Genomic DNA, 123,470 nt, shown 5'->3' with positions numbered 1-123,470 from the left:
CTTTTTCAGCAGAGAGACACCGCTGAATGTGAGACAGGTGTCACTTTGCTTTCAGGAGCATTTCTTCCACTCTCAGGGCGGTTTTCCCTTCGCCCTGGCCAAGAACACACTCCCAGCCAAGAGCTTGCTCGCCGCTCTCCGCAAGTGAAGGGTGTAATTTGTTAGAAACCTCAGCGATGACACTTCTCCTGCTGCTGAATAGCTGGCTTTCCTGTGGTGTGACTTGGGTGAGCGCCACAAACCTGGCTGAACCACAAACTCTCGAAGACATGTCACCGACGAAGGTGACCATGATCCGCTCCACTGTGTCGAGTCTTCTTCCAACCACATAAACATACAACCCACCATTTCAACACAAGTGCATATTATACAGAAATGGATGTCTGAAAGCGTGACACGGTCTGTAGTTCTTAAGCAGTGTTAAGTGGGTGTGCAAAAAGGCAAAAGTGCTGTAGCACCCGAGCACCAACCTCCAGGTCTAAAAAGTGAAGCCAATATAAAACTAATGACATTCATCAGATGACATCAGCCTCAGCTGTACTTTGTGTGTAGCATGCTAACTAAGATGCTCAAACCACCGCTGTGCCCAGCTACAGTCTCATATGTTTAAATGTAATTTATCAATGCTATGAAGACCACATGCAAAATTCTAGATAGATAGATGTCTCTCTGTATACATCTCCCCATCAGTCTGAGACTATAACTCGTGAAAATACTCGACGGCTGCTCACTTCACCAACGGGGCTCTGTGTTTGAAAAGGGGGACTGTATTTCTTATCCCTTTGTCTTCCACTGTGAACGCTCCATATTGAAGTAGAGCTTAGCAGGCAGTTAGTCTGCACTGTGACACTGTCAGCCCACATACCGAAGTGAGCTTTTCTCTGACAGGTAATCTATCCATGTATAAAGTTCAACCATAAAGACAGTCCCAGCGTTTTGCTGAGTGTGAAGACAGCCAGGCGCTGAGTCCATCAGCTGGTCCTTGAGGTGCCACCGGCAGCTGCCTCCCTCTCAGCAGCAACAACGGGGCCACGGGGACGTCTGATTTACAGGACACCCCTCACTGAGTGAATTAGTGGCAGTGCTGCAGCGTGCAGTGAAGTCCTCCCTTCGGAGAGGCGTCACTATGAGTCACCCTCCCCGCTCTGCGAGGAGGGCCGGTTGGGTTTGACGCCAGGGCCGGTGTGGGTGCAAGGAGACACACAAAAAACCCCAAAAGAGCTGAGCAGACACAAAAAGGCTGACAGTTTCCAAATCACAGCCAAGTTGCAGAGAAGGGAGGGTGTGTGAGAGAAGGGGGGGAGGGGGGGGGGGGTCCTTTGCTTCAATGCATCTTTGATTATCATTGTCAGAGGGATGGATTGCTGGACTTGGAAGGATCTATCACACATTTCACACCCACAAAGAACAATGCTGCGAAGACAAAACACTCATTCTATACCCGTTGTGGAAAGGAGGGAGAATCAGCAGAAAACAAAACAAAAGGAGAACAAAATATTTGCAGGAGGCCTTGGCATGATATGAGATGCTGTACTCCAGCTGGTACACATGACCAAAAGCCGCCCGTCCTTCAGCTCCTTGCTTGACAGGATGCAGTGGTGAATTATGACAGTTTCAACCCTGTAAATGACGTACCGCACCAGAGCACCTGAGGGAACCCGCCTGTCAGGACTTCGGACAAGGTCAACCGCAACCTTTGGCTCTGGTAGACAGCGGCATGTCTATGTGTGTGTGTGTGTGTGTGTGTCCATAGGGGAAATGTGTGTGTGTGTGTGTGTGTGTGTGTGTCGGAGGTGTCAATCCCACGCTCTAGTGGCGATAACTGCGTATAGTGCTGAGAGGGACTCAACAACACACTCTTGATTTTTGACATTCCAGTTAATGGTGCGACGCGGTGCCTTCCTTAACTGTCAAGAATAGTGATTATGTGTCCCTGCAGAGAGTGTGGCATGATGGGTAGATAAACAGAGATCTGTCCACTTGGCTGTGGAGAGCACACTGTCTTTATACAGTAGCAAACCTCCAATCTGAATTATTACAATTTTGGGTTTAATTGAAATAAAGACTTTTTAACCACCCAAAGTCAATGATTCCAATATTCTTGTTACATTCCCATTAAGTGACTTGATTGTTTTTTGTTTCCACATCTCACTGTAGATTTCATGGAAGCATTAACACACGTTTGAGTGAAGCATTTTATCTGAGGTTTAATATTTGAATGCCTGAACTATTGCATCAACTGGAAAATTCTAGATGTCTTGTGCGTCATTGTGTACATGTGTAGGAATGATATGTAATTATTTCCTAAATATTTGGAAAACTTTACTAGAACTCAAAATAAAGTCTCTAAAAGCGACGACTCTAAGATTAAAAAAAAATCGTTATATATCAACATTATGAATGTGACTGCAATAACATTCAAAAAGTGAATTGTACCTTCATACCAGCTATCATATTGTGAGAACAGATATTTCATTCAGTTCATAGCAGCCACATTTTGCAATGACACGCCTCAGCCTGAAATAGAAAATAGAGAGAAAATGAAGACGGCGTGCAGAGATTCAGGTGAGCTCGGCAAGAGAACCCAGCTGTGACACAGTGACGGCGACAGGCCGTGTCCTCTCCCTCACTGCTGCCATACAGGCCTCAGATCTGGCTGACACCGCAGTTTCATTTTTTTTTAGATAACGTGGTGGGCTGCGTGCCCTCATCAATTCATCATCTTTTTATTATGAGAGAAACTCAGAAGAGAGAGGACAGCAGACCCTATCTCAGATAACATTTTTCAATGTGTTGGGATGTACACAGTTATTCCTATAGACACAAATGATTCTCGGTTACAGCCACTGCTTTTCATATTGTCACCCTGTTTTCTGGGTTGGTAGCGCTCTCTGGTCTTCTGGCCTGTGGGTAATGAGCGGCTACAATTTCGTCTTGAATAATCTTCTTTAAATTAACACCAACATGGCAAAACAGTACACACCCAACTTTACTCTATCTGTGTTCACAGCAGACTCCCCACTCTACTGCTGCACATGTTACTCTACTCTGCCACACTTACAACTGTCCCTCGTAAACATTGGCAGGTAGGAACTAAAATCACTCTTAGCCGAAGGGGACATGAAATAGTAGCTTAAATATTACACATATAAATATATCAACAATACGATAGTTAAAGTGCTGTAAAAGTCCAAATAATATTGCGGGATTACTCTTCGCATACAGTACATATATATCTTACTGCAGGCTATGCTTTTTTATGATTCTCACAAACACACTATTTTTCCAGTATATCTCCAATCTGCTTGTATTTATCTGTCTTTGATGACATCATCACTATCCATTGTGTTTTTTTCAGTCCCATTAAACTAGTTCAGGTCTGTTGCTGTTTTCTGACTCCTGCATCCTGTCCTGCCGCACCGAGAGGGTGCGATCAATCACTTCTGTTGCACCAGAGTTCTATTGGAAAACGATACATATCCATTTGAAAACGCATCCTCATCCATAATATCATCACTCAATATCTTTAAAACACAGACGATCCCTTTTGAGATAAGGTTATCATGTTGTCAGTGATGTATGGCTTTATAGGCTGTCAAAGGGGGAATGACAAATTGCACTTAATCTCATTAGACTGAGTAGCTTTCTGTTAACTTGCACTTTTTGGAGTTATCTTTTCTAAGTCAGTGAGTTTACTTTGCATTCAGTGGAATATTTAAACAAAAGAAACTAGCCAGTCATAAATTAAGGTTTGGATCATACTTGTAAAATGTGGAGGAAAGGTTCTCTTACAGTAAACAGATCTAACATTTAATGGTTACTTGATTACTGCGTTAGCCTGCTTGCTAATCACACAGGAAACCTTGTATTCTGTACCAAGACTGCTCAGGTCTGGCAACCAATTGCTGTTAAAAGTTCCATGGCTCAGGACAAAGGCGGACGGTGACTGTTCGCTTCAACACCGTGAAACTAGGTCAGTGCTGCTCATGCTGAGTCAGCACCACATTTTATAAAGCTTTTTAAAACCCATTTGTAGCAAGAGGCTTTTTTTTTTTTTAACTTATTACATCAGTGGTTTTATGTTGTTGGTAGTTTATCTTAATTCTTCATGATTATTTTGTTGTATTTCATGGGATTTATTATGTGTAGTTGTGAGTCACTTTGTAAATGGGTTTGCGATAGAAATAAAGTATATAGTTAATCAACAAATGAGTTTGTATCGTTTAAGGCTCAAAGTACATAGAAGAAAAAGATACAAGAGCCTAAAACAGACAAACACAAATTTTTAAAATAGTCAACATCGCTATCAGTTATCCTTTTTGAAATGAACACCAGAGTAGCAGGGGGGTGTCACCCACCGTGCACCGGTAAACGTTCACGAGAAGGTTCTGTGGCAGTCTGGCTCTCTTCAGCTTCTCCTCAGAGGTGTGTATGGCCCAGGAGAAGTCCTCAGAGATGTGCACCCCCAGGAATTCAAAACTGGAGACTCTATCCACGACCTCGCCGTCAATCAACACTGGGCTGAGAAGTATTCACTTTGTCTTCCCTAAAGTCCAACACAATCTCTCTAGTGTTGTTAAGAATGAGATTGTTGGCAGGACAAAGGCTGTCAGGTTTCGCACCTCGTCACTGTATGCTGACTCATCGTTGTTAGAAATCAGGCCCATGACGGATGATGGTCAGTCATGGGTGAAGAGGGCATTCAGGAGAGGGCTCAGCACACATCCCTGTGGAACACCAGTGTTCTGGGTGAGGGTGGAGGATGTATGCTCTCCTAACCTGACAGTCTGAGGGGCAGTTGGTCAGAAAATCCAGCTGCAAATGGTTGTGTTCAGGCCCAGGCTGTGGAGTTTGGACACTAGTCTGTTGGGAAAGACAGTGTTAAAGGCTGAACTGAAGTCCAAGAAGAGCATCCAGACGTACGTGCCCGGTCTTTCCACGTGATCCGGAGCGGCATGGAGGACGAGGCTGATCGCATCCTCTGTTGATCTATTTGCCTGGTAGACAAACTGGTGCTGGTCCAAAGTGACAGGGATGGTTACGTTTGATGTGGGCCAAAATCAGCCTCTCGAAGCTGGAGAGCGAGGTCCTCATATCGCTCCATCAGCTGCGTGTCCGTGAACTTAAGACAGCTGTAGCTCCAAACAAACAGGCTTTATTGGCTTTTACCAACTCTGCTGCTCTCCAGTGGGAGCTGGTTAGGCTCCATTTAGAGCCCAGTAAGTATATTACTGTCATGACTGTGACCTCTTTGTCTGTAATCAGGTTACACCGTGTTCAACCTGAATGACCTGCGTTCTCTCCATGCATGTACACACACATGCAAGGTCATTCTGAGGGAAGATGTGTTTTTTTCTTGGACGCAAACAGGTATTTTTCTGATTTTATAAGCTGTGTCAGCAGTAAAGGGGCCGATAGAATAACAATAGAGTGGTCTTTGTCAGGGCTTCATTGCTTTTGGTGATCCAGCCTGAAGCGCTGGTGGGGTTTTCTTCATTTGTTACATAACTTGCTTTGGAAACTAGAGTCTGTGATGACTATGAATTATTGACACCACACTAATTTTAACAAATCAAGATGAATTATTCACAACTCAACACAAAGGGATTGTCCCATAGGGAGTTCTGTAACAGCGTGTTCATAGTGACCTTTCCGCGAGTGCATTTCAGGTGACCTTCAATGTACAGTGTGGATGTGTGCGTGTGTGTGTGTGTGTGTGTTCAATCTTGACAATGATAGGAGCCAGTGATGCTCTCATGCAGCCCAGAGATAAAGTGTCTCTCAGAGTAGGACGTCAGGTGCTGTCACATGGGTTTGAGGTGACACGATGCTGTGGTGGATTCCCTGCATCTCCGTCAGTTTGAATTTAGTTGAGTTTTTATTAACATTTTGACCGGGGAAAGTTTGACTTAAGTATCAGCTACAGCATTAAATAAACATACACCGACTCTGTGACATCATCAACACATTAAAGGAAGACATTTTTTCAGATTTTGTCATTTGAACATGAACTCAGCAAAAAATCAAAAAAAAAGTGAAATCTTAAACTGGCCCACTTGCTCAAAAACTGTAGACCCTAACAGCGTTTGGGGTTTTGTTGGTCCCAGCCTCAGCAGGGGGCATCAGTGGTTCAGTCGTGCTAATTCCAACAAAGGAACGTCACAAGAATCAGACCCCTCTGGAGAAAGTAATCCATGCTTAACACATCACACGTCAACGTCTGTAACGTCTCGCTCACCTGCCTGAGCAAATCTTCCCAAAGTCTTTTAACACCCTCTTCTTTATGGGCTATTCTCTTGATGTTATAACTTAATATATGGTTGTTTTTTTACACTTTATCTCCTTGATTTATGCATCGTTTTATATTTATTGTCTCTATTTATCCCCCCCGTTCTCCTTTCTTTCTCCTGTAAGGCACTCTTTAACTTCTGTTTTAAAGAGTGTTATATAAATAATGTTTGCTTGCTTGTTAGCTCATTGTTCAAGAGACAAAAGACAAAAATGAATAAATAAATAAATAACATTTCACATGTGGAATATCACATTTCCAAAACGTTCAAAAAAAAGTGGAGGGGTTGATCACATGTAAAATATCTAATGTGAATTCATCACCTGAAATGCTGTTTAGCATATGATAAACCACATATGCCTATATTTTCAGGTAAAGAAATATGTAATTTTTTCACGCGATATGTGCATCATTTTTATAGTTAGACGTTGTCACATGGTTTGTGTCCTCGCACTCCTTCCTTTTGGTTGCCTGTTGGGATGACGAAGGCCAAATTTAGGCTCTCCTGCAGCTGAACTCTCTATAACTCTCTTCAGATAAGTGGAACAGGCAAACCATGGAAACATAAAAAGCATCAAATGTAAAAGATTAAACGGAAGTAAAGACGTCTCTTGCCTGTGAGACAATATTGTATCATGATCGTTGGTGCTCTCAATTACAAGGTACATTAGTTGAGAGCTCAATGGCGGGTGAAGGAGGTTTATGAGGCCTGGCATAAGTCCTTCTCTCTGGGGTTCACAGCCGCGGTGAGCATCCTGCCATTTGCAGTGTGCTGTCCTTGTTCAATTTGGTGTGTGTGTGTGTGTGTGTGTGTTAGCAGGCTTAGTTCCTACTGGACTGACGTAACTGAAAGAAGGGGGGAAGTGAAGGAAGTGAGAAATCAATAATAAAGGCAGGTTTTGAACCACTCCATCATCTCTAACCCACACCTGCCCTCACCTAATGGAAGTGTTTGTGTGTGTGTGTGTGTGTCTTTGCCTGCGGTGACCGCATGTAACCCCTCTCCTCCCAACATTGACTGCCATTTGAATCGTCATCATCGTCAGTTAATCACTCATTTCCAATTTGCTGTACCGGAACAATGCACTGTGTTTGATTAAGCAGTGTCGCCGCTGACATTGCTGATGTAACTTCCCTCTGTGATGGGTTTTAGTGGAACAGGTCCCCATTCATCAAACATTCATATTAAGAGAGTCAATCTTAAACCGCTTAAGACATTTTTCATGATAATGCAGTATTCATCAGGAGCCTCTTAGCTCGGGAATGGCTCCGGTAAAGACGGCTTTTGAGAACGCTGATTATGAATGATTTGTAGGAACAAGCACAGAAAACTTGTGGCAGGCAGAGGGGACATGATCATTAGTTCTGGAAGAGCAGGCAGACAAAAAAGTAGCCCTCTCCTGCCACCTGGTGGTTTGGAGAGGGACTGTCAAGAGCAGTGAACTGGAAAAGGCTTCCATGAAGTGTTTAAATATGCAGTCACTGAGGGTATGAATAAAGTTCTCCATCATGGTTTTTGCAAATCACGATGAATTAGTTACAAAATTGGAGTTAATGCTGCAAGTTTCCTCGTGTCAGGGTGGATTTTTTACTGGGAAAACTGGTCCTCCTCACTTTTCAAAATCCTTTTTTTTTTTTAGCAGCCCCACTTTCAAGTTCGATTTTCTCACTAAAATCTCTCTCAAGTTTATATCAATATATTCAGAAAAAATGTGGCACGTTATTTTAACCATGTACTACCTGCACTGCCGTACACATGGAAACAAAGGGTTATAATGGCTGGAGGAAGATTACTTGATTGACTTGATGCATTTTTCTATGCAACAATATGATTTAATTCAAATTCCATACACATTTCAGCTCCTCTTAAGAGTTCTTAGATGAAATTAGAAATGTTATATAAGATCACTCCAACAGAACGAATGCCTTTCAGGTGGGGTAAAGAAATTGAGCTAAATTATGTTTTTGAAGTGGCAACACTGACTGACATGATGCATGTACTTTGTATTTTGAGTAAGTGCCCACAGACACAAATAAAGCAGATTGCTTTTGATGTGAAGACAGAAACAGAAAGACCGACTTTTGTGGATTTTTGTTTGCTTGTCAGGCACCATTTCAAAATATACAAGTAAGCAAGAGACACCTGTTAATACGGTTAATAACAGTATGAAAACTGAGAAATATGTGTGTTTATTTTGATTGTACAGGTTTTCAGTAAAAAAGTGAGGCAGAAAAAAGTACTGGGTAACGCTCAAGGTGAACAGCAGCAACATATTCACAGTGTTCCATGACCACAAATCAAAAAGATTAGTCCTCATGTCAAGCATTTGCATAGGTCTATTTTACTATTCATCAAGTAAAAAAACAACAACCATCTACTTGCACTCACATTCCTATTCAGAATACAGAAAATACACAAAAGGCATTAAGTGGCTCATTATAAGTTCCACGTTTGTGGTTGCAAGTCGGTGCAGTGACACAGCCTCAGGAGAGGAACACATTTGTATTCTAAGAGGAGGCTGACTGCACCTTCCAGGTCACACTGTTTCCCAGATAAAGCCCTCTTCAGAAGGCGTGGCGTGGAGTTGGGTTGCTAATGAACCCCAACACGATTCCGTGCAGATTTGACGGACTTTCTCCTCATTAAAAACAATAATAAGCACTCGAGATTGTTATGTGAGCAAAAGCCAAATGTTGTGGTTTACAAAAAAACAAAGGATGTCTTTCACATTATGAACAGTCTCGGACAACAATCCCGGGTGAATATACAGGCACAGTGTATTCCAGCTCAGTGCTTCTGTCTTGATTCAGGTCACACTCACAACACGGCTGAGGAAACAGTAGCATTCATAAACAGACAGCACAGTATATGGCACCACAATGTAGGCGTCGGCTCATCAATGGAATATAATCATTGCGTTGCAGTTATCAGGTTTTGTTCTTGGTCATTATTATATACGTACATAAAAGTATCTGCTGTTAATATGTTTCTACTAGTGAAGAATGTGCAGTGATTATTGTTCCAATTAATTAAAAGTAAGCACAAAGAAATAATATAGAAATAATAGTACATTAATTACTTTGTATTTATTGGGAAAATATGCAGATCAACCCATCATTAACGTTGTATCTTTAACAACTAGTTAAGTATGTGTACAAACAAATAACCTGTAGTGAGCATCATAAAATAACATGTTTTTAACTGCACCATTACTATGTTATTTCTTAGAAACAAACATTTGGATGACGTTCCGTTAAATGTGTTATTTAAGAGCTGTGAACAAGATGGTGATTACAGGTGGAACTTGTCAGCACTCTCTGGTAGACGAACTATGTAATGGCAACACAGTAAATTATCTAAAAGACATCATTAGAATTTCAGTAATGCAATTTATTGTTACTTATTGGCTGACATATATGCTGATACAACGTTTCTGCAATTAGCTAAATATCGGCTGATAATATCTGCCCGCTGATTTATCTGTCGGCTCTGTTTTGTTCCAGTAATGACTTCAGAATTATTTACTTGATTAGTGCACTGAGCCATCCAAAACAAAACCATCTTTCACGAGAATGTAAGAGGAAAACTGCAGACTCGTTGTGTTGCCGCAATACTTCACAACAACAACAACAGTGATCAGTGCGGATTCATAAGAATTATTGTTGTTTTAGCATCGCGGCTGAGGCACTATATTTCAAAAGATATTTTCCTTGACTGAAGGATATATAAAATATTAAAGTTCAACAGTCTGATGGTGATTCTCAGTACATTTCCATTTCAGATATAAAACACTGATTTCAGTACCATTGAAATCGACAGCAGCTTCAAGGTTAAAAAAAAAAAAAAAAAAGATCAGCTTGAGACGGCTGGTGAAAGAAAAGCGTAACAATGAAAAAGCCAAACCATCTCGGCGCCATTCAGCAAGGCTTTCAACACCTTTGATTTCGGACACATGCTGCTGTGATTGGAGCATTTCGACACAAAAGGCACTTTACAACATAGATTCAGAGCCTTCAGCTCACACTTTGGTGTTTGTCTTACGTGTTAGTCTCTAATGGTAAACTGGCTACTGTTACCAGGATGTCTGGGAGAGGTGAGCCCTGTCTACACCCACATATTTTGATGCCCTGTCTCAGTTTTTTTAATCTGTGTCTTTAGAGCTTCACTTTCCTTGTCTGACCTTTACAAGTCTTCCCAAGATTTACACAGACAAACTAAAGCTTGCTCCCCCCGCTGCTCTAACCTTTTGATTGCTGCCATCCTTCATTAACTTGCATCATCTTGACAGGTCTCGTCTCGGTGTCGCCTCACAGCTCCACAGTTCGCAGGTGGCCGCGGGGGGAAACTGCAGCCAACACGCTCTGAGGCAAACACTCAGACTGCTCCACGGTGCTGCCGCAACAAGACCAGTGGGGCTTCCCGGGGTGTCCCTTGTGACTGTGACCGCAACCTTTAAATCCTCCTGCAGTCAGACAGACGGGTAGAAGGACAGACAGACGTGAGTTGAGGAATAACTCTGGGATTTGTAAGTTCTTCCAGGAGATGAAACTTTAAAACGTTTAAATCACAGTTGTTTTATATCAGAGCCACACGTGTCTTGTTTTACATCATGAGTAAAGTCAGTATGTTGATGGAATATGCAGTGAGAAAGTTTGTGACCTTGTGAATCTTGATATGCTCATATTTTGTAATGTGCTATAAAGTAGTATTAACAAAGCTAAATATAACTTCATATCCACTACACAGGAACACATACACATACAAGATTTCTTCTAGAGGTGGACAGGAAGCAAAATGAAGGCAGATGTGAGCAGAGTTACTTGCACTGTCGAGTGATTACACCTAAAAGGGGAAAAAATCCTTCAAATATTCTTACAATCATCATCATCATCATCATCATCATCATCATCATCATCATCATCATCATCATCATCATCATCAATCTACCCTTCTCAATACGTTCTTCCTTTTCTACTTTTGTGGTTTAGATGGGGAGAGAAATGATGTTTGCGATGGTGACAATGAGAGCTTCTCTCCATGTTCTACTTAAAAACAAAGTGTGAAAAACTGAATGAAAACTGCCCCTCTGAGCAGACATTTCAAAGCTCTCTTCTGCGTACCTGGCATGGTTCCTGGGCAGCCACAGCGAGCGTCTTTGGCTCCTCCACTGGAGCAGAAGGAGCAGCAGTGAAACGTCCCGCTGTGACGCCTCAACTTCCTCTTCACGTTCAGAATAAACGGAGAGCCCTGCGGGACGAGACAGGAAAGAGTCTGAGTCCACACAAGCCAATGTTTCTTAGAAACAGAAAGGTGACCTCAGGTCAGGAAGTCAAACGGCCTTTTACTTATCAAGCATCCCAGTAGTTAAATGTAACACCAGAGCTGTCGAAGGCAGCCTGTTTAATTTGTTTTTGCCTGAAGAGAATTTTGTCCACATTGATTTAATGCGTCAGGATGATGTTAACAGCCCCGAGGCGGTACGCTGTGAGCTGCCGGCAACACCACAGCTCAGTCCAACGCATTCTAGCATGCCACTCTCAGCTGCAAAACATAATTAATGACAAGTGTTTTGAGAGAGACAAAATTCAAATAAATAATTCCCTGTATTCTTATGTTTTGCTGTGACAGACTCCTTGAGTTGGCCTCTTCGTACCTTGACGTGTTGGGCTTTGACACAAACCCACACTGAGAAGACTCCTGGCTCTTCAGGTGTGTATGAAACGCCGTAGGATCCGTCGCTGTTGTCAACCACTGTCGTCTCCACGGTGCTGAAGGAAAAGGAAACACATATCATCTCTTCATCTCCTTCTCACAATTCATAGTTTGACATTAAAACTTGGCAGAGCACAATTCTTCTTGTTTCTTGTTTGTATTCAAATCATCACCAGTATCTGATTCTGAATCTGAATTCTTCCCAAACAACCAGAGATCAAAAGATAAATTCCTTTCAACTTCAGAGGAAAAACATGTCGAACCTCTTGATCTCTGCACAGCAATTTAAGTTCAGAGGTCTAATCAATACAGCTGTTTGACCAGTTGTGATTGTGCTCCACCACATCGTGGTGTTGATGAGCCACAGGTCGACCTATTCCACGCATCAACGCGCGGCCGCCGTCTCCAGCGCGTCTGCTCACTTCCAGCTCATTGACTAGGAGGCTGTGATTACTGATTACTGACTATAACCAACAGGACTGAGGAACACAGAGGCTTGTGTGGTTATTCAGCAACAGCCTCGTGCTGGTTGCACTAGATTTACGCGGTCTGATGACTGAGACTGTAGACACACATGCTGCCTTCACATGAAAAGGCAGGCATTCATACATACAAGCTGTTGTGGATGTGGTGATGGTAACTAAGGTAAATAGCTTTTGATGGAATAAAATAACTTTTTCAGGTTGAACAATGTTTAATCAAAGCAAAACAGACACACAAAACTAAAAGTCGTTGTGTGATTTTGGGGGGGTCTTTAAGGGCACTGCTCCTCCAGCCAAAGTGACAGAAATAGCACAGTACGCAGGTGTGGAGTGCTGCGTTGACCTGCTCTGAGCAGCTGGGCGGCAGACGGTGTAAAAAACGTCATCAATCTCGACACCAAACCTGCAGAGTGCTGCTGGATGGTCCATGATAGTCCCCTTACTGAGGAGGGTAAAACCTCCCCGTGCCTGCACAAAAACAGAGCCTGGCTCCAGGACACTGTCGACACAGTGGGCCAGTCTCTGCGACACTCACCAGTTTTTCTTCTCCTTGTGAACGACGCTGACCAGGACGTGCTCTCCACCCCGCGCCATCTGCTCCCCGGCTGAGTCTCGGCACACCAGGGTGAAGTGGCCCTGCTGCCCCTCCCTGCCCCTCTGTAGACCTGTGACCAGGGAGGAGAGGTTAGAGGTCATAATGATGCGCTGACAGACACACAAACACACATACAGTACATATAGTACTGGATATTACGCAAGTATACATGCACACGCTTTGCAAACACTCAAACAAGCGTTTGAGTGTTTGCGCACGCACACGCACACACACACACACAAACTTAGAAGGACAGAAGGACTTGTCTCTCCAAGTTTTCCTGTGATCCTGCACGGGCACATCTCGCATTAAAAGAGGCACTTCATCATTCAGACACACCACAAAATTGAGACACTTAGACATTTGTCTTGTGCCCCTAAAGACTACACACACACACACACACAAACACACACACCATCTCACCCACAAAACGACCCCCCACTGAGTGCTTACGTAAGCCACTTTCCCCTCTAAAACATATGGCGGTCGCAGCCAGTTTTAGTGTGACTCCAGGCGCAGCCAGGCTTCAGTGCTGCTGACCAGACTTTTCCAAAACCTCACGTCATTATTTAGTGTTTCATTAACTTGTTCTGCTCCGGAGACACAATCGCTGAAGACATTCATCACCTGTTGTGGCGTTGTTGTCCTGTTAAAGCCAACATCATTTGTGTTCATATCAATGATTAATGTTGCTTTGCATTTTCTTGTCAGACTCTATTAGACGCTCGATAACTAATGATCCTACGTATTCATCAGAAGAGATTCAGTGTTTCCAGCAGCTGCCGGGGGATCTGTTTGGATGCTGTTTGAGTTGCTACTGCTGCTAATGAAACTACTCCTTCTATTACTACTACAATAAATATTACTCTTAATGCTACGGAAGCTATTGCTGCCACTACTGCAGCCTTATTTATATATCTCTTTTCAAAACTAAATTACAAAGTGGTTTACATGGTTGAACCAGGATTAAAACGTTTCAGAACTGCGATCAGGCAAAAAAAACAAAAAAACAAACAAACTTAGCTTAGCATGAAGACTGGAAGCAGGGGAAAGCAGCTAGCCTAGCTTAGGTCACAAATACTCCTAAATAACATGGGTAAAGCTCACTAATGAATGCCCTGTATGTTGTTTATTTAATCTAAACTGATACTGTAGAGTAATGTGATTTATTTTATATATATGTGTGTAACAACCACTGCTGAGTGAGTTGACCCACTGACTTTATGACATTTCTCTACTCTCACTGTCACGACAGCTGCCGCCGTCCTTTTTATTTTACTCAGTCTGTCCGTCTGTCCTTGTCTCCAGCCTCGGGAGCTCTCCAGACTTGCCATTCTCCATCCAGATGCCCTCAGACTTTCCCATCAGTCCCAGAGACTCCACCGACATCCACCTGCACACCTGTTTCATTATCACTGCTTCGTGCCTTTGTTTTCCAGCCACCCGTACCTGAACCTAAACCCGAATCAGTACCTGCCTGTACTGTGTACACCATAATTATATTATAATCAATTCATTTCTCAAATGTGATAATTTGCTGCTTTTATGTTTTACTGTATATAATTGTAAGTTGAAAATATCTGAGTTTTGGAATGAGAGGCAGACAAAACAAGCAGACTGAAGGCGTGAAGACTTGATTATAATATTAAAATATTAAAGTTATTGACATTACACATCAATGTTTTAACACTTGCGAGGGGACTATTCTTTTGTTAATACAGACATACTTTTTTTTTTAACTAAAGGGCCCTTCACACTCATTGTACACCCACTCAGGTGATTTCATTATTTTGGCTGATTAAAGCTTCTCTCAGGGCTGCATGGGTGTGTGTACATTTCATCTGAGTCTCCTGTTAGGGTGGGAACAAATGACACTTTTTAAAAAATCATTTTAGTTGACGCATGTAGTCAGCTGATCTCATATCATTCCTGCATAGCTGCCCTCCTCCCACCGGAGTGGATGTGGTGGGCTTGTTAGATGTGGAATTGATAACTTTGACACATAAATGTGGATTTTTCCTTTACACGCTTGCTGCTTTAACTCAAATATAGGATCGAGTGCAGTAATTACCACCACTGCCATCACTAAAAATCTCCTTCTGCTACAAGTACCATCATTTGGACCACTAGTTCTATTACTACTATCACTGCTGCTACTAATAGGTGTGAATTATCTGTGAATCTATGGGTGCGCGCTTGCTAAGACCTGCAGCTGTCACCATAACAGACGCAGCTGTTCTGGCCTATATTACACCTGTTCTGTACAGCCTCGTGGTCCAGATCCAACACTTCAAACCCTCTTATCACACAGATGGGGGATAAGCCTCTGTGATTTCTGCTTTCTAATAGTCAACACAGAAATCTTTATCCTTTATCTGCCCCCTTAAATGACAGTTAACTTGGGAGGGACAAACAACTCACTCACAGGTAGAAAAAGCTGGTTTAGCTGATGTAGTGATATTGTGGATTTCTACAGCGCAATCCTACATAAAAAAGGAGAAGCCTTAACCACACGGACCAAAATACACTAATACAGACACAAACAAACAACCAAACTAAGTCTTGACACAATACACGGGCTGACCTTTTGGCAAACATTACAACAATACACCGGCTCTTTCAGGACTCAGCATAAAAGTCTTTGTTTGCTGAGGTTTTCCATTTCCTACGCAGGCAAACACAACCTAAAGCTAAGCCTTTCATACAGACACGCTGCTACAAATCTCTGCTGGCGGTGTGTGTGAGTGTGTGTGTGTGTGTGAGAGGATGACTACACCACTTGCATGTGACAACATTACTATATTTCTATGTGCTCTTGTGAGTCATTTCTTAGGGCTGCAATTTTTTTTCCCCTTACATAATCAAGCTTCATCATTCAGTATATTAAATGTCAGACAAAAGTATAAAATGGCCATCACAGTTTCCTAAAGCCTAAAGTCTTGCCTGTTTTGTCCAACCAACACTCCAAATTGTTTTGTGTGTGAATTAACTGTATGTTGCAGGAGTGGCAGCAGAAAAAGTCATTCTACAGAAAATACTATATATATATATATATATATATATATATATATAAACTATATGTTTATTTGCAATGTCACTTGTAAGTTTTTCCTTCCCTTCTCTCTTTTACAGTGTGTGTGTGTGTGTGTGTGTGTGTGAGTGTGAGTTATCCTCTCAGTCACTTCCTTCAGGCCTGTTGAATCACCTCAACATTCCTTCTGTCCCACAGGAATTTCTGTCTTTGAACCAAAGCAGCCAGGAAGGTAACAATAGTCTTTAACTGCTCCAGTCTACACTGGCCCCCTTCCCCCAAATCCTTACCAGATCCCCTCCACACTCCCACCAGCCTGCCTGCAACTACTCCCACAGGGTGATCTCTAGACATAGTTTTGGTTTGCCTATCGATTTCTCTACTCTGTTTGATCTCAGCCACAAATTAACACACAGGAGTGGTTTACCTTCCCCTTCGATGGTGCACTTGCAGAGGTCCACTGCCTTAGAGTTGATCACCCCGACCACCGGGTAGCCCTCCACCACCCCCGCTGACTCCCTGGGCATGAAGCTGATGCTGCTGCCGTCGTCAGGGGCGACAGTCGCCGGGTTGGGGTCGTAGCTGCTCTCTGCCAGGCTGGTCAGTCTTCTCAGGGTCACTCCTTTGGCGCTGAGGATCTCGGCGTCGGAGCCGCAGCTCAGCAGTCTCTCTGCAAACTCCACGCCGCCTCGGACGTCCGACAGAGCCTGCTGCAGCTGCGCCCTCTGCAGGTGGAGCTGGTTCCTGTTGAACGAAGACAGTGCGGATAACATGGAGCATCCCCTACGGGCTCAATGCGAGATTGTTCTGCATTGCAAACCATGGTGGCCTGTTCTATCAAAGTGGAATATGCAGTATCTTTTTCTGTGGAAATACAATACGCCTAATGTTCCTTGAAATAACTAACTCCGAGCAGGTAGTGTGGTACCTCTGACACCACTCAGTGTGTGGCAATAAATAAGCACTGATGATTTTTAACATGCTCCCTACACAATCTCCCTCCTCAAAACGGCATTACTTTCCAAAAACCATTAATTTCATGACTGATTATTATAGTAGGTTTTCATTACTGTTCTGAAACAGCTACACTCACAGGGTCTGGGCAATGTGGCTTTCAGCATATTAACGTATTATTACATGGTTTATTCACAACAGTTCATTTTCAAATTGAGGATGGAAGTTTATGGGGTTTTTTTACCTCAGAAATAACAGTAATAATCACTTCTCACGTTCTTCATCAGCGGATAGATTTTGCTCAGTTGTCATGTACGATATCCGCTGATGAAGACCCTGAAAGCTGCAGGAAAAGCTACTAAGTGGACCGTGTGTTAAGATTATTTTGTCAAATTTCAAACTCTCTTAAGTGACAGTAAGCCAACCTTTGTCTTGGACTCAGTGATACTGCTGTTAAAAACAGGCTTATAGAGGTTCGACTTAAGGCAAAGTGCAAGACAACAAAATACCAACATCAAAATCAGACAGCGGACATCCAGTGACCAGCTCGTTACCCAGGATGTTGGGGGTCCTGCACATGTGCCAGAGGGAAGTGGCTTATTTTCAGGGTGAAGAGTATCAGATGTGTCTTTGACTTTCTGGGCCGACCACTGACTACTGATACAGTAAGTGGCTGGAGAAAGTTACACCCCAACGTATGGATTGTGAATAGGGAGCTTCAAGAATAACTCTGTGGCCCTACTCCGAGGTATTAGTTTTTGTCCTAGTTTAACTTTTAGTGAGATTATACAATAATCACAATAATCACTTGGCCTACTCTCCACAGCAACTCTGTCGGTTGTGCCATACCTGCGTTGGACACGGAGCTCCTCCAGGCGATGCAGCAGAGACAGGCAGTGGGCCTCCACAGCACTGGCGTAGCCTCGTGCAAACGCCCTCACCTCGTTAGCTGTTGCATCCACCCGTGCCTGCAAAGCCTCCTGGGATACGTCCACCTGTAACAGAGTGGTAAAATATTTAATATATATATTATAGAATTATGAAGTTGGGATTAAAACTTGACACAACACTATCTCCATAAAACCCAAATTTTGTGCAAAGTGGAGCTCTGCTGGAGCTGAAATGGATCCAGCAGACACAACATACTTTGCTTTAAGTCTTAAAATCTTCTCAACAGAACATTTAAGACTCCTTTAGACACCTTCTGCAGTGAGTCCTTCAGACGGTCCAGGCGAGGTCGCAGGCGCACCGTGACCAGCTCTCGGATGCGGTCTCCATGGCGATCGATAACATCACGGGTGGGGCAGCAGCGGTGGTCGCGGTGCAGTGTGGCGGCGCACTCCAGGCAGACGGGCAGGTCGCAGGGCTGACAGAAGAGCCGGACCTCCTTGCCGGGGTGGAGAGAGCAGAGGACGGGGCGGCAGAGACGACCACGAGACTTCAGCTCCTCCAGACGCTGAACAGAGTGAGATGCTGTTCGCTTCTGCCGCCTGCAGACAGGAGACAGAACAGATACATATACGTACATGTTGTTATGTCAGAATAAAGATCCAGTTCAGTTTATCACAAAAACTCAAATTCAAAATTCAGCAATTTTGGAGATACATAGTTTATACATGGACAGGAGAAAAAAGTAACAAGTAACTAAAACTGTCAGACAACTGTAGAGGAGTAAAATATACATGTAAATATCTGCCTCTGAGATTTAGTGTAGAAGTATACAGTTGCATACAATGGAAACACTCAAGTACAATTACCTCAAATTTGTACTGAAGTACAGTGTTTATAAGCAAATGTACTTATTTACATTCCACCACTGGAGCTTGACAGCAGAAAGCAACAGAACAGAACAACATAGAATAGAACAGAATAGAGAGGAACAGAACAGAATAGACTAGAACGGAAAAGAACAGAATAAAGTAGAACATAACAGAATAGAACAGAATAGAGAGGAACAGAATAAAGTAGAACAGAACAGAACAGAATAGAGTAGAACAGAACATAATAGAATAGAGTAGAACAGAACATAATAGAATAGAGTATAACAGAACAGAACAGAATAGAGTAGAACAGAACATAATAGAATAGAGTATAACAGAACAGAACAGAATAGAGTAGAACAGAACATAATATAATAGAGTAGAACAGAACATAATAGAATAGAGTAGAACAGAACAGAATAGAACAGAACAGAGTAGAACAGAACAGAATAGAGTAGAATAGAGTAGAACAGACTAGAGAGGAACAGAATAGAATAGGCTAGAGCAGAATAGAACTGCATAGACTAGAACAGACTCTACCTGTGAGCCTGGCAGCAGAACTCGCACAGGTTGACGCAGCAGACCTCGCAGCGGCTCTCGGCGCCTCCTTCGCCGCACAGGTCGCACCCCAGCGGGCCGTCCGTCACCAGGGTCTCCAGGAACACTTCGTCCAGCGCCAGGTGGTCGGTGCTCAGCCCTTCCGGTCCCGACGGAGGGATGTCCACCTCGGAATCACAGTCGGGACAGAGCACCGTGACGGCGGGTCGGTCCTCCTCCGCCGCGTCGCCTCCGCGCGAGGACACCGAGAACAGCTCCAGCTGGCCGATGCAGTCGGAGCAGAAGGTGTGCAGACACGGGAGGATTTTAGGGTCCCGGTACAAGCGTTTACACGCGTTACAAACCGCTCTCGGGTTCACCGAGACCCCGTTGTGTTCATGCTCCGAGTTCAGCGTTGGCTGCTCCGCGTTTTCTTTCTGTTCAGACTGCGACATCGTCTGTTTCTGGTGACTTGTGGTGGCCAAAACAAAACCAGCGAATAACTTACCACCCCGAAACCCACCGAGCTCCTCAAACCTGTCAGAACTGAAGGAAAACTTCTCTCGAAACTCTCTTCTGCATAATAAAACACTCACAAGAAACTAAACCTTCAGTTTTCAACGCGGTGGCAACCAAACATATTTGAACTTCGCCTCACTGATTCAGTCCCGCCGCAGAGTCCCACTTTTCTTCGGGAGAAAGTTGGCTGCGTTCACTGCTCGGCGCGCCATGGGACATATGACACTTCACTCAGTACCGGACCAATAGGAAGCCTCTCAAGGACCATCACGGGGGTGGTCCAAAGACTTTCCAAAACTCTTTAATAGCATTCTGGGAGTCTGACTGCCCCCATCTACTGGCAGGACAGCACAACGTGTTTTCTCATACTAATGCCGAGTTCAAGTTTTGCTTTTTTATTTCTGTAAATATAAACATTCACACCAGCACCTCAGTGGTAATTAATGCATTATCTCCTTTGATATCCCCAAACAAACAAATCCACCCATTTGAGAACAACTAAAATTCATTATATTTATTAAGTAATACAGTAATACAAAAAATGGCAGGGTACTCATTTGATAAGACCACTATATATGCTGACATTTAACAGGTTTCATTTACCGCAGTTTCTCCACAAGGATGGTGGTTCATCCTATTTTATGCCGTACACACAGACAAATAAAAATAAAAACTCAAGCTAATTGGAATTTAGAAACGTTTCCTGACGAATAATCTAGAGGATTGATCCTTCACTTAAACCATTACACATACATCTGAGAAAGAAAAAGGAAATGTAAACGTTAAAGGAGAAAATGCACCCCAGAGTTAAATGCTGTTACATGGCAACAACACCCACTACTTTAATAAATTAAAAACCAAATAACATAATCGTTGTGTGTAATCAGGCGAGATAATAGATGCAGAGGACAATGGTCATAATGCTCATGTAGGTTGATGCCAGCAGAGATGATGCAGCATTGATGAAGTACGTGTTCCCCGAAACACCAGAGCCTGAAAACATGAAGGGAGATTAAACATTTGTTTTGCTGGCAAATGTAGTACAATCTGCTATGCTTTAGTTTTTGATATATCTTTTGTTTTCCTCCCTTTTTTATTGAGATTTTTGTTTTTGTTTGGATTTTGAACTTAGTGCACTATGACAAAAAAACTGTCTGTTTGTATCTGTTCATATCAGTGAATATATTTATGCTTTTTATGTAGAAATGTCTGTTAGATGTTAAAGATAAATTAAAGGAGTTTCCCACCTTTTCAGTGTTGCACTTCCATTAAGTTGAGGGAAGACACACATAAGGCTTAAATTTAAAGCAGCAGAGGCTGAAGTATTATTATTCCATAATATGGGTCATACAAGGAATTTTTTGTTCCAGTATAAATTCCACTTTTCCCATAATGCAACTCAGTGGTATCTTTCATTATACCCTCCCTGCCTTTGTCTTTCAAACTCCACACTCCAGTTTGTAAAACCGGCTTTGTGTCAAAAATGTGAAGACCCAATCTGAGGTACCAAACTAATAACAAAAACAGAAGTTTTCGCAGGCTAAGCGAACTGATGAGTAAACTGAACTTCATGTGTAAAACCAGCGAGATGCCCCTTTAAGTTTCTTCAGCATACCCTGGTTTGGATTTTGCCGGTAATCAGCACGTCAGTTCATCAACAGAGAGATTTTGAGATTCACAGATATATGTTTTTATACAAGAATACCTGTTATAATTGCCTTAGAGATGGCGATCACCAGCTTATTTTCAATCCTGCAGTTGTAGGTGTCGCTGACGTTGACTGGCTGCAGCGTGCTCACTACATTGAATATCCCCGCAGAGTTTTGTGTGAAGCTCGTGCTTCCCTTCAGGACGTTGTCATCAAAGTCCGACCACGTCACGTTCGGTTTAGGGAACCACCTGCTTGCCTCAGCAACCAGGACGCCGTTTGAGAATTTAAATGTGGGGGCTGAAAAGGCTGAGACAATACAAAGTGGTAAGTAAAAGTCATGAATACATGCAGCGATGTGAATTTTCTATGGCCAACTTCAGTCAGTAATCACATTGTCATATTGTGTATATTGCAACTTTCCAATCAGCTGTAAAAACAAGATTCTAAAGTCCCAAAAAAAGAAAAGAAATTAAGTCGAAGGAGTAATACATTTAAAAAGAATCGTGAGAATCCGGCCTCAGCCTGCAGTCTGACTCTATAGATGAGTCTTTCAACTCAGTGGACGACAACTCCTGCAACTCCTCCTGTGGACACCCACAAGTGCTCATATTTTATGTCGTAACAAAACGTGAAAATATCAATTTCAGGCATCTAACCCAAAACACATTCAAAAAACACACCGACTTCGAGACGAGGGAACCAGAAGTATAAAATTGCTGGCTAACTTCCAGGTTTTATGACTCATTCCTACAGCACTCTATTGCTGACAGATGTTTATACTGCTTATAAAAGCTTGCTAGTTAAAGACAGGTGTCACCAGTGGGTCTCAGAGAGATTCAGTTTTGAAGCAAACACACAGTGAAACTGGAAAGACGAGTCATCCTACCTGCTGTTCTGAGGTGAATGTTGACCTCTCCTTCTGCATCAGAGGAGCTAATGCTGCAGGTGTACTCCCCCTCGTCACTGCTCCTCACAGCCCTCAGCAGCAGAGAGGCGTTCCCTGTGACCAAAGCACGAGGGAAGAGCTGAGTTCTCCCTTTGAACTGCGAGTTCTGGTCCTCAAGATCCGGAGCTCCGTCCTCATACTTGTAAACAAGTCCGCTCAGCTCCTTCTTCTCCCAGGTGACCGACATTTGTGTGAGTTTGGCTTGTCCACTCACTGTGTTAAGATAGCAGCTGAGAAGCTCATCCTTGCCGAGGTTGCCAATGGGCGTAGTGTTGGTGCTCACCACCTCGGACGAAGAGTCTGTGGGTCGAGGACACAGGGACGGACTCATAATGGAGAATATGTCCTGATTGTTAGTCCTATTTGTTTGTCTGTGAGATTTCAATGAGTGATGTTTTTTTTCCAGATCTGTCATAAAACAAACTCCCTCACATGCCCAGACAGTTATTGGAAGCGAATATGAAGCTTCAGCTGTTCTTTTGAATGCATTGCTTTAGGATTTTGTCCCCTATCTCTTACATTGGATTCGCATTAGGAAGGGTCTCTTCATGGCTAATATGGAAAAGAGAGGGAATTATTACAGCGACTGATTACTGTTTCAATGTACATATGGACAAATGAGTATTGGATCAAAACAGACTTGAAAAAAATGTCCTTTCCTTTCCTTCAACATTGTCAGGGTGCATTTTTGAATATTTTCACTATTTTCTCATAAAACTCCCATGACTGAGCGTAGTCAGGGGCCAGACACAAATTAGAAACTACATTTTTTAGAGGACTGTGCGGCCATAGTTGAATTATGTGCTCTGCGTGTTTTCTGGCTGTTAGTAACTGTTACATTAATATAGGAAAAGGTGCATATTGCAGTTGAACTTGCTCTCCAAGAGGCACACAGACATCCTGACTTTCTTTGCAGGTTTTGAGTGGACAGTATCTACACTGAACGGTTCAAAAATACACCAAAATCATTTATCTTAGATTCCCAAATTCAAACATTCACACTTGGTGGGTGCGTTTCAACCACAAGAATGTTTTTTAGTTTAGACAAACACAGCATGTGCTGAACACACCCATGTATCCCCTCAGGCCAGACAGAGACATCACTAATGACAACAGGATCTCACAAGGATCCGCGGGTCTTACCTGAGAAGGTCAAAGCTAAGATGAGGATGATGACGGTCGAGAATAAGACGATGAGGGTTATCATGCTGCACGCAAAGAGAGACACAAACACAGGAAAGTGTAAGGAAACAGACACACTACAATCAACTTGCAGATAAACTTCACAGCAACCAAGACACAAAGTTTCTCCTGCTGTAGAAATCTGAAGACACCCAGTGGTGGAAGAAGTATGCATATCATTACACAAGTATGAGGATCTTTACAACAATCTAAAGTAGAAGTTTACTTAAGTAAAAAATAGTACTGTAGTCAGTAGAAAAATGACCCCTGCGACTGATGCATATTATTATATATTAAATTATTATCAGATTGTTACTAATGCAACAATGGGTAAGTAGCATTTTACTGTTGTAGTTGGTCAAGGAGGAGCTGGTTTTACCTACTTCATATAAAGTTTAGTTGTTTAGTCCAGTGGTTCCCAACCGAGGGGAATGGCCCCCTTTAAAGGGTCACAATAAAAATCTGTGGGGTCGTTCTGCTCAAGACATTTGTATTCTTACTTTGGACTCTTCTCTAATCTTTGCCTTTTTTGGTTATATGTACATATTAGATCATTTTACCTCTTTGGGCCTGAAACTGTTATTTAAGTGAAACTGTCTTAGAGGTCTGGAGGGGAAACAGTTAATAACTCATTGACATCTGAAATGTGACAAGAGACACTGCTTTATTATAAGGGTCAAAACTGTTGAGAGCCACTGGTTTGATATTTAACACTGCGTTTTTATTTTATAACCTAAAATCCGAAAAGTAAGCACAATAGCACAATATCTCCCTCTGAGATGTAATGTAGTAGAAGCATGAGACGGAAATACTCAAGAAAAGTACAAGTAACTCAAAACTGTAATGTACTTAGTTACCTTCCACCACTGTAGACACCTGAATGTTTTCACAATTTAAACACGTTCAAACCTTATGACCACACCTGCAGAAGATGATCTGCCCGAAGGAAGCCATGACTGCTGACAAAGCCTCCTGAGTACAGACGATTCGATCCTGTTGCTTAAGTCAAAGGTCCAGTCATTCCATTCTTCCTAAATATCCCTCATTCGTCCAAAAATAATTTACACACTTACTGTACTGCCAAACAGACTTCTTCTACTTCCACAGAATGACACTCTGCTTCTTTTTTTTTTTTTTTTTTTGCCTGTTTGGCCTCGCACACAGCACTTGAAACACAACACCATAAGTAAATATTACCTTTAAGGCGTGTGCTTCATACTTGCTGACATGTCGTCGCAGAAGCTCATTTATCCTATCAAGATAAAGGTGCTTGGTACTTATTTATAAGAATAATTGGCTCTAATTCAGTTTCTCAGAATGGCATTTGGTACTGTAAAAAATGTGATGTTTGAAGTGCGAACTTTACTCTATGAAATGGGTTAGGTTATTCATGTGACTACAGCATATAGTATTGGCTGCTGCTGGATAACAATTTGTGAAGATAATCAGAGTATGTTCCCTGGGTTTCCTCCAACGTTTTACTCAAGGTGGAGTAAATTTCAATGTGTCAAGGTGGAAAAGCCTCAGAATGTGGAATTTATGTGGAAAATGTCACACCACATACAGTATATATCTAATGGCACCAAGAAATAGAAATACATATCTTAAACAGTTGTACATTACATAACTAAAATGAATAAAAGTTGTAAAACAAAGAAAATGTCAGGTTTTCTGTATCTATGTAGGCTGATGGCCAATGTCTGACATTTCAGAATAAGGCCATGAGCTCTAACCCTGTTGTGTTCAATCCCCTTAGATTAGAAGAGCTGTCGTTTTATTTCACCCAAAGATGTTATGGTAAATGAAAAACAAAAAAGATCAGCTAGTTCAGAGAGCTTTTGCCTGAAATAAATGATTTCAAACTATGTTAAACTCCAGGGTCGAGTACAATATAGTTTGACTGCAAATACACCGATGATGTACCAGGAGGGAAATGAGACAGATACCATTCTCATGGGAAAGTACAGAGAAGTGACAGAAACCTTTCATGACCACAAAACAAATACTGCCAACCTCAAAGTCTGCATGTGACGGATGTTATAATGTACAATCAAGCACGCTGAAGTCCCACAATACCAGCACGTGAAACAACAAGGGCACATGAGGAAAAGCTCGCTGCCAGGAAAGGCACTGTGAAAACAGAAGTGGATTGCGACATTTAGCAGGGCTCATGGCGTCGCATCTTTATAAACTTTTAAACGTTTAAAAGTACATTGTTTGTGCTATTTGCTTTGTAGCGCAGCGACACCTATTCTTGCTGAATGAGAATCATTCTCAGTCACATGTGTGACAGAATGAATCAAGAATTCCAGATTTCTTTTTAAAATAGATGAATGCGGTATTACAAAACAAACCTTTTCACTTAATTTTGAATACAGTCCACTTTTTCAAGTCATTATATATTAAAAAGCTCAAACAAAACACAAAAGTCAGTTATGATACTGGAAGGTGCACTGCAACTCTGCATCACACATTGTCCAGAGTAAACTGCCAGTTTTGGATTGTTGATTGAGTGTTTAATTGAACAGCAAAAGAAGAGTAACAACCATACAGATAAGAAACATATTACTAAAAAAGTCAGATAGATATTTAAGAAGAACCACAAGAGAACAACTATAACTAGTTTTTTCTTTTTAGAAGTCATTAAAAAAATGCTACGATGATACGTGTTGTTTCATTTCAACACTTCGCTGCTCATGTACAGTTGTGTATAATTTTGGGTTATGGGTCTTTTCCTTCTTTAGTTTTGTTCCATCATTGTGTGTTTTAACTTTGACCTGCAGATGAAAACGAGCTTTAAGCTAACTCAATACATAAATGGCAACACTGATGTTTAAAGGGATATTTTAGGAAATACACCTACGTGCTTTCCTTTCGCGGGTTAGATGACAAAGTTGATACCACTCTTATGTCTGTGCATGAAGTACTGAGCTGGAGCCAGGAGGCGGTTAGCTTAGCATAACATAAAGACCGTAAGCAGAGGGAAATAGTGTGTGATAGTGTTAGCCTGTGTTCCACTGGGCCCGATTCAGGTCCGTTTGTCAACCGTTTGTCTAATATGGGGCGGGTTTAAGTGTCGTGAACAATCAAGATGGCTGTCGCTGATGTGGAACACCACTATTGTGTCAGTATTACATGAACTGGACGGTAGTTCACGTTACGTACAAATGGTGACTATTGGCTTCTTGATCATGTCATGCCAAACGTCTGTGTATTATGTTGAACTAGAAGCCACATGAATTGGATGTTGGAACTAGCTACCTAGCCTAGCCGACTACTGCTACTACACACTTTTTTTTATTGCTCTGATTGGTTGTAGCACCCAGAAGCATTTTGCAAATCGAAAATCAACCGAGAGGTTCCTGATTTGCATTTGCCAATTTGAAAACGTTGAATTATTCCTTCAGTATATACATTATAGATACCATCATTTTGATCCCCAGCTGGAAAATTAATCGTGAAAACGATCGATAGTCACAATGAGGATCTCTGTTTAGTCTGGGAAAATCCTCTTCAGTTATTTGAGAAGTGAAAGCATACAGTGCCATCATTGTGAAAGTGCTGAAGGTTGGCACATTGTGGTTGATCACTGTCAGTCTACTCATGTAAGCTACTATATAATATACGCTGCAGAGCATTTTCTTTGTTCATGTGGTTTCCGCTCATCAGGTGGAAGAGAGAGCATCGCATACATCTGTGGGAACAAGATCTTCTGAGAGTCAGAGCAAGAAGATAACTCAGCTGGAGCAGCCTTGCAACAGAATATCTTAACCTGTTATTTGTCAGCCAGCATGCCTCACCTTGGCCATGATTTTTCTCAAAGACTTGTCAAAGTAATAACACATGCTGTGAGTACGTTAATGCTCATAGCCGTCTTCTACATTCTGCAGTACATATTTGACATGGACTTTAAATGCTCGTGCAGACCAGGTATACGTCTAAATGGTGTACTGTACTTGGTCGTCCCTCCTGTGATCCTCACCTGGGCTGTCAGGATCACTGAGCCTTTCCACCAGAGGAGGATTTTTTCCAGCTGGCAAAGGCTTTGTCCCAACAACTTCTGCAGCAGTGTTTTTAAGTTCCTGATCAACTATCTCACTCTGAGTTTTGTATGGGTGGCCACTGTTCTGTTTGACGGAGACTGGTACCTTTGCCTGATGACAAACCTCAACATCTCCCAGACTGGAATTCCTTGCAAAAACAATCTGACCTTCGATGAGTACCGCATTCAAGCTGATTATAAGACTGAGTCACTTGTAAGTAACAACACACAGCAATCAAATGTGCTAAATTAAACCAAAACAATTTTAGAAAGGAAATTGTTTTTTATCTTTATACAAATGTATTTTTCCAAACTCACAGTAAAGTTTGTCATATATTATGTTTACACGATATATAATACCCATGCAAGGACTTGATCCAATGCACTTGCTGGCTTTTAAACAACTTTAAGGTTATGTTGTTGATTATTTTGTATCTTTCTGTAGCATCATTTCTAAGAAGACTCTTACTTACTGATTCAATAACTAGTAGTAGTAACATTAAAATCATTAAACATTAAAGAAAAGTTTCATAAACCTGCCAATTCAGAGCACCCCAGGGCCAAATCTCAGGACCAGAAGAAGCTAAACCTAATTTCTTAACCATCCTGATGTGTATTATTTGATACTAATCATAAAAGTAGTCTTTTCAGAAAATGATATGCAGTACAAAGTTGCCATGTATGCAATGTTCCAGGTAAATAACTAGCAGACGTTGGGGTCCCATAAAGATAAGATGTATTGTTGTTTAGTGGTCTTCTTTGGTATGTGAAAGGTCATTCTGAGAGGTCTCTTTTCCTGACTCCTAGATAGGAAACAGAAGTTTACAGACTTGTGTGTTGTAGTAGAACCCCATGTATGTCTAAAGGTATAAAAGACGAGCTTGAACAGTGTTCAGGGCAGCAGTACTGATTCGGCTACGGGTGCTGTACAGGCTAAGATGCGCATGCCGGTTGATCCTGATCTTTGATGCAAATAAAGAATATTATGTGAAAAGTCAGTATCAGCGGAGTTTCCTTCCATCATCGAATCATCGTCTACATCTGGGGAATGAAGAAGAAATTGACGACAAGCCTCTATGAGCGATGTGGTTCTACATGAACTCACTATTATCTGCCAAAGTTCTATCTTTCTACTTTTTTTGTTTTCAGTGGTTTGAAGTCAGCGGTGCTTAGTTGGAAAAAGGCGATGTCACGTACTTCTGAGCGCCAGTCACAATGCAGCAATGTTTACAAGGGGAAACTGAGTTGACGGACTTTTTCTTGTCATGTTGGCAGCAACAGGCAGCCGTAGAGAACGGGAAACCCGGCTCTTTCGCTTGGACAGGCTAACTCTTTTCCCTTTTTACAGTCTTTCTGCTAAGCTAAGCTAACCGGCGGCTGGCTCTAGCTTTGTATTTGCCATGCAAACATGAGAGTGGTATCAATCTTCTTGGCTAATTCTCAGCAAGAAAGCACATTTTCCAAATGTCCAACAGTATAGTAAAGGTTAGCCAACTAAAACACTTGGAAAGTAATCTAAGCTTAGAGAGACAGAACAGAAGCCTGATTTGGGGTGGAAATTGTGTATTTCCTTGTAGAGAAATAATGAACAAATAAATGATGATTACAACAAGCAGTTGTCAAAACATGTTGTCTCATGTTGTTTTCCCTGAACTATTAAATAAATCCCTTATAAAGTTGACCTTCTTTTTCTTTTCCAGGACATCGGCTTTGGCGTAGTCTGTTTCCTTTTCGTTGTTTGGAGCATTGGTGAAAGCATAGGAGCCTATTGTATCAGAAGGCAGACGTGGAAAAAGGGCGGCTGGTCCAAATGGGAGCTGTGTTGCCCTCCTTACTACAAAGTGGTTTATGAAGATCTTCTGGAAGAGCAAGTGAGTAGCCATTTGAGAGGCGAGCTAACAAAAATAGCAACAGACAGAGCAAAAGCAATCTGTAAGCCCTTCCTTCGAGCCATTGAGGATCATGAGCAGCAATTTGGATGTGATGCCAACGACAATGTCAACAACGCAGTTTCGGAAGCATGGAAGAAAATTTCAGCCTCAAATTTCTACTTGATGGAACACGAGAGGATTCCCAAGAGATGAGACATGAACACAGGAACGTTCATCAAGCTTTATTAATCCTGGACAGTTTCCTGAAGAAGAAAGACGCCATCTTTAGGGGGTTTGATGATGTAATTATAATTATAATTGATTTTTCCTATTATCAACTGAGCCATGATTTGAAGGTAAAGGACATTCCCGATGTCTCTCCCTTTCTCTAGTTCACAAACTTTTCATCTCAGAACTAATTATGCACCAATGCTAAACCAGTTTCTCACAGATCCATCTCAGAGTGGTATCACAAGACAAATCGTTCCAGTTCTTTTCGTCCCCTCCAGTTATGATGTGGGCACAGTCCTCTTCCCCGAGCGTTTTATATCCATCACCATTATCAGGCTGATCCTTCCTCCAGTACTTAACAGGTCTACAAACGAGACAATAATGACATCGTTAATGTTTTACATGAACACAGTCTATTATTCATGTGATTCAAGATAATGTGGGCCAGTGTGCTGCTGGGATGTGTACTGGTGTATTTTAATGCAGTGATGACCCCACACCCCTCAGGTCTACAGGGTGTTTTTAAAGGCTTAAAAGCTACCAAACTAGTGACACTCCTGCTAAGGTGGCAACACTTTAAGTGCGATCTACTGGGATGTCTTGAAACTGCTGTGCATTTGTGAGTCAGTGAGTATGGTCAGGAAGCAATTCCTGTTTATACAATCATTTTCTATTTTGGGTGATGCCATTCTGTTCAATGACATCTCTAAAGCTGTGCTAACATTTAAAATATCCACATGTGAAATATCTGAATTTATCAAGATCACTGCCTCCTGGCTGGAGATGGCAGATGCAAGCCCGATTGAAAGAACCATAGCACCACCTGGTGGTATCACTGGGTAAAATATATTTCACCAAAGTTGTAGAGTTGTTTGATTGCGTTATACAAACTGTATATTGGGAGCGAAAATGTGGTCCACTGTCCAATCCAACTGTTGTGATTATACTGATTACATGTAGAAATATTTGTTGGTAGTTCCAGTGATTACAGAGGCAGACCTAAAACAAATACATTTGATTCACAGACACACACACACACCACTATTTGTATTTTCTGCTTACTGTAGTGACAGTGGAGCTCTGTTGATCCATATCCAGGTCCCCTCCTTGTCTCTGTCAGTCAAACCAATCCAAGCCTGAGTTCCTCCCGTGGTGAAGTTAGAGAGGAACTTCTGTTCAATAGAAGATATCAGAAAGTCACAGTATTTATATTTTAGTTTGAATAATATTATATGTAAATATATTGTGTTCAAGATGTTAAACGTAAACGGCATGAATTGAACTTTATTAATTCATTAAAATACAGTGATTTGTTATGGTAAAACACTGCTGGTTATTCTGTTTTGTGTTTCATTATAAGGTGTAATCGACCCTTTTTGTCAAGGTCCTGCTTTGCCAGAGTCGGTCTCGTGTCTATGTTGGTCAGCCCACCACTTTGGTCTGAAATATCTTGACAACTATTGGATGGATTGCTTTGGGATTTTGTACAGACATTCATGGTGCCCAGTGGATGGATCCTGCTGACTTGTGGTGAATTCCTGACTTTTTTTTTCTGACATTTGTGGTTCTGATTGGTAAATATCTATTAAATAGATTTCCAGATATTCAAGGTCCTTCTTTGGTGATGATCCTTTTCCTCTAGTGCCACCAGCATGCTGTCATATATCTCAACATCTGCTTGATGGATTAGCACAAAATTTGGTTCAGACCTTCATGGTTCTCAGTTGATGTATTCTAATGATTCTAATGGTTCACTGACTTTTTCTCCAGCGCCACCAGGAGGTAAAAGCGTTTACCTATTTATATCTCTACATCTACCACATAGATTGGCACAAGATTTGTACAGATATCCATGGTGGAGGATGTATCCTCTTGACTTTGGTGATCCTCTGACCTTTCCTGTAGTCGCCATGAGGTTGACTTTTCCCTCTACCACTAGATAGTGGGTGATTTGTAATAACTTTGATCTCTTGACTTTTCATCTAGTGCCACCCACAGGTCAAGTTTTCATTTGGTTTGTTACCAAACACCTGGAAAGCAAGTACAGCATCACGGAGGCACTAGCATAGGCTATGGAATCTGGAACAAATGTGTCTACATGAAACATTTGGGAAGCTTTCTGCACTCATTCGCGTATAAATGTGACACAAACACTGTACCTGCTCTTCAGTACTCTCTATGACCACCAGATTTGCTCCTCTGTCTCTGCAGTCCTCTCTGCCCTTTTCCCAGGAGCCAGACTCACTTGAGAGGAGGTAACAGGCACGACTGAACATCCTCCATCCCGCAGGACAAGTTCTTTCTGTAAGAAACAATGAAACTTCAGATCAGACTTAGTGCCAAAGACACAGTGTGGAGGTTAGAAACGTGCATACATATCCAGCATAAAGGTGGTTCCCAGTTTAAACATGCACATATCTATTTATTATGCATCGTGGCTGCATCGTGGCTCAATGGCGGTGTGAGCACAGCAAAGACAGTTAGAAAACATCAGTGAGTCTCTCTCTCTCTCCCAGCTGTTGCTCTCTCACTTACTTTCTGTCTCGCACATGGTGAGGAGGGTGATGGTCAAGGTTGTTGAAGGCAAATGAAGGTATGAAACTACCACCACGGGAGAGGGTGTCAAGTCACATTTGAGTCATGACTGCAAGGTTTCACAAGTGTTGACAAAGTTCATGTGCATACTTGCTGTTTTAAAGTCCACGCCCATGATTAACAACCCCCGCAACCAGACCACGATGGGACAGGATGTCAGCACTCAACTTAGTATTCGAGATAAGTTAGAAAAATGTGTCGCATTGGGACAGAACAGAAATATAAAGACTCAGTGAGACGAAAGACTGGAACAAAGCCATACTCTGGCTGTTAGATGCAAATAAGACTAAGGCCTTTCTTGTTTTAGTTTCACCGTGTTAACCTGGTGGTAACAGCAGAAAATGCACCGATGTGTTATTAATCATACCTCTGCTTTCCCAGCTGTGACCACCCCTGCGAATAGGGTCTATCATGATCCACATATTTGACAACACGCCTGTTAATTGTAGATACATGTTGCAGAACTGAGATTACACCTTGACGCATCATCTATTTGTATTTTCCCCATGTTGCTCCTGCAGATGAGGATGTGTGTGTGCAGTGCCCACGCTTACTCAGCCTGTCCAACTCTTTAGTGATTTCAACGAGGCTGGCATTCAGCAGGTCCCTCTCGACGGTCAGGGGAGGAAACTCGTTATCGCTGGCCTGGAGACGCTCAGTCAGGTTGGCTTTGAGGGCGGAGAGTTCTGCAGCTGAACGCCGAACAGACTCGTAGTCTAAAATAAACCAAGAGACGCAGAGAAGCAGCATCCTGTGAGGTGCATGCATTTTGTTTTTGATTAATTTCAAAATGACTGAAGAGCCTGTTTGGATTTACTGCTACACTACTGTGAATCTCCTACTGTTTGTTTTATTAATAATAACAATAACAATCATGTTATTATTAGTGAACTGGACCTTCTTCTTTTGTATGTTACTTCCTCATTATACAGTATATGTAGTACACCATGTCCTTAAAGTAATGCCACTCTTTTAATGCAGAGGTGATGTATATACAGTGCTTAACACATTTATTAGACCACCTGTCATAAAAATGAGAAAACACAAATATTTTAGAAATCTGTCAAAAACTTGCTTCAAACTAAAAAATGTATTGTTATTTATTAGGCAAATAACAAACTGGAACAACTGAATAGTCCTTATTCACATATATTAACCAAGAATCTTAATATTTTGTATGACCTCCTTTGGCCCTGATAACAGCTTGCATTCTTGTAACCACAAAACAAATGTTTCTGTTCAGGAATGCAAGTAAATAACTGTAATTTGGCAACATAATAATGTGCTTTACATGCTTTTTTGTAAAACAGTAAATTTGAGAATTCATGGATAACAACAATAATTATATTTTAGCATTAAAGATATATCATTTTGATTAAAGAGCTTGCACATACTGGTGGATTAACCATTACAGAAACATAAAAAAATATTTTGGTAATCAGCAATACTGTTCATTTAGGGCAGCGGTGGCAAACACCTTACACTGGGTGGTGGTCTAGTAAATTTGTTAAGCACTGTACATGTAGATGGATATAATTTATTGCCTTGTGCCAAGAAGTACAACAAAGAGTCATGTTTCCGTAACACAAAATACCTTTTGCATCCACATCATACACAAACAGTCACTGTATTTACACAAGTCAAAATGTTTCTGAATTCTCTCCAATGAACAGAGCTCCAGCAAATATGTTGATATTAAATCAATGTTGACAACCGGCACCAGAAAACCAACACGGTTGGAATATGGCACTAAAAGGAAAGCTTGCTTGATGCTCGTGTTTATTCAAAGCTCAGCTTTGCTGCTTTAGCTGCTTGAATATGCATATTTACCTTCCTGGTTACATTTTATATTCACAAAATATTAAAATGTTATCTTGAACTTAAATAAATGAAATTAAAAAGCTGCTTCGAGTTTCAAACAAAACAAACAATGAGGAAAAGCCAGAAAAGACGACCAGAACCAATTAAGAATACATGACAATAAGGGCATAAAGGCAGGACAGCAAGACGTGAGTGAAAAACAAAAAGACATGAGCAGAATAATGCTACTGAAATCATTAGTCTGATTCCTGAATGTGATTTGAACTCACAGTGGACACCGAGGCCGATCAGCCCAGCCAGCAGGAAAACACTCAGCAGCCCCAGACAGAGAAGAGCAGCTCCATGAAATCTCCTCTCTGAGCTCCTGGGGCCTGAACAGACAGAAGACCCGTGGATACAGTCAAGGAGACAACAGGAATCAGATGACGATCACAGCTCAGTCCGTCAGCCTCTCCGTCTGACTGAACGTTCTTACCTGCCTGATTTGGTGATGGTTTGGGATGTTTAACATTGGCATAGATTTCCTCCATCACTCATGAGGTGGTCAACTATTTCCTAAAGGGTGAGCTCCTCGGCACATGTCAATGATGAAAATCTTGCTGGTTTCAATTTCTCAACGCTTTAACTTCTGAGGAAGTCACACGTGTCAGAGGTGTTACATAGGTGAACAGTTACAGGGGACATTTTACTGTAATGAGTACTTTTACTTTTAATACTTTAAGTACATTTTCCTAAGTACACCCCCCCCCCCCCCCCCCCCCCCCCCCAAGAGGGTTTGTGGCACAACAAAGACCCTCTCCTCCTTGTTGGCACATATAAACATCCTGCAGGCATTTGTTTGTGTGGTGAGGTTTTGAGTGTTTTGTCTGGCTGAAGATGCAGGAATATTAGAAGATTTTTGTTGTACAGTAAGCACTGTTTTCTTGCACTTGCTGTGTGTTGAATGCCCCTCTACACTCTGATCTTTTGACCAATGCACCAGGGTTCAGGTCTGAGTGTCACCAAGCGCATACACTCAAGCAAAACACGAAACTCCCCTCCAGCTGCTGCTCTGGAGATGACCTCTGACCTCCCTGTAGGAGAGGTTTTCCTGCAGAATGAATGATGACAGATGAAAGAAGAGACACTTCTTATTCTGCTCGTGATAGCATGTCTGACTCCAGCGCAGTGCTTTTATATGGGAAGTAACTGTCTCATCTGTTAACTAGTTTAAATCAATCTGTTAACTAGTTTTAACATTTCAGATCAAATCATCTTGTAATGATGCAAAACTGATGAACACTGGTCCCAGGTAAAAAGCTGACGCCCGAATCAGTTGGAAATAAAGGAGTAATCTTATATTGCAGCCTTATTGCAGTACAGTAATACTTTCTCATATAACATATTTGTTTACTATAGAAATACAAAAAAAGGTACTTACACAAGCACAAAAGTTCGATTTCGGTTTTATTGTATTTTGAAATAATGTTTCACTTCAACATGAGAAAAGGTTTTCAAAGTAACATAAGATGCATTTATTCATGTCTACATACAAGAACGCTCATTACCAAAGAGCTTGCAAGGTCATAGCTTACATTGTGTAACCATTATCAAACATGCACCGATGTTAAGCTCCTTTCTCACAGATCCATTGCAGAAGCGTTTCACACGACCGGTCGTTCCACTCAGTGGTGTCCGGTCTGATATGCGCACAGTCCTCCTCGCCCCACTGTGGATCTCCACCAGCATTATCAGGCTGCTTCGTCTCCCAGTTCCTACCAAGTTAATGAACAAGGGTCATGAATCATGAATCTGTAAATAATAAACACAAACACAGTTCCTCAGTGGAGCATAATGGTCTCTAGGCTGATGACTGGGGCGTCAATCTGCAGCAAAAATGGATTGTCAGTTCACTGGAGCTTGAGGTATATGTCTGCCTGAAATTCAATTTCAAACAAATAAATTCTAGTTATATGAAATGATGCAGGGGTATAATGTTAATGTCTATAGTCAACCAAAGTGAAGCCTCACGTCAGAGTCAGTGGAGTTCCGTCGATCCATTTCCAGGTCCCCTCCTCATCTCTGTCATTCAAACCCATCCAAGCGTCCTTCTTGGTTAACCCAAAGAGAAACGTCTGTCCAACATAAAGAAACACGCATTGTAATGTATGCCCCTGTACAAGTGTTCATCTGAACTTCTCTATGAAAAAGAAAAGAGAATTAAAACGTGATAATTGTGGAACCCAATCATTATGACTTAATATTACCTGGAAGAAGAAAAAAAGACTTTCAGTAAATACTGAACACGATCATGGATGATTTTTTTATGTTGTCCACACATTAAATACACACAAAGTATACAATGGCTTTTAGGAGTTGCATTAAAACATGCAGGAAGGTTAATGGAAACTCTGGTCTTAGAAAACCAGGTTAAAAAGGTTCATTTCCTTCCCAAATGATGAGACCATAAACACCAAAATCATTTGTTTCTGTGGCAACAAAGTTATCATGTAGCTCACAGACACTCACCCTGTACTTATGCATGTATTTATATGTATTTATTTATCCATCCATCTGTCAAATCAATGCAAAAAAATAAAAAATGTAAATCCGCCCAAACACTTTATTGGGCGTTCAAACGACCCTGAAAGCATTTTGCATCTAATATTTGCCCATTCAGTGCAATAAAATCTCTCAGTATGTTGCAACCATCACCTGCACGTTTCAGCATGCAGACTTTGTCCTCCTGTTCTCTCTCTGTCCATGTGTCACACAGTGGACGACTTTCTTCATCTGCACATGCAGTTTAAACCCCTGTGGTGTAAATGTGTTTGAGACATGATATCTGAAATGTCTTGCGACGATTGTGCCAAAGCCACTGAGAAAAAGCTTTTCAGCGCTGACAGATTGTGGAAATGAATCACTTCCTTTTCTAGTTCCCCGTTGAGTTTAGTGACCGTGGCCACAATCTGTAACTTAACTTAACCACAGCCAAGGCTTTTAGTGGCCTTAGCTTATATGGACTTATCATACTCCTGTTGCCATGTGTCCATTCTTGAAAATTATTATATATAATATTTTTATATCACGTTTTAAGCAAACCTACCTTCTCGTTTCAAGCAAGATGACAGTTGCTTATCACGCAAATGATATTTACCATCTTGGAGGTGTGACTTCCTAATAAACTAAAGTAAAAAAAAACCCAACAAGAGTTTCCTCATTTTCATGTAGAGGAACCTGTGCTGCCCGAGCCGACGCTCCACAGAGTGTTTGGCTTTCTTCTGAGCGATGGAGGAAATCCATGTAAATGTTGAACACGAGAAATCTGTCGACTCACAGGCATCACAAAATCGGACAGGTAAGAGTGAGGTGTCGGACAGAGAGGCTGACAGACCGAGCTCTGTTGTCTGCTTGACTGTATTCACAGGTCCTTTCTGTGTGTTCAGGCCCCAGGAGCTCAGAGAGGAGGCTTCATGCAGCTGCTGTTCTCTGTCTGGGGCTGCTGAGCGTTTTCCTGCTGGCTCGGCTCATCGGCTTCGGCGTCCACTGTGAGTCTGGTTCACGTTCGGGGAGTTAAAGTCAGGCTGAACTCGTGATGACAGGAGCATCTTTCCCTCGCTCTCTGCTCTGAAGATGTACATGTCTTTTCTACACGTGTGTGCGTCACTTTCTTTTCTCTTTTTTCGTCCAGAATTTTTTTCTTGTTTGATTTATTTCTCGCCTCGATTTTTCCCATTTACACTTTGTTCCTTTAAAGCAGTTTTGTTTTCAATATTTTGTGATGTACACAGAGAAGAAATCAAACCCAAAGGGCTTGTTTTTTTTTATTAAACAGGAGCATCATTTTCAAGACACCACTTACTAAAGTCTGGCATACGTTGGTTACGTATGATCGTGTTTCATAATCGTGTGGCACAATAAGGAAATACAATAACTGCTTCTGTCTGACATGAATGCAGATGGTATCTTGTGTTTCAGAGAAATGTCCCTTGATTATTTCAGACCATGAGTGTTCCTCCCTGACTGGAGAGAGAGACCTGCTGAACGCCAGAATCACTGGGATGGCTGAAGAGTTGCACAGACTCCAGAATTTGTCCAAACACGTTGTGCTCACATGCGGTATTTAGATTTACTTCTTGTGTATCTTTCAACATTTCTTACTCAGAAATGCAATGATTGAGTCGCCCTGCTTTGTGATAACATGTTGTTGTTTTTTTTTAGCATCTACTGTACGATTTAGTAGCCAGTTTCAGTGCAAAATGAGACAGCTTACACGTCAGATCTAAATTTAAGAGGGCATTTAAAGGGTCATCCATTGGAAAAAGTTGACATCTACAGAACTGACTTCACAAGTACTCTGACGTGAGTCTTGCCGACCTGCAATGTCTCTTGTTCGATGTGTCCTACAGAGACGAGCTGTCCTGCAGGATGGAGGAGGTTCAGTCGCGCCTGTTATCTCCTCTCCGATGAGTCTGGCTCCTGGGATAAAGGCCGAGAGGACTGCAGAGACCGAGGAGCAGATCTGGTGGTGATCAACAGCCCTGAGGAGCAGGTACAGCGTGTCTGTGTTATTATATCATTATGTAGCCCTCTAAATGCTTTACGTGCATTGATTTGACAGATGGATGGATAAATGAATACATATGAATACATGCATAAGTACAGGGTGAGTGTCTGTGAGCTACATGATAACTTTGTTGCCACAGAAACAAATGATTTTGGTGTTTATGGTCTCATCATTTGGGAAGGAAATGAACCTTTTTAACCCGGTTTTCTAAGACCAGAGTTTCCATTAACCTTCTTGCATGTTTTAATGCAACTCCTAAAAGCCATTGTATACTTTGTGTGTATTTAATGTGTGGACAACATAAAAAAAGCATCCATGATCGTGTTCAGTATTTACTGAAAGTCTTTTTTTCTTCTTCCAGGTAATATTAAGTCATAATGATTGGGTTCCACAATTATCACGTTTTAATTCTCTTTTCTTTTTCATAGAGAAGTTCGGATGAACACTTGTACAGGGGCATACATTACAATGCGTGTTTCTTTATGTTGGACAGACGTTTCTCTTTGGGTTAACCAAGAAGGATGCTTGGATGGGTTTGAATGACAGAGATGAGGAGGGGACCTGGAAATGGATCGACGGAACTCCACTGACTCTGACGTGAGGCAGCCAGTCACAGCGTTGCATGAATTGCATTCACATTCACATTTACATACAGAGGGTAAATCCACTGACGAAGCAGAGGGATATGGCGTCACCTTGTGTAACGTACATGACATTAGGTCTGGAAATACCAGCAATTGAGTGCTGCTAAACATCGTCCACGCGTACAAAATGAAATGATATCACAGATGAACCTGGTGACGTTCTTTTGAACGGTTCTCAGAAAGGAACCGAGCTGTAATTCCCACCACTGTCACAGACCTGGTTGCTCTATAAAGACGTCACCTGACTGCTAGAGGTCATGTGACGTTTTGGGGCACACTTGCTGATGATGTCATTCAGGACGGTCTCTCATTTTATCGGTCCATGTGTGTCGGCCTGATGGTACATTCACCGAAAACAGTGCAAATTTTGCGGATGGAGGAGGAATCTTCCAGTGTTTAAGATGATACTGGATACAGTGTTATTTCAGAAAAATGCCATTTGTCAGCTGTTGAAGGTCTGTGTTCATGTCAGAGATAAACGTTTGTCATGATTCTCTCGTTCCTGGACCTGCTAGGTGCTGGGTGGAGCCTCAGCCTGATAATGGCGGTGGGGACCCAGAGTGGGGTGAAGAGGACTGTGCACATATGAGGACTGAGGGGGACACCTACTGGAATGATCTGTCGTGCGAAGCTTCTCTGCAGTGGATCTGTGAAAAAATAGCATAACACTGCTGTATAATTTGTTTCAAGATCATGTTTTTACACTGTAAGCTATGATTATGAGAGTTATTATATGTTAGTACAAACTGTATGTGTTTGATGGTGCTGAAGACTAAACTTCCTTTACTATACTATACCGTACATTCAAACACTTTCTCCTGCAGCTAAATACCTAAGTGCAACCTTGAAATGCACCCGTAGATGATCTCAAAACTAAAGCCAAACTTTTCACTTTCTAACTACAATAAAAATCATACACAATTACCCACAGTAATGATTTCTTTTTTTTTTTTTTTTTTTAAATTGACTGATTGAGTGATTCATTTGTGGGAAGTAATAACTTTAAAACCTCTGGAACCGTTCTATTCTGATGTGGAATCTGTTTTTGTGGCGTTACGTGGCCAAAGGCACGGCGTTTAGTCTGCAAAGTGATTTTCGTGTCAGTCAAATGATCACGTGGAATTGCCCGTTCATGCAGTCATAGAAACAGCTCTGACAGACTCCTGCTCACGTCGCCAGAGGAACGTGAAAACGCTCTCTGTCACTCGGTGGCTTTTGCAGACGAACGGTCAACGAGCACTTCTTCAACACTTCTGAAGTGGAGAGCATAAAAAAGGTGCTGCGGCCAGTGTTACTTCCTCTTTTCTCAATCACAATGTCTTTTGGTTATTTTTCCTCTTTGAGTCTGATGCAGGGTTAAGACTACAAAGCTTTTTGAAACCCTACTCACGGGCACGGGCACATCAGCAATCTTGTTATCACGCAGGCTTACACTGCTGTTACTGCTATCTCTGATCATTTTGTATATTCTTCCTGATATTGCCACTGTCTGATCGGAGTCACACCCAGACAACTAAGAACATTTAGTACGTTGAGGTACTTGTACTTTACTTAATTGATTTCCATTTTCTGCTACTTCATACTTTTACTCCAACACATTTCAGAGGCAAATATTACACTTTTTACTCCTCTATATTTATTCATTAACTTTAGTTGCTAGTTATAGTGACAGATTCATATTGATGATACAAAATATAACAAAAAAGGATAGAATAAGGTTTTACTGATTGACCTTTACAGGCTGAAACATTGAAGTGATTTACACACGAGTGGCTCAATAGTTGCAATCCAGTAATATCATATATATTATTCTGCACAATGAGTACTTTAAGTATATTTTGATTCTTATACTTTTGTACAATTTTTACAATTTTACAGAGTATTCCGTCACTGGTCAAACTGCACAGCAGTACAATGTGTTGGTGTGACGCTGCAGATCACTTTATGCCCCTGTTACTACCACTGTTCAGGAATAACACTAACTAGGGCTCGTCTGCGGGGCTGCAGCTGTATTCTCCCCTGTGTGTTGGTCAGGACACTTTAACGAGGAGACCTGACTTATTGATTTCTTCGTGAGCGTTTGCTGGTGGACATTCAGGCCACACAATCCTGCAAATATAGTGCTGAAATAATACACAGAGAAAAATCCAGGATAAGGCAATCTAAAGCATACCCAACAAACTTAAACTTACAAATGACACAAATAACTCAATGTGGTTATAGCGGAAGTCAGTAGCACAGCCTGCACTAGCTGCACTACAAATGCTGCTGGCGTTCTGGTGAACAGTGGACTTTGCCACACGAGGAGAGAGCTGACACTGCCCTCTGGTGGGCAGGAGCGGTGGCCTGTGGGTAGAAACTGAAATGACACTTTTGTTAAATTTTTCTCATCGGATAAAGTTTAAACCAAAACTAGTGAACCGATGAGATATCATGAAGTCAGTTGATCATATGCAACATATTTGCGCTGGTGTCAGAATTGGACTGAAGTGTAACTCACCACTTAAAACAGGAACAGTTTGAGAGCAACTTAATGCTTTGTTAAATTATCAAGTACGGAGGTCTAAAGTCCTTTTCAATTACATAGAATTGGTGACTCTGAATTGCAGTGAATGTGAGTGTAAATGTCTTGTCCTGGTAAAAAGCAGAGGAAACAGTTGGAGGAAACAGCTTAAGTCAATTTTATTATCTAATTTTATTTGGATTTCAGGGCCAAACGTCATTATAGTTTATATATCAAGTTGTGGTAACATTAAGGCAGCCTTGTAACACTTTACATGCTTAAGGTACACGCTCTCTTTCTGTCTCTCTTTCTAGTTGTCACACACACACACACACACACACACACACACACACACACACACACACACACACACACACAATAACACCATTAAAGGCCCTTTGTATAATCATAACTTACATTGTAAAAGTATTTGCCAATGCATTATTTCAACAACTCATTAAATGCTACGCCGTTTTTTCACAGATCCATTGCAGAGAGACGTCACACCGCAGATCATTCCAGTTGTGTTGGGACGTCACGCCGCTTGTGAAGTGTGCACAGTCCTCTTCACCCCACTTTGGATCTCCACCACCATTATCAGGCTGCCTTTCCGACCAGTACCTAGGAGGTTGACAAGAAAGTGAACTGTCACTTCCCCCAAGTGGCCAGAAACCCCAAGTAGTTTTTCCCAGGGAACTAATCTGTCGCCATTTGTAATTTTGTTCCTCCTTACAACACAGTCAGCGGAGTTTCATCAATCCATTTCCAGGTGCCTTCTTTGTCCCTGTCATTCAAACCAAGCCAAGTGTCTTGCTTGATTAATTTAGAGAGGAATTCCTGTTGAAGATAACGAAAAGAAAGCCAGTATTTATGTTTCAGTTTGAACCATTCTGTATATGCAATTTACATATATTATATATATATATATATATATATTCATATACCATATATATATATATATATAATGCTGGGTTGTTACATTTTTAATGATACTTGTTAATTCAATTTTGTATTAATATGCTAATCAGCAAAGTAACTAGAAACGGAAGCTGTCAGGTAAATGACGCAAATGAGTATGTGAATAGCTTTGCATTAAATGGAAATACTCAAGTAAAATACAAATACCTCAAAATTGTACTGTATTGTAATTGTGAGTACAGTATTTGAGCGAATGTGTTTAGTTGCTTTCCACAGGAGAGTGAGGTCTGCACCCTCTATATTTAGACCTCTGATTCTGATAAAGCAGCACACACTACCTGTTCCTCAGAGCTGTCCACGACCACCAGATCTGCTCCTCTCTCTCTGCAGTCTTGTCTGCCTTTTTCCCAAGAACCAGACCTGACGGAGCAGAGATAACAGCTACACCCGAACATCCTCCATCCTGCAGGACAGGTTTTCTCTGCAGAACGCGTCAAACAAAAAGACGTTAAAGATCAGACAAGACCCTCGTCCCTCTATTTGAGAGGTTGTGGATTCAATGCATGGTCTGTGGATTGGAGTGTTTTCAGCGCATGAGCCCCTGAAGTGCATACGTACGCGTACTCAGATCTGAAGTCAAAGGCAATACAACAGTGTAGAAATACTCTGTTACAAATAAAAGTCCTGCATTAAAAATGTACTTAAGGAAAAGTATTGCAGAATTAACATTATGCAGAATGTTATATCATTGGATTGTAACTCTCGATGTATTCATGTGTATGTATCACCTTAATGTTGGTACTTTATATACTGGCCGGGTGGCTTCATCTATAATAACACATCAGAATTTATTAGCTGATTATATTTTGCATTAAGAATCTGAATCTGCAAAGTAACTAGAAACTGAAGCTGTCAGGTAAATGTTGTATATATTTGCCTCTGAAATGTAGTGGAGTAGAAGTATAAAGTAGAACTTGGTTACTTTCCACCACTGCTCCTCACACTCTATTATCAGTCCAATAACTTATTACATCAAATGACTAACTAAAGTATGATTTCTAACTCACATGACGCACATCAGTACAAAAAAAAGTGTAACTCGGAAATCAGCATATAAAGAAGTTGTATCATCATTAAGTAGATCGCAATCTTATGAGGAAGTGAAGGCTGAGCTGAACTGAGCCTGCTCTCTGAACCATGGTGTTCTATACGCGACGCTGTGGTGGACCCTGACCTTCGTATTTAGAGGCAGCTGTGCAGAACCCGCACACGCAAGCACTCACTCTGTTTGGACAAACTCTGGAGCCTGACCAGCTCTTTAGTCGCTGCAGTGAGGCTGGCATTCAGCCGGTGTCTCTCTTCAGACACGGAGGACAGCTTGTTATAAGTGGCCTGGAGACGCTCAGTCAGGTTGGCTTTGACACTGGAGAGTTCTGCAGACAAATCACGTGCCGAGTCGCGGTCTGAAACAAATCAAGATACATATAAGTAGTTTCTTAAACAGACAATACTTCGCGCACTCCTACTGATGCTGACTTAAGCGTCAATACTTTAGTCAGAAGTCAAGTCTGCATAGTTCTGCTGCTCTAGCTGCTTGAATGTGTGGAAAAGTTCACATTCATAGCAAACATATTTGTCAGTGTTTAAGTTTATTCTGTGGTGCTTTTAAAACAGATTCAACAAGGAAAAAAAAAAATGTCAAGAAAGAAGACCATCACAGAAAAGCCAGGATGGCAAACAAGACGTTTTGGTAAAACTTGCGCATCTTTCAGAGCAGAATAACGCTCCTGAACCAGACTCACAGTGGACGCTGAGGCCGATCAGCCCAGCCAGCAGGAAGACACTCAGCAGCCCCAGACAGAGAACAGCAGCTCCATGAAATCTCCTCTCTGAGCCCCTGGGACCTGAACAGACAGAAGACCGGTGGATACAGTCAAGGAGACAACAGTAGTAATGACAGATGATGATATCAGTCTGTCTGCCTGGACAGTCTTACCTGTCTGAATTGCTGGAGGTCTCGGGGAGACAGGTTTGGGATATTCAGCATTGGCATAGATTTCCTCCATCTGCAGGACTACAGCACGCGCGAATGTTGGAACTCCTGCTGGTTTCAATTTCTCTCCTTTTAAACTTCTGAGGAAGTGGCACCTTTCACAAGCGATGAAAATAGTCCAGTGCAACAACCCTCCGCCACTGAGGCTGTTGATATTTTCAGGTTCTGCATTTGTGAAATCGCAGTCACGTGAACAGACGCACAAGTTCATTACAGTTTCTTTAAGTACAGTTTTCGAAGAGCTTACCTGACACACAATACCGACGTTACTTTTAAGAAGATAGAGAAGCCGGTTGGATTGGTGACTTTACGTGACCATCAAACAGGAGTGACTCAATAAGAACTCAACAGAGAGGCCTGTTGAGATAAAATGAAAGTATCACTTGTCATATTACTTTTAATCGTATTCTCATATTCAATTCACCATAAAATGCAAGTATTGAGTCAAATGTAACCTTTCAAACGCCACTGCAATTTGGTCTGTGTTGGAAAGATCCAACAAAGACAATTCAATAAAATAGCAGTGCTTTCTTGCTGAGAGTTAAATGAGAATGAAAGACACATTTTTTTTTGAAAACCATTTTTGAACCATTAGTTGTATCTTCAAAGATATTCACGTGATCCCACGGATGACTTCTGTCAGTCAGGGAAAATGAAATGTTTGCCCCAAACCGACATTTTATTACAGAATATTTCTACAGACTGCGCAGGGAGCAGTCCTACAGACGAGCAGAGCGGAGCAGCACAGCGTAAAATCAGAAAAACAACTTTCAAGTCACAGTTGGCATGCTTTTAAACCAATTGAAATTTGACTTTTGTTAACAAACACGAGGTTTAAAGTTTTAGTTGAGTGCTTTCTTGACGACTATTAGATGGATTGGTACGGGCAGTTTGGTGCAGGCATTAGGTTCCCCTGACTGCTCACACCTCTCAGAGCCTCTGGAGTGAATGTTGTAAAAATAGAAAAAATAGAGCTCTAAAAATAGAGCGACATCGACTGTCTGAGCCATGAGCTATAATGATATTGACAGTTCACTGATCCTGTAGAGGTGTCTTCCTGACAGGGTTAATAAGACAGTGTTGTGAAAAGGGAAATAATCTTTGAATCAGGAGACAAAGAGTGTTTCTGAGCAAAACACTGAACCTCCCACCTGCAGAATTTATTCAAAATGATGATAAACACAAGAAGAGATATTAAGGCACTCCAAGAACATTTTAAAAGATTTTAATCCTGTTCATGATTACACACACACACACAAACAATACCAACTACCACCATGACACAGAACAAGGCGACACTCGTTAAAGCCAACTACCTAATAGTGCAAATCTGAAGTGTGTAATTACCTTTTTGTAATTGTCATTCCAAAGAAAACTGCCGATCACCAAAGTGAAGGAGCGCATCATTTCATCACTTCATCACTTCAAAACACTTGAGAAGCAGTAAAGAAGCCTTCCTATCTTAAAAACAAAAGTTCCAAAAAGTTCCTTGAGCTAAATCTTGATGTAGTGACAGAGAGCGATTGTGTGGATTCAACATGATGCATGTCCTCTAAATCACCACCTATAAACAAGTACATTTATTCAAGGACTGTACTTAAGTACAAATTCCAATACTTCTGCTTTACTTTTTCCATTTTATGCAACTTTATTTGTCTGACAGCCGTACTGTGCTGTGTTGTGTTACTTTTCAGATTAAAATGCTTCATACCTTTCCTGTCCATACGATGCATTAAACTACCCAACAGTATATAAATTAGCTCAAGCCTAAAGCAGTAAAATGCAACATACACATTAATCCAGAAACATCAGATATGATAGTAAAACACTGACAAGGAACATTTTTTCTGCATAATGAGTACTTTTACCTACTTGAAGTAAATTACACACCTTTACTGCAGTAAACAGTGTTTCCATTCTACATTTACTCCCTTTAAGTGTGTTTATTCTTTGTTCTTTCTAACCTTATGTTCTACAATGGAGTAACCAGAGGTGCTGAAAGGCAGTCGTATACGTAAGGCAGGTTCATTGGTTTAGTAACTTTCAAACACAGAGTATATTTACATGCACTAAAGAAACCAGGATACTCAGAGAAACACTCCGACCTGCTTTTGGAAATACTACTGAATCCCTTTCACTGTAGTAATGACACAAGACACTACTTCCTGTGTGTGTGTGTGTGTGTGTGTGTGTCAGAGGGCCGACAGCGTGTTCAGTGGAGGCTTATTTAGACTTCCAGAGGCTGTTGTATTAGTTTCTCCAGGAGAAATCTGGAATCACCTGCCCCGATGATTCTCGTATACATGAAGTTTAAGAAATCAGGTTACTGCAGAAAACCAACTGTTTCTGGTTATTGAAGAGGATGTAAACACAGTTGTGCTTTACATAAGGCAAAGAAATGCATGCATATATGTACAAATAAATCTAAAAGATAACCTCATCCCATCACTATCTTCTCTTCATGCTCCCTCGGCCACGCTGGCCTGCTCAGAGGACCGGTAGAGGGGCAGCTGTCCTCTGCAGTTTCAGACCACTGAGAGGTGAGAAGGGAGGGAGGCCTTCGTAGCCCAGCAGCTGGCGGGTGGAGGATTCCCAGCTCAAACCAAACTCCAGCCGGCTGTAGACGCACGGGTACTCCCGGTCGGCCCAGCAAACCCAGTCCACCGCCCTCTTCACCTCCTCCCACCGCTCAGGCCTGGAAGAAAAAGTCAGCCGTTAACAAAAGAGGTGACAGCTTGGCTCACAAAATCATCCAGCGTAGAAAATTACATTAAATTCTGAAACTCAGAACAATGGATGAAACCAGGCATGTATGAATTTAAGAAGTGCTCTTTAGGTCATACGCCTATGGACTGCTTCCTCTTACAGATGAGTTCCTCTTCTGACAAAGAAAGCCTTTATGCCCGATTCAGAATGGATCGTATCTTTTGTTTTTGAATGACTTTTCATATCTACTGCGGGTTCTAACCGACATGTTTTGAACATGTATTTTGGTTGCAGTACGTGCTGTGCCTTCAAGTTTAGACTCAGATGATGTGTATCTCACTGTCTTCGTGTCGATTTGTGTGGCTCTGGACAGACCTGGGCTGAGACGTGTCGTCCAGGCAGAAGAGGGTCCGGAGCAGTTTGCCTTCCTCCAGCTTCTCCACCCTCATCAGCTGCAGAACCAGAAGAGTCGCCACCAGCTTCAGGATGTCTGCGTGGGCCTTCACACCTACACCACACACACACACACACACGCACGCATGCCTTTTTAACATTGGCGGGAAGTGGTGAGAACTAAAGCTCAAATCCTGGCTTAGATATCTGTACCAGTTATTAAGGACAAGCCATAGTGAGGAAAACTGAGCAGATTCACTAGTACAGACGTTTCCAATGAAAATGACAGGACATTGTGGAAAGAGACATTGATGCTGTATTTTTTAAGGAGCACCACAAAAAGAATCCATTTACCTCCATTGCATTGGGGTGGCAGCGGACGTCTTACTGGTGGATATCTCAAAACCCGGACAAATAAAATCAGAACTACCTGCATGGCTAGGTAATTCCGGGGGGAAATGTTGCTTGTGATTTGGTGGATACGACCACTTCCTTTACTCCCTTACTTGCTGACAATGTTTTCCACCATGTTTGTAAATTTCATCTAAGTTTTTCTATTTAAAAAAAAAATGTTTAGAAGGAAAAAGAGGTTTGATCATTTTCTCCACCTGCAGAGCAGCATGTCATCTTTCAACTCATCTTAATGATCTAAAAACAGAATCTGCATGAATAGAGATCAGAGATGTTCACCTGAAGGCTCAATGTGATCCACACGAACAGTATTCAGACCAACCTGCTCTTTGTAAATGTAGGCCATTTAAATACTGTTTACATGACCACGCAATGTACTTGGAAACATGTAATGCTTGTATTTGCTTACAAGTGCGTAAAACGTTACATAACTTGTAATGGAGCCATTTTACATTATGGTACTTTAACTTCAGTGAATGATGTGAATATTTGAGTCCTCACTGTATAATCCTTATCTTCTCGACCCAGTCAGATGTTAGAATTGGCCACTCCGAAGGCCTGAAAGAGGCTCTGAGAGTTCTCACCTAGAGAATGGATGCCCTTGCTCTTCAGGAACACGTTGGCAAAGAGATCCACATCGACGTTTATGAAATCACCCAGTTCTGTGCTTAACTCCCAGCAGCCCTCCTACAACACACAGACAATGTCTAAATTTCCTGTGCAAAGTGATAAGAACTTATGCCACCAAAACATCAATACCCCAGTCATATCTTTTACGTAAAGCAATATGTCCTACAACAAAAATATCAAAGGATCAGAATTGCTAAACCTCTCTTCTAAAGTTCTGCAGGAAAAGCAAAGGTTGGTTTTAGGCACACCAGTAAGTAGCCAACAAACACAACATCTGCCACACCTGAATGAAATGCAGCCATTATTTATGTTTTTTAGTTTCATCAGTGGCAACATTCAAGTAGACCCAATGAAGTTTGATCATATCTTACTGAATGCTGCATCTGGAAGATCTTTGTCCATCTGAGCTTCTGCGCTTCAGGACCTGCTGACTTTCTCCTGAAACAACATGATCACAGCAGGACACTCTTAGTGAACACTGACAATGACGTTGGGTTGACAGCGGTTGTCAATCAAAAACACATACATCCAGGAACATAAACAACATTTTAATCAAGTCTCGGCACCATTATAAAATAAGTAAAGCAGTTTGGCAACAACAATAGTTTCACAAGAATTCTTATCAGGGTTTCCTGAGTTGAAGCATATCGAAAGAAAATCTGGACTCACTCAAAGGGTCGACGAAATGGTGAAGACAGAGGATGAGGGGGCTTCCAACTTTCTGGTCGTTCTAGGTCCAGTGGAGAGCCACCTTGACTACCTGTTCGAGTCAAACCCCTGTAAACAAACTGAGGTACACCTCCATCAGGTGTAGGGTAACTCTGAGCCAGTCTTGCCCCAAAAGAAAAACCTGTTGTTTGAATGCCTGCTTCAGGCACTCTCAATGAGCTTGGCTTAATGAAGTTTTTAGATTTCCTTTGCCCATGAAATATTGGTGCATCAACTGGACTTGGAGTGCCATCTTCTATTGGATGATCCTGATTAACGGGTTGGACTTGAGGCAGTGTTGTCCCGAGAAATTCAGAGCCACTGAAACCAAAACCTGAATGTTGTTGTACTTCACTGCTCCCCAACAAATACGAGCTTGGGGTTCCAAATACACTCATGTAAGCTGGGATCTCTGGGACTGAAGATACTGCCCTTCCTATAGGTAATGATGGATATTCAGTCTGATCACCTGGAGGTCCAGCTGTGTAAGACATGAATTTCATAGAGTCAGAGGAACTCATTTCTATGCCACGAGACTCAGCCGGTAACTGAGGCATCGCTAAAGCATTGGATACTATTACCCCAGAAGAAATGCTTTGATCTTCGACCAATCCCGAAAAAGGAGTTAGACCTGAGGCAGATAGGATTCTCTCTCCAACTTTGAAGCCAGTGAAACTTAAGATCGCCTGTTGCTGAACTTGTAAACTCTGTTCACTTCTCCCACCAAAAGAGAAGCTTGTGGTTGCTGCTGTGGTTGCTGCTGTGTCAGCTGTGTCAAAGTCAGTCATAGACTCAGCAGCACTCAGCGGCGTCACTAAAGAACTCCTTACAGTTCCCAAACTGCTTCTGCATATGGGAGGTATAGGAGAAGAGGATTGATCACGAGCTGCTGACAATGGTCCCCCTAAAGTTGGTGTCCATAACTTCCCCGAACTCTTTAGTGCCTGCGCTGACTTTCTGGTTGGCATATGCACATGGAGAGATTTTTTTGTAGCTTTAAGCACAGGAACTGAGCGAGGACAAGGAGGAGGAGGGGGGGGGGGAGGAGGGTCAAATGAAAGGTCCAGAGGATAATTGAAAGGAGGTGGAAGTGGAGGTGGAGGGGCTGCAGAGGCAAAAAATTTGGGTTGCAATTCAGACACAAGTGACAAGTCAAGTGAAGACTGGCACAGAGGATATAGGGGAGAAGGAGGACCACGGGAAACATCCATGTTCGTGTCAATCGGGCCAAATCCCTCTCCTGTAGAAGAAAACTCCATCCCTTCAAGCTCCTCTACTACGGACTTCCTGGCCCACCTCCGTCCTCTAGCCTCTCCTTCAGCAATGGCTTTTCGACTGGTCGTCTGATATTCCAGAGATTGTGCAATACATGAGTGAGAGCCACTCTACAAAAGGAGAGAAATAAAGAAAACAGTCAGAACCTATTCTTTGCTCACAAATTAAAAACCACTAAACGACCAACCACTACAAGTTCATTGTAGTTCACACGAAAATCAGTTTTTGGATCAGTTCTATCAAGCAAACTGTTTGTAATGTTACATGACCTCACAGTTTAACTGTAAGTCCTAAGGAAGCTTCGGCCTCTGCTGCATTTTGTGTGAAGCACATGCCGGAAGAATTGAGCTCGAATTATTAATATCTATATACATCAACATTAACTTACCACAGCAAATGAATGGAGCAGGGTGCAATGTCCTGCTTTGACAACAACATGTGTGTTATGCCACACAAGAATATGTGATGCTAGTTTCTGATTGGTGAAACTATTAAGTGTTATTTATTTATTTTTCACACTATCCATGCGTTAAAAATAGCCTCTTTATCTAAAAAATACATTTGTCGCACCCCCAAAATACCAAATGTGCAGCTGCTGTTTGTGTGTGAAGGGACTAACTGTGGGTGAATACGGTGGAGAGATTGAGGAGTCTTCTGCGCGCTCGTCTTCCGCACAAAGCTCTTTCTACAACAGAGACAAATGCAGCTCATAAAAGCGGCAATTAGTGAATCACAACAAGTAAATGTGCTATTTCCTTCCCCCTGATTACACTACACACAGTGTGACATTACCCGCAGAACAAAACTCATGTCTTCGGAACCTTCTTCCCCCTCTTCCTCCTCTTCCTCTTCACTATCTTCTTCACTGCTATGAGGAGAAATCCAGCTGATGTAGGGGAGGAAGTCCACATCTTCCTCTGCGATCAACTTGGGGATGTCTGTGAAGCCCTCCTCTGTTTGTTCCGAGTCCTGAATCAAGGTAGATAAGTTTGGTTTGGTTGGGAGCTACAAGACATGATGTTACAAAACCTTCAAATCCAGGGTGTACAGTGAGTGGGCGGGTGGGCGGGTTGTCCATGGCAGTGAATAACGCAACAGTGTAAATGTGAAAAAGGCTGAAAACTGCACAAACCCTTTCCTCGATGGCCACAAAGCTGGTGAACTGAGACAGGATGGAGAACTCTTTGCTTAACCCGATGATGAAGTGCTTCAACTCTGCTTTCTTCCCCTGGAAAAGCAAAAAAAAATAAAGAATCCATGTTAAACATGTGGAGCTCGGACTGGGCGCCTAAACCGAGGTGGGTTGCTTCTGGGTCTCACTCGACGACACAAACACACCTCGTGCTCAGCTTCATCTGTGTCCAGGCTTCCGTCTTCATAATCCCTGATGAGGGCCCTTGCTGTGAGCTTGTGAAGGAACTGAACACACATATCAATTATCATCGGCTCATGATAATGACAGTCACCGTCAACCCGCATCACAGAGTGTGAATGTGTGAGTTCTTACTGTGCCCCTGGTCTTCTGCAGCTCGCTGGTTGACACCATGGTTTTGAGCTCCTGACCACTCAGGTCTCCATGGAGGGCGGCCTGTATGGAGCAACAATCTTTTCTTTTAACAAGGAAAAATGCCAAATATTTGCTGGTTTACAGATTCTTAAGGATTTGCTGCTTTAATGTGTTTTATAGTATTATTATTAAACAAGCAATTTGAAGATATCACCTTGAGCTCTGGGAAATTGTGATTGGAAAAAAAAAATCAATAAAAACTGATTAATGATAAAAAAAATTAGCCCTAACTGAGATTTATAATAATACACACACCCACAAAAATATAAAAATATGTGCAAGCAAAAAAATGCAGTTTAGCTGCAATTCACTTTGCAGTCATGTATATAACTGCGTACCTGAGTGCAGTGCGGCACAAAGCCGTAAACCAGGGTGTGACAGTCATTGAACAGAGCATGGAGCTGCTTGGGGGCTTGCACAGGAGGGGGCGCTGTTGGGTTGAACTGCTGCCACTTCACTGACACTGAACTGCAGCCAGGAGACGCCATACGCTTCACCTGACACGCCACCTGCAGCCAAGGCAGACAAAGCAAAAAGGTGAACAGATGAATCAACAGAGGTTATTTCATTCTACGTGAAAGTGTATTTGTGACATTTTATGGCATCAGAAATACATTAGGATTGGAAAGATCCTCTTGGGAGCTGCACGTGTTTTTTTTTGTTGTTTTTTTTCCCCCCCAACATAATTCATTAACGAGTGCATGAAAAATTATGAAAAAATGAAAACCACAAAATTGTGACCAATCCTAAAAGCAGTTTCATTCCTGTCACTTCACACTATAATTAATAGCAGAAAGATAAAATCAGAATACGCTGTATGATCATCTGTGATTAGTCGGTCTCACCTTCTCTGCCCAGTTGTGTTTGGTTTTTGTGTCGAAGAACTCGAAGGCTCCGCCTCCTGCCTGGGCCAGGGCTCTCAGCATGTGCCGATTGGCTGTCGGGCTGAAACGACAAAGAAACAGAAACACACACCTTTAAAATGTCTGTAATCAGAAAGAAGCTCAGTGTGCTGAGCATGGAAGCTGCTACTGTACTGTAGACAAATGCTGGATACGAAGAACCAACCTAATAACCTGTCTGCATCTTTTCAGTCACCTTTTAAAAAGGTGTCTGTCTGTAGATTTTGTCGTCGACTGTCGTAACATAGTACTCATCGACATAAATAATCAGCGAAAAGGACGCTTGCTCAGACCTGAGGCCGCAGGTGAAGAGGCGGCTGTGCTGAGCGTTGTCTCTGAGCAGCTGCAGGGTGAGCTCTGCGTTCTGGATGTGGCCGTCCGACAGCAGCAGCAGGTTCCTGACGCCGCGGGACGGAGGCAGCAGGCTGAGCGCTCGCAGGGGCCGCCACAGCTCAGTGCTGCCCCCTACTGGAGAGAAGCGCTGACAGGAGGCAGAGGAGCACACTTTTAAATCGCCTACAGCAACACAGTAGTAGCGACTTTTGTGCTGTTGAGTTGACATTACTATATATTAACTTAAGTCTGATACAGTTAATAGTTTAAGATGTAATTTATAGCTTGTTATACAGTTGAACTTTAGTACTAGGTTAATCATATTAATCGATGGAAATAACCACAGAATATAATAAAGCATCTGCAGGCCTCTAATTTGGATTTTAAAAACAATATGTGCTTGCTTCACGTCAGAGCTCCGCAGCAACATAACTCAATATTCTTTCTAACGATGGCTTCCAGGTTGAACTGCAGTATGAAAGAATCTGCCAGTCAGAACTCACCTTAATGACGCTCTCGGCTGCCTGACGAGCTTCAACAAGCGGCTGCGCTGTCGGAAAAGTTTCCGTGTGATCTGACAGACAAATACACGGTGCAAGTCAGGAAAATGACTACTGTAGTCATTAGTTACTGTTGCAAAATGTTCGGTAGGATGAGAAACTGATTGAACAAGTTTAAGCTATAAACAGAGTTTGGGTGATTAAGAGGAAACTTTCATGTAAAAGGAGAGTCGTCTTAACATAGCGGAACGTCTACAGATACCGTTCCCTTTGACTGGTGGGAACAATCTTAATATCACAAGGCGTATATGATACTCAGCTCATGTGAGATGAAGGACATGTAAGAGTGCATACCAGATCACCAAAACCAAAGAAGTGCCGGTTTAATTCCTTTATTTATGGAGAGGGTCATGTGGTTTTACTCCATAAAACTGAGGATTTTCTTCAGTTTTTTAATTATTTTCTTTTTTAATGTTTTTTATTCAATGCAGGCGAATGAATTCCTTTCACTATCTGCCTTCATCAGTTTTAGCTTCCTCTTTAATGATGAGACAGTTTTTACTTTGTCTGCCAACTTGTACTTCCTCTTGTCCTTTTCAGGTTTTTATCTCAATTTACACCAAAACTTAAAAGAATAACAACTGACCTGTGCCAAAGAAAATGACATTGAGTCTGAGTTTTCGGTCGAGGGTTTTGAGGACCTGCAGGGCAATTCTCTGGGCCATGCGGAGAGGCTCTCCCTTCATGGACTCGGACGTGTCCAGCAACAGGACGACTTCATCGGATGCTGAACTGGAGTTGACGTCAAAGTCTGGATAGAAAACCAACATGCAGGCCTGGAGGAGAGAGTGAGAGATGGTTAAAAAGAGAAGTAACGCAAAGTGAGAGACGGAGAGGAAGACAGACAGACCTGGCTGTCCTTGTCAGGGTGTTTCTCCACCCACATCCTGGGCAGGTGGACCTCAGACAGAGTGACTGACAGCTGGAAACCTTCTGGACCCATGACCTCTCCTGGCAGCACGCTCACCACCGCCTTACAGTCTGTTCTCTATGGGATCACACACACACACACACACACACACACACACACACACAGAAAAGGAAAAAGGACAAACATGAATGGACGAGGTTTGCAAGTGATGATGACCTTTTTAACAGATTAAACTATCAAGCATGGACCGATGACAAATCTGCCTCATAAAATGCCATAACTCAAACTGTAGACTTGAAATTATTCACGCCACCTAAGCAGCAAACAAAAATATAGAAATAAATAAATAAAAAAAGGAATCAACTTCTGATATAAAGAGAAGACAGAAAAGCAGGAATATTCTATTGCAGCTATAACAAGCAGATCTTTAGTATTTTGACATGAAAAGACTGATAGACTTTATATATATATATATATCTATATATATATAGATATATATATAGATATATATATAGATATAGATATAGATATATATAGATATAAATGGCATACATTGGTAGACTTTCTACATTTTTTATTCATTTCCAAACCAAAAAAAACTACTTTTTTCATTGCAAGACTTGCTTTACTTCTGTAGGAACCCGGTGAGACAGAGGAGAAAACTGACAACCATGTCACAATAACTGCATAATTCAAAATATATGATTAATAAGATGTGAAAACACCCAAATGACCTTAATCTTGACTTCGTGAGTGGTGCACTTCAGGCTGGAGATCTCATAGGGCATCTCAACTGACATGTCCAGGCTGAACTCTCTGAGGGAAAGAAGCAACACACTGAATACAGCCTCCAGCTGCACACACTGAAGTGTGCATTATAAAAATAAACTATGTAGGGAAGGAAGAACACTTTCCTATACAAATGTTTTACTTGCTACATGACAAATGATTCTTTCGTCAACACTACATTCAGCACTGAGGACGGAGTCAGATTTAAACAGTTGAACACAAATAATTAAAATAGTCAAAAACACATAATAACACAACATAAGCTCACCTCGTACTTGCTGCCTCGTCAGTCACACACACCTTCTCCACGGTGACCTGTCGACCAATGGAAAACATACACAAACACAGACGAGAACATTAACAGTCATTTTACTTTCAATGCTGAGCCCCTCACATACTATGACATCCAAACATCATCGACTCCATACGAAAGCAGGTGGGGACAGTCTAGCACTAGCCAAGATAGAAAGACACAAGTCTAATGCTGCAAAACAAATAAACAAATAAACAAAACGAGCAACACTTGGTCTCAGTTTATAATTTCTCCTGCGATGAACGGTTCATGCGAAATGAAAGAAATCAAAGTGATGCAAATACACTTTTTGACAACCTGCAGAGTCAGAACTGCTACTTTGAGGATTTTCATGTAGTGTGTGTTAGGCCTCCCGTCCAGGCTCTCCTTACTTGTGTGGTCTGGTTGAGCGCTGCACTCTCCTGCCACGGGGCCACACTCCCAGGCAGGGAGAAGAGAATACTCCCGTCCCTGACGATCAGCTCGGACACAAAGGTGACCTTAATGAGGACAGTCGCACCGGGCGGCAGATTGCCCACACTGATGGTGAACACATCCTGCGGTGAGCACAAAAATGACATCACAACCAGCGTAGAAATAGAGTTGCAAAGTGGGAGGAACTATTTCAGGCACCCCTGGTTTCAGAAGTAAAAAAAAAAGAAAAGAAAAATCCAATCACTGATTTGCGGGTGGAAGCTAACGATTATGCTTTTGAGAACATTTTATAATCTGCAGCTTAAAATCAGTTCACTTTTAATTTTGGGGTCAACTTTGGTTGACTTCAACAACTATGGCGTCCTAATGTAAATCTATATGATCGTTATATTATCCGGGAGAGTCCTGTGTTTCTATGGTAAGCAACATTGAGGGACATTGCTGAAAGAAAAACATTTTATGGAATACAAAAACGAGAAAAACACTTTTACGTATTGATTTAATGATTTATGATGTGAACAAGGGTTATAAAATATTCTGATATACTGATTGATCAGTCTAATATTTCAGGATTGGCGGTAACTAGACTTGATATGTGTTTGGTGGAGTGCGGAGTGTGGACATACGGGGGCGTCCTGGTCCATGAGGTAGGCTCCGTGGCCTTTCTCAATAGCCTGCTTGTACTCCTTGCGAGCCTTCTCTTTCTCCTTCACCTGAGATCCAAACAGACATGAAAAACAAGGTTACATTGGTTTTATCCTTTGTGTTGTACTGGTGGGTGAGGTTTGCTGCACGGCACAATACAACGACTGCCTCAGAATCTACAGTGTCCAATCAAAGAGCAGTCGATCAGAAGAGAGCAGCCTGTCAACGGTTGCTCACAATGTGTACAAGAGAATGAGAGGCTACTTACGGTATCACTGTTGTACTGTACTTCTGCACATCTGTGACCAAATGGATGCAAACTCCAAATGCCGCCAACTTTTTACTTTCATGAGAATATCAAACTGAACGTTTTCATTTTCCTTTGTGTCATTTACAATATAATGTCAGCAAAGTGCTGAGAATAAAGAGAAATCATAAAGAAATAATATAATAAAGAAATATGGTAACTGGAGGCAAAACTAAAAAAGAAATCTGTGATGAGAGAAGTTGAGTTAGGTTACCTGTCCCACCACATGTTTCCCATTGATGAAAGCTTCAAATCCACACACTGCTGCAGAATCATCCAACGGGAAGACATACTTGGCCTCAATGGGCACAGAGCTCAGATTGGTGTATTTTTGGAAAATGATGACCTAAAAGAGGACAGATGAGATACATATACTGTCATTATGTAAACCCAGCAGTCATCTAGTAGTCTGATGCATATTTGGAGGTTGAATCAAGTGAGCCATCAGATCACAATGGAAACAACGAATGAGCTGGTGGGTTTTTTTTTTTTTCCACCTGAGAGAGCAGATCCATCAGTTTGCACTTCACGTGAACAGCCTGCAGAGGGAGCTGCTGACCAGAGCTGTCCAACAGTCCAGCAGTCACATCCTCCAGTGGGTTTTTAACGCTTTCAACTCCGTCATCCTCCGAAACAAGCGCTACACACACACACACACACACACACACACACACACACACACACACACAAAATACTTGTTTGCTTGCATTGCAATCACAACAATAGAGGACATCTCATGAAAAAATATCTAAGTGAAGTTTAACAAATCACAAGTGCATTTAAAAGTATGTCATTAAATGAATTTGAAAATAAAATCTGAGTCTATATTACTGAAGTAATTCTCACTGATAAAACACAAACCTGCTCTGAAGTAAAGTACTCCACACTTAACGCTGAGTGGACTGGAGAATACGGTATTTTGGGTAACAACACAATTTTGAGTTTATCGAAGTGGTTTAAAAATGGCTTTAAGAGCCGAAGAGATTTTTTTCAATCGTGTCATTCCTCAACTGAAAAGAAAACATAGCAATTGCCACGAACACTAAGGTGTGTAACAACATCAGATTTCCATGTTAAACTGCTGACCCTTAGGAGAACTATACACTGAAATATTAAAAGGTAAATAAAGGTGTCTGGCGCTCACCTTGGTCAGAAGAGGGCAGACCCGGCTCAGCTGAGGCGTTGATGGCAGGACTGAAGTCCTTCAGTTGGTCTCCCTCGATGCTGAACTGAACCACATACTTCAGTTTCACCTGATCAGGACTGTACACCACGTACTCATCATCCTGGAGCACAAGTATAAATATACTTGTTAGAGTGCACACGATTAGATGTTAGGGCTGAGCGAAGTCACTATCTCCATATTCAAGTGTGACAGTAGTGATAACACCTGCTGCCTTCAGAGGAGACGCAAGACAGTTTTCACAGTCACTAGCAATTTAGGTATGAAAACTAATACGTAAAGTTAAGTATAAAGTTTGTTTTGATAAACTGCAACACAATCTTCAAGAACAAGAAAAACTAAAAAAATATATTTTACCTGAACACAAATATTTCGATTCCAGTTTTTAGTGACGTTTAACTTTGTGTTTACACGGCGGCATGCCACATGGCAAGTGGTCCAAATCAGAATTGAAAATCTTAGATGTAGATCAATTTGATGGGTTCACGTTGTCATGATAAACAACTGATCTGTGTCCCATATCAGGAATGAAGATCAGATTAGGGACGCTTCATTTAGAGGTATGTGCATCCGTCTATCTAACATTCACGCTCAAACACTCCTACCGCAAACTCAGAGGGAGTGTGGCGGGTGTGGCGAACCCCGCGCACGCTGTGGTGTCCCTCAGGAGCCTGGGTCAGTGTGAGGTCTCTCTTGTGGACATCCCTGCACCGTCCCAAGGCCACATCACACACCAAAAGCAGCCGAGAGCCGTCTGTCACGCTGGGCTTGGAGTATTTCAAACTGGTGCTGTGGGCGGAGGACAAAAGACACTCTTACTAAAAATAACTGTGTTGTTGCCGCCTGGGTTCAAGTCATATGTCTCACGTAAGTGGATGCATTTTTGTATGGAAGATGGTATTGCATGTCAAAACAAATTGAAATTGTTTTATGGAATAAACCTTGTCAATTTCAGATTTTCTACTAACCTAACGGCATCACTGAAGTAGATTCCGCTGCCCAGATTGCCGACGTCTGTTCTCTCTATCCCATGATGCTCCACTCCAACACGGGGCAGCAGCAGACCACTACAGAGAGAGAGAAAACACTCAGTTACAAAATAAAAGTAAAAGTGTAATTGTTCAGTTGAAGATGTAGACCTGCACTATAGTTTACCTGTCAGGCTGTCAGCACTACTATAACGTCACATATATCACATCACTGTGTAATATATGCATGAATAGAAAAAAGACACAGAATTACTATGCAAAATATTGATTAACTAAATAAAATTGTGTACATGTCAAGAAGTGAAGAACTACAGAGCTCCAAACAGCACTAGAGGGTTACTGCTTGAAAACCCTGAAGGGTGATGTCCAGAAAACTGCACGTAATCAAACTTACAGCCGATGACCCGGGGAAAAAAAAAAATGAAACCAAAAGAATATATTATGTTCCTCTGGTGGTGTATTCCCTATACTGCAGACACTCTGGCTTTTGAAATTCAAAAAGCGAGTTTAAGAGCAAGCAATTTTCATCTCAGATGAAAAGAACAGTTTCACTTTGACAGATTAGCTGAATCTCAGGACGCTCAGTTAGTTAAAGTGGGAGGCTCCTATTCAGTGCCATCCCACTGTGTTTCAGGCAAAGAGAAATAGGTCCATTTTTACAACATAAATGTACATACAATATGTAAAAAATACAGATATTATTAGATAAATGATAATACAGATGTATAAAATATATCTGATATCTACATATATATAAAAATGTCCAATTATTTTATAAACGATGACACACTTTTATCATGAAAATACTAGTATTCTGTGTGTGTGTGTGATCTCACCGAGACAGGACTCCTACAAAGTTGCTGGGGCTGGAGGAATGGAGGAGGGGCTTAATGTTCCCCAACTCACTCTTAAACGTCTGGAGGTCCACCATTCTGCTGACACGCAGAACCTGTTGGATCTGCACCTTGCTGCAAAGCACAGACGGAAACATGGAGGTTTAAAACACACACACACACACGCAAAATACTCCATAACTACTCACTACTGTTTACAACCATTTCTCTCTATTGCAGTTCATTTGAATGTTACTTTATATAAAGCCTTTAGTGAACAATGTGCTACATGTATTTTCTACGTCTTGAGAAGAGGAAAGGCTAATTAAACTTCTTTCTGCTTCCCTGCAGAATATCAGACATACAAGCCTTGCTGAGGTGATACCTGTCCTGCAGCAGAGCGCTGACAGCCTGAAACTCGGAGCCGCTGGGGGGAACAGTCTCAATGCTGCATCTCAGAGAGCGGTACTTCCCCAGGCAGGAAGGCATGGGGCTTCTCAGAGTCATCTCGCTCACGTTCAGAACATCTCTGATTAACTTGACAGGAAGAAATGATCACGTTCATGTTAGCCTGGCTATGCACGGGGGACAGCAGTGACTTGGGTCTGTGGTTGGGAGCTAATGTTTCAGGGTGTATGTGGGGGCTCAGACAATACATACACAATCATACAATGCATGTATCATCTGTCCATGTTCTGTGGTCAAACGCTAAAAGAGTGTTACTGTGCTAGACACTAGAATTGAAAACAAAAGACTAATTAGATACTAGGTATGAATTATCATACAATAAGTTAAATGAACACATTTAAATATTTCAAATGTTAATGTGCATAAATTCTCTGTTGACGAAAAACGTCAAACATTGAAGAACTAAATGGCTTTAGAAGCCCAATTTTCAGGCACTCAATCACTAAAAACAATGTGGTAGTGTACAATAGTGAAAAATATCCGATTTTAATCTTATTTAAAGTGCCAGCCCTAAGGGTTGTGTGTTTAAGAGTATGTATCAGAGTTTATCAGACACACCATTCTACATACTAACTGTATACTGCCCAATACTTTGTTTAGTAAGATAAAAACAGATATTGATATTGAAAAAAAGTATGATGCACAAAGACTGAGTTGGTTGCTCACATATGAAACATTTAGATTAGCTAGCTACTTGGAGAAGGCCTGGGAGAAAAAAAGCTCTTTATCAGGATAAACTGGAGGCATGCGGCGGTTCTTTTCAGCGTACTGTCATCCACAATTTGGTTGAATGTTTTAAAGCTGCGAGCAACTCCTTGATTTCCTTGAATGGACTGCAGCGTTTGTTTAGCATGCATACTGACTGTAACTTTTGAGTTTTCTTAATTTTGTCACTTTTAATCAGACAACGGACTCAAAACCTGCTGAGGTTTAGTGCAGCGTGGATTTAGGACGCAGCTCACACGATGGACCTTTCAAAACACGATTGTCTGTGTATGTGCATCGGTCTTTGTACATGCGTTCGTGTCCACGTGTTGGTGCATATGTGCGTATGTTCTGTGATACCTGACAGAGGTCCAGTTTCTGAGAGAGGAGCTTGGCGTTGGCAGGTAAGTGGGGAGCTCTGTGCGGCAGCAGGGTGTAAACCTCACCCAGGAGAGACGCCGCCTCAGTTTGATTTGCCTCCCTCAGCTTCCTCTGCACCTGAAGCAACAAGCCCTCCGCCCTGCTCACCTACACACACACACACACACACACACAAACAAGGCCACGAGGGAAAGCATAATTCTAATGATTAGACAGTCTTTCATGGAAGGTGAAACAAACAACCGGATGACTGATTTTAATCTTATTTAAAGTGCCAGCCCTAAGGGTTGTGTGTTTAAGAGTATGTATCAGAGTTTATCAGACACACCATTCTACATACTAACTGTATACTGCCCAATAATGGGGCTGATGGGGCCGCCGATGTTGCTTTCAGTAGTTTGACAGCAGACTGAGATTCTACAGAACAATCCACAGAGAAAACCTTACATCGTTGAGGCTGAGCTTGTCGATCGGTACTCTGAGGATGCTGCCGAGGCGGCCCAGGGCCTCGGTCCACAGCAGCTCCACAAATACGCCCACTTCCTGCGATAAGCTTCCTGTGTTCAGCTTCTCCTCCAGCAGCAGCTGCCAGTCAATACAAGACACGTGAAAATCAGCTACACATAAGTCCAACAGCAGTGACTCCTCAGGCCTCGGATATCATAATAAGTCTAGCTTCAAAATCCTACTAATTAAGATACTGTTGATGTGTATCAGAAATACCTTTGTCAGTGTGTGAAGAACATACCATATACCATATACAAAGGGTAGTGTCTTTAATGCATTTTATTGCAAGACCCAGCTCTCTGGCACACTGGCAGTCTCGTGTATTGTGATGGGTTATGTTTACAGCTAGCGATCTAGTATGTGATGCTTATCAGGCTACTACAATGTCAATGCAGTATGTAAACTACAAGACAATTATGTAGTGTCATGTATTATTATAATTTGTATTATTATGTGTTTTTTTTACTACTGACTATTATCATATTATATAATGTATCACTATTAACCTTAAATAGACTCATATTGACAGGATTACTTTTACATCATACTGAAAAACTACAGGTTGGCAGGAAAGTTTACTTTAAGAATATCCACCACATGCTGACACTGTAAGAAAATACAGCTACTTGAACACGTAATGCGATGACAAAATCACGCAGCTATGCCAGCAACAACAATGCCCACAATGCCTTGCAGCAAACCACGGAACTGCATGCTTTGTTACAGTGTGGTACCCTTCTCATAATTGCCTGCAGCTCTATTTTTCTTGCTTTGGATGAGACTGTCAGCAAAATGTGTGAACTGTTTAAGCAATGTGCAGTGAGTGTGTCGGACCTGCTGGAGGGGGGCGGAGCCCAGGCCCCGGGCCTGTGGAGGGATGCTGCTCCTCAGCTGCAGACCAGTAGCCTGCAGGGTCTCTCTCAGGGCCTTGTACACCTCCAGAGCTTCCTCTGAGGTGGACAGAAACACCAGCATGTCCCTCACCGCCGCCTTCTGTTAGCACAAACACAGGAATGTGTTTTCAAGTTTTTCCAAAGTGCAAGTTATTCTTCTACTCACTTACTGATGGGGTTAAAAATTGATGACCTATGTGTCCTATGATGGTCTAAAGGGTGTCTTTCAAACTGATGAGGAGGAAACTCTGAATACTTGTTCTATTTCGGTATACAAATCGAAAAACAAAAACCCTTACAATTCCACAATATCTTTGAACTTCAGTTTACTCTTACAGCTTAATATAATAGCAGCATGCTTTAAGACACAAAGCAGAGGATATTACAAAGAGGTCATAAAGGTAGATCAATACAAGGTTTAGCAATTATCCCTTTAATATGTGAGTTTTTGAAGAAGAACTGCTTTATTAATCTCCTTGAAATTCATTTTGTTCACTCTGTTATTTTCTTCTTTTTTTTCAAATTTTATTTACACACACAGGCCAGAAAAATACACACACACGCAGGATAATGATGTGGTAATCTGTGAGCTGACATGCAGTATAAGCAGTAACATACAAAATACTTCATACCTTGGCTCCTACATCGTCCTTCCAGTACCTGACCACACGGTACTGCCGTCCTTCCTCTCCTCTGACACTCTGCAGCTCCAGCACACACCAAGTGTTGCTGTTTATCTGGAGAGAAATGTATATTATTAATAATAGTAATTCGAGTACTGCACTGTAATAGCAGTAGTAGTGAGCTAAAAATAAATCGCTTTACCTTTTCAAAGATCGCATACTTGGCCACTTGAAAATGATCCAGATACGTTGGAAGATCAGAATCAGTTTCAGTATAGATTCTGTGAAATTGAAAGATTGACAACAAAAAGTGATTTAAAAAAAAAAAAGACATTTAAAAGATGTTAATTGTTTAATATAAACATTTTTTTGCAGAAATGTTTATGAAAACTAAATGTTGACTTGGTTTGTTTTCTCCAGTTGTTTCTACCACCACGTGACAAAGGTATGTGTGTGTGTAACATTACATTTTGTCTGCAAATCACTCTTACGGTGGGCTGCACCCTCAGTTGTCAAAGCGTGCCCTGCTTGTGAGTGTGCAAAAGCTACTGTCTTTAGTACTTTAAGACCTTTAAGTCTTTGAGTGAAGGAGCAGGAGAATGCTAAAGGAGAGAAAACAAGACAAAAACAAATCTGGGCAAGCAGCATTACTTTCCTGAACTGGGAGTGTTATACTCTTGACAAAGGCCTCTCCTGTTTATTGTAACTATGCCAAACAATTAATGAGATTTGATTGTTTGTCATTGTCTCCTCCATCACAAATGTGATATAACACACTACTGTGCATGTCCAGGCTAACATGAGGAGGATCGTTGTTCACACCTGAACTTTCCCAGGACGTTTCCGCTCCTCTCCGGAGTCTCTGCCCTCCGAGGCTCGGCTGGGCCTTTGGGCGGCTCAGCAACTGCTTTGCTCGTTGGCACTTTGGACACTACAACGCACAAGACACATTAAAGACACACCCAACCTCACGTCACATGTCCTGCAATAAAGGCATTCAAACTGGTGTGCATTTAAACCTGAGTGCACACAGGCTATGTAAGCTAGGGTGACATATGGATTCCTACAAACGCGCTTCACAAAGCGCTCATTACGCAACACTTCTACAGGTTTGGATTAGCTCTAAAGAAAACCAGAATGTGTAACACAGTACAGTACTTCACACACCCAATGAGCAAACACACCCTTTATCAGACGTTAAGACTCCTGCAGTATCTGGTTCAACCTGCTGACTGAGTCTAAACTGTGGTTTTAATCAGAACGTCCGTATATCAAAGTGAACCAGCGACTACGTGACAAGAAACTCTTGACTGTCTGTGCAAAAACAAAAGGCAATGGCTGGGAGGAATCAGGAGTCGCTGTGCTTGGAGTCCTGGTTCGGATTTAGTTTGCCCGCCCTCTGTACATGGCTGAGACAGTACACACAAAGTGAGTGATTAGCATTCCACATTCCCACATCTCTGACTGCATAAACAGTGTACAAACCCACACAGCAGAGTCTGCTAGGGTTGGGGGTGCTGTGGCCTTCACCACCATGATCCTTCAATTTACTGCTGCAGTGACAACACATAATTGTCCAGCAGGGATCAATAAAGCTGCATCCAGAGGGTCATATGCAGGGGCCAATCAAATTCTGATTTACATAGCCCCCTCCAGCATTGGCATTTTCTTTGCCTATTCAACCGTAGCAGCCATTGCTACTTATGCTTACAAGCCAATTCTTCTTCTATTTACTGCAAACAAATGAGATGTAAAATGTGTTATTACAGGAGACCTATATTTTTTAATTAAATCACTTTGCATTAAATAACTCACTGCCAGTCAGAGGCAAAATATACATCTATCAACAAACATGACTTATAAGTCAATGTTGAATTTTCATTTCTATCCTGAACTCATTCCCAACTTGACATGAGCAAATTCCAGTAAAACATTTCCACATTACACAGCGTTCATATGCATACTGTAGACTATACGTGTTTTACTTTTTGAATTCACATGGACGTGATGAAGGTGACAACGGTGTGTTTTCAGTGTACATAATGTTATTTGTTGCATGTAACATTCGCTGAGTATTTGTCGATATCTATGTGCTGTTTGGAAACATTTACTGCCTCTAAGGACAGTACCTTGATGTGTGAGAGGACTTTGCCTCGGCGGGGAGAGAGGAAGAGGAGGTGAAAAAGAAGAGGAAGTATCCAGCTTGTATTCATCCACGGGCAGAAGGATTCCCCTCTCCAGACAGCTGTACACATAATCCACCCCGACCACGGGCGTCTGGTATTTTTGGATGCTGCGCAGCCTGTTGGAGCTCAGGTCGGACACATCACTGGTCACTATCAGAGAGCACTGTGGGAAATGTAGGCAGAAATCACAAAGCAAGTTCATATCCAACTGGCAGATGATGAGGATGATATGCAGTATAACCATGCAAGCTGCATCTAAATTAAGCATATCTTCGAGAGGGATATTGAGTCTTCAATAGAAGACCTTCACCAGCCTGACATCTCTGCAAACAGGGGGATACCGGTCTAGCCTGGTGCTGGGACAGTGATCACATCCTCTGACCTGTTTGTTGACCACAAAGGAAATGTGGCCTCCATTCTCTGTCACTGCCGACTTCAGCTTCTTCTTCTCCTTGAAGGGCAAAGTTTTCAGCTCCAAAAGCACAGAGCAGCTCTCAAACACGGCCATGCCTGTCGGGAGAGGACACGCCCAGCAGGGAAGTTATTGTAATACATGAGGGGATTGCTGCTAAACAAACGCGGAAGCAAATGCCCCAAAAACTACGCTATATATATATCTATATATATATATATATAGCGTAGTTTTTGGGGCATATATATATATATATATAAAAAGAGACAAAAACAGGGCACAATGTGACAGCATCTGCATAAAGGTTCTACTTAGAACGTTACAATCACGACGGGGAACAGCATTACTGCACAGAACTGAATTAGGTTTTGACGTAATTTAATTCTTCATATAACGTAAAGGTAAAAAAAAAAAAAAAAACACAATCAAATTTAAACAATTAACAAAGCAAGTAAGCGAAGGTGTCACAAAATATCCAGTAGAGTGCATTCTTAATGCTTCTGTAACATTTTGCAAATATAAGTAACGTCACCAGCTATTAGCTAACGCTAGATGAGACGTGGCGTTATCTAACGTCTGCTTAAATAAAGAAATAGTGGTTTACTTTACTGAGAACACCCAGGCGATTCTTCTGCGGTTGTTGTCAGAGAGTAAAGGTTGACGTTAGCTCATGAACCAGATGAAGTACTGAGAAATACAGACCAGTCACTGCTGCGTCTGTCAGGTTAGCATCAAGCTAGCAGCAGAACAGCTTCATTTCCGGTGTGTTTGAGTTTTCAAAATAAGGATTAAAGTGAACTTGAGAACCTTTCACCCTGAGCTCACTCTCAGGGTGATTAATCAAAGGTGGAAAAAGTACTCAGGTCTTTCACTTAAGTAAAAAAATAGCAGAGCCAAAGGATATAAATACTCTACTCTAAGCCATGCATTCAACATTTTACTTAAGTAAAAGTACAAAAATATTAGCAGCAAAATATACTTAAAGCACCAAAAGTAAAAGTAGGATGGCCCATTTCAGAATAATGTATAATATGTCACTGGATTATAATTGTTGATGCACTAATGTGTAAGCATCACTTTGCAGCTGGTGATGGTGGAGCTCATTTGAATGACTTTCCATACTACTGGGTAGCTTGTGAATTCCCATAATTACATATTAATACATATATACAATATTTGCCTCTGAGTAGAAGTAGAAAGTATCATGAAATGGAATTACTCAAGTAAAGTACAAGTACCTCAAAATATATTTCAGTAGCAGTACTTGAGCAAAGGTACTAAGCTACTTTCCACCACCGTGAGCAACTATTGAGTCATCAAAAATCCTCCCGTTGTTTGTACATAAAAACTGAATTAGATTAATTTAAGTACATGTTGCCTTCACCATATAAAGTGTCAATATTCTGTACCATCAAGTAAAACGGTGTCTATCTCCCTGATAACATGGGATATGTACTTCTGAGTGATCCGTCACTGCATAATGTCCCAGAGGTTGTTTCAGCAAGAAACTGACTACATTTTCTTTCTTGTTTTGGGAAGCAGTCTTGATTGCATTGCCATTCTAAATTGTTTCCCACCAAAGTGCTCTGATAAACCCACCGTACATACATACACTGTGTATGTAATCCCAGCACCAAATGACAAAGTTGAGCATCTGGTAGCTAAAGACTGCAGATATTTTATTCTAATAAGTTGTGTCTGTGTCTCTGTCAGCTTGTTATTGTGTTTTCTTTCCTCCAGTGTCCAAAAATCAATGAATTCAACTTAATATTGCAGAACTGGGTTTTAATTCTCATTTCTTTTTCTGAGTTATCAGCAGTAGAGTCTCTTTCATGTTAGATGAAGTCATTTGATTTCACGTCTGCATGGAAATATTGCTTGATGCAACTTTAAAACTAATGAAGTAAAAAATAACAATAATTCAACATGTTTACTGATCTGGGTAACATTGCTGAGTAACTCCCCTTTAAATTTGAATCGTACACGTAGTTATCCAGACAACTCAGTAAACCTGAGTTTTGCTTTGAAAAAAGTTCATATTGAACAAAGACTAACTGACATTTGCTGTTTTGCAAGAAAGTTGCTTATAAAGACAAAGAAGGCATCCTGGTCAGAATATAAATAAAGATATAAATAATGACGTTGCTCAACAAATACTCAATGCTCAAAAATACTGTCTGGCTTTTACACTGAAAGGAGTTCACAAGAACGGAAGTAGTCTCACTGTCAGTCACTGTGGCTTGACAGAGTTAGTCACTTTGTGACTTCCCGATTCAAAGCAAGCACAGATTCCAGTTATCCACATGATCTGCTCTATTTACAGCCAAAGGGCCATGCTGCCCTCCTCTGGATGAAGAGTTGGACCACAAACCGGAATTACCTGCACTGCAGCCTTTTTCACAGCACTGACACAGATACACAAATATATGTGTTACATTGGCAAGAATAATTTGTGGTGGACACTGAGCAGCTGCGATAAACCAGTTGTATGTGTGTGGTCTGGTAAATTATTTTATCATTTTATTATGTTATTTCTTGCTATTTCAACCAACAACCTCAGGGTTTTAAGCCAACACTGGTTCTTATGTATTTGAGCCAAGAAAAGATTGACCATAAAGATGTGATATTTGGAGTGGACAAATACTCCAACATATTGTAAACAGAAAACAGTAAATACTGGTTATGTGTTACAACACTGCATTTTTTTATCTGCCCGAAAAACAAAAAAGGGAAGATTTTAAATCATTCAAAGACAGGTAGATGCATCTTTCTATAGAAGAGACAGGAGACACTGAGAGCATAACCAAACCCAGTTGGTAACACAAAGCTGAAGAGATCTATGACTGAATGTCTGAACCTCCTGCAGTGGTCTTAGATGAAATAATCTGAAATCAAACGATGGGAACACAAAGCTTTGATTCAGATACAGTGCAGTCTGGCATCATTACTGTTGTTATTTGGTTTGTTTATTTGGCTAAAATGACAGAAAATGACCGAAGGAGTATAATAGCAAATGCAGATAGAGGAGGTGTTTGGGCTTTGGAAGGAGAACAGTAGAGGACCAACACCTCAGAAGGTACTAAAGACTGAGACTGATGTCCAGAACTGGATAATTTGAGCTTGTGCTACTTCTGTATACTGAATCCGATTTTTTTTCATTTTCTTCTAACAATTCCTCCCACACAGCGTCCTCTCTCTGTAAATACAAAGGTGAAAAAGGTTGTGCCAGGATGTGATGGTGGACATTTGCTTTGAAATGGCGCTTTAAACATTCCTCCTCTTCAATCAGACGGGGGGAGGCTCGATCCTGACCACCTCACATCACATTTTGATTCCTTCAGATGTTCAGTTCCGTTTTGCATTTTTGATTTTATGCTTTAAGTAAAAGACCAACAATATTTGCAAACATGCTTAAATGCTCATTTTTGTAAAAATCGTACTAAATAGAGTCGACCGTAAAGTAAGCTGGTGAATGGTGCTCTGTAATATTACTAATATTTCTGCTACTGCTAAAATGAATACTGTTATTAAACACGTTGTAAATAAAGCAAAGCCCCTAAAAGTTTCTCTGACTCATCAAGGTTGACAAAAAATTTAAAAAATGGCACAAACGTGCATTTGTGATCGACGACAGACAGTGGTTCGGATACACGGCTAAGCTTCTAACAGACCCATGATAGAAAAAGTATGAACATATGCGGCAAATAAAAATATCACTAAATCAAGCATACAAGGAGTAAAACTTCCAAAGAGTTTCTTAATGTGTCAAAATTCTCCAGATATGACAGCTGTAATCCACACGTGACAAGTGAACTCACTAACGTGTGTTTTTTCTGCACAATGTGTGGCTTCAGTGGTGCGGAGCCACCCAGCTGTCTCAGCAGATTGACTCTGCATAGGTAGACTTCTGTATGAAGTGGCTGTATTGTTATTGCACTGCATTCTCATGAGCTACCATAACCTGGTTATCGGCCCCTTAAACCCAACCACTCAAAGCGGATGACCCCCCCGCCCCCCAGAGTCTGAAGTTTCTGCCTCTTGAAAGGAAGTTGTTCCTTGCCGCTGTCGCCAAAGTGCTTGCTCATGGTGGGAACCGTTGGGTCTCTGTAATAACGTTACAAAGACTCGGTCTAGACCTGCTCTATTTGTAAAGTGTCCTGAGATGACTTTTGCTGTGATTTGGCGTTATATAAATAATTGAATTGAATTGAATCGTGATGCTTACTCGTGTCTGCAGGATCCTAACATCTTTGCATGAATACTAGAAGTCACATTGGTGCCTAGACCAAGCTCAGTTGCCCTTTTCTAAAATAATTACTGTTCTATTCCGAGCGAATGTGTCTGGTTGAGTCAGCTAATTGCATTGGCTGAGCTGTGAAGTACAACATGGCAGCACCAGAAACAGAAACTGTAACTGGTGTTAATGTATGCTGATGTGTGCATCATTCACATCCTAATACAGTTGGACTGTGGGACATCATTTGGCCGGGAAATTAAACGCCACCAGCTTGGCAAATATTGATGACGCGAGCTACTGAAGATGTGGGAGTAGCCGCATCCAAGACAATTTCTGGATGATAAATTGGACGATAACCGTTTGCATCACGCTGGAAAGGAAACGCGACGACGGTTAGACAGAGAGAACAGCAGGATGTGAGTTCATCACAATCAGAGCTTCCTCTCAACCTGTGATTGCTGAAAGTTGAAGAATAGAATCAAATCAACACTAAATGACACACACACACACACATGCATACACCCACACACACACACACACACACACACACAATCCTGGTGGGAATTTTCACAGCTGCCATTTCTGCCTGCCAGGACTTGCATCATCAGGTGTCAGAAACCTCCAAAGCTTCTGAAAAGCTGCAGAGAGATGAGAGGATCACTGATATAACTGAGAATATTCAGAATCGCCCACAAACCCAGGGACAAGAAGTGACGAATAGAGCAGCAGCAGCAGCAGCAGCAGCAGCAGCAGCAGCGGTGGAGGTGTATTCAGGTCCTTCACTTAAATAGAAAATACTCTTTTTCAGTAAAAGTTCTGCATTGAAAATGTTACTTAAATAGAAGTATGTAAGCAAAATCTGGAAAATGTACTTAAAGCATTAAAAGTAGAAGTACTCAATGCAGAAAAATGTGACTGTTATAATATTACTTATTATATCACTGGATTATTATCACTCATGAATGAATGTAATAGCAGGATTTTACTGTTGTAGTTGGTCGAGGTGGAGCTCATTTTGAACAATTTTCACAGACAAATCGAACTGCAACTAATGATTATTTTCATTTCAGATGAATCTGATTATTTCCTCGATTAATTAATTGATTGTTTGGTTTGTAAAAATTCAGAAAATAGTGAGAAATGCCGTCGCAATGACCCAGCGCCCAAAGTGACACCTTCACAATGCTTGCTTTGTCAAACTGTATTTTTTTTGTTGTTGTACAAATTGTACACAATTCAAAATGATTAAAAATAAATTTAAAGTGTTAAAATAATTCAAAGGGAAAGCTGCTAATCCTCACACTTGTGAAGCAGGAACCATAAAATATTTTTGCATGATTATCAAAATTGTTCCCACTTAATTTTCTGCCAGTCAATGTAGTAACTAAAGCTGTCAAATAATTGTAGTGAAGTAATAAGTACAATATTTCCCTTTGAAATCAAGTGGAGTAGAAGTAGAGAGTGGCATGAAAAGACTCAAGTAAAGTACAAATACCACAAATTTGTAGATAAGTACAAGTACTGTACTTATCTACATTCTGCCATTAAGCAGAAGGCTGTAAAATGATCTTATTCCCAGTATTAGTTTAGCTAGATAAATGTCCCCATACGAAAAATATATATATGCTCTTCAAACATCCTGTGGGTATTTTCCTACATATGGATGCAGTCTGTTTATGTGCCAGTCATGCCTTAGCACTCCCTAATAATAGCCTCCTCTCACATCTCCCTTTGTAACTTGTGGCAAACCTTTTTCTGACTCCAGCTGTTGCAGACAGCTTTAGCGGAGTCATAAAGTGTTGTCACTCTGTGTTAAATTGAAGTACTACTTCAGAGAAAGCTGATTGCCCCCCCCCCCCCCCCGTTTAACCAGCTTATGAAGCTCTATTTGCCTGACATGCCTGCAAAGTATGAACCAGGGGCTCGTTTCATAAATGACTGTGGAAAAATGTGCTTCAGGTCTCTTGCATGCACGGGTCAAGTATATATGGCATTTGTTTTGAACAGTAAAATGTGTTAAAGTTGATTGCAAGAGGAAGTCATGTTGAAAATTGTAGGTTGCATGTTACAAATTTGGTGTTAAAAAGTGTTGTAGTTGTTCCAAAGTGAGGGACGAAAACATGTGATGAGCTTTCAGTGTTTGTTGTTTTCGAGCCATTAGCACAGCCAGGCAGAGAGTAGCTGTAAGCACTGATATCTTTAAAGATAAACTTAATACCTCTTTCGCCTGGCTTTCACTAAGAGTGTTTTATGGCTATTATTGGATTTTTATCTATTTACTTTTTAAAGCCCATGAAAACTTGTCAACAACAATGAATAAGCATGACGACTAAATAAGCAACATCTCTAGGTGTTGCTTACTGTGAGTTTAACACTCAAAAACTGTTGATGTAGGATCTCACCACTTGTATAGTAGGACGCGGATTGATAAAAGACGTTTTTCTGTTTTTAAATGTCTCCAATTATTTTAAGTCACCTGTGAAGCACGCGTATGAGAGTTACTAGGGACTGATTGATCCATCGATCGACTGATTGATTGAGCGAATTCAGCTGTTTACCTCACAAGCATCGAGATGGGGGAGCAGGTTATTACTGCTTCATGTGAGGTGGCCAGAGGCAATGTTAAACTAAATACAAGGAGGAAAAAAATGATAATTCAATATAATATCATTTTTAGTATTATTATATAGTAGACATATGTGCGCATGTGTATTTTCTTTTTCTCCATTTTTCTTTTTTTTTTAATAAATATATTTATTTATTTTTATTATTATTCATTTCCTTGTTCATTTCTCCCTCCTCCTCCTCTGGCCACAGTTGGACACACAACACACCTTCCATACATGTTTGTTCATAGACAGACACATACAATACTCCTATAGCCTCTGTCGTGGTGCTTCTTTTTATGTCAATGTATGTATATTTATATATGTATGTATATATTGTATATTCACCTTTGTCTGTTTAACTTGATACCAAAATGTCACATTGAGGAAAGAAAAATGGAGGCAAAAGAGTGCTGCAGTGCCCAAACCTGCCAGGTGGAGGAGCTCTGGCTCCTGTAGTTGACACCCACAGGCTCTCTGACACAATGGTGGTAAAGTGTCTGGATTTTTATCTCACATTCCTTCTTTTGGGAGCCACACATGGCCATAATGTCCCTGAATAGTAGTCATCACCTTACACACCAGACCAGATTGATTCCCTTCATGTAAAAAAAAAAAGAAAGAAAAAAAAGTAAAGCAAATTAGAGCTCCTCCTCCCTCATCCATCCATCCTCCACCTCCTGCGCTCACTGCCACCTGTCTACTCTCCTCCTCTCTTCCACTGATGTTATTTACCCCTCTAACGCTTCTTATTGCGCAGAACGTCGCATCAGCTGGACATGGATTCCCTCCCATCTCTCTTTTTCTCAGCTTCTCCTCCTCCTCCTCCTCCTCCTCCTCCTCCTGTGGCTTAGTTAGGCTTGAATGAGAGAACACAGGGAGTGTGGTAATACTGTAGCAGCAGTCTGAGGTTAATGTCACACGACTGAAAATCTATGACGCCGGCGGTGGCCTGCATGGTGGATGACAGCAGCTGCCCAAATATCAATAGGAAACACACACACACATATACTGGGAGAGCAACATGAGGAAGCAAAGCCAGAGTGTGAGTGCATCAGGATACCTGCCCACTTTGTGAACACACTTTAAGGGCTTTTCACCTAATTAGGTACAGAGCTTTTTGCTTTTTAGGCACCGACCAAATTGAGTTGCTCAACAATTGGTTACAAATTATTTGTCAGGTTTTTGGACTTGGCTTTTAAACCTCCTCTGTTGGGAAATAAAGTGCTCCACGAAAAGGAAAGTTTTTTTTTAGACAGGAGTCAATGATGCAAATACATCTTTTGAATGAACTGAGCGAACTTATTGTCTGTTAATAACAGTCAGCCTGAGAGCTTTTATCCCTCTTTGAGGCCGCCGAACAAAATGTAAATGAATAAAGCTCAGAGCCATTGTGACTGACTAGCGCTGGCATGCTAGCGGTTAGCTTGTCGGCTGCAGCACTTTGCCAACTAGCCCATGCGCTTGAACTGCGACAGACAGGGACCTGAACAGAAATAGAAAACATTAGCACTGAAACAAGTACTGAAAATAAAACACAGGCAAAAAAATACTTCATCAAATTTTGGGTCTTCTGTACTTTGCCCCAGCAGTGTTTTGCCCCAGCGCCCCCTAACAGATTTATCCTTCCATGATTCGCACAGACATATATAGAAAGACAAACAGTACCTCTGTTTATTTCTGCTTTCTCCAGGCCTGCAGCAGATTGCTTTGCACAGTACAATGATCATAACAGTCAGCATTAATATTTTTGTGCTTGCTCTGCTCCCAGAGAGAAAGAGACAGAGGAGGTGGTGCAACTAAAAGGGAAACCTTTTATGTTTTGAAGTAGGGTTAGCCGTTGCGGAAGCTGGAAACAAGTGCTGCAGGTCCAGTTTTAAATCCTTGTTGACATCCATTTTCATTTTCCAACACAAGTGCTGAATGGGAACGGACACAGTGTCCAGTTGAGATAGACGGTGTAAACTGATCCCCACGCATTCTCTTATATTTAAAATTGGCTGAAGCATGAGAGCACAGAATCCGAAAAAAAAAAAGAAAAAGAAAAAAAGGCACACATGCAAGTTGTAAGTGTCTGATTTTGTGTAAATATGCATGAGCAGCAGGATCTTCATTTGTCAAAGTGGAGTCTGCAGAATGCTTTACATGTTTATTATCGGCGTTGCGAGTCCAGTTTAGAGGTCTGCTTTTTGGGATATCAATTTCTCCTTGTTCTTGACTTTAAGCGAGCCCAATCCCGCGGAGAACTCGGGATGTTTCGCAAGTCCAAACGTTGCAGAAGCTGTGACCTCTTTTAATGAATTGGTGATCACTGGGAATTCTAAAAGAAAACGGCTTCACTATCAATAATACGCTTGATTTTCTGGTTCACTCATGAATGAGCTACTGAATTACTTATTTTTTGTGGGTTCATCGCACAATTTCATCTCCACAGCAAATAGATCTTTTCAGTGAAACATATAGCTGCCATACGCTGTCTGGCCGTCTTATACTGTACTTTGCCAGTCAAATAGTTTCACATCAAAATTTGAGCCCTGACTGTGACGTTACAGCCTCACTAAAGATTCATATTCTTCTGGTCTTGCCTTGATGTGGATTCACGTGGAGCACAGCATCATTTATTAGCAAGGATTTTACATGTGATGAACAATTCAAGACAAAGTCACATGAGGCCCATTTTGCTTCTCTCTTCTTTGCTTCTCTCAAGTAGTGGCCTAAGTAGCTTGTTCCTTTGTGTAGGAAATCATTCAGATATGTAAGAAGCGGGAATAAATAGCAGAAAAACTGAGAAAAGAGTGACCAAATAACTGCCCTCGGTGTTTGATTGACAGCCTATCTCTGGAACATGCAGAGTCAAAACATAAAATGAATGCTCGGCACAAATAGTAATAAAGAAAAACTCGACAAAAAGCAGCATATTGCAGGTTACTTAAGCAAGCATTCCTTGAAATGTTGGCATATAACTAACCTTCCTCCACCTTCAACTCCGGGTCAAATTAAACAAGTGTGTTCGTGACTGCAGAGCTGAAATCAAGGTTGTTTATAACTGAGAAGTGTTTGACTTGGACCTGAACAACGAGCTTCCTTGTCAGAAAATAGAAAATTACCCAACGCCCACTGCAGTTCTGCATCACGGAGCACTAATGAAAGCACTGTAGATAAAATTATGGTACAGGTGCAAACACCTCAGGAGAATGAGGTCGAACAAATTCATTTTACAGATTCCAAGTCAGACAAAAGTCCAGCGAGCGGTGAAATCTGACTCCTGCCAAACAGTATTAAATTGGCTCATTTTGTTTTTACTCTCACTCGCTTGCCAGGTTTCTGATAACATGTTCAATATAAAGCTGGCAGCAAATTAATGGCCCCTGACATAATAAACAGAACTCGATACTGTTTGCTTAGCCTGTGGGTGTGAAAGCAATTCACTTCATAAATGTTGGCAATAGGCGTCCAATTAATTTATGGACTGTCAATATCTGTAGTTAACATGGAAACAACAGGAAAGAGATTATATCAACAGCTACAATAGGAATTTATCTTTAACTAGAGTTCGCTCAGACCCTGGTCTGTCTGAGCGAACCAGGTTCAATTTACCAAATTTTTGTTGGATATTATAGGCTCAGATTTTATATTAAATCTTTAAAACTGGTTAAACTGGGTATAAATCTCAGATAAGTCAACACGTCAGAAACTGAAAAAAACCCCCCAAAAAAACGCGGTTTCAGGTCAATGACATCAGACATTATCCAAATGGATTATTCTGTCTTCCCTTGTTTTATTTATTGATTTTTTTTTTTTTACAGTGACTCGTTTTACTTTACACTGGGGACACTTGCTTTATCCTACTTAAGGTGAATTCTGAATGCGGGGCTTTTAGACTTCAGCCATTTTCTAGATTTCTGTCTCCTTTCAAGACTAACAGCCCATGAAGCAAAAGCCTCAAAAAGGTGTCCTACAAAGTGAATGTTGCTCGTATTTTTCTCTACTGCCAGATATTCTGACTGAAGCCAGTCACTTTCACTGGTGCTGCCTCCATGGAATCTAATTTCATGCTGCTCTCACCGTGCACCATCCTCTGGTTACGCTGCTGATCTAATATCTCAGCCGTTGGATTGATTTGCATTGCTACAGCTTCTATTTGGAATGCCTCTGTGTTAATGTAACAGTCTTTTAATGTAATAACTGAACTTACATGCTTTTTAGATCAACGTTGTAGGTCATCTGGGCTCGGACCTGATTACAGACCACGTGCCAAACTACATTGACTGTCTTAAGGTTTTCTTAAAATTAGCATTTTATGACAGAAGAGAAATTTAAACTGGCTGGACTTAGTTTTAACTGCTTCACATCAATGAAAAATGTCCTACTTAATAACTGACTTTCTAAGTTTGTTTGCGTCACTTTGTATTGGAGAGGCTGTGTTAAAAGATAACATCCATGTGCCATATTTACTATATTCAGACAAAAAAAACGAGGCAAATCTTAAATGTAGCGTGATTGCAAACACAATCAATGGAAAGACGCCATCAGATGTTAATTTGCCCAGGTGGCACAACTGTCCTTACGAGCTGAATATGTTTTAACTTGAGCCCTTACCCCGGGGGCCTCATGAATCTGCTTCATAAACGCACGATGAAAGGAAAAGGGAGAGAAACTTGAGAGAAATGAAAGAAAGGAGTTTCTGCCTGAGTTCTGAGATCAGTCAGAGGCTGAACTCAACACAAACACACCTGTCTGAACACACCTTTAGGGCCAACCCTGCTCACTAGAAAATACAACAGCAAATGCATCCATTTTGTATGAAACGTAATGTCTCCCAAAATATGTTTTTGTTTTTAATCAACATAACGAGGAAATGTTGTTACTTAACAAATCTACCACATCGCAAAATGTTCACTGATAACTTATTGCATTTGTTGTAGCAGCTAAGGACTCATAAAACATTTCATGGTTAGGCACTTAACACTTTACGGTTAGGTAAAGACCATTTTGGTTTTGGATTAACATTGAAAAAAAGCACAAGACAGACTTAATCAACGTTTAGCAGAAATCTTCTCTGACCTTAACCAAGGTAACATGATTCAGGCACCAATTACATTTCCCTGCAAAACGAATTCGTATAGAAAGTAATTTCTAGGAGACAGGGTTGTTGAGGTGGGTCCCAGTAACTGCTTCCATTTTAGATCCAACTTCAAATCTGGCTGTTTGCCTCTCCGCCACAACAGGATTCTGATTTGAAATGCTAATTCAATACTGGATTCAGTTTTGAAAAATACTACTGAACCACAACCGTAAGCCCTGAAAGCATTTTCTCTTGTATTTCCTGTTTCATGAACCAAAACGGCACTGAGAGTTCAGAGAGGTCAGCAGGAACACAAAGCAGCCTCACACGGCACAGTGTCCTATTTCCCCCCTTTCTCTCCATTAATGACACACCACTTTTCAATTCGGTCCATACTATGACTGAAATAAAAGCATTTCAGGGGATTAATCGATACCCATTGATTGCTACCAGATATTTAGTTCATCTATCCTCTTAACTCGGGCTGAAATAAAAACAGCACTCTGGACCAAGTTGTTTTTTGTTCTTTCACAGCTCAAGCTTTATAAACAGACCCTAAAGAATAACCCAGTGGTTTGGTGTGAAAGCCGCCCGCCGTTTCAGTTCAGCTGGATCGATTTAGCCTGGATTTCTGTTCAACACATTAGAGCACTTTGATTTTTTTCTCTCTTACACTCACAGGTCTGTCCTTCCTCTTTCATAAAAAGCATTTTCTCTCAAGAGAAAATTTAGAATACAGGTTTAGTTCAGCCTCATGGTGCCCCAAAATATCATGAATTTAAAATATATTTTGGATGGGTGGATTTTTGAAAGGTAACACTGACTTTTGAACATTTTCCAGACAGTTTTTCTACAGCTGTGATCAAAAAGCCAAAAGCTAAACTAAAAGCGTACATGTCATCTTAGGACACAACGCAAGCTGAAATGTGCTTTTTTTCCCCTAATGCATAAAGGAAAGGTCCCTGCATGAGATAACATGATCAGCAGATGGATTTAATAGTATTTAATTATTGGAAATCATGCTAAAATCACCTATCCACTATCACATAGTCTTGTGGTTGGTCAGAGTTTGGTCAGAAGCTTGTTTGGTTTGCAATTCGAATAGCTTCGACAGCTTTCAAAGCAGCCAGAATTAATCAAACTATATGCACAAATGCGACCAAACTGTTTAAGTGTGAAAGCCGCAGCTAAAGGTAAATGAGCTGAAAGGTTAGCTTTCTTTGGACTCTCCAGTGTGTGCCACCCCTTATAGGTCAGCCCAGTGAACAGGGAGTGCTATTCATCATGAGACTGGGCCCTATTAGACCCATGTAGACAGCACTGATGTGGTGTTAATAGCAAATGCTCTGGTCAATATTGTCCAAACAGACCAACAAACAACCCTTACTGACTTAAAACTACAGTATACTGTTTATAAATAGCAATGAGAGCTGAAGTGATAAGAAATACATTATACCAGTGTATTATATGATCAGCAAATGGGAATTAAAGTGAGACCATGTTAAACATTTTCAGCAACCGAACCCAAAAGAGGAGTGCTGTGCTTTTACCACGCAGAGCCTCTCAGGCTGATGAGATGCACATCGGAGAGTGATGTTCAGCATTCAATGATCTTTCCCTCTTCATATGCTTTAAAAAGAAACAGGCTAAAAGAAGAAATGCAGTCCACCCGTCGACCCCCTCACCTACAGAGCATACCTTCTTTAAACAGCCCTCCTACATGATTCCACAATAAAACCCTTTTCATCCTGCGGCGATGGCTGTGTATCTTCCATGCGGCTGCTTTTAGCAGCTACGCTTCCTTGGACAGCTGCAGGCATTTTTGCACGAGTTTACCTGCATCCTGTTTTATCTGTATCTGTATCTGAAGTGACTTTAAACTTGTCACTGATTAAATTTCAGTCACTAGTGATAGCGAATAACAAATTAGCTGAACGTATATGGAGCCTCTGATGAGTCCAAAGAATGACTGAATACAGAATCAGACAATACAGCGACTTATGTAGCATAAACTATGTTTTAAAAAATCAACAGAGCCACGCCCCTAGTCCAATGTTGAGACAACATGGGAATGTCATTCAATTTGACCTGATGATGGCGCTAGATGAGAAGTCAGGGGATAACCAAAGTGGTTTCAGTTCAACCTGCGGGGGACATGAATGTGTGTAGCAGATACAATATTGTATTTGATAAGTGAAAGGTTTGACCAGCTAGAGGGAAAGTCAAGAGATCTCCAGAGGCATTAGGATTCATCCCTCGGTTACCATGGAGATACAGTATGTACCAAATATATAGGCAATCCATTCAGTAGGTGTCGAGACGTTTTACATTGCCGTTAACGTGGCTAAAAAAATAAACCTCTTCATATTTTCCCCATCCATTTAAATAGCAAAGTAATAAACTGTACTCTTTATTTATGGATTTGATTATACTTTTGATCCATCAGAGTCATTTGCTGCTCTCAGGCACTGTAAGGCTTTGCTATCCAAATCATTCTCTGCATGAAATGTGCAAAGAGGGGATATACATTGTCTGGGTAACATTTTCTTTACCGAACACACAATGCATATGTCTTTTCAAAGTGAACAGTTTCTCTTCCTCCAGTGTTATCAAAGTGTTACAAACTGATTTGGGAGCAGTAGATCCCCAGACGCTATTATGACTGTAACTTTGATTTTTTTTGCCTTTTATAGCAAATATTACCTACAAATCTCAGGTAAATCTCTGTGAGGATGAATTCCTCTAGTTGATTCCTTTTAATTCTTTTTTACAAAGGTTCGAGACAAATTGAATAAAGTATGACTAAACCGTGCAGTTTCCAGAGGGACTTCAGCAGAAGCAATGTGAGGTAGAATAAAGACGGTGAAAAGCACTTTGATATTGTTCTTCCGGGCTCATGAAAGGTACACTGTAAAACATTTCAAGCTGGCTCACCTTTGAGACACGAGTTCCCTCGCTGCCAAGGGTAAACTCAACCTAAAGGTAACCTTTCTTTCAGCTCAAAAAATAAAGTTGAAAAAAAAATGCGGTCCCAGTCATGCTCTGTTTACAGTTGGCAGTTTGTTTACTGAGATGCTCTTTGTTTTGTTTCTGTCCACTTGTGCCTGATCTTATGTCTTTTTCATTCATTTTTTTCCAGATCAGACTATTTTAAGTCTTTTCTCTTTTTAGCAATTCTCCAAAGGAGGGTGTTTTGCCTGCTCTGTGTTCGTCTTAACATCCGTGATTCTGTTTCAAACCACCCTGCTCATTGTGGTTACATCCTTTGTCTTCATAATTCAGTGACTTCCTGTGCATGTGGAAACTATAAACACATCTGGTGGAGAGGATCTAAGCTCAAAGGTCCAAAGCCAGAGCTTTCCAGCGAGACTGTCCTCACAAGACAAAAACAACATTTGTTGTTTGTTCAAAAGCCTATTTGACTTTTACTCAAACCATCATGTGTCCCTAACCCTAACCAAGTGGTCTAAATGTGTAAACCTAATCAAACCATAAACCTGCATTGTTTGGAGTCATGTTTCTGTCCACCTGACAAAGTCCAATATTTGCTGTGCTCTGTTTTGGTCTCCACCTACTCCAGAGGGAAATAGCTGGCTCATTAGCTGCGAGACGCTCCACTATGTTCGCCAGCTAGATGCTCATTGTGTCTGTCTGCACTTTGGTGCTTAGCAGGAGGTGTAAGGAGGATTTTAGAGCTCTTTTAAGGAAAACAGCTGCCAGCTGTGGCTGAAAATGACACTACTGAAAGCGGTCAGGGAGAACCAAAATAGTGAAGTCGGGGGCTGAAATGAGCTGAAAAACGCTATACATGCTCTGTGGTTTCATCATTACGAGTGACCCAAGTAGTCATGGGATCCATTGTTAGCTTTAACCATTGCAGTGGCACATCATTTTGTAACAGTACTGACAATGTATTTTGTCGTTTAGATTGGAGGACTTGGTGGTGTCATCAGTTGACCATAATGTGGACCTTCGGGCGCTTGATAACACATGGACATACTGCATACAGAGGGAAACTGTAATCCCTATATCTCCTAAGTGAATCTGTTATTCACTCATAATGTCGTCTTTAACAATCACTGAAAATTGGCCGCAGAAAGGTGATCTGACTCCTGAAAGTTTCACAATGAAATGGTGTGATGAGATGTTGTTAAGTTCATTTAAGTTCATTTCTTGCATGTCTAACTGAAGTCACTTTCTCACTACATAATAAAGATCTTGGTAAAAAAAAAAAAAATCACAGACGGATTAAATGTACCCAGCTGTCTTCCTAATGAATACACTAAATACAGTACAGCTCCATTCTGTAAAACTGATTAGCACATTCAACACGAAAAATTGTGGGTTATTAGCAGAAATAAGAGATACTGTCATTTCCACACAATATTTCACAATTAGAATGAGACAGGCTAAGAGCTTAAATGTGACTTGCTTTTGATAATGACCTTGGAATACAAAATGATATATTATATGCATTTAATCCTGTTAACTTTGTGTTTTGACATAACAGATTTCAAGTGATGGTTAAAACTAAGTGGATTTACAAAACGCACATTCTTTTTTTATCTCACTTTATGAATCTGTTCATCTGCTCACACAAATCCATATAGGACGTGGTTCCTTTAGCTTTCATTAGTGAAAAAGGGAAACTGTGTCAGCCCAGCAGGGCTTTAGCAGCGGGGAATCGCAAGTGGAATCCTCAGATTTTATGGTCCAAATGTACAGTATATCTGACGATTCAAGACAAGACCATTAGTGAACCGTGCAGTCATTCTTTCTCTCCATATAACAACTGGGTGGGATGTGGAAATGTCTGGTCCCCCATCGGCAACACCTGCCGTTACCAAAAGAGATGCAAAATAAATAGAGGAAAAACCATAGCAAGCCGACTGAGAAATAATAAGGAGTCAAACGCATAAGGAATCGTGAACAATTAGGCTCCACTGCCCCGTGCAGATGAAAGATTTTCTAAGTCAGATCAGCAACTTGAATGGATCATTTTGGGTTGTCGAACAAGGTTTAAATAGATATTTACTGGAGCTACAGAGCACAACAGATGGTCTGGCAAAGAAACGAGGGAAAGGGGCTGGTGTATATACTGAGCGACTAATGGGAGTAGGTGGGCGTGGGGATCAGGTGACTGGAGATGGCGGGAACACTCGGAAGGGCAACCACCGGAGCATGGCGAGCTCTGCGATGACAGGAGAGGTTAGCGACAGCCAGGCAGGAGAAATAGACAGAATGTGTAAAGTGAGTAAATCAGAGGTTGTGACACCTTTATGGAAACTATCATCAGAAAACATTACATTTAATGGTCGCCATGCGCTGTTCATGATGTTTTGTGGTTGTTTGAGATATGCCTTATTATAGAAATGGTACTTTATTCTTTTAACATATATTGCTTTTCTTGCTTTTATGTTTTAAGGTTTCTTGTACCCCCTCAAGTGAAGGTGGTGTGCCATACAGAGAAGCGACTTGTAATCTTTCATTAGTTCATGATTCGCCTTCCTTACCATTAAGTTGGATTTACTTTTCACACATTCAAACATGAACCAAGAGCAGGATTTTCTTGTCTACTGTCTTTCTGACCATTGGTCGCTTTGCCTTGTCTTGTGCACCAATCCCCATCATGAACCTTGTTTCAGTTGGCCACTAATGCTTGAAGAATTCCTCCCCCCTAGCAAAAGAGTATAGATGGGAGGTCAGACCAGGCGACTGTCCTCCTTCGTCCTCTCCCTCTTAACTCTCACTTTCCTCTCACCATAACAGAGAGCTAGGAGACATCAGGACCAAGAGAAACTCTGTGTGTTCCAACTGAAAAGGTGAGAACTCCAAACTAAGTCTGAAAGAAATCAAGTTTGATGCCTCTAATTGCATTTAATCATTCTTATACATAAAAACATTTTTGGATCATTTAAATGCATTTTCCCTCTGAGCGCTCCCAGTACTTTGCTGGGGATTGGTATAGTGCAGGCAGTTTAGTGAAGGCTGTTTAATGAGTGTACATTTGGCTTTCTTTAGTGTTTTTAATGCTTTACATCCAACCTTTAAGATAACCATTACTTCTAGGCTTGAATATCTTTTTGCAACATTGTTCAACTCTTGAAATGATTTACATTATCATTAACTTGCCAGCCAGAATTCTGCCATGTTCACACACAGATCTGTTCACCAACTAGCAACTAGCATAAGTTGCTCTTTGACTCAACTGTAAAACGCAAGTCTATCCTAACCTCATGTTCTACATTCATGTACAAACAGTGAATCAACGTAATCTCATTATATTTACTCTTGAGCAGAGTTTCAACAATTATTCAAATGAATGCATTGACACATATAATTGTAACGACTTGAGACTGCCAAAGGAAGACGAGGAGTATCTGCCTACTCTCTGATTGGTTTAGGGAAACAGACGTCAATGAGCACAACACAGGACCTCTGAAATAGTTAGTTTAGTATCAGTTTCAACTCTGTAGCTCTGAAAACTGAACAAGGAGCACGTTGTGAGTCCCTTTTTTCATATGCAGACTTTAAATGTCTCACTGGATTATTCATAATCGTTCTTTAATATCCGTGTGACTAATGAGAGGTGATTTGAGTGACATCGTATGGTCAGTGCTTTGCTGTAGGACTCGGCATCCACCATCTCTCCTCCCACGTTCACACACTGTACAGCAATGCACACATGGCTTTAAATATTTAACAACATATGGTAGAAGGCAGCTTCTTTATCCAGGTAAGATGAATATCAACTAGTGCACATCACATATTTCACGGGAACAACTTATAGATGCATTTTTAGTTTTGAGTACACCATCTCTGCCCCCTCCATGACATTAACAAACTCAATAAAAGGGTTTGAGTAGTCCTAATGTGTTTATCTTTGTGTTTTATCCCTCCAGGTAATGGAACATAACAAACCATGGGCTCTGTTATCAGAGCAGGGGGTGGAGCAAGGTTTCCTTGATAAGGTAATTGACATAATGAAGCAACACTTTCAAATCATCTGCTGCAGAGAGTTCCTACAAAACCCCCAGCTGCACGGCCCTAAAGTCCAGGCTATGTTCGTGTGGAGCTGCTACCCTGCAGCTGAGCACTGCCTGCTCAGTCTGCTTCCCTCATTGAAGGTTGTAGCAAATGGAGGGGTGGGCATCGACCACCTGGATGTACCGTTCATCACCGGTCGAGGGGTGAAGGTGACCAACACGCCTGGTGCAGTCAGCTGCGCCACTGCAGATCTCGCCATGGGTCTGCTTCTGGCATCGGCACGCAAGATTCTTGAGAGTACGGTCAAATATCAATATCATATAAGTGAGCCCCGACCCCGAATTACATGGAACAATGTCCATGTCCAAATGTCCAAAACCATTCATAAACCAAAAGACATTGATAGATCCATCCAGCCATCCCTAGAACCATGCCGCTACTGTGGCTAATTAAATGATTGTGGTGGCACAATACAGCCACAGTGATTATTGTGTTGGCATTACAGAACCTCGCACTAGTAGTACACGTTTTTAAAAGAGCATAACTGTGGTCTGTAATGACTTTTTAGTTCTTTTTCCTCATAGGTCAACAAATAGCTGGGGACCCTAACACCATCCACATATCACAAAACATGATGGGAATGGAAGTCACAGGATCCACTCTGGGAATCATTGGAATGGGAGGAATCGGTTACAAAATCGCTCAAAGAAGCAAAGGATTCGACATGACGATCCTGTATCATAACAGGACCAGAAGGTAAGCACGTTTTGAAAATGCCCGTTTCTCGGTGGATACATATGTCAATAAAGTATCCTGATGATGTCTGTGGTTGTTTTTGAATTGCACTTTGAATTGACACTCTCTCTGGGATGCCTCTAGTCTTAAGACCAAGACAGTTGTATTCAAGATTACATTAGAAATGATGCTGTATATACCGTATGCATAAAAAATAATTACGTTTGGTAAGAGGAACAGGGATTACAGTCTATCTGAAAAATCAGGCCGTCACATTTTGATTTATCAATGCATAGAAATGTGCAGACCAAAAACATCCACAATCTCCGAAACTACGTATTGTGCGAGTTGTGTTCACCAAAGAAAACAAATGATGGCATTATCTCACAATTCTGACTAATTATCTCATAATTACAAGCCTGGCACTGTCCAAAGGTTAAAGAAAAACCAGTCGGCACCTCTAAAGCTCTCTAATGCTATGTTTATTCACAAAAACCAAAATGGAACTTTGAAGGCGCTGGTAAGTGGATTTTTCCTCTTTTTTCACCCTTGAACAGCGCCAGGCTAACTAATCAATGCACAGATATGTATAATGTATAATGTATAACACTGGCATAATCTCTGAAACTACCTGTTATGATAGCCAGAAAAAAGGGCCTGCCTTTCTGTGTACATTACTAACAAATGTAAAATATTAAAGCAGTGCGAATCAGTGTGACAATGTTTCTGCTCTTGTTCGCTTTACTGCTGCTCAGGAGTGTAGACGATGAGCAGGCGGTCGGAGCGAGTTACTGTGAGAGCCTGGATGACCTGCTGAGGAGGTCGGACTTCGTCATGCTGGCTGTGAACCTGACGCCTGACACAACAGGGCTCATCAGCCACAGAGAGCTGTCCCTCATGAAGCCCACAGCAACACTGGTAAACATCAGCAGAGGTGGGAACCATATACTTCCTGTACTTATCTTGATTAAAGATTGCTCTGAAACACTGATCGGTAGACTTTTTGTTCTTTGCATGTCTCAGGTCAAGTGGTGGACCAAGATGCTTTAGTCAAAGCTCTCCAGTCTGGAACGATTCATGCAGCGGCCTTAGATGTGACTCATCCTGAACCTTTACCAAGGTCTCGTCTCAGAATCACTTTCTCGTGAAAATGTTCCATTAACTGACCTTGATCATCAGTATGTTGAACACAAAATGTATCAAAATCAGTATTGTTCATTCAAGGCGGATCTCAACTTGGGGTCAGAACACAGTTTTGTGTGTATTTCTGCTACAATGAACAATAATGTCTATTTTTCGGCATTTTTCCTAAGCTTCAAACAGTCCAAGCAAACAATTTAACTGACCTACTAACACTAACACTAAACCAACTCCTTGCTCTGTCCTTATAACCCCTCTGTTCCATCTTGTGCAGGGATCATCCTCTCTTTGGCTTGCCTAACGTGCTGATCACCCCCCACATTGGCACCAATACTTCTGGTGCAGTTAGAGGGATGGTACAGGCGATGGTAGAAAATGCCCTGGCTGCAGTTAAAAGCTTACCTATTCCCAATGAAGTCAAGCTGAAGTGACTAAACCGAAGGCGTCTCAACTGTGAGTGAGGAGTGTTAAATCGTTGGCATTAATATTGCATTATAATTGAAATAGCTGATGAGAAAACTACTGAATCATCTGCTGTATATCTTTAGCGCTGTTACAAAATTAGAAAACCCTGTCTCAATTTCACAAGATAAGACTGTACAAACTGGTTCTGGCTGGAATGTATTGTCTTAGGAGAGACTACAAAGTAGATCTTTGTGTCCTAGATAAGGAAGACATTGCTGTAGAGAACTGGCTCCAACTGTTGTATGTTAACATCAAGATTAAGGTCAGACCAAGACCTTACTTTGTGCTTTTTTCTATCTCACTACAATATATGTTGAACTGCTTTTACCTTTGTACTTTAGAAGACTTCACATAATGCATGTTGTACGTAAGTCTCTCCTTGGACAAGTACAATAAAATGAATGTGTGGATGTAAAGCAATTGAGGCGAACGTCAGAGTGTTTTCTTCATCAATGATTTTACTATGAAAGATGAAATGCTTTTATCTTTTCATCGTTTTCACCAGTTCTGTCCTGTCTAATGTTCCAACATAATCACTATGATACACATGATGATTTAAGTTCCATTAAGAGAAATCTATCAAAGTCATCACTCTTCTGTAAACATAATGGATGGTATTAATACGAATTCTGTATTGTGTTACAATTGATATGCGTTGCCTTTTATTTTCTTCATTCTTGACCGTGGAAATAGTACTTTAATTATTCGCTTTTTAAATTAGTATTTGAATGAATGTACAGAACAATAAACCTATCTAACTGTGCAACCCTGTCTCCTAGAAATGTAATTTATACATATATTACTAAACTGTTTTCCCAATTACACTGTACTGACAAACGTAATTGCTGCTGAGATTATGTCATGTTTTGAGTAAATGAAGCGCTGCATTCATCAACCACACCGGAGTCGAAGGGGGGTGGTCGGGTGGATGGTGGACATACAAAGCGCTGGAGAGTCTGGAATATGCATCCTGAGCCCCATCTGTGGTTAAGTTTAAGCAGCAAAAGCACTTTGGGTAAGGTTAGGAGAAAAAGAAAAAGCTATTGGTAATGGGGGTTTGTTTTGTTGAAAATAAAACTGCTTCAAATTTTGCACCTTTCACACTTTGGCTTGCATTTATAGTAGTACAACAAGATCTCTGATGCTTTTTCTTGCCAAACAATATCACCGTCATCTCAAAGCTAAATCCTCCCTATTATTAACAACTGACAATATGTTTGTGGGTAACGCAAAGCATTATAGCACCTTTTAAGTTTCGATTCCTGCCATATATTATTTGTTAATAACAAACCAAGCACAACATCCCTCCCCCTGACACCTATGTGTGCCAAAGGGTGAAGATAGCCCTCGGCGTGTCTTTCACATTAGTTTAGCATGTTTAATGTTCAACTTCATCCAAGGAAAATGACAACACAACACTGTTCAAAGGTGTAAAAATCCTGATCAGCCTGAGGAAACAGAAGGGTTGAAACTCAAGCTCGGGTTAAAAAGGTGAGCTTTCCTCGTTCCTTTAAATAACAGCTCTATTTAAACCTACGGAAATGTTTTCTTATATTTTTTCCTATATTTGTAATTGTATGCTTGCTTGTCTGCTGACGAGAAGACTCTTTAGGAAGCGTACTAACTGAACACTGTCTCTATTTTTAGTCAAATAATATGATGAAGTCCTTTTATGTTATTTCACACCAGACGATGGAGGAGGAAAAACCATGGGCGTTGATCTCAGAGGTGGGGGGCGACAACGGCTACCTTGAAGAGCTAGCTGACATACTGAAGCAACACTTCCAAATCATCTGCTACAGGGAGCTTCTCCAAAACCCAGTGCTTCATGGTCCCAGAATCCAGGCCCTGTTCATGTGGAAGTACTGCCCTGCAGCAGAGCCTTCGTTGCTTAGGTTGCTTCCTTCCCTCAAAGTGGTTGCCAGTGGAGGGGTGGGCAGCGACCACCTGGATGTGCCGTTCATCAACGGTCTCGGGGTGAAGGCGACCAACACGCCTGGTGTAGTCAGCGACGCCACAGCGGATTTAGCCATGGGTCTGCTTCTGTCATCAGCTCGCAAGATCCTAGAGGGTGAGATCAAAGGTTAACCAATGCAAAATAGTCTTCGTGCAATTCCATAACCAAGACCTATAGCTCCTTACTGTCAAACAAGTTCATCTGCGAGCACTCCAGTTTTCAGGGCAAACTGATCTGTCTTAAAAAAAAACCTTGTCAGTGAGTATCGAAATATCAGGGCTTGTATTTATCGTCTCAGAGCAGAAAATGAATCCTAACTTCTGTAGAATTTTCAGATGGACACGCAGAATATCTGTTCTGTCTTTTAGGCATAGGAGTAAAAGCATATTATCAGCTTCCATAACTGAGAAAGATCATTGTAAAAACTATATATATATATATATATATATATAATTTTGTGGGAAGCCAGTGAAGGATCACCTTGTTGCTGCGTCTTGCTAGTTAGCCACGGCAGTTTTGATTTGTTTTTTTGTTTTTTTTCCCCTCATAGGTCATCAAATAGCTTTGGACCCCAAGACCATCCACATACCACAAAGCCTGATGGGAGCTGAAGTCACGGGGTCGACTTTAGGGATAATTGGAATGGGAGAGATTGGTTACAAAATTGCCCAAAGAAGCAAAGGATTTGAAATGAAGATCCTGTATCACAACAGGACCAGAAGGTGAAAAAAAAAAAAAAAAAGAAAAGGAGAAAAAGCTGATTGTTGAAAAATTGGATGCACTCTCCCATTAACCATGTTGATTCTATTCTGAAAATGAGTGAAAGAGTCTAAAAATATGAATCCATTCGTTCTTTATTTTCTTCAGGAGTGTAGACGATGAGCAGGCAGTCGGAGCGAGTTACTGTGAGAGCCTGGATGACCTGCTGAGGAGGTCAGACTTCGTCATGCTGGCTGTCAAACTGACCTCAGACACAACGGGCCTCATCAGCCTCAGAGAGCTGTCCCTCATGAAGCCCACAGCTACACTGCTCAACATCAGCAGAGGTGGGAACCATACGTTTCCTTGACTGCATTGATCTTGATTCATGATTACCGGTTTAAGTTGATAATGATGCTCTTTTCATGCCTCAGGTCAAGTGGTGGACCACGACGCCTTATTTAAAGCTCTCCAGTCTGGAACGATTCATGCTGCGGCATTAGATGTGACTCATCCTGAACCTTTACCAAGGTCTCGTCTCTTTGAAAAGACACTCTCAGACACCAGCCAAAAAGAGAATCACATTCTCAAGCTAGAATCATGATCCTACTGTAGTATGCTACTTACGTATTACACCTTGCTCATGTCTAAAAGCTCTTCTGCTTGATCCTGTGCAGGGATCATCCACTCCTTGGCCTGCCTAATGTGCTGATTACCCCCCACATTGGGATCAGTACCTACAATACAGCAAGCAGAATTGTGGAGAAGATGGTAGAGAATGCCCTGGCTGCAGTGAAAGGCTTACCTGTTCCAAATGAAGTCAAGCAGGAGTGACCAAACTGTACACAGACTGCACAATCAATGTTAGATCTGTCTGCCGCGGCTGTGCTGAACTGTTGGCATTGTTTAACTTCAGATATCTTAAAAATAAAATGTCAACACGAGAAGTGTCTCTCTCAAAACACAAATAATAATAATAATAGCGGTTCATTCAGATTCACATAACTTATAGAGTGTCTTGAAGCAAAGTTAAAATAGCACAGAAAAGCAGAATTGTTTTAATTTTACACACATTGAATTCCCCACTGCTCACTAGTGTTTTCCTGCATCTAAATCAAACACCGTTTGTTCCAGTTTGTGCATGTTTCTGGTCAGTGCTGTAAGTGGGATGCTCCGTGGTGGCACGTTGTTTAATGGTCTTTCCTTAAGTGTTTTGAGTATGTACACATTTACAACCCTGTTTCCTCGAAATTACAGTTATATTCTACTAATTTGCAACAGCAGATATGATTTTAAATGGAGGTGATGCTGCCCGGATTAGGTTTTTGATCAACAAGAGGGAAAGTTGTTAATGAATTTATCAAGTGACAACATATTTCACTGGTTTTCCCTACACTGTCCACTCTTGCAATACAGTATCCACTCTTAGCAACTACAGCCTGTTTATGTTAATTTTAAGGACTCTCAGCACTTATTAATGTAGGCTTAGGGAAAAGAATGTGTTTTTGGTTAAATATTGAAAATGTCCACTGTGACATGAAGCATAGGACAGCCCGTGTTTACTATATTAACATTTAACTACACCCTTTCCTTAACCTTAACCAAAGTGCTGTTGCTTAAATTTAACCACATGTGGGACTCAGGATGTGTGCAGCCAAATGAGGCTCTTGAGGCCATGTGTGTGAGTTAATGTAGCAATGGGGACACAGAACAGTAAGGCTGCCACTCACTCTCTATCTATGATTGTATTTTAAAAAGGGCACGCTGTCTAGAAATGAAGGGCACCCTTTCAGCGGGTGGCCCGCACAGGCCTCCCCAAAGCCCACAGAGCGGCTGACTCCGGCTGGCCTTTTCCCTCAAGGCTGCTCCTATAAACCGTGAAGGTGATCCTGATGGTGAGAGCTACATTAGTCCAACACGGATGTGACCTCACTGAAAACTAGAAGTGTCCTTGAGATCTTTTGATCGTCCCACATCTCCTTAGCTTCATTTGCTCGACTTCTTTCCTCTTTTGCATTAAATCACCAAAGGCCTTTGCTCATGTAGACATATTTGCATCTGAGCATGGTGGATGGTGTTTTTTTTTATTTTATTCATTAATTCATTAGTATTCCATAGCCCCATTCGGACGGCATTAACATCAACATTACTGAGGGAGCGGGCCGCAAGCACTGGCCGTAGAGTGTTTTTTTCATGTCAAAAATATGTTTTTTGCCATTTTAACAAGGTTGCAAGAATGCAATCTTTAATCTGAGGAACACTGCCAAAATTAGACATTTTTAACTAAGAACAATGCTGATGTATGATTTTATTACCAGCCACCTAGAATATTATAGCTCTCTTTTTACTGGTCTCCCTAAAAAGTCTTTAAGAAATGCAGAGAATTACAAGTAACATTTGTGTGCTTTAGGAATGGAACCTTAAGGTATAAAACCTGTACGATATATTCAAAGTAAGAAAAAGACTAAATACATTTTAGCTTTATTTTCACTTTGGGATGAAAGCAATGACTTTGGGTGTTCTAACATACAGTGATAGCTTATGATACTGCATGGACTATTATAGCATACTGTGAGTCCTTACCACAGTTGATTGCGGTGTGTATAGGTGAGTATTGGTAGTCATAATGCATCATAAGCCCCATCAGTCAACCTCTAGTTTATAAGAGCGTCCATAAGACACTTGAACTTCATTATAAGTCACATCAATGATGATTTATGGCTGTTGATATGCATCAGAAAGCATTATGTGTGTTTCTGAGTGTAGTCATAAAGCATTATGAATGCGTATAATTCACTCTGAATGCCCCCATAAAGCACTATAGATGTGGTCTTCATAAAAAGTGTTACCAGAATGACAGTTAATTCAAATAAGTGCAGCCAGGCTTTGACCAGTAGAAAAAAAGAGATGACATTACCCCTCTGCTCACATCACTGCACTAAATGTATGTTTTACAATTGATTTTAAAGTCCCTTTTTCTTATCTACAAAGCCTTACATCATCCAGCAGCATCATATATCAGTGACTGCCTTTCATTTTATGTCCCATTAAGAACTCTCCGATCTTCTGCCGCCTTTCTTTAAGTTCCTGAAGTGTCCCACAAGAAATCTGGTTAGGCTACTTTCTGTTTTTATGGCCCTAAACTGTGGAGCACCCTCCCCATGGATCATAGAACAGCAAACCTCCTTGGAGTTTTTAAAATAAAAACGTCCGTCCGTCCCATTCTCGTGAACGAGATATCTCAGGATCACCTTGAGGGAATTTCTTCAAGTGTGGCACAAATGTCCACTTGGACTCAAGGATGAACTGATTAGAATTTGGGGGTCAAAGGTCAAAGGCTGAAGGTCACTGGGACCTCAAAATGACCTTGATAAATACGTTTTTGGCCATAACTCAAGAATTGATGCAGTAATTATAACAAAACTTCACGCAGATGTTTAATGGGATACAATGATGAATATTTTTCCCCCAAAAGGTCAAAGGTCAACATCAAAGGTCATTGTGACCATGTTTTTAGCCATAATTTGAGAATGACTTGGGCGATTATAGGGGGACCAGTGAGTTCACTGAAAATCAGTAAACAATTGCGGCTGTAATTATTACTGAGGTGGGGGTGAAGCATTACCCACATACGCCCTCTGGACCGGATTAAGATCAATGACCAGTGGAGGTAATGTTAAAATCTCCCCTATAGAAATAAATTCAGTCTGAATGGGCCTTATTGCTACAGTTTTCTCCTCCTTGAAATCTCGAATTCCCTTTGCGTTGCAGTCTTGTAACTGCTGACTTATTAAATACATTACATTAAGACTCTATAATTCATCGCAGTCTGACTTAGTTGGAGGGTCTCATTTTCATCTGCCCTCTCTCTGACTGCTGCACTCTGCTTCCCTCAGCTTTCCGATCATGGTCTCTAATTTTAATGACAATGATAAGTAGTCAATCTAGCTTACCAGCTACATGCTAATCATGATGAATGTAAGTGTCACAGCAACAGCTCCAACTTAGTTTATTTTTGCACCTCCTCGACCATTTACAAGGCCTGCCAGTTACAACGCTCTTATTATTCCAGACCCTGCCTCGCCCATTCTGTTTGTCTTCGGCTCCTTTACATTCCATTACTCACCGGACTCACCTGTTCAGTATCTGCCTGCACACCTGCCCCTCATTCCCCCTAATCAGTCACTCCCTATATATAGCTGCCCTCTAGCCTAAAGGCCCCGTCACACCAGAAAGTGGCGCAGTGAGATGTTTCTGTGTGTCTTTGCAAACTGTGTGATTCTAGAAGCTGGTGACATACTGACGACACGCAGGGCTAGTTGGTGAACTGATCAATCTGGCGAACTAGCCGGCCAGGAACATGCTAGCGCTTGTCAGTCACAATGGTGACATCAACTCTTCTCTCTTAACTGTCCGTAAAAGTCCAGCAATGTCGAGAAAATGCCACGTCGGGCCAAATCTGGGAGTCACCAAAGCTCACCAAAGCTGAACTCAATGCGAAAGATTCATGCAGATTTGCAGATTCATCACAGCGATTCCATTGAAATTAATTGATTTTGTCTCAAAAAATGCTGTTGTGACCATTTACTGTGCCTCGAAACCCTTACTGCTCCCACCCTTTGTTCCGACTGCTCTGCCAAAATATTCCTGAATGCTAATACGCAGTAACGGCGGTGTTACTGTTTTCAATGAATATAGGATTTCAAATCCATCATGTCACAGTGTGGGGAAAGTTTTTCTGTGGTTGGAGACCATCCAAACACTTCTGCTGCTAAATGCTGATCAGGTTTGAAGAGTTGCTCCTGTCCTAGTTTATAATGGCAACTTCATCACTGCAGTCAATATATTGATTTTGGCACAATGAGCACCACACTCTCATTAGAGCCATTTGAATCCGTGGTGATATCCAAAATGTTGATTAATGCGAGGTATTTCTCTCGTGCTCCTTTTTATACATCAACTCAAACATATTTGGTACAAATAAGTAGATATCATGCTGGTATGTATATCTGTGTGTGTGTGTGTGTGTGTGTGTGTGTGTGTGAGGGTGGTAGGATGAGTGGGAGGATATTGTGTGAAGAAAAGCTTAATGAACTGTGCTTCAAGTGTGACTGAGTGCGCTCAGTGTCCTTCCCACATGAAATTAACATAGTCTTAACTTTTATCTGGGGAAAAAAAAAAAGAGGATGAAAATAATAATGAAAATAATAAGAACCTACACATCAGAAATGTTGGAATCTGGTGGGAATTGAAGTGCTCACAGTGCTCTCGCTGAGTCACAGATAGGAGCTGCCTGAACCAAAAACAGACATCAATCCCTCTCTTCCTGTCTTCTCTCAGGCTCCTCTGGATGCTTTTATTTGTTCATGGCTTTGTCAGTGGCCCATCCTCATGTTCACTTCTATTTTTGCATGTTGCAACCACAGTCGATGAAAGCCTATCAAGATGTTGTGCCTCAAAGCTCAAGTTCTTCTGCGAGAGAACTTTGTTTGTGAGAACTGCCAACTCTATATTATTATCCAAATGAGGAGGGCTATACCATACTTTATTAAAGCACGAGAGCGCACAAGAAAGAACAATTTGCCTTTGTGTTTTCTTAATGGAAAAAGCTACAAGCCTTGTCTCATTTGCACACTGCAAATACTTGTTTTAAAAATGACACTTATCAAATCTTGGGCCTTTTTAAAGAAATAGGTGTGACCTCATGTTTAGACAATTATGTCCACACCCTAACTCCAACTGTCATCTGTTATAAATGGTGTGCGAACAGACCTGAATTTAAAAAGATGACAACACTGTTTTAATTAATTAGATTAAGCTGCAAGAAAGCAAGTTGTTAAACACGTTTTTCTGAAGTGACGTAGCCCGGCTCGGCTCTTGGCGCCTCTTCCTCTTCAGAAGTGAGAGAAAAACCGCTGCCAATTTCCACAAAGAGTAAAAAAAAAAAAAAATGCCTGGCTTTAATTATGATACAAAATCCAGGCTATCGTGACTGAATTTCTTCGGGTCTCCTGGTACTTTTAATTAACACATTTAAGAAACTGTTAATGTTGATGAATGTAAGAGAGCTTTTAGTTATTTATGTCACTCTCTAGGGAACTACTGTAGTGAGCTTCAAGGGAATTAATCATGAAGTTGACAGAGCTAGTGAGGCAAAAAGAGTGCGAAGATGAGAAGTTTTCTATTCTGAACTGCAAGCATCAAACGGTTAGAGCATTAAGATAACAAAGGCAGAGTCCAGGCTGTGTAGACAGCGATTAATGGTAAAACGATACTGTTCAGCGCCGGCCTCTTGAACATCTTCATGTTGGATGTCAGGTCTGAGAGCCCTTCTAGGCAGCCACTTCTCATCCATGTTGACTAAAAGTCTGTCAACCTTTTTATATCGTTTTTTGTAACATACATACTTCAAGCATGCAGTCTGTTCCTGTTTAAACACACGGGCATGTCCTTGAACACCCCATTGTTTCAATTTACTTTTACATCCTCAGTGGCGCAGGTTTTATTTTCTGCTGCGGAGGTGTCCCCCTGCTTTGTAAAGCTGAACCAGGATGCAGTTAAATGTAGTGCGTGAGACCTTCATTGTGTCCTCACAGTCTGCCAGCTACAGCATGTGGGGACAACACAGACCACGTGCACTGGAGACTCCAGACGCATAAGCAAGCAAAGTAGTAAATTCTAGTTTTCACATTGACACGGTATTTCAACTTGCAAAGTAGATTTTAAGGTGAAACAGTTAAGGCTGAATTTTTAGCTTTGGTACCTTCATATTCTCATCTGTTTGTGTGTTTTTAAAAAAGGAGCTTGTTGCCATAGATGGCCACGAGAACACTGAGGCCCGGTCTGCGAGGAGCCGACCAGTCTCCAGGCAAATGACATTACAGTGACAGTCACCCTCCTCTCCTCTCACCACCCCGCCTCATGTTTCTGTCAGCTCAGATTGTGTAGCAGCCCATCAGTGTTGTGGTTGTGAGGAGAGTCCAAGGAGTCAGACACCTCTTGTTATCTTGGGGACTGAACTTGTGGGAGGAGTGGCTGTCAGGATTCGGCGACATGAGTGCATGAGGTCGCTGAGGGCAGTCTGAGTGGGTAGAGGTTTCTTTTGTCCAATTCACTTTATGAAGATGAGCCCACTCACAGTCCCTTTATTGTAATTCATCCTGTTATTATATTATATTATTATACAGTATTTTATTGTCGAAGGCCACCCTCCACCTGCGGCTCAACACATCAGCATAAACGTCTTCTTGTGGGGATGGGTACATAAAGACTGATGAAAGAAATGCTGAATGAGAGAATACGTTGAGTTGCAGAAGCTAGCTGAACAGGGGCCAGCCCAGACATGACGCCATGACTTCGGCTCGGTATAGGCAGAGAGTAGCTGCAGGTGCAGAGTGGAGATTCACAGCTTTCCGACCTTGTTGTGGACTTTTGGAATATAGAGATAAACGGCGGCCTTTTAATCTACAAGAGGAGAGTGTGAGCTGTGTCGACTTGAGGTTTACACTCTGTACATCAGCGGGGCTGAGGCAAATAAACTGTCTACCTGAGCACGAGGTTCCAACGTCAGGGGGAAAAAAAACATGGAAAAAAATAGCTTGGCTGTCAAGACATTACAGGTTCTTTTGCTTCAGCTCATATGAGACCATAGTCATTGCTTTCGGAAACAAGATGACGACGGAGAGGTGCCAATAATGGGCGTCTTTATTTATAGCGGAGAGTCTCTCGTTTGAAAGAGTTTTATTTTTTGAAAAGGTTAAAATACCCACTGCAGTTTTTTAGTAAACATCACTCTAACAGGAGTAAATAGTGCATGTTTTAGGGGTAATTTTCAAATGCGGATTAATACACATTTGGTCGTCTCTTCATTGTGAAGAGGGTTATGCTCCTTTATGTTTTTTTTTAATAGTTTTCAGATATGGTAGCTCTACAGCACAGAGGAATAAAATATATCAGGCCTTGACCACACAGAAAATACTTGGTGGCAGAATCAATTGTTGGTTTGAGCCTTTTCATTCAACGCTGAAACCGACCAGCAACTGTTACCTTTGTAAGTGTCAGGTGTAACTGACACCAGTGTTGAAAGCAGTTCTTGCTGATGATTTGAATCATGGCAAAATGTCAACACTCCAGAAAGTTGACCTGGAAGTGTTGGGGAACATTTTACTCATCATTTTGCTCATATTTGTTTGGCTTTTTCCCCACATGAAGATGGTGCATTTCAAGTAAAAATAGCTCAGTCAGTTCAGCAGTGAGAACATTGGCTTCTAGACCGCATGTGTGTTTAAGAGAATAGGCAAATTTACATTGTGGAGGTGAACAGAGGGAGGCTGGTGTGCCAGTCGCTCTGAATATGCCTATAAGACTACAATTTATTTCAGCAGAATAGAGATGTCAAGCTGTTTTCTTTTTTATACATTGGAACATTTGGAAGCCTTCTGCTTTCAAGTGTAAATAGCTTTCTGATGGCGAAAAAAAGCATTTGAAAAAAAACTTGGAGTGCAATTTTTCTTTCTTGTTGTGTTGTGGGGTTATTGTAAGGGGTGTGCGGAAACGTTTTGTTTGTGCTGTCATTGTAAGAACTGTGCAGAAACATGTACGTGCTTTATGTGTTGTGAAAAAAGAGAAACTGCACAGTATATTAAGTATATTAGTATATTAAGAATATAAATATACTGTGTACTATACTGTGTAAGCAACATTATGTGACTGTTTTACCTTTTACAAATCACGGTACACTGACTTGTAACTATGTAACTTGGGTTGAGAGGGTACGATCCCCCGCCAGAAGTGCGTGACGCTCTACGGCACTACATCCCACATGGGGGGTCTCGCTCGGTATTCTCAGTACGGACATCATGGCAGAGGCAAAGAGGACGCTGACGGAGGAGGCTAAGAAGAGAAAAAGAGGGAGTGACTGAGCAAGAGGCCGGGCAAGAGTAAATCTCGGACTGGCTTTTAGTCGTTGGCGAGAGGACTGGTAAGTAATATAAGCTGCTGCTTGCTATGTCTTGTGTTGTCGCACTTGCTTGATGTTTGGCTTTGTTAGCAAAGTTGTCGACTCGCTAGTTTTTGATCATAAGCCAAGTCGGCCCACCAAATCCAAATCCTTCAGCTCGTCAACAACTGCCCAAAACTGTAGGGACGAAAGACCAGTTCTTGCATATTGTTGCAAATTCAAGTATAATTGGATTTTAAATCTAAAAACAAAGGTGGTGAAAGTACAATTAGATTGTTCAATTAGCTTTCTAATGTTAATTGGATTTGGATACAGCCTGATGAAGTGTTGCTGCCACAGAGCAGGAACATTACTGACATGTTGTGAATATTTACAGAAGCCGAGAACGGCCATGCTTGCAATTATTTTTTTGGATGCTCCTATCTCGAGATCACGAGTTAATTAATTTGTTATCTTGAGTTTTGCCGTGATAACAGGTTAATCTATCTCGTTGTCGTCTCCTTAAATGACAAGGACTGGTCTGAATGTTATCTCTAACAGAAAGACACAATGCCGTTTCTGTCTGTCATTTAAGTACAGTCTGATGAGTTGATCAATAATGGGTACGTGTTCATTTGACATTTTCAGCTGAATCAGTTGCTACACTTGTCAAGACGCCGCCGATGCGTGCTGGCATAAACATTTTAAGGAGGCTAATAAGAGGAAACGACCTTTTGTTTTCTCGTGAAAACGGGTTGATTATCTTGTTATCTTGAGATAACAAAGCTCGTTTTCTCGAGTATTAAAAAAAAAAAATTGCCAACACGGCCGTTCTCGTAAACGTTTACTTGTCCTAGTACAAAACTGTATATTGCACACAGTTATATGTAAGGCACTATTATTGTAGAGCATAAAGGACAGGAATCCTTGAAAAAAGGACCAAATTAATAGATGTTGACAAAGATAAGTTACTGTGGGATTTATACTTCACACTGGATTAGCAGTCTAAGAAGAGCTCGCGATGTCATTGTGACACCAGCCTTGCCTTTGCCTTGTTCCCCTCGGCTCTGCATTTTCACGGAAATCTTCAGATCTTGGGGGCGTCCTTGTGGCCTGGTGGTTAAGACACACACCATAGAACTGCAGCGTCCCAGGTTTGGACGTTTGTTTCTGAGCTGAGTTTGACTTTTATATATACTGTTGGGTAGTTTAATCTTTAACAGCGCATCATATTTTATAAGATCAACGTGTTTTTAACACAGACTGTATATAAAGATGGACGACATGACAGCTCCCAAAAAATGGAGCCAAAGCGTTTCGATCGCCCCCCTGGTGGCTGGCTGCAGTATAGGTCATAAACCCCGCCCCCTCCATGTTAGCGGATGGGACATGAGCCAAACTAAAAAATCAAAGTACACGTCAAATACATTTTCCCCAGAGATGGTTTCTGTCATTTCATATAGTTCTTATCACGCTGATGTTTGTTCATGTGTTGGTTTTTTCTGATCAGTTTGGTTTTAATTAGCTATTTGATGCTATAAAAACGGGGCGAAACGTCATGATTGACTGTGGTGTGCTCGCGATTGGGTCGGCCGGGTGTATGGGCGGGACCTCGCACCGTGGTTCCAACCCCCCTCCCGATCACCCCTGCACAGACTCTAGCTCCAAATGACGTGACCAGCGCAAGATGGCAGCGTCTGTATCCGGGAGAGTTTGGCTCCATTTGTATACAGTGGGAGGAGGTGGATGGATTATATACAGTCTATGGTTTTTAATGTAAAATCTTTTATCTACTCCCCAAATACTCTTGTTGGATGATTATCTGTAGGTTTTTTCGCGATTTGTTCATTTTGTTTTTCTGCCATCAGTTTACTGCTAACAAGCTACTGAGGCCAATGTGTTGCTAATACAACATTCTAGGTAACTTGTTATTGTTCGCTATTGTTACATATTTTTTTTTACTATTGTGGACTCTACTAGTAGATCAATTACTGTGTTGTACCTCCTATAGTGATTTAATGTTTATCTTTCGCTATGTTTCCTCCTGGCATGAAGGACATGCCACTGAATCAGTACATTTTTGCAATACCAATGGACGAGCTCTTGTTTACGGTATCTTTTTCTGTGAATTTATTGTGTTTAATCCACCAACGACGACAGTGTTTTAGTTGCCTAATCTCACCTAAACATTTTGTTGCCATAACCTCCATCTTTCCCAAACCTTAACCAGAAGACAAGAATTTTAATAAAGCAATGGACGTAAAAAAAACAAAACCCAACATTGAACATAATCTGGGGTTTGGCAGAAATGACAAATATTGAGACTGTTGTCTGGCGATAAGGTTGAAAATGCAGCAGCCACCTTTAATTATTGATATTGTACAAATTCCTGAACAAATTCCTGAACAAATTGGCAATTAGCAAAGTTGCCAGCTTTGGCCAGTTGGTAATTCAGCCTTCCCTGCGGTAAATCTACTACCACTACTACACCTTCTCCTGTTACTACTGCTGCTGCTACTTCTACCACTGCTAATATCACTAGAAAAGTGCTATTATGGGAGGAGGTAGAGCTGGTCGCGCACTAATCACAGGGCTGGCAGTCGGATCCCCAGTGCCCTCCTGTTCTCATGTTGACGTGTCCTTGTGCAAGATGCTGAACCCCAAATTGTGGTCACTGCTAACATGAACCCCAAATTGCTTCGGATGGTCAGATCAGCACCTTGCATGGTAGCTCGTGGCCATAGGTGTGTGTGTGTGTGTGTGTGTGTGTGTGTGTGAACGATAAAAGCCATATAAATGCAGCCATTTACCATTTATTTATGTATGGCTTACGCAGCAGCAAGAACGGAGTGAACAAGCGTCATAAAAGGATCTCAGTATGAAACCAACAGCTCTCAGCAGAAAACCACAAAGGTTGTTTCTCATGCTGTGTTTTTATCTATTGTTTGCACTAAAATGTGAGAGAGACCTGGGTGTCTTAGGAGGATGGCACTAAGTCAACAGGGCTTCGGAGCTTGTGAGAGAGGTTTGGGAACCAAGATAAGGGCCCTGGTAACAGGGTGCATTCTCCAGCAAAGCGCAGGTGTCGATGCGATTTCAAGCTACCACTTTGGACTGTGTTGCAGTACAAAAGTCACTGAGCAACACTTAGTGTGCTAAGTAGTTAAAATAGGCGAAGGAACATGATGTTGTGAAGTCACTTCACAGTTCAGAACACTGACATCTGTGCAACATAACAGTCTTAATGAAATAACAGTTCTACTGTCTATCAGTCAGCATCCAAGTCGTGCTGCTTGAGACACTTCTAAAAGATGAAAGTGTTTGTACATTTTGTAATTGTTAGTCTCAAAAAATCAGAGAATCAGCCATCACAGAGACCTCAACAGAACACACAGACCAGACAAGTAGGATTGATAAATGAGTACATGAAAAGTATAAAGTACAATAGTTCTGTCATAGGGATTATAATAATAGCTTATAAATGATTTTCTTTGTTTCAGTTCTCATTCCTCTGCAGCCATTCCTTTGACAGCCTTTGTCTTCCTCTAACATGTGTTCTCATATTCAGTCTTAGGCTGCACTTTGAATTGCTTTCAGCTCTGTAGATGAAAAAGCATTGATTGAACTTCTATAACTACCATATGAATATGGATGTAAGTACCTCTCATGCATCTCTCTGGATCATAAAGTGTTCCCACAGTTATTTAAATCATGATCAAACACTGTATGCTTCTCTATACAGCCAACTATTGTGAGAGGATTTTTCTTACACACATAAACTGGGAGATTGCCCCCCTGTGATTTAAATCGCAATATTGTAGATGGTCACAAGGCTGTGATAGCACGAAGATGTAGAGCTGTTTATGATTTCTTTTACAGATAGAAAAAATATAACTTTTTTTAATAGGCTAGCCAGATGTAGCAGTTAAAATGTGACAGTCTTGTGACTTCCTGATAAACGTGTTATTTAATCATTTGATATTTACGCTAAATGTACTTTTTTTTCCTGCTTTTCAGGAAAGAGGGAAAGCTTTTTAAAGTGCTGGTGTAGAGCTCTGCTGGCTGCAGGACATGCCATTATCTTCCTCTATACTCATCCTCGCGCCTACTTGAAAACTATTTTCATCCTTGGAAGTTCAGGCTGGTAAAAAAAAGTGTGTCCACCTGCTGTCCTCTCAGGAGCTGTGCTGCTGACAGGGCAGCTGGCTCTCACGACAGTGACGGCCCGGAGGGAGGTCGGAGTTGGTGTGGATTGAACGGATGGAGGCTTCAGCGTATGTGCCACTGATGTCTTGTGTCTGGTGTGAAGCTCACAGACAACATGTGAAAAGAAGCAGACATGTCTGTCTGCAGCCCCGTACTGTGGAAGTGGAAAACTGCATTTGTCCACAGTATAGAAAGTGTATGCAGCCTTTGGATGACCGTAGTGGCCGTTACTGTAATCCTAAACGCATTTACTGCTCGGTTCACAGCTCCATACCTACTAAACTACAGTTTCTTTTATATTTCTTATTCTTTCACAACGCTTGTCAGAATTTCTACAGAGGAAATCTACTTTTCCAGTCCTTTAATCCTCACCTGCTCACAGTGAAGTGTCGAAAAATGTCACTGCAGATTTTGTGCATAAAAAGGATTTGATTGGTCATTTGACCAGGAGACTTATTGATTGATTTCATGTACATATTGACACATTTTAGATGTTGTTAGGCTGTACGATAGTAATAAAGATGAGTGAATTCAGGCGCGGTTCCCCTGTAAGTAGCTCTATGGCAGCCCAGGGTGTGTAATTACAGGGGTTATGCTCAGTAAATCAGTCAATTTGTGGGTGTGTGGGTGGAGGAGAAGCTTCTCTAACCATTTTATACCCAATGACCCACAGAGAATTCACCAGAAAACAGTCTTTATTCTATATTGCAGATTTTGCAGTCTGAAAAAAAAAAGTGTTGTTCATGATCATAATGATCGGTGCGGTGCAAAGCTTTGTGTCCAGCTCAACACACCCCTTCAGACATGCACCTCTCTCTAGAAATGCACTGGCGATTTGAAATGTTGGATTCCTGCCAAAAAGTCACAATGGTGACAGTAAGTAAGTACATTTCTCAAAGAAAGAAAGGACATCTAGAAAAGAATTATTTTAAGCTGTGCAAATGTTATTTAGTTATTAGTTATTTTTGTAACTTTCGTTTCATTTGAAACTGTTTCGACTTCAACCTTCTAGCTTTTATTTTCAGAAAACAAAACTTATTTAATAATAATGATAATAATAATAATGATAATAAACACGAGTTGTTCGGGCTTCAAGTCTGATGAGTTGAATGAATGTACTGTTCACTCAACTCGTTAAATTAAGCTTCTAAAGAAACGTAGAAACATGCATGATGGAAATCTGCTGTGTGTTTTTGAATACATGTCAAGTCATACTTGTTTCTTTTCAGACTGCTGTAAACAGTATTAACCACGATGAAGGTTAGCATCAAATCCAGTCCCTACCAAGTACACTCCCTGTGCACTGAGGTTAGCAGGAGCAGCCTCATATGGTGCCTTTGTGCTATCGCCGGTACAAAGTGACTCCAACAGGAGCAGCAGCTGTAGGGTTTTCATGTTGAAGTAAGAACCGACTCTTTCGACTGCGAACATGTAAATTGAAAGCAAATGTGTCAATTAACTTAATATCTTAAGTTTATTAACTTACCTTGGTTTAACATTTTCAAAACTCTGAACCAACACTTCAAATGATTTAACTAATGATTTAGTTAGCTCAGTTAACTTAACAGGGGAACTTTCTTCACTCGAACCAACTTAAAATGGTTTACAGTGCACACCCCAGCGAGGTGTTTGGAGTTAAAGGGAAAAGTTAACCTTTACTGACCCACGGCCACCGGGGATTTAAGCTTTATTCTCTGACTGGTGCATAAAAGTCAAGGTCCCTGAGCTCTGGAGCTCCCTGCCTGAGGATCTGAGGCTCCTTGACATCTTTTAAATCACTTCTCATCTTTTCGAGGAAGCCTTTTATTAATTCTAGCACACTGTTTTATCGCCAAAATGTCTTATCTGTTTTATTATTAGTATTCATCTTTATTGTTGGGGGTTTTATCCCATTTTATTTCTGTATTATTTGAATTGCTTGATTTCATTTGCCTCAGTCCAGAAATGTTTTAAACCTTTTGTATGTGCTGTATAAATAAATGTTATTATTATTATAAAATCACTGTCGACAAAAGGAAAATAAATACAAGGTACATTCCTTTATCCATTGAACACCCATCTTCAATTGTGCCACACATTGTACCTGGATTCTCTTTTACAACAGGGTGTTTTTTTGGAAAAGACTGCAATGATGGGAAAGATGAGAATCTCATCTATCAATGAATGTATTACATGTTTATATTCATGTAACTTTTCATTGTACAACCATTCCATGAGTTAAAGGTGTTACCGTCCAGCAGGCAGAGCGGTGGGTGGAAGAGGGCTACCGCGTCATGGTTTTGGTATTGTGCTGCGATTGTTGAGCAGTGGAGCGGCACAGGAGGAGGATGATCATCAGCTGTGTCCTGCCCAGAAGGAGCTGATGACCCCTGAGTCAACCTCATCTGTTTCCCCCTGTGGACAAACACTGCAGGAGCTCAGAGCAGGCTGCTGCTGAGCCGCTGTTCATGTATCACCAACAAAATCTGCTCACAGCAGCCCGCGGCACTCCACACATCACACTGTAAAGACGGCTGAGGAAACAGCTACTGTGTTATGTACACCTGTAAGATATGGTTAAATAAGTCAGGTTAAATAAAAAAAAAAACTTGAGCTGATATGAAACTAATGGGGAAAAAACCCTAAAACCTTGTAGATAAAGTGTAGTTGGGATTTTATTAAACTCTTGACACCATGAACAGAAAGTATGCAGTGTACCGATTTCATAGTCGTAGATTACACCTGCTTCTTTGCAGTGTGTGTGTGTGTGTGTGTGTGTGTGAGAGCGCAAGACTACAGGTTTTCATTTCTCAAAGAAGATAACCAGTCAACATATGAAAAACGATTCTCCCTGGGCAATATTTTCATAAGAAAATGGCTCATGTTTTGTATCGTGATTTTGAGAAGGTACATTATTCATAAAAGTACTGTTTCAAATGATGATCACTCAGTAAAAAGACTGTTCACAATGCTCTCGTGCTCAGTAGATCCACCTGACAACACCAAATGAAAAGTACAATGCAACTGTAGTGGTTAATGTCCTGTGGCTGTATGCTAAGATATTATGTGACCTTTAAAGGTTCATGGATGAGCCAGTTTGGCGCCTCTCCATTCTCAGTCCTCTTTTCCTGCAGAGACGCAGAAGAGCAAGCTCAGCAGAGAGGAATAAAGAAAGAAGAGGAGGAGGGGAGAGAGAGATGGAGAACTCATTAACAGAGAATTGATCAGGTCTGGTTCTACCCAGCGCTAATGCCAATATTCTTCAAAGGCTGATGTCTTTGCTAACACCAAAACAAGTAATCAGTGGCCCTATTACACAGACTACAGAAGTCTACAACAGCCCACTAATGATTTTGTTTACAGACACAGAGGAATGATAATTATCGTGCAAGTGAGCAGGCTGCCGTCTTTTTAATTTATGCACATATTCACATAAGGGGAAAAAAATCTTTTGGTTTAATTTTGTCCCCCTACAAAGTAAAATAGGGAGTCACTCAATGTGCTTTAAATTATTTAAAGGACAAAAAAATGTTTTTTTGGCCTACATGCTCGCAAAAGTTACAAAGCCAAAACATATACAAACATAAATAAATATATAAATATATATATATATATATATACACACATGGCTTTAAGGTTTTAAAAGATCGCTGATCAGTAACAGTCTTCCTGCTGTTTTTTTTATCAAAAGATTTATTCTACAAAAGGAAAATTGACTGACCAAGGGGAGCCAATTTGAAATATGAAATATATATATATATACATATATACTGTATGTATATATATATATATATATATAGCATTATTTCCACTCTCAAAGATTACCTGAGCTTTTGTTTGAAAAGTAAAGGGATTGTGTGGAGTAACCGTGTGATATATAAATGAAAGACGAACAGTTTATTTATCTGCATCACCGCTGACAGAAAAGCACAATGACTCAGTATTTACCACAGCGGGCTGTGTTTTTTATTTGTCACGTGAGTCACATGGCTCCATATGACTCACGTGACAAACAGACGCAAAAGTACAGTAGCTGACTGACAGAACGCACAGTAGCAGTCTCCATATGTCAGCTGTGAAAAACATTGCCAGTGCAGGGTCTGTGTGGGAGTGTTTCTGCAAGCACTGGTGAGGAAGTACAGTTGGAGTAATACATCCAAGTGTGGAGGCTTAACATGCCAAAACACTGCGCTACTCCGGAAAGTTGTGACAGCGGAAATGCTTTTCTCCGCCGTCGTGACGATTGCCAGGTAAACACTAGAATTACCCCGTTGCCAGGTTCCACTTTTTTTGCGTATTGTTGAGGAACCAAAATAAATGGACGGCTTCCAATAATCCACATCCTCGCTGTGGGAGGTGAAAACAAGAAAAGCACCAATCATGATTTGGGTTAAAAAACATTGTAGTAATTACAACTTTGCTAAGGTAAGGGGGCCTTCGTTGTCATGTGTCAAATAATAATAACATATAATGATAACAATATTATTTTGGGACACTTGCTGAAACGACTGATGCTGTCGTTCTTCAGTCTCAAAGGCACTGTTGCCAAACATGGTCATGGACGGTGGGTATATTATCTGGGCTGCTGCTGCTGATGCCATGAAAGCCTGTCTGGACCCACATGAAAATGTGCTGGCTAATAGGGCTCTGGTGAAGCTTAAATGGGGCCCATTTAACAGATTATAGCCCATTAAACAGATTACAGAAGTATCTGCAATGAACCTGCTGGAGGACCACTGTGGGTGGGGGGGGGGACTGTGCTCCAGCAGATCATCAAAAACAGTCATAGAGTAAAACAAGCACATGCACATTATTGCTACAAAAGAAAAAGTGTGTATTTTCTGTTGCTATACAGTTTTTATTTTAAATTAAACGAATAGATAAGAATTAGAATATATTGGCAGTCTAGAGTTGTGGGTCTATCAATGATTAAAATCAATGAAAGGTGGATTTAAAGCACAACAGGACTCCTAAATCTTTCATCAGTGCTAGAGGCTGGGGCAAAACACATTAGACTTACAAGCCTAACAGGACCTGACAACAACAAATGATTAATATTTTGGGTGTACCTAACCCTGACCACTGCAATTAACCCTTGTGTATTTCAAGTTTTGACTTTATATTCACATATTTTGTATCTTAAAATAGTTTTTATGTATATGAATGAATTGTTTGTGTTATTTTTTGTTCGCAAATGTACTTCACGTCTCAAATTGCCTCTTGAGTTGCAAATAAGGTCATTTGAATTGAGTCGAATCTAATTGTGGCTGTAATATGAATAACTGTGGGATTCAGAGGGCTCTGCTGTGCTGCTATTATCATTTAAAAGGCTAAATTATTCAAGTGACCCAAGTCTTACAGAGATTCCGCTTTCATTTGGGTTGATGAGGGATTTATAAATCAACAAACAAGTAAATCTTGATACCGCTGATGTTGGAATCAAAGAAGCAGCATGTGAAAAACAAGGGTAGCCCACAAAGGCAAAAAAAACAATTAGTTGCTGTTCAAAAGGATGGACGAACATAAGAAATGATCAAAGTGTGAAGCCGAAACACACATGTTGGGACAGGAAAGGCTGCGGGGACTTTGTTGTTGGTTGCAGGGTAACAGATGAAAAAGCCTCTGCAGTTCCAGGCATCTTCCAGCAGCCAGAGGAGGGATGTCACATTACTGCTTCTGTGCTCTCCCAGCTGCTGCAGGGAGAGTGTAGCTGGGTCTGTCAACAGCACCAGCAGTCAATCTGTTTCCAAAGCCCCGCAGCTCAGACAAAGAAAAGGCTTTGGAGAGTGCAAGTCTGTGTGCACAGGAGCATCATCAGTCCAGTTTGTTGTATAAAGGCTGCTCATGCCCAACGTCTCGGGCCAAGGATGCTTGATATGTTCAAGGTTATTATATAACTCAAGGCCAGATTTAGTCAAGCTTCAGCACCAGTTTTTCATGTACATATTAGATACATTCTGCTATAGGAAAATACCACCTTTGTGCTAGGACTGACTTTAAGCCAGGAAGAAAGTAGGTCAGAATCAGTCAACTTTAAAAATAAAAATAAACTCTATTACAGGAAGGCACAGTTGACACAAATATGCTGGTCTCTAAGAATAAATGACAACGAATGAACATGTGAATTCAGGCAAAGCAATTCAGCTATTTCAAGCAATTTTAACCCCTGTGTAATTATAATACTGCAATAACCTTATCAGTACACCAGTAATCCGTTTTCATATTATGAATATCAACACTTAACAATCAAAACCAACAAAGTATATTACAGTGACAATAAAAGCACACACAAATATGCACTCACATAACACATCAATGACAGCCAACTATCAATGAGACGAATCGAGCGAATCAGCAACAACTGACGAGTCGCATCACTTCCTTCACATATTCCCGCTCAGTTCAGTCCCTGAAAGAAATGAATGACGGTGATGACTTTCTAACCGCTCGATTGACAGCGGCAGCATCAACATCACTAAGACCAGAATATAATGACGATAATCATTGTTTATTTGGTCCGGGTCAGCCAAAGGGGGGCAAAACAGGAGCTGCTCAAGTCACTTCAGCCACCATGTCCCTATGCCTTTGGTCGAGTGCGACTGTTACATTGTGTGCGAGATCAGTGATGCAGGTCAGTAATGTGAGGTCTATATAGCCGTGGAAGCTGTGGTGACCTTCAACGCCAGCATGCAGGGTTCACGCCATGTCTCACGCTAGTTTTCAGTGTCAACAGTTCTACTGTAAAGCCTGACCACCATTCCCCAGTGATATTGACTGATTCATTTGCCCTCACCATGTGTTTACCACACTGTTGCTGTTGCAGATATTGAAGGAATATCCAATGAACCTCTTTCAGAGAACTCGTCACAGTAGGAGAAGCAACAAATAGTACGAGTAACGATGGCACGGATTCCATGTAGCTGCTTTGGTTTCAGGGTGCTGCTATTTTGCATGCTGGCTCACTGTCACGCCGTCGTGTCTTTGCCGGGACTCTTGAATAGAGCTGTCGCTAATGTTATTAGCTACACCTGTGCTTTTCCCGCTGCACGTCAAAACTGTCTGCTGCGAAAAAAAGGCCTATCGGTTTCTCACATTTCCAAAGAACAAATATCGTGCAATCTGTCCTCCGCTGTAGCTAAGATCACTGCGGCGACCTCCTGTCCGACAGGCATGCAATCTCTCTGAGGTGGTGTTAAACAACAACAAGATGGACAGAGATTGAGGAGCACAGCTCCCAGGTTTCAGAGGACCCCACTGCACAAACACCCATATATCATCATCATTATTCTGAGGGGCTGAAGATCAGTGACAGGAGGGCATACGGCCAAATCACATCACAAGTGACATGATAACACAAGTGAGAGAGAGGTCGCCACGGTGGGGAATACTGAATCACTGCAATGCGATGGAGGTTACACAGCTGAATAAAATGTATGGGAATGTGGATTAAAGTCCGGTTCATCCGATTTATCTACATAAATGAAATACAATTAGATTGGGGGCAGTGGTCACCTTGCTTAAATCAAGGATGTCAAGCATCTGGCAAAAATTGCTTTTTCTTCTCATTTGCAAGGGTCACACATCCCACTTATCTGCTGTGAGTTAATTGGATTGTGACAGCAAAAACTTTGTAGAATCTCTTGGTGCCAAGGTATTTCCTCTTATACCTCTGGCTAACTAGACAAGGCCTGCAGTGTGTGTCAGACAAAGAGCTGAGGTCAGCGGCTGCTGGTTAGTGGAACAAATTAAAGTAAGATTCGCATGTGAGTGGAGTTTCTGCTCATTTCCTTGTTCCTGCTTTATGTTTATGTCAATATGTTGTTTTACGAATCTTTTATTTGACCCTGTCTTCTTTGAGTTACGCTTATATACAGCTAATTACCAACAGCGAAAACGTTGTGGGAGAAACGTAATGGTAATACTTTATCAACATAATTAGGGAACAGTTTAATATGAGCTTAATCTCCCAAGTTGCTAATGTTCATTACTGACTGTGTCTGGAAAAATGTTAACTGGACACATATTTCATTTCTTTCCCCTACGATATCCGCCCATAGCAATTTAAGCGCGATTCGTGTTTTTTATGGTTATGCTTAGGAACTCGTGGCACTTGGCTAAGGTTACGGAAAGGTCATGGTCTTGGTTAACTACTGAAACAAACTTAAAGCATGAGACCATAAACTCTTGCTTTTGTTGTCTAAACCTAAAAAGTCTCTGAGGCCAGTGTCCTAAGCGTCTTATACTCACCATCTTCCGTGTACGTCTTGCATGTTGTACAAAAATGCAGCACATTCTGTATTAGAGGAGCCATTTCCACTGAAGATAATCCAGGCACCAATTACGTTTCACTGAAAATGTATTTGGGAAAACAAATTGGTGGTACATATAATTTCTTTTCGACAGGGTTGCTTTCACACACTACGTGATATTGGCATTTCTTCTCAGAAGTTACTCCACAATAAATCAGCCAATTCTAAACAAACACGTTGTCAACATTACAATGTAGGGTACGTCCAGAAAGGATTTTCAAGCTTTCTTTTTATATTTCCCATCTTGCTTTGTTTTCTGTTTGCTTTCTTTGAGTGGAATCAGCGGTGATTTGATCTGGGGATCTTCAAAAACCAATCAGCTGCCCCTCTAGTCCACTATGAGGGGCAGCTGATTGAAACCCTCTTCAGAAAACTCTGCCACGGTGAATATCTTTGATCTGAGCTGATATCTTTTGATCTCTGACCACGACTTTTGAGAGCTGGCTGCCGAACAGTGTTGCATTGACAATCTTCCCATAAGAAAGCTCGTCAATGAAATGGAACACAGAGTTTTAACAATGATATCTGGGAACATCCCTGGTCCTCATGGTTTTCAACGTAACAAATTCATCAAGGCCTTTATGGTCACCTGTCACACCTTAATGATCTGAGTATTTTCTGAAGGCCTCAGTACCTCCAGCATCTGTCAGCATTCACCATCAGACTGTGACAGCGCAGCAGTAATGGTGTAGCGTTTCTATTTTGAAGGTCACTTACCAGTTTAAAGTGACAGGGGAAAGTGAGGGGCCTGTGTGTCATTCTGGGCCAATTCCAGTTTGACATCTGCTTCCCTTGACGTTCAATCACTGTGATTTTCTGTTTCCCACTCAGGCTCTGTGATTCTGCAGTCCAGCTCTGCTCAGGCAGGTGGGAAGTGATGAATGTGGCTCAGACTCAGGCAGGTGGAAAATGATGAATGGCAACAATCACGCTTGACCATCAGTGGAGGCTGCACAAAGCAGCAACACAAAGAAAATGATTACCAGAGGAGTTCTGTTAAATAAGTAACTCCTTTGTGATGTATATATATATATATATATATATATATATATACACACACACACACACACACACATATATATATATATTTTTTTACCATTTAACCTTAATGGACTTGTCCCTTTGCCCTACCTTTGCTGTTTCTTCAACTAGCTTGAAGCTAGTTAGAATATATAGAATATTTAACTATATAAATTGAGGGAACGTTTTGGGATCGGGTTTTTGAAGCAAAGCTTGAAAAGTAAATGCTTACTTCAAAGTTCTTGAACACTAGAAAATCAAAAACTTCACTATCATTTATCAAACCTCACACTTGTGAGTTCTGAGAACCAAAACATCACAAATGAAGTGCACAAGTGAACAACAACGTGTGAAAATGTAAAATGCTAAAAGTTGACGTTTGTGGGAACTTTATAGTTTGATAACATACTGGCAAGAGCCGTGTTAGTAGAGCTTTTCCTGATAGTGACAGTATAGGAAAAAAAACTGTCAAATTTGGTCAAAATCAAAATAGTTTATCCCTTTCAAAGCATGAATGTGCTCATTAGGATCTATCTTGTGTGTAAAATTGACATTTTATCCTGAGGGTGGCGCACCAGAGAGAATTGATGGAAGTAACATAATGGAAATGGAAAGGGCTCATCTTCTGGGCAGTAATGCCAATCTTTGTTGTCTCTTTATCATTTTAGCCAGATGGAGCCACTGAAGAAAGATCAAGGTGACACAAAAATCATTAGGGTTCATTATCTAGGTGACAAATATTCACAGCAGATGTCATGGAAATCTGGCTTGTGGTTTAATAGATGCCATGCTGTGAGCCAAAGAAAGACTTTTTGACCAGATGACAATCTGCTTAGCAGTAGTTGAGATATCTTGCTCTGAGTCAAAGTGTTCTGGGAAAAAATGATTTTGCTATTTCAAGCCAGCAACATGCAAATTGTCGCTTTAAGCCTTATTACAGATTGCAGAACCCTCCTCAAGCAGCTTCGGAGGCTCTTGAAAAAGAGCGTCTGAAAAAGTGAAGTGTGATTATCTTGTCCAGTTACTGCTTAAAATTCCAGTGTGGTCTCAATCCTCAGCAACCTGAGATTCATGCCTGCAGCAGGAGGACTGACAGGACTCAGCTGTCCACAGTTGTCTGGCATGCAAAGCAATGATTTAATTCCAATGCTAATATTTTCAAGGTTTCACACAGTTCGGATCAGTTTCCTGGTAGGATACATTTAGTGAATCTGAAGCTTGTGGCTGTTTGAAAACTCCCTCTTGCACATTAATTAAACAGTGAGATGTTAATGGTCATTGATGGAAAAAAAAAAGTTGGACTGTGCATTTTCCCTTTCCCTCTATCTTTACTCTCCTCGCAGTACTGCAGACTGAGACAAATCCAGCCTCAGCAGTCTAAATTACAGCAAAAAAAAAAAAAAAAAGGAATAAGTGATGGATTTAGCCCATAGCCTCTGAGAATTACAGTGCAGCTTTTTAGGGAAACCACGGAAACCCTGGACCATAAGTATATGTGATCAATATGTGTGTATGTGAGATGTGCTGCATAACATAAAAAAAAAAAGTACATAGTAAAATAATTCATGTGGTAAGGAAGAGTGGTGCAAATTGCCAATTACTGTCTAAGATCCAATCGAAAACTCTCACAAATGATGCCCTTGAGGGAGCTTAGAGTCTCATCAGGAAATGAAGCACTGAGCCCGAGGAAACATGCAAATATTAATCCTAACTATCATTTAAGAGTCTGGCAAACTATCATTTAAGAGCCTGGCACACTATAATCAATACTGAATAAACCACAAATGAGGGTCCCCAAATTAATTGAAATATCTGTGGTCAGCAATATATCTGTCTATCTAACTCACAGAAATGATGTTTATATACTACAAACCTGCAACAGCATGTCACCTTGTATGATGTATTTTATCAATGTCATGAGAATTGTGTTTTTTTTTTTCCACCGAAGCAGCAGGTCAGAAAATATTGATACTGAACGTATCAGCAAACTTCTCACTGACAATACATTTCATTTTTTTCCTACAATATCCGCTCGTAGCAACTAAAGCTTTCATGTGGATTTGTTGTCTTGTAGTAAGTAGTATTGAAAAATATCAAAATGGCTTGAAGCAAAAGACAGGACGTGTTTACTTCATTAACATTTAACCAAAAGCACAATCTCTCTCTCAAACCAAAGTGCTCTTGCCCCCCTGAACGCACTGACGTCAGGATGTGAACCCCAGTCTGTGGTGTCAAAGCCCCGCCATCCGTCTCCACCAGCTTCTCTATGATTTGGATGTAGTAGCACATTGTCATTGAACACAATCCAGGCAGCAATTATCATGTTTATGTTTGTGTAGAGAGGCAGAAAAAAAGGGAAAGAGAAAGAAAAGGAAACGCCACCTGCCTCCTTTATTTGGAGGAAAAGTTAGCAACACTGTGAATCTTGAAAGGAACCTTGTTCTTCTTTGGTTAAGCTTGATCCTGTTGTGCTGCGTCATTTTAGCGGCACTATGAGTGAACGCCTCCATATTCAGTTGTGCGTGCAGCCAATTGCAAGTTCCTCCTCCTCTGCCTTCCTTTGCTTTTGTTCAGTAGGACTAATTTGTTTGTTTTAGTTAGCAAAGAGGATACCAATGGCTTTAATTTATCTATGTACCTTTAAGCCTTTGGCTTTTTGCGTTGGCAACGACAGGTGGTCTAACCAGACTGAAACGTAAGTGTAATTTCATGCCAAAATGAGTACCAAAATCGCACCATTTCACCGGATCTGCCTGAACACACAACCTCAGTTACCACGATCCAGCCACCCAAGCAGGTTTGTTTGGAATCAGGAAACAACCAATGGAGCAAAGTGCTTTACAACTGCGTTTGCACTACAGCTGACAATACACTGGCATGAAAAGACAGGGCCCAAAAGGTTTCAGTTTTCCTTACATCTATCCATCTGTTTCGCTTCTCTGAAATATTCAGATCCCTCCGCTTGTTTATGCAGAAACTTCGGTTATGCCATTTCTTTCCAAGGAGCTCTGCCACACTGCAGAAGGAGGTAACACTTCTCTTGATTAATCTTTTGAGCTGCAGTGTTTTAACAGTTGGAACAACGTTAACTATCTGAGTAAACATAAGTGCAACGCCACTAAGTCAGTCTAATGAGGACATTTTAACAACAACGGCCTACGGAATTAGCAAAATGAGGCAAAAAAAACCGTTGAATAACACACAAGAACAGAATTGCTGAACTGCTACTAGGATTGGCTTTAGCATGTTTTGTGAATGAGACATGAGGGATTTCTGATTTTGCTCTTTTATGAACCAATTATAAGAAATGGAATAAAAGATTCCTGAATTAGGGCCGGGGTCCCACTGGCTCAGACGATACATTTCAGAGTTGAAAATGTATCAACTCCAATGAATGACTTGAAGCAAACACAGCGACTACAGTACAGTTGTGTTGCAGCAGAATTTGCCACGCTGCACTGCAGGTCTGTAGGATTGCTGTTTCTCGCTAAAATGTTACTACATTTTGTGCTCAGGTAATGCAACTTTTCAGCCATATGATATGATGCATGAGCTCAGTAGCCTGGCTGCTTTTGGAGGTTATTGGAGTTTCAGCTCTGATGATACACCGTTCTCATTGTACTCTTAGATATGCAGCACTCACAGATTGAAACCGAGAGCTCCTCTGCAGTTAGCCAGTCTCACAATCTACCAGCTTTGCAACTTTTTAATAACATTTCCTACTCTGTCTGCAAGATGTGCAGTATTGGACAATGTACCACTAGCTTTATCCATAAGAGGATGATTAAAACCTGCTGCCAGGAGCTGATAGCATTAGCCAGTCACCACTATGATAAATGACCTTCGCATCCATCAACGTTATTGTCACAAAACGAGAGAATATTTACCGATGGTGTGATTGCCGAGGCTGAGAGAGGAGAATGACATCAGAGGGCGTCTCTGCCGTCATTAGCAGAGATCACTCTTGAGGGTCATTGTTTGAACATTGTATCTACAAGTCAGAGTAGCCTGATTTGTTCGCGTTGACCTTCCCTTCATCATCTTCACACCACTAAGTCACATTGATCTGAAATGTTGCACAGTGAACTGAAAGAACTGACAGTGCTTTACTGACGACCCTCTCGTCTCATATCGCAGGCTTGACTAGACCATTCGTGTCACACTTCTATTTTAGATACAGCGCAACAAGAATGCCCATCTGCCATCTAAAGGAAATACACACATGCATCTGTTATTGTAAGAAATGAAAATAGCATTAAAGCTGGTGTTCCGTGGGTGTTTCTTTAAGTTAACGATAGCTGATCACATTAGAAGCACTGTGACATATATAGTCACATAGTTAACAGTATTAACGTCTCAATACAGCAATTTGTTCTCTCGGCGTACCCAGCCTCCAGCCCCTAGGCTCAGGCAGTGAAGCTAGGAGAATCTCCAGTCCTCCTGCAAATCCTGCACGTCCATCCCATCCTGTTTATCCCGTGCAGGATTGCAGGAGGCTGGAGCTTATCCCAGCTCATGCTGAGCTAGGGGCTGGAGGCTGGGTACGCCGTGGACAAATTGCTGGTCTATCACAGGGCTGACACATATGTTAGGCCTTTTCCACTACAGGAACTTAATGACCCTTAACTTAATGTGTAGCCATGCACTGTCACGGGTTCTGCTTTTGTTCCCACTGTACTCCCCCTGCTGGGGGGTGAGTTCCTGACCCCACATGTCAGCACTGCTGAGGAGATGGCACTAAACATTAGTTTATCCAGGTACTCTCAGGGGGGCAACAGCTGGTTTGAAATGCTGCAAACACCACAATTACTGCAATTACCCTGCAAATAAGTGTGTTTCAATATGCAGGTGATATTCTCATTCAGAACACGTGTTTTTCTGCAATGGGAAACAATGGGATGTTTTTCCGACTGTATGGAGCAGAGAGAGTGTGGGACCAACAGTGTGTCCTTCGGGCAGCCGGCCTGTCCCGAGGGAGGCACCTGGCTCTGGAGAGCTGGTCAGTGGGGAGGGAGCTGGTCTGGCGCAGGTCTCATGTCTCATGTTGTCTCTTTTTGGTCCACCTCCTACTCCGGATGAGGTTCTTCTATTAATTAGACGATACTGTCGTTTAAAAGTCACCATGGGTAAACTAAACATGTAAAAATCTATATTAGCGCCACTTTGCTGTCTCTCCCAAAACTGCACTGCACTTGGTGCACTGGCCTATCAAGCAGCACATAAAAATGACAGCGTTGCTCCGGTGTCACCATACGGTGTCACAAAATTAAGTTTACTAAAAGGAAATTTCATTAAGGAAATGGAGGAGCTGCTCACAGCTGCAACAAACTCAAACAAATTACAGATGGTGGTGAAACACCCACTGAGTGTCTAAATCGCAGTGGCTTTCCAAAGTCACTGTTTGTCACTATCGGCCCAAATGCTGCATCGTTTCCTGTTATTACAAATAAAGTATGTTGAATCTTTTGTATACTGACTGCAATGATATACTATGGCTATATAGTACATATTGTGTACAGTTAATATGTAGTATGGTATTGGGGGCAAAGCTATATCAGTTAACCTAACTGGCATGACTTTAGAGCGTGAGATGCACTCATGCACACTAAAGCAAATTCACATGAAGTTTATACAGTTCCTTTCAAAGGAAAATGGCTCGTTTGTAAGCACAGTGGATGCTATGAACGCCACAATATTCAGCGCTCCATTTAAAGCATGTGTTGCTGGATATTTGTCCAAAAGGGAGAGTTTTCTGTGGCTTGATGGCATACTATAATAATAATGTGCATGTGAAACAGACAAACATTTTTTATTCCAGTGCTTAATTGTGAAGTTTAGTGCCCGATGACTTGTTGTAAATGCAGTTCGCAATGGAGGAAACGACAATAAACAAGAGTTCACGTCCTGACTTTCTCAATGAAAAAGTTAAAAGGCTAAATAAACAACCACGGCTACAGTTTGCATGGTTAAATGAAGCCCTCATGGTTAAACACCTAATTTCTCCCGTTTATGTAGTCGGTTACTGTTTGAAATGAAAGCCGTTTTTACTGTAATGACTGTCTGTGTGTGTTCATGTAATGAGCAAACAAAGTCAGTCATTGCCACCGCACTTTGACAAACGACTGAGGAGGAGAAGAATGGGAGTGCAGAGCTCCTCTGGCTGAGGGGGGGGGGGGCAGACAGTCAGACTGTATGCAGATGTAGCTGTCTGTCGCCTTGTAAACACTGGTTTTCTGCACGGCTAGACTGATAATATTTCAGTCTTAATTGTTATTCACAGAAGCTGGAGTGATTTTTAGATGTTAACATGATGCACAACTTCCGTCTTAGGAGTCAATTCAGGCTATTATTGAATCTCTCAGTCCTGTGTGTGTGTGTGTGTGTACACCTATCTGTGTTTGTGTTTGCTTTCACTTATTCTTCAGTTTTTGTTTTCCTCACAATACCTTGCAGCCATGCGGCAGTTATTCTGACTGCCAATGTAAAGCAAGGTGCTCCTCGGAGAAGTAAAAACTATGAATTTGAGAAATTGGGTCTTTATCTTGGGAGACTAGACAAACAATATTTCACCATAGTCCTACCCAGCAAGCTCGGCTACGTTCATATTGACACTCCTTCCCTATAAACAGAGCGAGTTCACAGTAATGGCTTCCTGAGGGACAGATAGGAAACAGACCCTACAGAGCTAGATAGTCCTCCTCTCACAAGTCCCATCTTCTTGTAAATTTGCAGCAGTCTCAGTGGGGTGATAAAACAGATGCACAATTTACAAGCTGTGGGACAGCAACAACACACATTTGAGTTATTACCATGAGCACAAAATTGGAGCAGGAGTCATGTTTTATGCAAACAACTAAAATTTCCCTGTCTACTTCTAGTATCATTAATGTTTACCCATTCAAAGGTACTTTATTGTTTGGGGAAACAACACTGAAATGATAAAGCATAATATGCTGTCCAAAACCACGTCTAAATAGCAAAATACTATTGATTTCAGAGCTTTGGTAGGTGTAAACTGTGTCCTTGTGGTGGCGCTAGAGAAAATGTAATGGGACCATTAAGATAAAAAAAAAAAAAAGAAGCTTTTTACCTCTTTGGAGCATAAATGTGCTTATCAAACTTCATAGCAAACTCCATTGATGCTACAGAGGAAACCCCCATGGCTGCCATATTTCACCCAACAAGTGAGAGATAACAGCTGAGCGACAAGCTTTCAATTCTTTCTTGATGCAATCTCTGTTTTTAATTAAAGAAATATCTTTTATTATAAAAAAAGGGGGGGTGGGGTGGGGGGCTTATGACAGCTCATTAAGAAATAAGCAGTATTAGAAAACAGTGTTTAATCAACTCTGAGGTGGAAAAAGCAGCAACTTCAGTCCTCCTTCAGTGCAACCCTGTCCCCTATTATTATTGCTAAATTGTTCTCCCAATTACACTGTGGTGACAAACCTAATCTTTGGCTGGATTATGTTCGGAGGCTATGTTTTATTTGAGAGAGTGAAGCAAAGTGCTGCATTTATGCACTGCACCGGTTAAACATAACCCATAAAGAGACTAATAATGCTGTAGTCACTACAAGCCGATATTGTATTTCAAGATTGGATATTTTGTCGGAAAACAAATAATATATGTTGTCAGTGAACATTTTACTGATACGTGCAGTATCAACATTTTTGCGCACTTGCCAGATGTGTTAATTAACTAATTCTCCTCATTTTGTAAATAGAAAACCTAATCCGGTCCACATTACATTTCCTTCAAGACATATTTGCTGCTGCAGATTAGTTATATCAAAACATAATTTCTAGGAGACGGGGGGGCTGTTCAGTGTGTTCACAGGATGCATTAAGCCACAGTACTGTGTGTTGTCATCAACATTCTGGCAGCTCGCAGAGCTCAATACACAATTACTGTATGTATGTGTGCAAAACGGAGGAAAACCGACTGCTTCGCGTCGCGGTTACGTGTGTAAAGCTCAAGCCATCACTCAGATTGATTCAAACAAAGATGGATTTTCAGCTATCTTGCCTTCAAGATGCTGATGTTTAGCCGCTAATGGTCGCCATGGTTGCGTGTTAGCATACTAACCTTTGCTAATTGGCGCAAAACACACAGCACAGCTGAGGCTGACGGGGATGTTTGGCAGATGACTGGTCAAATTAACAAACGTTGACCTACATCATCTGTGAACGCTGAATATCTGTACCAAACTTCGTCCAACAGAACCAACATTGCCATCCCTGTGCAACGCCGCGGTCATTAAGTGTGACTCAGTTGAAGGGTTGCTGTTTCTGTCATGAACACTATATCACATCATACCTAGCGTTATTATTCTGCACAAGGAATTCCATCAACTCTTCTCATTTAGAGACTCCTTTGTTGAGTCGGGGGGATTGATTATCATTAACTCAATGGAAAGAAGCAGACTGGCACCACCACTTCAGCATGCTCTTATTGGCTGATTGTATTGACACTCTGATGCTGAGATGAGGTGACTGATTTGGAGTCAGAGTTGCTCTGTCAATTGTCAGTGTTGCTACGTGCCTGAGACAGTGTTTGAGATTAAATGGTCCACGGGCATTATCCTGGCGCTGTTATTTAGTGTCTTTTAAGCCTGGCGGGGTACCATGTGGCAAAGGGACACTTCAATCAATCAATCAATCAAAAAGTCTTGTTCTTTGCAAGGAGCAGATGATGGGTAGGACAGTAATCCGGGCATGTAGATGGAAAGAAACAAGCAGTATTTACTAGTGCTGCGCAGCATTGCCTCCAGTATGTGACGTTCAATATAATTGAACAAAACTTCATCAATGTGGCATTTGATTACTACAAACCTAGGGGGACAGATACACCTCTGTACACTGACCATATTCTAAGTGGGACCCAGTCCATCAAATCCTCCATCACTCAGGCTTTTACACTGATTATGCATGTGTGGTTCTTTAAAGTCTGTGAGGGTTTAAGTGCTGAGGGCTTAAAGCGGACATAGCAGCAGCTCTCTTCAATGAGAAACCTACTTTTGAGCCCATGTCACCTTTTGTTTATAAGCCCTGGCGTAAATAAACTGACAACTAAAATGAAAAAGTCAGGTCTAACCCAGTGGTTTGGTCGAAATGGAATATCCCAAGCGAGCCTGTGGGTGTCCAAATGTTTCTGCATCTGTCATTACATATTAGGTGTTTTCACATCTGGGATGTTTGTCAAACTGTCCCTAAAGCTACAGTCTGTGCCACATGTGCAAATCTTAGACAACAACTAGCTTGTTTTGAGAATGTAGATTATTGTACCTGTTGCTTATGTTAATTATGGCTTGGTCTTTTCTGTCTGCCTCTGCAAAGCTGCTTGGAATGAGGTAGTGTTTGCTGCATGGCGAAGGGGGATTTGCTGTAATTGGCTCCCTGTGAGTTTTGTATAGATAGCAGCTGAACATGTGCTTTGTCTGCTTGGCTCCATTAGCGTAATGGTCCATTTGTACCTGTGATGTGCTGAGGTGAGCACAGACAAGGTTTATGGAACATAACTATTTTTGGCTAGGAGGAAAGAACGCTCCATCCCACTGCTGCCATCAAGGGCTCAGATTGTACTTGTTTTGCCAGTAGTGAAAGGTAGGGAGGAGAGTCAGACTGATGATACGGACATTCTGTCAGAGGTGAAGAGCTACAACAGTCTTAGGCTCAGGCTGGGTCATTTCAGTTTTATTGAGTAGCCGCCCACCCAGATGTTTGTTAGCAATTCTCCAAGAAGCCAAGGGAAGCCAGATTTCTCCTGATGTTCAGGCTGCTTCTAATAAAAAGATGAAAGTTATCGCATTTACTGGATTTGTATCATGTTGTTGTTGCCGTCTCTTTCCCAAAGATGGCTGCTATAGAGGGCATAAAGTGCAGTCTACTGAAGGAAAGCAAGGTGGGTTTGGAATCTCTTGATTAGTAACTTCATACTGGGAAATTGAAGGGAATCCACCACACTGCAATGCCTATAATTGACAGAGATAGAGAGGACAGGTGAGAGATGGGGGGGGGGGGGGGGGGGGGGGGGGGGGGGCAGGAGCAAATGAGGAAGTAGGATGACACTGACCAGTGATTTGGAACGGTTTTGGACACAGCAGAGATGGAGGGTGGATTTAGGTGAAAGAATACTGCTTAAAATGATTGACATTGAAATAATTTGATGGGAGACCGAGCTACTACGACACCAGACCTGCGGTAGAAAAAGAGGACGCGTCAGAGTTAGACACTTAAAC

General features: G+C 41.3%; 8 protein-coding genes across 8 annotated transcripts; 3 read left to right on the top strand and 5 right to left on the bottom strand.

Moving 5' to 3' along the window:
- Positions 1-8,463: 8,463 nt before the first annotated feature.
- On the bottom strand, positions 8,464-19,816 carry trim45 (tripartite motif containing 45). The gene is made up of 9 exons (XM_070914841.1): positions 19,365-19,816; positions 18,266-18,554; positions 17,914-18,059; positions 16,538-16,854; positions 13,020-13,149; positions 11,944-12,058; positions 11,411-11,537; positions 10,534-10,752; positions 8,464-9,118 (listed from the first exon to the last, which is right to left on the bottom strand). The coding sequence occupies exons 1-8, from the start codon at positions 19,814-19,816 to the stop codon at positions 10,598-10,600; spliced, it is 1,731 nt and encodes a 576-aa protein (XP_070770942.1). The 3' UTR covers positions 8,464-9,118; positions 10,534-10,597.
- A 933-nt stretch (positions 19,817-20,749) lies between these two features.
- vtcn1 (V-set domain containing T cell activation inhibitor 1) lies at positions 20,750-24,613 on the bottom strand. Its single transcript, XM_070915282.1, has 5 exons — positions 24,582-24,613; positions 23,621-23,685; positions 22,418-22,777; positions 21,586-21,837; positions 20,750-20,873 (listed from the first exon to the last, which is right to left on the bottom strand). Exons 1-5 carry the CDS (start codon positions 24,611-24,613, stop codon positions 20,764-20,766), a joined length of 819 nt encoding a protein of 272 aa, XP_070771383.1. The 3' UTR covers positions 20,750-20,763.
- A 5,215-nt stretch (positions 24,614-29,828) lies between these two features.
- Positions 29,829-34,749, bottom strand: LOC139292871 (CD209 antigen-like protein E). The gene is made up of 6 exons (XM_070915270.1): positions 34,695-34,749; positions 34,489-34,590; positions 32,947-33,090; positions 31,963-32,105; positions 30,866-30,975; positions 29,829-30,167 (listed from the first exon to the last, which is right to left on the bottom strand). Exons 1-6 carry the CDS (start codon positions 34,747-34,749, stop codon positions 30,005-30,007), a joined length of 717 nt encoding a protein of 238 aa, XP_070771371.1. The 3' UTR covers positions 29,829-30,004.
- Positions 34,750-37,486: 2,737 nt separating this feature from the next.
- Positions 37,487-40,333, top strand: LOC139292612 (CD209 antigen-like protein C). Its single transcript, XM_070914973.1, has 6 exons — positions 37,487-37,556; positions 37,645-37,746; positions 38,201-38,317; positions 38,608-38,750; positions 39,259-39,362; positions 39,925-40,333. Exons 1-6 carry the CDS (start codon positions 37,487-37,489, stop codon positions 40,073-40,075), a joined length of 687 nt encoding a protein of 228 aa, XP_070771074.1. The 3' UTR covers positions 40,076-40,333.
- Positions 40,334-42,084: 1,751 nt separating this feature from the next.
- On the bottom strand, positions 42,085-44,896 carry LOC139292891 (CD209 antigen-like protein E). The gene is made up of 6 exons (XM_070915291.1): positions 44,827-44,896; positions 44,633-44,734; positions 44,129-44,293; positions 43,169-43,311; positions 42,649-42,749; positions 42,085-42,557 (listed from the first exon to the last, which is right to left on the bottom strand). Exons 1-6 carry the CDS (start codon positions 44,894-44,896, stop codon positions 42,377-42,379), a joined length of 762 nt encoding a protein of 253 aa, XP_070771392.1. The 3' UTR covers positions 42,085-42,376.
- Positions 44,897-46,092: 1,196 nt separating this feature from the next.
- Positions 46,093-67,555, bottom strand: parp4 (poly (ADP-ribose) polymerase family, member 4). The gene is made up of 36 exons (XM_070914774.1): positions 67,497-67,555; positions 66,858-66,985; positions 66,419-66,638; positions 65,112-65,220; positions 64,492-64,570; positions 64,299-64,403; positions 63,608-63,766; positions 62,714-62,851; positions 62,246-62,413; positions 61,098-61,249; positions 60,716-60,847; positions 59,859-59,957; positions 59,496-59,679; positions 58,852-58,993; positions 58,205-58,347; positions 57,922-58,053; positions 57,382-57,468; positions 56,713-56,877; positions 56,297-56,343; positions 55,974-56,055; positions 55,219-55,356; positions 54,955-55,144; positions 54,312-54,382; positions 53,769-53,956; positions 53,419-53,518; positions 52,912-53,082; positions 52,514-52,594; positions 52,345-52,425; positions 52,139-52,234; positions 51,799-51,975; positions 51,626-51,691; positions 49,693-51,116; positions 49,395-49,461; positions 48,978-49,080; positions 47,965-48,097; positions 46,093-47,578 (listed from the first exon to the last, which is right to left on the bottom strand). The coding sequence occupies exons 2-36, from the start codon at positions 66,981-66,983 to the stop codon at positions 47,371-47,373; spliced, it is 5,763 nt and encodes a 1,920-aa protein (XP_070770875.1). The 5' UTR covers positions 66,984-66,985; positions 67,497-67,555; the 3' UTR covers positions 46,093-47,370.
- Positions 67,556-82,539: 14,984 nt separating this feature from the next.
- On the top strand, positions 82,540-88,088 carry LOC139292486 (probable 2-ketogluconate reductase). Its single transcript, XM_070914837.1, has 6 exons — positions 82,540-82,569; positions 85,698-86,079; positions 86,367-86,538; positions 87,273-87,451; positions 87,541-87,637; positions 87,932-88,088. Exons 2-6 carry the CDS (start codon positions 85,701-85,703, stop codon positions 88,086-88,088), a joined length of 984 nt encoding a protein of 327 aa, XP_070770938.1. The 5' UTR covers positions 82,540-82,569; positions 85,698-85,700.
- Positions 88,089-89,814: 1,726 nt separating this feature from the next.
- On the top strand, positions 89,815-91,612 carry LOC139292485 (probable 2-ketogluconate reductase). The gene is made up of 5 exons (XM_070914836.1): positions 89,815-90,193; positions 90,630-90,801; positions 90,947-91,125; positions 91,213-91,309; positions 91,456-91,612. Exons 1-5 carry the CDS (start codon positions 89,815-89,817, stop codon positions 91,610-91,612), a joined length of 984 nt encoding a protein of 327 aa, XP_070770937.1.
- Positions 91,613-123,470: the final 31,858 nt, after the last annotated feature.

The sequence above is a fragment of the Enoplosus armatus genome, chromosome 11 (assembly GCF_043641665.1).
Source record: "Enoplosus armatus isolate fEnoArm2 chromosome 11, fEnoArm2.hap1, whole genome shotgun sequence".
NCBI classification, from domain to species: Eukaryota; Metazoa; Chordata; class Actinopteri; order Centrarchiformes; family Enoplosidae; genus Enoplosus; species Enoplosus armatus.
Note: the sequence above shows the minus strand (reverse complement) of the source record. Positions and strands in the feature narration are given on the sequence as shown.

Excerpts from the sequence above, each read along its gene's own strand:
- trim45 (XM_070914841.1), bottom strand. The coding sequence starts at position 19,816 with ATGTCGCAGTCTGAACAGAAAGAAAACGCGGAGCAGCCAACGCTGAAC. Across the intron at positions 13,150-16,537 it reads GTGCACCATCGAAGGGGAAG|GTCTACAGAGGGGCAGGGAG; the intron begins GTAAACCACTCC and ends CCCTGGTCACAG. Across the intron at positions 10,753-11,410 it reads CTGCCCAGGAACCATGCCAG|GAGGATTTAAAGGTTGCGGT; the intron begins GTACGCAGAAGA and ends GTCTGACTGCAG.
- vtcn1 (XM_070915282.1), bottom strand. The coding sequence starts at position 24,613 with ATGGCTTCCTTCGGGCAGATCATCTTCTGCAG. Across the intron at positions 23,686-24,581 it reads GGGCAGATCATCTTCTGCAG|CATGATAACCCTCATCGTCT; the intron begins GTGTGGTCATAA and ends CTTTGCGTGCAG. Across the intron at positions 22,778-23,620 it reads CTTAGCTTTGACCTTCTCAG|ACTCTTCGTCCGAGGTGGTG; the intron begins GTAAGACCCGCG and ends CTCGACCCACAG.
- LOC139292871 (XM_070915270.1), bottom strand. The coding sequence starts at position 34,749 with ATGGAGGAAATCTATGCCAATGTTAAACATCCCAAACCATCACCAAAT. Across the intron at positions 32,106-32,946 it reads GTTGGACAGGCTGAGTAAGC|AAAGAACTTGTCCTGCGGGA; the intron begins GTGGGCACTGCA and ends TGTTTCTTACAG. Across the intron at positions 30,976-31,962 it reads TAGAGAGTACTGAAGAGCAG|AAGTTCCTCTCTAACTTCAC; the intron begins GTACAGTGTTTG and ends TCTATTGAACAG.
- LOC139292612 (XM_070914973.1), top strand. The coding sequence starts at position 37,487 with ATGGAGGAAATCCATGTAAATGTTGAACACGAGAAATCTGTCGACTCA. Across the intron at positions 38,318-38,607 it reads ACACGTTGTGCTCACATGCG|AGACGAGCTGTCCTGCAGGA; the intron begins GTATTTAGATTT and ends TGTGTCCTACAG. Across the intron at positions 39,363-39,924 it reads GGAACTCCACTGACTCTGAC|GTGCTGGGTGGAGCCTCAGC; the intron begins GTGAGGCAGCCA and ends TGGACCTGCTAG.
- LOC139292891 (XM_070915291.1), bottom strand. The coding sequence starts at position 44,896 with ATGGAGGAAATCTATGCCAATGCTGAATATCCCAAACCTGTCTCCCCG. Across the intron at positions 44,294-44,632 it reads GATCGGCCTCAGCGTCCACT|ACCGCGACTCGGCACGTGAT; the intron begins GTGAGTCTGGTT and ends GATTTGTTTCAG. Across the intron at positions 42,558-42,648 it reads GATGAAACTCCGCTGACTGT|TTCACTTTCTTGTCAACCTC; the intron begins GTTGTAAGGAGG and ends GGGAAGTGACAG.
- parp4 (XM_070914774.1), bottom strand. The coding sequence starts at position 66,983 with ATGGCCGTGTTTGAGAGCTGCTCTGTGCTTTTGGAGCTGAAAACTTTG. Across the intron at positions 55,145-55,218 it reads ACCCTGACAAGGACAGCCAG|GCCTGCATGTTGGTTTTCTA; the intron begins GTCTGTCTGTCT and ends TCTCTCCTCCAG. Across the intron at positions 51,117-51,625 it reads CTCCACCGTATTCACCCACA|AGTGGCTCTCACTCATGTAT; the intron begins GTTAGTCCCTTC and ends CTCCTTTTGTAG.
- LOC139292486 (XM_070914837.1), top strand. The coding sequence starts at position 85,701 with ATGGAACATAACAAACCATGGGCTCTGTTATCAGAGCAGGGGGTGGAG. Across the intron at positions 86,539-87,272 it reads TATCATAACAGGACCAGAAG|GAGTGTAGACGATGAGCAGG; the intron begins GTAAGCACGTTT and ends ACTGCTGCTCAG. Across the intron at positions 87,452-87,540 it reads ACTGGTAAACATCAGCAGAG|GTCAAGTGGTGGACCAAGAT; the intron begins GTGGGAACCATA and ends TGCATGTCTCAG.
- LOC139292485 (XM_070914836.1), top strand. The coding sequence starts at position 89,815 with ATGGAGGAGGAAAAACCATGGGCGTTGATCTCAGAGGTGGGGGGCGAC. Across the intron at positions 90,194-90,629 it reads AGCTCGCAAGATCCTAGAGG|GTCATCAAATAGCTTTGGAC; the intron begins GTGAGATCAAAG and ends TTCCCCTCATAG. Across the intron at positions 91,310-91,455 it reads CATCCTGAACCTTTACCAAG|GGATCATCCACTCCTTGGCC; the intron begins GTCTCGTCTCTT and ends GATCCTGTGCAG.